The sequence below is a fragment of the Mytilus trossulus genome, chromosome 3 (assembly GCF_036588685.1).
Source record: "Mytilus trossulus isolate FHL-02 chromosome 3, PNRI_Mtr1.1.1.hap1, whole genome shotgun sequence".
Lineage (NCBI taxonomy): Eukaryota > Metazoa > Mollusca > Bivalvia > Mytilida > Mytilidae > Mytilus > Mytilus trossulus.
This window is the reverse complement of record NC_086375.1, coordinates 70,940,836-71,085,014: the sequence shown is the minus strand read 5'-3', so window position 1 is coordinate 71,085,014 and position 144,179 is coordinate 70,940,836. Positions and strand designations below refer to the sequence as shown.

The 144,179-nt window shown below is 32.7% G+C and overlaps 5 protein-coding genes across 7 annotated transcripts; 1 reads left to right on the top strand and 4 right to left on the bottom strand.

The window, feature by feature from the left end:
- Positions 1 to 49,175: 49,175 nt before the first annotated feature.
- Positions 49,176 to 67,437, bottom strand: LOC134709688 (uncharacterized). Of its 2 annotated transcripts, none has more exons than XM_063569836.1 (8): positions 67,296 to 67,437; positions 60,265 to 60,378; positions 57,908 to 58,075; positions 56,148 to 56,590; positions 54,039 to 54,207; positions 53,012 to 53,080; positions 50,851 to 50,967; positions 49,176 to 49,456 (listed from the first exon to the last, which is right to left on the bottom strand). In XM_063569836.1, the coding sequence occupies exons 1-7, from the start codon at positions 67,348 to 67,350 to the stop codon at positions 50,921 to 50,923; spliced, it is 1,065 nt and encodes a 354-aa protein (XP_063425906.1). In that variant the 5' UTR covers positions 67,351 to 67,437; the 3' UTR covers positions 49,176 to 49,456; positions 50,851 to 50,920. The 2 variants fall into 2 exon arrangements, with proteins under 2 accessions (XP_063425906.1, XP_063425905.1); XM_063569835.1 differs by having other exon boundaries at positions 60,265 to 60,381; positions 67,296 to 67,406.
- A 5,564-nt stretch (positions 67,438 to 73,001) lies between these two features.
- LOC134711011 (uncharacterized) lies at positions 73,002 to 101,480 on the bottom strand. Its single transcript, XM_063571437.1, has 15 exons — positions 101,290 to 101,480; positions 100,350 to 100,469; positions 99,207 to 99,428; positions 98,072 to 98,197; positions 97,431 to 97,556; positions 96,908 to 97,017; positions 96,359 to 96,371; positions 92,515 to 92,760; positions 80,588 to 80,710; positions 79,007 to 79,174; positions 77,839 to 78,281; positions 77,034 to 77,211; positions 76,441 to 76,509; positions 75,510 to 75,626; positions 73,002 to 73,120 (listed from the first exon to the last, which is right to left on the bottom strand). Exons 1-15 carry the CDS (start codon positions 101,390 to 101,392, stop codon positions 73,002 to 73,004), a joined length of 2,283 nt encoding a protein of 760 aa, XP_063427507.1. The 5' UTR covers positions 101,393 to 101,480.
- Positions 84,262 to 94,740, top strand: LOC134712290 (uncharacterized). Of its 2 annotated transcripts, none has more exons than XM_063573692.1 (9): positions 84,262 to 84,304; positions 88,559 to 88,681; positions 89,352 to 89,522; positions 90,740 to 91,179; positions 91,811 to 91,988; positions 92,563 to 92,694; positions 92,725 to 92,754; positions 93,236 to 93,352; positions 94,566 to 94,740. In XM_063573692.1, exons 1-9 carry the CDS (start codon positions 84,277 to 84,279, stop codon positions 94,682 to 94,684), a joined length of 1,338 nt encoding a protein of 445 aa, XP_063429762.1. In that variant the 5' UTR covers positions 84,262 to 84,276; the 3' UTR covers positions 94,685 to 94,740. The 2 variants fall into 2 exon arrangements, with proteins under 2 accessions (XP_063429762.1, XP_063429761.1); XM_063573691.1 differs by lacking the exon at positions 84,262 to 84,304 and adding an exon at positions 86,524 to 86,718.
- Positions 101,481 to 107,495: 6,015 nt separating the features above from the next.
- On the bottom strand, positions 107,496 to 110,417 carry LOC134711010 (uncharacterized). The gene is made up of 3 exons (XM_063571436.1): positions 110,253 to 110,417; positions 107,991 to 108,430; positions 107,496 to 107,501 (listed from the first exon to the last, which is right to left on the bottom strand). The coding sequence occupies exons 1-3, from the start codon at positions 110,317 to 110,319 to the stop codon at positions 107,496 to 107,498; spliced, it is 513 nt and encodes a 170-aa protein (XP_063427506.1). The 5' UTR covers positions 110,320 to 110,417.
- Positions 110,418 to 119,261: 8,844 nt separating this feature from the next.
- LOC134712289 (neutral cholesterol ester hydrolase 1-like) lies at positions 119,262 to 125,556 on the bottom strand. The gene is made up of 7 exons (XM_063573690.1): positions 125,409 to 125,556; positions 124,453 to 124,627; positions 123,278 to 123,388; positions 122,627 to 122,747; positions 121,726 to 121,789; positions 120,362 to 120,483; positions 119,262 to 119,939 (listed from the first exon to the last, which is right to left on the bottom strand). Exons 2-7 carry the CDS (start codon positions 124,585 to 124,587, stop codon positions 119,284 to 119,286), a joined length of 1,209 nt encoding a protein of 402 aa, XP_063429760.1. The 5' UTR covers positions 124,588 to 124,627; positions 125,409 to 125,556; the 3' UTR covers positions 119,262 to 119,283.
- Positions 125,557 to 144,179: the final 18,623 nt, after the last annotated feature.

Here is a 144,179-nt window from a genome sequence, read left to right as displayed (position 1 = left end):
AGCGGAAGACACTAAATTCAAAAATCATATATCCGGTGAAAAGTGGGGATGTCTCATGGCTAAAAACGAAATACGATAAAAAGACCAAATATATAATATTTAAAACTATACTGAGCAACATAATCACAACCAAATAAAGTCGAGGAAGATGCGTTTTCAATTTTTGCAAGGACTAGGTAGTGTAGGTATTGGTATAAAAAAAAAAAAAGAATTGCGTATAATAAGATTTGAGTAAACCATCCATGCCAAAATTTAGGCAAAGACAACAGTTACAATGTAGATAAAGGCAAATGTAATAAACTACTGCTCAAACGTCATCAATCAATTGAAATTCCATCAAAAACTACCCTGAATTGACCAAAATATTTATCCTAAAGACCAAAAACTTTAACCTGCAGCGGGTCAAACGGACGAGTGAATGATAAGACGCATAGGCCGAAAACCACAATGCAACTACATGGGCATTAAAACAACTATAAACTGAGCAAGATAAACCTTATGATGATCTCAGATGTCCGGAAATAGTCATAAATTTAGAAGTCTGCAAACAACTGAGAAACCTTTCTAACTTACAGTATCACAGTATCTGTCTTATTGATCGCACGCAGGCTAGTTGGAGTGTAACGTGCATGAGTGACATCTACTCCCGTCATCATTAATTGACTTCAATGATAAATTACTATGCATAGCAATCTACCTTCATCAGGAAAGCTCAAAACCAAATAAGGGGAGTGGCTCGTCTCCGTCTGAATACAAACATTGTGGTTGATTTTCTCAATATTAATGAATACTGTTTAGATCTTTAGATTGGGGTTTAAGGTGGCATGTCGATAACTGCTTGTAGTCCTTTGTTTTTATATGTTGATCATTGTCATTTTGCATAGTTAATGTTTCTGTTCTGTTACTAATTTTAACATCTACTTGGGACTTTAAACGAAATTTGATTGAGCACATTGTTAGCCTATTTGCGTTTAGACAAAGGTGCAAGAGCTCACAAAAAATATAAACCCCGCCGCCTTATTGCGACTTTCTAAAATCAGAAACTGCTATATGTTGAGCCTTTGTTAGTGTTTGTCTAATATTTCGGTTCATCTGTTTGAAGAGTTTGGTGTACCATTTTACAGGTCTAGTATACATTATTGATAATGGACCAGATGAAGTGCATCTCCGTTGTCCAAATTTAGAAACTTTCCCCGTTTCTAATATTTTCTTTAAAACTTAGATGGTCTTTTCATTTGAACCCCAATTATCCAAATGTGAACGGATTTAGAAATATGGTAATCTCTTGGACTTTCCCCGTTCCGTCAGTAAATTCTTATTAAAATTAATGTTTGCGTTTAACATGCGGGATGTATAACGACCAGTCGGAATGGGGACGTACAATACAATGCACCATGTAGAAAGAAGTTGACTCAAGGTTACCTGCGCGTTAAAGGATTTTTGCAACAACTTATGCAAGTGGTCTATCGCAAGTTAAATGACAATCATCAACATTCTCATTTTCTAGTGACAGTTATAATAAAATCATGTACAGCCCTTCACTTCAGTCCACGATTTTCTAATAATTATTAATTTGAACTCATCCTGAATACGCATTATATCATTGCTACTGGTCGTTAAGCAAACAATTATTAATAGATCATATATTTATATGTGGAACCTATCATCATTTAACAATATTTGATATACTACACTTTAGATTAATAATAATTTACACATGAACGATCAAGAGGGCAAGGTTTAGCTAACTTAACATTGTAAATCCAAGACAAACTTGTCACCTGTACCATTAAATGAGTCAAATCGATTTTGCCTCTACATATTTAAAATGAAAGATTGCTCGTGTTTTACTTGATAGATCGAGGTAATATCCATACTGCTGACACAAAAGCTAACTATGGGATGCAGATACAGCGCGATCCTGGATCTTCCACATTCACGTGCACTTCGACGCATTGAACTTTTAGCGGAAAGGAGCAAAATGTGCAGTGGGGAAAACGTATTATAAATATTTATGTACCACAATGCATTGTGTTTTTTCAGTTAAAATCTAAATAAATTACAAAAAAGTATGACATGGAATCTGCGTCATACATTTGTATCTATTCTTGAATTAAACCGGCAGTTCGTGTATAAATGAATAATTCAGGTTCCTGATATGTCTTACGTGCATTAATACATCCTTTTCGAAATGTTACGCTCTATTTTATAAGCTAAATAAGATGTATGCTTTACACAGTTTAAACTGTGTATTGTCAATTGTGAAAAAAAACCCGATTCATTATTAATAAATAATTACATTAGATGTATGTTTCATTATAATACGTTATTCTGATTGGCTAATTGCACATCACATGTTATTCCGAAAGCAATTGCATGAGACAATAACATTTCATTCATGATGACACGAGGTCCCACAATAAAGTGCACAGGTGAATTTAAAAATTAAATTTCATGAAAATCGTGTTTTTATAATCCTAGCTAAAAAACGTAATTATAAGTATTGAATGCTACTTTTTGTAACTTTATAGGGTTGTAAAAGTGTTGACCGTGCGTACATTTTTAGAATGAAGCGCTTCATACAAAATGTACTTCGGTCAACACTTTTACATCCCAATAAATTTACAAAAAGAAGCATTCAATTCTTAAATAAAATTACAAATTAATTTGGTATTGGTCATTCACTTCTTGTTAAATGCAGGTCATATAATGAAGGAAGCCAAATAAAATATTAATTGAATAGTTTTCATGATGGAATCAAGCCTGTTAAGGAAGGCTATGTATCCCAGTGTTGTTGACATCTGTTTGAAGCACCTTGATGAAACCCTCGTGTTGTTTGTCAGTAGAACTTGGTTCTCTTCAATTAAAAATCTTATGGAAGACAAAAGTATCTTAACAGTGCATTTTAATAATAAAATTTAAAAAAAATAAATTAGGGGTATCATTTGATTGATACTTATGTAATGTGCCTTTAACAACTATCGATTATAGAAAATATCCTCTTACTCTTCATGACAAAAGATGAAAACAACACTCGATAAATAGATTACTTTCGAGTAAGTCGTTTCTTAAAAAAAAAATCAACAATTATGCGCACCTTCAAGACGTTCCGCTCAACATTGGAACGGAAGTGAAGATGCCCCTTACCGCACGGAAAAAAATCGAAGTCGAAAGGTGTCAATTGCATGCGTCGTGCGCGCTTGTCTAGATTGGTCGCCTCGGGAACGCCCAAACCCAATTATTTGAAAGGTTTCAAACATGTTTAATCAGACCAAATATGAATACAAATAAATGTGATTTGATCAGCAAGTGTTATTATTTATTGTGCTACATATAATACGACGATAGTGGAATTCAATTTGACATAGAGAAATATGATAAATATGCATAATGATAAATTAAAGATCTAAAAGAACAGGTTTTCTACTTCTTACGAGTAATAAGATATAAAAGAGAGACGAAAGATACCAGAGGGACAGCCAAAATAAATTACAAGGTTCTTGCTTGGTACACAAGTCACATTCTCAATTACCTGTTGTTCGATACGGGACTTTCTATTTTTAATTTTCCTCGAAGGTCATTATTTTTGTGAATCAACTTTTTTCGTTAGGTGTTGGACAGGTTTTTTTTCCTTAATTTTCATCAGTTCAACAACATGACGTTAAATTTAAATCCAACTACGTACTTTTAGAGAGTAGCGGATATAGATAAATGCAGTTTAAATTATATGCATTCTGCTAAAATCACACTTATGTTTTATCTAAGTTAAATGCAAGAACGTTTATGTTTTATCAATTGGTCTTCCAAACATCCGTTCTCTTTTCTTTCTTATATTCCTTTTCTTGTAGTCAGTCCCTTCCGAAAACAAGAAATGTATACCTAATTATGCAACTTAATACCACTTCATCTTTTAGTCTACCGCTAATATTTAGACTAATAGTGGTTAGGCTAAAAATGTCAAAGTCTTTAAAATACTTTTCTACTATGAAAAATATTTTGATTGTATGTACTCAGATTTTGGAATATTTACGAAAATACATTCAGGCCATACTAAGGAGGAGATAGGAAATACCGAAAGCAATACAGATATTTTTTTGCTACCGTTTATAAATTTGCGGCAAAGAAGACATCGATTGACTAATAAGACAATAACAACCAAAAACCAAGGAGTAATCAAAGACTCATAAACCAAAAATCATTTATATCAACAGTTACAAATAATAAATAAGAAACAACACGAACTCCACTAGAAACCGGAATGAAATCAGGTGCTCCGAAAGGGTGATAAACCAAACAAAACTGTAATACTGTTTCAATAGTAATATATGAATAATACGTTTATCATGTGGCGTAGGCATTAATATCTCTAAAAAGTAAACTCATAACAATTCTGAACTTCGACGAAAATTCAAATCGGAAAGTCATAATCAAATGGCAAAATCAAAAGCTAATCAAATCGATAAAAAATTGATATTCATGACTTGGTACAGGCATTTTCTTATGTTGAAAATGGTGAATTTATACTACGTGGTTTTGCAGCTAGATAAATCTCTCATTTGTATGACAGTCACTTCAAATTCTATTATTACTGACAACGATGTGAGAACACAACATAAACAGTACAGCTTAAATGTCAAAATTAGGGGTATGGCAGTCAACATTGCGGTATACTCTTATTAACTATAAAAACAAACTAAATATGTAACAAAGAAGCACGAACAGGAAATAGAAAAAAATAAAATATAAGAATACAAAAAACATCATAGAACAATAACCAATGACGGGATGCACAAGTACAGTACAATGTCATATGTATCAAATAAAAAGAAAAGGGCATATAAATGAAGCACTTTAGCAAAAATGGAAGACGATAAAACACAAATTATCAAAGAACAATAACAATGATAGTATGACAAGATGTATAAATACAGAGTAAAGTCAAATGTATATCATCAAAAGCAGTATTAAAGTAATATTTATAAAGACAACTGGCCATTGTTATAATATAGTTCGTTTCAGTGTGTGTTACATTTTAATGTAGTGTTTCTGGTTTCTTATATTTGATACGTTTCCCGCAGTTTTAGTTTGTTACCCGAATTGTTTTTTTCTCTATCAATTTATGAATATTAATCAACAAGCCTTGGTACCTTCCGATGAACATTTTTTAGAAAATAGGACGAGAAATTCTTTGAAATATCCCTAGTTCATCAACTGTCAGCTCAGTTGGTTTGTCATAGAATAGTCAGTTGCGAAGATTCAGTTACTTATATTGGTTTGTTGAAATTTTAGTTTCTTTGAAACAGGTTGAAATGCTGATGGTTTTACTGCAGACTCATTTAAAGCCTACTTGCCTTCGTTCTACCAATGGTCTCGTACGAATTGGGTTTGATAAATATACGAAGTGCTTTTGCACTGGTTTGATGTAGTCTTCTTCTAATATGGTATGAAACTTCAAAATAGAGTCTGAATGTTTTATTTTGGTGCTTTACATGTATGTCAAAGAGGTTTGTATTTTTGAATTACCATGCGTTACAGAAGGTTTAAGAGTAGAAGTAAATCCTGTCCATTTATTGCATGAAAACGACGTTTGACTCCCAGTTGAATAGACAGGAAATAATGTATTGTTTACAAATTTAAGGTAGATTGATGGTATACCGCCATCTTGGATTGTACAATCACAGTAAAAAATCGGTCTAGTCATTTGCCTAAATCTGCAAATTTGGAGACAGATTTGCAATTCAATGGTTAGACTGTTTTTTTTCTATTTAAGGAAACTTGTTAATTAATCGTATTATACAAACTATTTTAACAAATATCATTTTTTTTGGTTTGAAAATCATTTTTTTCAAATGAGCCATTTAAGGGGAGAAAATCTTTTAGTACAAAATTGATACTGGGCTAACAGAGATTTTTTTTTAGCAATAAAACAAGTTTGGTGACACCATTTTTTCTTTTTCTTTTCTTAAAACTTATTATGAAACCTTTCTTCTCACAATTTATTTTAAAATTATATCTCATAGAATTTTTTATGCACACTAATGTGTTTTTTCATGAACAAACTAACAAAATTTTGGCAATTTTCAACGACTCATAGCTTGAAAAATAGCACGGTGACCCATACCTTTTACTTAATTTTTGAAAAGAGCATAGTAAAATCTTCATTTTGTCAAATTATAAAAAAAATCTGTCTCAAAAAATATATACTGGTGATCTACCTTAATGTTTATTCACTTTCAATTTATGTTTTGTCATTATTTAAAATTTAAATTTCGTAAACCTTTATTTGCCTGTTAAATCGTACATTTTAGAGAAGGTTTTGGATTTATAAATGTTGAAATAATTAATATGTCATTTCACCGTTATCTGAAGTTAGCAATTTTACAGCTCGCAAGGGCTCAACTATAAGTATAAAAGGGTTCAAAAATGAACAAATCATTTCATTGTTGTACATTTTAAAAAACTGGAACATGCAGAAGGACAGATGTTTCACTATTTTTTTCTTTTTCTCAAATTTTTACTCCAATTTAACAGTCAAAACGACTATGAAAATTTATACCGACCAGTATCGAAGACTTGATGATTATTTTGCCGGAAAGCATGTCAGCTCAAACTTTAATATCAAGCAGTTTTTATTATTAATGTGAATAGCAGTGAAACAATGTTGAGGTGTTTTTTTAGAGGGAGTACAACATGTTTGATTCTGTTTTGGAAACATAAAGACCTTGTAAAATGTCAATCTATGAACATCGTCGGGTGAACAGTGTTTGGTTCTTAGTATTATGACAGTTGAACAGCGTTATACTACTGTTGCCTTAATTGTGTACCAATAAATAGAATAATAATGATATAAATTACACTACACTAAAAAAAAATGCTTAATTTGAAGTTACTTTAGAGAACACATAATTTTACAATGTTCCCATGTGTTATATTTATATTACTTCGATCAGGTACATTCAAACTTCTTAACCTTTAAGATTGGGAAAACATGTTAACAATATAGGTTAACTCAATTTGAAGCCATTGCTGGAGAACTGACAAATTAGACAACAGTCTGTAGAAATTTATTCAATTGTAAAGAAAACAAATCCACAGCATGTACAAAATACTATGATGTTGTAAACTAATGCGATTAAGTACAATCTACGGCTCAATATTGAAAAGCAAACAGCTTTAACATTCAGTATATACTAAACTAATTAAGGCAGAATATTTTATTAACGAAACTTTCTCACAATTCCTTAATCGATGAACAATCTATTTAAACACTGGTTTCTTCTCCGGAAAAAATCAAATTAATTAAAAGGATGTCTTTTGTTTTGATTTTGTATACGTTCGCTAAAATTTGTAATGTAAAAGATGAAGGGAAATTTGGTTGAGTATAATCAAGGAGTAAATAGAGCATTTAAGTGACGGGTAGATAGGCAAATGACTTCACTAAACTCGAAGTGGTTTTTAGCACTATATAGAGCATAGCCTTAATACAAGGCGCTACCTTGAAGATGGTTTGTCTTGTTTTCTTGTAAACTTTAACTCAATGTTTCTGTCTGAATATTTATTGCTTCGTTCTACAACCAAATGGTTACATGTAAGCATATCAACACTTTTAACCGTGTCAGATTTGCTCTAACTGCTTTAGTTTTTGAGCTATAAGCTAAAAACTGCTGTTTAACCCTAAAAAAATATAAATCATAAAAGAGTCAACTGATAATAAATTTTGCGTGGATATGAACATTTACATATTAGGTCCTTATTATCTACAAATTTCAATGAAATTCTATAGTTGTGTCAGAGGAGTTGCAATAACACTAGTGCAGTATTATATTGTATATGAACTAAAATTAAGTTCAATTGGACATAAAAAAATATGATGTGGCAAAATTGGGATAAAGTTCTATCAGCCCTGTAAATTTTAGTTATATCTAATAAACGATTGTTGCTGCCACAAAATTGATAATTTTAAGGAAATTTTGCAGTTTTTGGTTATTACTTGAATTTTATTAATGAAAAAGATAAACTGTAACCAACATATATTTTCAGCAAAGTTAGTTCGACATAAAAAAAAAAAAAATCTACGATGAAATTGGACACTTAAACTCCTAAACATAAGATAAATAACAAAAACTCAAGGTGAACGATTCGGGCTCTTGGGAGCCTCATACTTATATCAATGTATTTGAATGATTTTAAATATAATTATAGTAGTTTGTTAAAACTTATAACATAGACCTGCGCCGGGTTATGGTCGGGTTGTGTTGCTACAACTAGTATTCTAGTACTGTAATCATTTCTCGTTAGATTTTTTGTTCCTTCTTTTCAAGAACGTGCCTAACACTATTTTCTCATCACCATTTAACTTCGTTGTATGTTAACACATCAACAAATGTCACATCGTTTTAGAGAGATAATTTAATTTACATTATGTAACATTTCATATTTAAATAAAAAGTATTTTTGTATGTTGACATAACATAGTTGCGCCTACAAACATCCTCAGCAAACATCTATACATGTGAATTGCATGAACAAATAATCATGGTTGATAATAAAGAGTCGAACGATTTTTTATCTAATCTTAAACGGTATTAATCAAATAAAATATGTTCTCGCTCTTGTAGAGTATAGATTATTGTCTTGTTGTGAAGGCGTAATTTGTACCTTCAACGACATTAATAAGAACATTTGTTCTAATTTCTAAAATACATAATCAGTAAAGAATGTGATCGGAAAGATTCCAACGCCTGGGAAGACAACATTTATTAAAGTCATTTTCAATACCTAAATCCTAACAATTTTAAACATTGTCCTTTCATTAAATCCCACGAACTGATACAAACATTTGTATTAATTAAACACTGCAATTCGAAAGTTCCTTTGCTTTATCTGATATATTCTTTTAGTTTGTCTTGTGTTCGATACTCATTACAGTTTATAATAATTGATCGGTTGCTTTTTGCTTAATGTCAAGTGTCACACAGTGCATGCATATATATGACAGGACAAATTACGAATTGAAATGGAATTTAACACAGCAGATAGTAAGTCTGAGGAATTTGGACTTACAAAATAAAGGGTTTGTTGCTAGAAATTAAGTCGGGCACCATAACACTTCTGACACATCAAAATGATGTTGCAAAGATTCATCAGCTAGTAGATATCGTTGTATTATCCCCACTCGAGGCAATGGATCTAGCGTCCCTATTCCTAACTGACGTTAATATGGATATATATGTAGACGAACGCGCCGCTATATCAATAAGGTAACAACAGAACGATAAAAGTCATTAGATAGATGTGCTTAATACTTGAATAAATCCATACCGCTTGTTCAAATTTCAATTGTACATACAAGCCAAAGACGTACGGATAAAACAGATGATATGCAAATAACACTCAAAGATGCATGTAGTCTCCTCGTATCCCGCTTCTGTCACGATCAAACGATTGCAATCTAATGAATTCTTTACGTTTCAGTTTGTGTTCCTTGTCGCTGTCCACTTACTCATTCGGACGGACGGACGGCGAAGACAGTGTATAGAACATGATTTCGCCTTTTGTGACAGTATTTTGAAAAAATAGTTTTGACAATATTCTCATTCTTGACTTTCTCTGTTTAAAACTTAAAGATATTGGGTTTTTTTGGTCCTTACTTGACCATTCAGTGATAATACATCAAGATGGAAAGCAATCATCTAAAAAAGTTCCTTAAAAAAAATGACTAAATTAAATAGCATTTTCCATTAAATTTTGACAATTAAGCCGTTTATCGGACACTTGTTCGATCCTAATGTCTGTCTTCTTACAATGCATATACTTTTGTTAACTTTGATGCTGACAAATATAAATTATTTAATTTCAAGTAAAAACTACAGCCTTTATTTAAGGGTCACTAGCTGTTAAATTCATAGTCACCGATTTGATTCAAATTCTAGTATTTGGTTAATAATAATGTAAAACATGTATTCAACTCATAAAAAGCTGCAAATGTTTGCACCTGTCCTAAGTCAGGAATCTGATGTACAGTAGTTGTCGTTTGTTTATGTAATATATACGTGTTTCTCGTTTCTCGTTTTGTTTATATAGATTAGACCGTTGGTTTTCCCGTTTGAATGGTTTTACACTAGTAATTTTGGGGCCCTTTATAGCTTGTTGTTCGGTGTGAGCCAAGGCTCCGTGTTGAAGACCGTACTTTAACCTATAATGGTTTAATTTTTAAATTGTTATTTGGATGGAGAGTTGTCTCATTGGCACTCACACCACATCTTCCTATATCTATTAAATTAGATATTTGCATGGCATAGGGTCGAAAATACTTAGTTTGGTTTTGTGAGCATTTTAGTCTAGCCGCTTTCTAAGTTATTATCGAGTTGGCCTCTGAATACTTCCGATGACCATATAAGTAATATAAACATAAATAGAGATATACATGGATAAAGCAAACTCGTGTAATTGGATTTTGCTCTGACTGTTTAATTTTATATAATAGACCAAAAATATAAGTTAATCATCGTTTTTATTTGTATAAGAATGAGTTTATGAGTTCGAATTAGTCAATTAAATTTTTTACCTTTGTTTCACTTTCAATGTTGAAAGTTATCAAAGGTACCAGGATTATAGTTCAGTACGCCAGACTCGTGTTTCGTAAACATATTTATAACGCCAAACAAGTACAAAGTTGAAGAGCACTGAGGATTCAAAATTCCTAAAAGTTGTGCCATATACGGCCGATGCCTGGGATAAGAAAATCCTTATTTTTTTGTTTAATTCAATTTTTTGTAAGCAGGAAATTTATAAAAATGACCAAATTATTGATATTCATGTCAACACCGAAGTTGACATTCTTTTCCTTTAAATAATTATGCACACACAATTCACGTGTTATCCATCACTGGCTACGGGGTTCAATTGAAGTTCACATTAATACGGATTTAATGAGATCGAATTATTCACTTGCAAGGGAATAAATCATTATCAATATTTCTTTGCTTATTTTGACAAAATAAACAGATTCTGGATGCAAATAGCGAATTATTATTTCACTATTTCACTTTCATCAATGATTGAACAAAATATATTATATTTAAGATTCTGTATATATTTCGTAACTTGTGCCTCTTTAACGACACGTAAAGGAAATGCTGTCTCATGAAAAACCACCCTGCAAATCGTATAATGTAAAGCTATTTACAGCCTTAGTGATTTCATAAAATTACACTCACCTTTTAATTTCTGAGCAATGTTTTTGCTTCATTTCATGAAATTACACTCACCTTTTAATTTCTGAGCAATGGTTTTGCTTCTTTTTCATGAAATTACACTCACCTTTTATTTTCTAAGTAATGTTTTTGCTTCGACTTGGTTTGGAAATAAGGATTTAATTTGATTCAAGTAAAGAAAATTACAATCTTTACAATCTCTCTTTTTTTAGTAAATTTTTCATGATACAAATAATATTAAATATGGGTTTAACGGGGATAAACAAATTAATGAGCGTTCACCATTCCTCCTAACCTCGGACTTTTATGTTATGTTCAAGCAACAGCTAAACCCAAGGAAAATTGGTAAAATTAATTGAAAATTTATGAAATCAATTATCAGCTACTTAAGGCCCCGAAATCACAAATGTGAGACAACATGATATTATGAAACTTCTTTTATCCTATTACCGAGTAAAAGTGACAATGTTTTCAAATAATTAGCAAAAATATCCAACATAACTTTTAAGTATTTTTAAATTATGTTTAAACTTGCTGATTCCCACATATTCCAGACAATCCGTTTGTGTTTTACCAAAAATAGTTCTTTAATACTAAAACTTACATTAAATAATAGAAAACGTGATAATTTCTATCGAGTTGTTTTAAAACTTTCAGTCTGATTAATAAGGTATGGGCAATTTCCTGTTACAAAGGAAATAACATTTTATTTCAATTATGGAAGATTGCATGCCTTAAATAGTTTTGCTCGTTTATTGCTTTTCCTGTAATATGTGTTAAGAATAACTAAAATTAAATACGTGTTTACCTTTATTACATAATCTTAAATCATCTATGTGTTTTTTTCAATATGGTGCAGTGGAGATCACTTCAAAGTCTCCATTAGAACTGTAAGAATAATCTGTAATAAAACTGTTCTAAACTGTCCTCGAACAGTTCTTTTCAAGATAGGTAGAACCGACCAAATCAGTTCTAGGTAGAACTGTCAGGATCAGTTCTAATCGTAGAACTGTCGACAAAACTGCGCAATGAGTTCGAACTGTTGAACTGTCAGCAGAACTGGCTCAATCAGTTCTAGCCGTAGAACTGTCAGCAGAACTGTCTAAAACTGTTCTAGCCGTAGAACTGACCAAACCTGTCAGGATTGTAGAACCGTTATAAATGATGTCATTGCAGTTAGGGCATCTCTCTGGTCATCATTCAGTATTATTATTATCGTTGCTGTGCTAAGAATTTTTCAATAAGTAGTATTGTCTTTTAACTTGTTTTAATATTAAAGACAACGAGTTCTTAAAAACTGGTCTATGGTTAGAACTGTCTAAATTAATTCTAGCCGTAGAACTGACCAAATCAGTTCTAATCGTAGAACTGTTCTAGTCTTGAAAATGTCTTAACTAGTTCTAGGTAGAAATGACCAAATCAGTTCTAGATTAGAACTGTTCTAGCTAGAAATGTCAGCAGAACTAGCTAAATCAGTTCTAACAGTAGAACTGTCAGCAGATCTGTCTAGTTAGCCGAATTTGGCCCAACTTTTTGGAATTATCGATCCGCAATGCTCTTCAACTTCGTACTTGTTTGGCTTGATAAATATTTTGATTTGAGCGTCACTGATGAGTCTAATGTAGACGAAACGCGCGTCTGTCACACTTAAATATTATCCTAAAACTACTAGTATTGAAAGGTGTCGGGATGAAAGTTCAACAAACCTTCATAGAACAGTTCTCCTGACAGTTCTAATGAGCGGTTAGAAGTGATCTCCACTGTAACGGTTTGAATTATATACATGCATAGAGGTGTTGTGAATACGTGATTGAGACATCAAACCAACAACACAAATGACTCAGAGAAATTGAGAGGTCAACATTCAGCCTTCAACATTAGGCATACAATATATCAAGCTGTATGCCATTCCAACTGGCGGGGTTAGTAATTTTATCTTTTAGATCTTAGTCGTCCCTAATTTAAATGCAAACTGTTACGTCCTAAGTCAGGAATCTGATGTACAGTAGTTGTCGTTTGTTTATGTAATATATACGTGTTTCTCGTTTCTCGTTTTGTTTATATAGATTAGACCGTTGGTTTTCCCGTTTGAATGGTTTTACACTAGTAATTTTGGGGCCCTTTATAGCTTGTTGTTCGGTTTGAGCCAAGGCTCCGTGTTGAAGGCCGTACTTTAACCTATAATGGTTTAATTTTTAAATTGTTATTTGGATGGAGAGTTGTCTCATTGGCACTCACACCACATCTTCCTATATCTTGTTACATATAAAAATGGCAATTTATAGAGAATACAGTGAAGAACAACAGGAAAGCACTCGAATATATACCACTGCAAGAAAATTTACAAAAGATGTGGTATGATTTCCAATGAGACAACTCCTCACGGGAGAAAACACGACACAGAAATTAACAACTAAAGGTCACCGTACAGCCTTCAACAATTAGCGCATACCACAAATTAAATTGGAAAAGGCTCCGAAATAACAAATATGAAATTTGAACGAAAAAAATAACTCTGCCTAATCTATGCACAAAATAATTGGACGAAAACCAATATGAAACAGCAACAAACGACAACCACTGATTTTCAGGCTCACGTCTTGGGATAGGCGTTTCAGATTTTACATTTGAAATTTACAATTAATAAAATAAGAAATATAACAATATTATTAACTTCTGCCACTTTTAAACAAACTTCTCCTTTGACTTGGTACATTATTATAAACTGTATTCTTTGCTTATTTGTGTAATGTCTTAATGCATATAATCAAGATATTATGTGGCGTACTTAATCTATTTACAGAAACTGTGAGTTTATGTTAGTCAAATTTTAATGTACATGTACTATTGTCATAGACAAAAAACAAAATAAGAACGCAGAAATGCAACGCCTGGGTAACGTTATAATTAAGAATACTGTTAATAATAACACATTGTAAACACCAATCCTTGCGGAATTACCTTCTTAGATCTTTTAATGTTTAAGCCGTAATTAAAGTCGATGTTTGAATCGTTACTGAATTGTGAAACCTAGCAAATATATAGTTTTAATATTACAGTCATTTGTACTTTAGATAAATCCATATAAAGTAATGTTAATGACCTTTATCATCGTGTAATTGTCTATTTATTTTTCGATTAAGTTTCATGGCAATATGAAACTAAATGTATTTCTTTATTTGTGATACAACATCACGATAAAATTCGTTCTTTTATTAAGAATTGTCGTACATTCCATCTACAATTATTACATGAACATGTATCGCATTGTGCTTGTAAAAGAGGGACGAAAAATACCAAAGGGACAGTCAAACTCATAAATATAAAATAAACTGACAACGCCATGGCTATAAATGAAAAAGACAAACAGGCAATAAAAGAACCCATGACACAACATAAAAAACTAAAGAATAAACAACACGAACCCCAAAAAAGTAGGGGTGATCTCAGATGCTCCGGAAGGGTAGGCAGATCCTGATCCACATGTGGCACCCGTCGTATTGCTTATGTAAACTGCTTAAAAGTTACTGTGGAAAGTAAGGTTCACCGAAGAGACAATATTTTGCCGAACTGTCCATCTAGAAATTGCTATTAATGTTAGGACTAGACTGATACCTCAGTTGATGGACTGTTAGTCCCTGTGAAAACAATCAAGAAAGTAGCACAGTTCTTCGGTACTGGCATGAAAAACGGTTAGTTTAAAAAAAAAAAAATCTTATTTAAGGAATTATCTCATAGAGATAAGTCCCTGATCCCTTTGTTTTGGGCTATCCATATGATCCTTTTCAATTTCACCTCTTTATTATATGGATTGGTTTGTGCATTTTAAATGAAAATATTTTAAAATTAAACTTTAACTGACCATATTTGCTCTTCATCTATATGCATTTAGCCGCACATCGCATTAATCCAGTTATGTTTTCAGGCAAGGATGTATTGTACAAATGACAGCACTTATATTGGAAAACAATGACTTCAAAATTTGGTTTGCTCTTACTTTATAGTACTAGTATGTCCTCTTTTTATTCAAAATATTGAATCATATATTAAATAAATGTGATATCTGTTTACGAGTAGTTTTCATACCTCGGAAGGACCTTTTAAAGAAATATGTTTTTATTGCATCAATTTAAACTGACATTATTTGCTCTATATTTCTTTAAATATATATAGCGGCACAGTAATTCAATTATAACTTTAGGTCAAGAGAAACAATTATATACGAGTTACAGCAATATTGGAAAATAATGACAACACAATTTTGTTCTCATCAATTTATAATGCCAGCATGTCCTCTTTTTATTCAAAATATTGAATCGTAAACAAATATCAGTAGTTTTCATACTACAAACTGAGTCGTGTAGTAAAATTGCTTGTTATGCCCCACCTACGATAGTAGAGGGGCATTATGTTTTCTGGTCTATGGCTCCGTTCGTTCGTTCGTTCGTCCGTCCGTCCGTTCGTTCGTTCGTTCGTCCGCAGGTTAAAGTTATTGGTCAATGTAGTTTTTGATGAAGATGAAGTCCAATCAACTTGAAACTTTGTTCACTTGTTGTTTATGCTATGATCTTACTAATTTTAAAGCTAAATTAAACTTTTGACCCCAATTTTACGGTCAACTGTACATATAAAATGAAAAAGGGATTTTCAGGTCAAAGTTTTTGGTCAATGCAGTTTTTGATGAAGCTGATGTTCAATCAACTTGAAACTTAGTACACTTGATGCTGATATGATATTTTTAATTTTAAAGCCAAATTAGATTTTTGACCCAAATTTTACGGTCCATGGAACATGGAAAAGGATAGTGCCAATGGGGCATCCGTGTACTTTGGACACATTCTTGTTTTGTGTGAATCTATAAAGCTACACAGTAATTCAGTTATTATTTTAGTTCAAAATGGACTGTAGTATACAAATGACTGCAATATTGGAAATCAATGACCAATTTTTTCGCATTAATTGAAAGTGCCAGCATTTCCTATTTTTATTCAAAATATCGCATTATAAACAAATATCAATATTTTTCATACCTTAGATTGACTCATGTAACAAAAATATTTGTCTGCATCAAACAAAAATGACCATATTTGACAGCATCAACCAAAACTAACCATATGTGACTGCACCAACCAAAACTGAACATATTTGCTTTTTTTATGTAACTCTTATAGTCGCATAGTAAATCTGTAATATTTTTATGTAAAGATAGATTGTATAATACAAATGATAGAAATATTGGAACAAAATGCTACCTAGTTTTCGTTTGCATCAATTTATAGTACCATCATGTCATCTTTTTATTTAAAATATTGCATCATAAACAAATATCAGCAGATTCATATCTACGACTGACTAGTATAACAAAATTATTTGTCCGTATCAACCAAAACTGACCATATTTACACTTTATTATGTACATGATGTAAATCTTAATAGCTGCACAGTAAATCACTTATATTTTTATATCAGGATGAATCGTTTAATATAATTAAAGCAATATTGAAAAACAATGACTTAAAAAATATGCTCGCATCAGTTTATAGTGCCAGCATGTCCTCTTTTTATTAAAAATTTTGAATAGTAAACTGATTTCAAACGTTTTAATATCTCAGACTGACTCATATAACAAAATTATTTGTCTGCATCAACCAAATAGTTATCAAAAGTACCAGGATAATAATTTCATACGCCAGACGCGCGTTTCGTCTACATAAGACTCATCAGTGACGCTCAGATCAAAATAGTGAAAAAGCCAAAACATATACAAAGTTGGAGAGCATTGAGGACCAAAAATTCCAAAAAGTTGTGCCAAATACGGCTAAGGTAATCTACTCCTGGGGTAAGAAAATCCTTAGTTTTTCGAAAAGTTCAAAGTTTTGTAAACAGAAAATTTATAAAAATGACCATATAATTGATATTCATGTCAACACCGAAGTGCTGACTACTGGGCTGGTGATACCCTCGGGGACGAAACGTCCACCAGCAGTGGCATCGATCCAGTGGTGTAAATAGTTATCAAAAGTACCAGGATTATAATTTCATACGCCAGACGCGCGTTTCGTCTACATAAGACTCATCAGTGACGGTCAGATCAAAATAGTGAAAAAGCCAAAACATATACAAAGTTGGAGAGCATTGAGGACCAAAAATTCCAAAAAGTTGTGCCAAATACGGCTAAGGTAATCTACTCCTGGGGTAAGAAAATCCTTAGTTTTTCGAAAAGTTCAAAGTTTTGTAAACAGAAAATTTATAAAAATGACCATATAATTGATATTCATGTCAACACCGAAGTGCTGACTACTGGGCTGGTGATACCCTCGGGGACGAAACGTCCACCAGCAGTGGCATCGACCCAGTGGTGTAAATAGTTATCAAAAGTACCAGGATTATAATTTCATACGCCAGACGCGCGTTTCGTCTACATAAGACTCATCAGTGACGCTCAGATCAAAATAGTGAAAAAGCCAAAACATATACAAAGTTGGAGAGCATTGAGGACCAAAAATTCCAAAAAGTTGTGCCAAATACGGCTAAGGTAATCTACTCCTGGGGTAAGAAAATCCTTAGTTTTTCGAAAAGTTCAAAGTTTTGTAAACAGAAAATTTATAAAAATGACCATATAATTGATATTCATGTCAACACCGAAGTGCTGACTACTGGGCTAGTGATACCCTCGGGGACGAAACGTCCACCAGCAGTGGCATCGATCCAGTGGTGTAAATAGTTATCAAAAGTACCAGGATTATAATTTCATACGCCAGACGCGCGTTTCGTCTACATAAGACTCATCAGTGACGCTCAGATCAAAATAGTGAAAAAGCCAAAACATATACAAAGTTGGAGAGCATTGAGGACCAAAAATTCCAAAAAGTTGTGCCAAATACGGCTAAGGTAATCTACTCCTGGGGTAAGAAAATCCTTAGTTTTTCGAAAAGTTCAAAGTTTTGTAAACAGAAAATTTATAAAAATGACCATATAATTGATATTCATGTCAACACCGAAGTGCTGACTACTGGGCTGGTGATACCCTCGGGGACGAAACGTCCACCAGCAGTGGCATCGACCCAGTGGTGTAAATAGTTATCAAAAGTACCAGGATTATAATTTCATACGCCAGACGCGCGTTTCGTCTACATAAGACTCATCAGTGACGCTCAGATCAAAATAGTGAAAAAGCCAAAACATATACAAAGTTGGAGAGCATTGAGGACCAAAAATTCCAAAAAGTTGTGCAAAATACGGCTAAGGTAATCTACTCCTGGGGTAAGAAAATCCTTAGTTTTTCGAAAAGTTCAAAGTTTTGTAAACAGAAAATTTATAAAAATGACCATATAATTGATATTCATGTCAACACCGAAGTGCTGACTACTGGGCTGGTGATACCCTCGGGGACGAAACGTCCACCAGCAGTGGCATCGACACAGTGGTGTAAATAGTTATCAAAAGTACCAGGATTATAATTTCATACGCCAGACGCGCGTTTCGCCTACATAAGACTCATCAGTGACGCTCAGATCAAAATAGTGAAAAAGCCAAAACATATACAAAGTTGGAGAGCATTGAGGACCAAAAATTCCAAAAAGTTGTGCCAAATACGGCTAAGGTAATCTACTCCTGGGGTAAGAAAATCCTTAGTTTTTCGAAAAGTTCAAAGTTTTGTAAACAGAAAATTTATAAAAATGACCATATAATTGATATTCATGTCAACACCGAAGTGCTGACTACTGGGCTGGTGATACCCTCGGGGACGAAACGTCCACCAGCAGTGGCATCGACCCAGTGGTGTAAATAGTTATCAAAAGTACCAGGATTATAATTTCATACGCCAGACGCGCGTTTCGTCTACATAAGACTCATCAGTGACGCTCAGATCAAAATAGTGAAAAAGCCAAAACATATACAAAGTTGGAGAGCATTGAGGACCAAAAATTCCAAAAAGTTGTGCCAAATACGGCTAAGGTAATCTACTCCTGGGGTAAGAAAATCCTTAGTTTTTCGAAAAGTTCAAAGTTTTGTAAACAGAAAATTTATAAAAATGACCATATAATTGATATTCATGTCAACACCGAAGTGCTGACTACTGGGCTGGTGATACCCTCGGGGACGAAACGTCCACCAGCAGTGGCATCGACACAGTGGTGTAAATAGTTATCAAAAGTACCAGGATTATAATTTCATACGCCAGACGCGCGTTTCGTCTACATAAGACTCATCAGTGACGCTCAGATCAAAATAGTGAAAAAGCCAAAACATATACAAAGTTGGAGAGCATTGAGGACCAAAAATTCCAAAAAGTTGTGCCAAATACGGCTAAGGTAATCTACTCCTGGGGTAAGAAAATCCTTAGTTTTTCGAAAAGTTCAAAGTTTTGTAAACAGAAAATTTATAAAAATGACCATATAATTGATATTCATGTCAACACCGAAGTGCTGACTACTGGGCTGGTGATACCCTCGGGGACGAAACGTCCACCAGCAGTGGCATCGACACAGTGGTGTAAATAGTTATCAAAAGTACCAGGATTATTATTTCATACGCCAGACGCGCGTTTCGTCTACATAAGACTCATCAGTGACGCTCAGATCAAAATAGTGAAAAAGCCAAAACATATACAAAGTTGGAGAGCATTGAGGACCAAAAATTCCAAAAAGTTGTGCCAAATACGGCTAAGGTAATCTACTCCTGGGGTAAGAAAATCCTTAGTTTTTCGAAAAGTTCAAAGTTTTGTAAACAGAAAATTTATAAAAATGACCATATAATTGATATTCATGTCAACACCGAAGTGCTGACTACTGGGCTGGTGATACCCTCGGGGACGAAACGTCCACCAGCAGTGGCATCGACACAGTGGTGTAAATAGTTATCAAAAGTACCAGGATTATAATTTCATACGCCAGACGCGCGTTTCGTCTACATAAGACTCATCAGTGACGCTCAGATCAAAATAGTGAAAAAGCCAAAACATATACAAAGTTGGAGAGCATTGAGGACCAAAAATTCCAAAAAGTTGTGCCAAATACGGCTAAGGTAATCTACTCCTGGGGTAAGAAAATCCTTAGTTTTTCGAAAAGTTCAAAGTTTTGTAAACAGAAAATTTATAAAAATGACCATATAATTGATATTCATGTCAACACCGAAGTGCTGACTACTGGGCTGGTGATACCCTCGGGGACGAAACGTCCACCAGCAGTGGCATCGACACAGTGGTGTAAATAGTTATCAAAAGTACCAGGATTATAATTTCATACGCCAGACGCGCGTTTCGTCTACATAAGACTCATCAGTGACGCTCAGATCAAAATAGTGAAAAAGCCAAAACATATACAAAGTTGGAGAGCATTGAGGACCAAAAATTCCAAAAAGTTGTGCCAAATACGGCTAAGGTAATCTACTCCTGGGTAAGAAAATCCTTAGTTTTTCGAAAAGTTCAAAGTTTTGTAAACAGAAAATTTATAAAAATGACCATATAATTGATATTCATGTCAACACCGAAGTGCTGACTACTGGGCTGGTGATACTCTCGGGGACGAAACGTCCACCAGCAGTGGCATCGACCCAGTGGTGTAAATAGTTATCAAAAGTACCAGGATTATAATTTCATACGCCAGACGCGCGTTTCGTCTACATAAGACTCATCAGTGACGCTCAGATCAAAATAGTGACCAAAAACTGACCATATTTGACAGTATCAATCAAACCTGCCCATATGTGACAGCATAAACCAAAACTGACCATATTTACAATTTATTATGTATATCTTTATATGTATACATAGCCGCATAGTAAATCACTTATAGTTACATATCATAATGGATTGTATAATTCAAATGACAGCAGTATTGGAACACATTGATTACAAAAATAAATCCACATCAGTTTGGAGTACCAGCATGTCCATACAAAATATTGAATCGTAAACTAATTTCAGTAGTTTCGATATATCAGACTGAGTCGTTTATTTAAAGCAATTTTGACCGCATCAACCAAAACTGAACATAATTCATGTACATATATATGGCCTCATTATAAACCAATAACATTTCTATGTCTGGACGGATCGTATGATAAAGATGACACCAACTTTGGAACACAATGTATAACATACCTAAACATTTGTCCATATCAATTGAGCGCGCCATTATTTCCTCTCTGTATCCATAATAATGAAGCGTTACTAAAGTGACTTTTTAAGTCAGTCCGTCAGTGTGTGTGTTTTTTAAACAAAACTATTTAACTGCACAATCTAACACTTGTGAACATGACTGATTCGTGTACTTTATTTTCAAATGAAAAGTACATGCATGAGAAGTTCTATTGGAGGAATAGTATACTGTTGAATTTAATTTAATTTGTATAGTTTCAAGAGGGCAAAAGAAAATGATTTATTTTGTTTGTAGCATAACGTCCAGGGGCAAATGTTTCATTCATGTTCAGATCGAGTATATTTTTCTGACGTTCCAGACTCCCAGATATCATTTATAATCGTTATGGATACGTCTGGCTAAATTGTCGAGATGATGCAAATGTATATAGTTTTTTTACGCTATACAACACTTTTTCATTAATATCCCATAATTCATCCACTGTAAAATTTCCGTTTGAACATGTGTCAAAACAGAATCTTAAATCATGAATGTAAATCCAAGGCAAACAAGGTAAATTACGAATAAAATTCCATGAATTTAATGCAGAGTTATATTTATGAAGAGACTGTTAAAAATGGGGAACGAAGAAACGTCAACAATGATGTTTCATTTTCTAATCTTATAAAAATATTTCTCCGATGAGTTGGATAACATTCTATCCACTTGGATATTTGTACATGTAATGTTTGATCAGTAAAAAATATATTATATAGTAAAGTAAGAACTGATTTTTTGGTCTACATTCTAAAGTGCCCTTACTGCAGTGACGTCATTTAGAACTGTTTTACAGTCCTGACTGATTTGCTCAGCTCTGCTGAAAAAATTAAAATCACAAAACTACTGAACTCAGAGGAAAATCAATACGGAAAGTCCATAATCACATGGCAAAATCAAATAACAAAACGCATAAAAACGAATAGACAAGAACTGTCATATTCCTGACTTGGTACAGGCATTTTCAAATGTAGAAAATGGTGGATTAATCCTGGTTCTTTGGCGCTAACCCTTTCTCTTTAATAACAGTCTCATCAAATTCCGTTATATTTACATGATGCGTTAAATAAACAGTCACAATTAATAAAATAGTCAAAATATGGGTACATCAGTCATCATCGCATAACAATTTTAAAAGGGACAATTTAACAGAACACAAAAACATCTGTCTACGAACACATGGATTGACTTGAGTGTCTGACGTCATAAAATTTGTATACGTCACATAAATTTGTCGTTCAATGTGCATACAAACAGTTTTAAAATTTACATAGGCAATGTAAGCATACAGAGAATCCAAAAATAGTAAATTCCACTACGCGATTGAATGATTTTGACGTTTGTGGTTCAACGTATATAGTAATTCATAATAGAAATATATCATAATGACATATAATAGACCAAAATAATACAGTATAATTACAGTTCTACCTAGAACAGTTTTAGACAGTTCTACCCTAGAACTGATCCTGACAGTTCTACCTAGAACTGATTTAGTCAGTTCTACCTAGAACTGATTCTGACAGTTCTAGTTAGAACAGTTCTAGGGGAAGAAATATATTAGGTAGAACTGTTCTAGGACAGGTTAGGACAGTTATATGACAGATTATACTGACAGTGCTAATGATAAGTTAAAAGTGATCTCCATTGCAACTAGTTACGTTCTAATTTTAAACTGAAAACGCGTTTTGTATTCTTTTCTTACGTTTGTCATCAAGTTTATTTTATGTCTTAACGTGTATAATCAAGGTATGATTTGAAGTACTGAATCTATTTACAGCAACTGTGAGTTTATTTTAGTTATGTATTAATGTACATGTACTATTGTTTAAGATAAAAAAAAAACTTTAAAACACGCAGAAATACAACGTCTAGGTAACGTTATAATAAAGAATACTGTTACTAATGACACGTTGTAAACACCAATCCTTAAGGCATTACCTTCTTAGAACTTTTAATGTTTAACCCGTTATTAAAATAGATAATTGAATCGTAACAGATTTGTGAAACCTAGCAAGTATTCAGTTATGATATTACTTTTGTACATTGTATAAACCCGTAAGTAATGTTAAGGATGTTTATATTTGTGTAATTGTTTATTTATTCTTCGATCAAGAAGCATGGCAATATGAAACTGCATGATTTCCTGTATTTTTGATACATCATCACGATAAAAGCTGTGATTTTATTAAGGATTATATTATATTAATTCCTTGATTACAAGTTAATGTTTTGCATTATGTTTGTAAGCTCCTTTAAAACTAACTGTTGAAAGAAAGGTTCACCAAAATGTTCATCTGGAAAATTGGTGCTATTAATGTTAGTACTTTGTCGCTACCTCTGTTCGTAATCTGTTAGCCTGCGGGGGTTCGATCAACAACCTAGCTCAGCAATTCATAAATGGCAGATAAATACGGTTGGTTTTAATTAAAAAACAATATAAATTTCAAAATAATACTCAATAAAAGAATATATCTCCCAGTACTGGCTGGACTATACTTTTGATCCTTTATTTCACCTCTTTATCATATGGATTAGATTGTGAATTGTCGATTTTCGATTTAAGAATTATTTGGCCTTGAGCACATACGAAGAGACATTATTTGTCGAAATTCGCATTTAGTGCTGATAATTGGTAACGTAAATAGTAATAATGACTTCATATAGTTTCCTGTCAAATGCAAAAAGCTGTTATTTTCATATATTCATTGTTTTCATATAATTACTGCAGCTAAAAATGCCTATCATTGAAGACCTGTTGGTGACCTTCTGCTGTTGTTTTTCTGTGGTCGAGTTGTTGTGTCTTTAACATATTCCCAATTTCCATTCTCAATTTTATCTTGTTAAAGGTATCAGCGTGTTTCGTCTAAATAAAACTCATAACAAATGGCCCATTATAACGATTGCACAACACAAAAAAGATTGCATGAAATTGACACTATCAGTTTTTACCCCTATATTTAAAAGTAGTAAGGATATCAGGAAGCGTACGAGCTGCATAACACATTACATGCAATTATTATTAAGCCTATCAGATATACAATATTAGCTCAATGACAAAGATACGATAAGTATTTTTATTTTACTTCATGTCAAAATGCCAGATTTTGGTTGGCTAATACGACGGTGTTAATTTACTCTATTACCCTTCATTGAGACGCTTGATTAAGTCTGCGCTTTATTAAATAAGACTCTATCCTATGGCAAATACTCTATTACACTTCTTGGGGACGCTTGATCAAGTGTGCGCGTTATTAAAAACGGATGGTTGTTATGTACAAGCCACGATTGACAATGTTTTCTCGGGGTAACAATCTGCTCTATCACCCTCTTAGCTATGTGTTATTTATAAAGTGTGTAAAACTTAGACACATACATGACCGTTACCGCTTTTAACTTCGCTTTGTGTTTTAAAGTAACCTTTTATAAACTATGTTTTGGTTAATTTAAGTATTATTTTTTTTGGTTTCAATCATTATTTGAAATAAAAAAGTGAAATAATAAATCGCTACAAGCGGCCAGTATTGTTTAATTTCGTCAAAAAAAGCTAAGAAAGATTGATGAATTATTCACTTGCAAGTGAATATTTGGATCTCATTGAATCCGTATGCAAGAGACCTGCAATGTACCCCCTTAGCTAAAGATGGATTACGCATAAATTATGCGTATTCAGTTATAAAAAGAAAACACATGTCAATATGGAAAGTGAAGCGATGGCTAATCATTTGATTGACTGAATCAATTCACTAAAACGTATTCTTATACAGTAATAAAGATGATTAACACATGTTCTTAGCCGAAAGAATCCTTTGATTTTGCTAGTTGATAAGGGACTTTTGTTTGTAAATTTTCCTTGGAGTTTAGTAAATTTTTTTAATTTACATTTTGCTCGAATTCGCTATCCAACTATTCATATAGATATAGGAAGATGTGGTATGAGTGCCAATGAGACAACTCTCCATCCAAATAACAATTTTAAAAGTAAACCATTATAGGTTAAAGTACGGCCTTCAACACGGAGCCTTGGCTTACAACAAGCTTTAAAGGGCCCCAAAATTACTAGTGTAAAACCATTCAAACGGGAAAACCAACGGTCTAATCTATATAAACAAAACGAGAAACGAGAAACACGTATATATTACATAAACAATCTCTATTATTTATGTTTATATCGTTTATATGAAAATCGACATACGTCGGCGGTAAACTCGATAGTTGATAAGATTGCATCTAGACTAACATACACACTAAACTATGATACATGTTATCAAAACAATGCCTTGTAAATTGTTTATTTTAAACCTTATACATTTTTGATATTATTTGAAGTATTCTATAAATAAAGTATGAGAATATGTCGTTGAACATGAATTTGACAGGAAATGCCCCTTTAAACTGGTAAACACAACCGCATGTGTTTATAGATCGGTGGAACTTTTTTTTTGTCTTTTAAGAATATTAAAAAAAAAAGAAAACTGAAACTGGTTTAGATATCTAGGAAAAGTATTGTTTCACACAATCTTACAATTTATGACGTAGTTTCTGAGCATTAAACAGATTTATTTGTTGTATCACATTAGCATTGAGTAAGGTCTAGATTAATGTGTGTTATCATATTAGCTAACATAAAGTACTTCTATGCTACATGTAGCATAACAACATAATAACAAACTGTTCCCAGGAGACCTGTCTTGCTGAACATCAATTTCCATAAAATTTCAAATGCTTGAAAACAAACAACATCGGTCAGAATTAATTTGACATATGATCATCAATCCAGAAAATGTATCAGTGTGACAATAACAAACAAATTGTAAAATAATTTGAAGAAGGCAAATACTCTCTCTTACGAGAAATTGATTAAGATTGATCGAGAAGTCCTTGGATTAAGTATAATACATTACACATTGTGAGGAAAACATGCAAGTAGCTTTCACGTCATTCGAGTCTTTAGATGTTTAGCTGGAAATGTAAAATGTTTGTCTTTGCTGTCACATCTCTCAGTGTGAGAAATATTATCCAATGTAGTATATAGACTTTTTGCGCAATAAAATAGTCAGTGAGAATTTTGCTATTGTTAATATATTTTTGAATATAGCTTTAAAGATACAGTAGTGATACCCGTCGGAACAAACAAGTTTCTGGTGAAAACATCGCATGATAATAAATTGTTAAAAATAAATGGAGGACGGATATTTAGTCCTCTGTGACAGACATTTCATAATGGTCAACCAAATTTAAATTGGTGATATCGACGAGGTAACATCAATTTGACTATGATCACTTTCTCCAGTAACATTATCCTCCATTATCCCTATCTATAAAACGGGCAATACCGTGTTATAAAAACCACGACAAATATCACATTACATAGAAGTTGCTTGCACTCAAAGGTTTACACTCATCAACATAACTGGATTATAATTTGATACGTTATATATGGTGTTGAAGGTACTTTACCGTAATTTTCATTGTATTTTAGATACTTAAAATCTTAACATAATTGTACAAAAAAAAAAAAAAATCAAAGATATAAATATATTGATACTTAGTTTGAAGGTGAAGTTAACGTGTAAGTAAATAAACTCATCATAATACCCAGATAAAACTTTGTATTTACGCCAGACGTAAAGCATTTTCGGTTACAAACAACTGTGAAATATACATAAATTGCCGTTGGAATAAGTCAACAAAAACACAATCAAAGAAAGAGGAGTCGTGCAATTGTCTCACAATTTTGATTGAAATATCCTAGTTTAAAATGAAAATTTGATGTTTATCGCACTCCCTAAAACTCGTCTTTTAATATTTTGAATTGAACGTATCTAACTGTTTGCAAAAGCATCTTTTTTCAGTTTTGCAGTAGAAACTTGTAATAACGTCTGATAATTTAAAGTGCGTGTTAAGATTTATTTGAAGAACACCTTATTTTCAAAAATCTATTAGTAGTGATTAAATAATTCATATCGATTAGCATACCTCTGCATTTTTATATTAGTTAAGATGTAAATGGACGGAGTTTTTTTATAGCACTTTGTAACTCCAACACTTGTCCTTTTATAAGTACATAAACCCGTCTTGTCATCACATTTAACATGCCAGTGAGCGAAAAATTCATTTCGAATGTTATTATTTATGATTGACGACATATAAGCTTCCCACATTAGATCCTGTTATATAGCGAAAACAATTTATATGAAACTACAAAATTGTATCATTATCAACAGACTGCGCAGTGAAAGTCATTTAATTCATAAAATGTTGATGAATGATAGGCACTAACGTTACGTCGTTTAGAGTTTTGAGATGCAACAAATTACCATAGGCATTTACAGGATTACGTTCTTAAAATGAATCAAATTTATTTGCCATTACTTGTTTTATCACAGACAGTATTATTATTTGTAGGAGCGTATCAGATTAATCATCTAGAGATGCAGGCATTACGCGATCGTTTGACACCTGACCTCTTCGTTGACTAATTCATATCTTTTAAATGAAATACCACTAGTGGCGTATTCAATCGATAATTATCCTTTATTCTACATACCTTTTAATTTGCTTAGCTCTGGTTTTTTTTTGTATGTATTTTTAAAATTTGTAATTGAGATATGAAACGAAAAAAAATACTTATCTCAGCTACTAATTTGCTGATTTTTATCAGCGATACATGTGGAGAATAGATACACTATGATGTAAATGGAAGAACTATCACATCTTATTGAGTCATAATACTAAAATAAAAATTTCAAGTAATAAGCAATAATTTCAAGCTCCGAGATATTTTATAATAGCACAGTATTAGGAAGTAACAGAAAAAAGAAGAGTTAACGATAGAAATAAACAATTGATAATACAAACCGAAAACAAAACAAAACATCATGTTATTAGTTTTCCCAACGAAAGATTAAAAGAGGGAAGAAAGATTCCAGAGGAACATTCAAACTCAAAAATCGAAAATAAACTGACTTCGCCATAGCTAAAAAGAAAAAAACAAACAGACAAACAATAGTACACATGACACAACAAAGGAAACTAAAGAATAAGCAACACGAACCCCACCAAAAATTAGGGGTGATCTAAGGTCCTTCGGGAGGGTAAGCATATTCTGACCTGTCATTGGTAACGATTATCTCTGAACAGAAATTGTTGAAGATTTCTTAGTCATTTGGTTGCACACGCTTCGTTTATCTGTGAAGAGTATTCTTGTGTGTAATTTTTCTGTATTTAATCGTTGGCACTATTGTGAATAGCCTAAATGTTTTAAGAGTCGAACTCATTGTATAAAAGCGATACCTATTATTTATCTTCTCCAAACCTTTTTCAGGTTGTCGAGAACTATTTGGAAAGTATGATTTTTCATTTACATCATTTTATGATGCTGGAGTTTATTTACAACCACTGGGTCGATATCGCTGCTGGGGGAGATTTATTTATTTTCCCGATGGTATCACAAGCCCAGTAGTCAGCACTTTTTGTGCTGACACGAATTGTCATTGATATTGTTATATATATAAATTTACTGTTATCAATTTTTTGAATTTTTTGAAATACTAAGGCTTTTCTACCTCAGGCATAGATAGATTACCTTAGCTGTATTTGGCAAAACTTTTAGAAATTTTGGTCCTCAATGCTCTTCAACTTCGTTCTTTATTTGGCCTTTTTAACTTTTTTGGATTCGAGCGTCACTGATGAGTCTTTTGTAGACGAAACGCGCGTCTGGCGTATACTTAATTTAGTTCTGGTATCTATGATGAGTTTATTTGTATCATAAGTCCTCATACATTATAATTTCCAACCACTTTTGTTTATTTTATATTTTAAAATTGTCGACCAATACAAGCTGTCTCTGGAGTTCCATATAATAAATTTGAAAAGCTAGTGATTGAATTTGATGTATGTTAACTGTTTAGAATTGATATCGAGTTTTGGATTACTATTAGCTGGATATCTTTCAGCTTTCCAATTGTAAACTTTCCATTTCTAAGTAGCAACATTCCAGCAGCACCTGCATACGGGGTATATATCTCCCAATTGAAACGATATTCCTGTGCTTGCATTTTCTATCATGATTTTCTTGATAGAGGGTTGCTGCTCACAAGGAAGCTACTAAACCAAGACTTCCAAATGGTGAAGTTGAAATCACCCCTTCGTAAATTTTACGGATGCCATCACGAGTTGGTTGACCGTTATGGAATAACCGTTTCACAAGTGATATCGGATATGTTCCTTACGTCCTAACTACAATCCCCTTCTCTTTCATGAATGTGACCTACCGAATTTGTAATCAAATAATTAACACGACGGTTGCCACATGTGGAGCAGAATCTGCTTACCCTTCCGGAGCACCTGAGATCACCCCTAGTTTTTGGTGGGGTTCGTATTGTTTATTCTTTAGTTTTCTATGTTGTGTCATGTGTACTATTGTTTTTCTGTTAGTTTTTTTTTTTATTTTTAGCCATGGCGTTGTCAGTTTGTTTTAGATTTATGAGTTTGACTGTCCCTTTGGTATCTTTCGTTCCTCTTTTATAACACTAAGTAATACGGAAAATCCATTCTGTTATCGCAAACTTGTTTACGATTTTCTAAAATCTATTAACTTTATGTAGCAAGGTAGTATTTGCATTCCACAATTAAGGTTGCTTTTTTGTGTACCCTACTTTAATATATAAATCATTGTATCTGAACAGTGTAATTGAACAAATAATACAGTATCACCTGAACATACGTTCCCAAACTGAACGATGAATCAGGCGTAGACAAATATGAATTAATTTAACATACAGGTGAAAATGAATTTTTGAGATTTTTTTTAATTGTTGTATTTACTGCATGATAACATACATAAATGCACTAGTGGCCTTATGTTTTTAAAATAGCAAAAAAAAGTAAACGGTCATGGTACATTTTCAAATGCATTTCTGATTAGTATAATGTAAGTTATTCAGTAAACTGTATGTAGAATATTTGGCAGTGTTAGAAGGTGGTGAATATCCTAAAAGGGCTATCATTATCCCTTATTGGTCAGGAAATACTACCGAGCCATCTATAAGCTTCTTCATACGTGGATGTGCATTAAATGTATTAATATGAATTGAATTAATTAGATATATGTGTTATTACTATTCATAATTTATTTAGTCTTTTGACTGTAGTTAGAGATACATACGCAATATGGAAATTATCATGTTTTGTAGAAGACGACAGCCCGCTGTATAAAGTACAACTCATTCAAAATGATAATGTTGGCCTGTTGTGGGTAAACATTATCTCTGAACAGAAAATGGTATAGATTTCGTAGTCATTAGGCTGCGTGTATATGTGATGAGTATTCTTGTGTGTAATTTTAATGTATTTTTGTCACGTAATGTTTTCATTTTATCGATATTTGTTTAACATTGTCACATGAGCGGGATGTTTGGTTAATAATAACACCAGGTTCAACTGAATATTTCAGGAAAATGGCAGTTGTTATAAAATAGTACGCTTAGAAGTATGATGGCGTTTGTTTTTGTTACACTTCCGTGTTCCTGTTGTTCCTTTTTTTTCCTCTTATAATTGATGTGTTTCCCTCTATTTTAGTTTGTAACCCGGATTAGTTGTCTCTCAATCGATTTATGACTTTTGAACAAGGTATACTACTGTTGCCTTTATTTTCCAGCTTCCACTTAAAATAAGATTTTTTTTCCAATGCTCTGCTGGATATATTTTTTAAACGTACGTGGTACAAATGTATCTGCTTCCAATCTAAGATGTTAGCAAATACATTTTAGATTGAAAATAACTTTAAATGATAATAGTTTAGATTATTTTGTTCGTATAAAAAAAAATCACATATGCTATACCAGTTGAGATAAAATTAAATTAAGATTATTTAAATTTCTATGAATTATTAAAAACGTCAAAAATGATAAATATATTAACATTGATGTATTGGATCAATTTTAACAGTTCCCATGAGTCTTTAATATATCAAGATGATGTCAGATTCAAAAGAGTTCTGGCTTTATCTAGACCTCAATTGTACGCCGTATACCACAAAAGACTAGTCCAATTTCATCAGAGCATCAGCATAAAGAGAACGTGGACAATAGCCGAAAAAATAACAAGTAAGCAGTCATATAAATCAAATATAAATTGTGCCAGAGAAAAAAGAAACCGACTTTGATCAATCGTTTAATCTTGATGATAGGGTAAATAGTTATCAAATGTACCAGGAATATAATTTAATACGCCAAACAAGTACAAAGTTGAAAAGCATTGAGGATCCAAAATTCCAAAAAGTTGTTCCAAATACGGCATAGGAAATCTATGCCTGGGATAAGAAAATCCAACATGCAAAACCAATGCCAACTGTATTTTAAGCAACAACATTTGAAGACATCTACGCGACAATTTTTTTTTTTATTTCGTACAGACGAAGGGAAAATATAACGGGAATTTGTTAAGAAACATTGGGTGAGTTGTTGCCAAATATAATAGCCTCAAACGAAAAACAAAAGTATATCCTCCTATGCAAATGACTGTTACAACAAAAACCTTATTTGGACAATTCGGACTTTCCTTTTCAGCAACTTTTCGGGACTACCTAAGCGACATGAAAACATGTAGATTTGATGATTCTGAACAGGTGCTTTTCAAACAATTAAAAATGTGCCATATTTTGGTTTGTAAAAATATACAAAACGATTGACAAGATGTACCTTAATACTTGATACCTTGAAAAAGGTTTATGACATCACCAGGGATGACAACTCGCCGCGATATAGGATTTTTGTGTTAATGCGGCGTAAATCAACTAACAATCAAAACCAGGCATGACGTTGAGGAATTTACAGAATAAAATTGATATATCTAGGCAATTTGGTTTAAAAAATTATAACTGCTTACATATATAGACGTTTGGATAAAAAAAACTCCATGTAGAGGACCATATAGTAACAAATATTACATAATTAGTTTCATATAAGAGGATAACACTTAAATAATGAATAAAATTGAGTATGTAAATGGGGAATATGTCAAAGAGACAACAACCCGATCAAAGAGCAGAAAACAGCCGAGGTCCACCAATGGGCCTTCAAACAGCGAAAAAATGTCACACCCTGAGGCGTGCTTCCGCTGGCATCTAAACAAAAAAATTCATACAAGGCAACCAAAGGCCAGAGTTTGAATAATTTGAATACGGAATTGGTTAATGGTATTTTGTAATAAGAGATGAATGGAAACAAATTTCTTTATTCACAATTGGATTTCCAAAACATGGGAAAATAGATCTTATGTTGTGCGTGTAACATATCATCTGGGGTATCATGCTACGGTTGTGAAAGAATAACTGGTTTCTGAAAGTCAGTCATATCGATACGTGTAGTAATCATTCGTTTTACTACATTACTACATTATTACTTCGATCTCCTGACGTTTCATGACATTTGGTAGGATTATACAGACACAACGAGGCCCATGAATGATGATCTGATACAATAATGTATTCTAGATAATGATTTTGTATGCACGACAGATGACTAGTGTTTTTAAACCGATAAGAGCAAGAAAAGACAAATAAGACGCCAACATACTTACCAGATAAGGTTTTGAATCAATGTATTGTGCTTATCAAAAATATTATATGTTATATCTCAATCAACCATGTTGTATCTCTTGTTCGAACGACTTAGCATTGCTAATACCAGTATAATAACATAAAAATACGTCAGACGTAGTGCATTGTCCTGTATTGGACTATATTGTATTTATAACGTTAAATATGGTTTTGCGTTTTCAATCATGAGTTATTGAGGTGTATTTCTCTATATTTCGTGGCGTTGTACATGTGTTGGAACAAATATGCGGTTAATTCTGTATCCGGAGAATGGATCGAATCACACGAGTCACACTCACAGATAATTAAGCAAAACTTCAAATGCTGATGCATAGAACAGCAGCTAATATAAAAACTATATCTAAGAAGGAAAATATCGATCCGTTCACACCCAACATCCGATGAATTTGGTGTAAAAACGTCAGAAAAACATGATCTTTTTCGATGCGGAATTTTGGACAGATTGTACTACCAAGAAAGTACATATGTGTAATTTTTGGTATAATTTTGATTTACTGATAACAAAGTCAATATTAAAACTCATAAAATCATTACTTAAAGATTTAATTACAGTGTTGAATATGAAACTTTGAAGAATTAGTTTATTTAAAGGAGTGATAAATTTACTCGGCTATATTTAAATTTACGGGCTAGATTTGAAACATGAGTATAGAATTTAGGTTGTGCTATTCAGTTTGAAATAAGCTTCCTACGGTTACAGACAAACTTACAGACAAAACCTTTTTATCTATATATATTGCGAAAGCAAATTTACAGATCTAACATTGTTGGGTTGATGTTTAGACGAGTTGTATATATATATATATATATATATGAAAGAATTTTTTTGTAATATATATTTTTTATTATTTTTATATCATTTTCAAATCTCATCTACAAAAAAAGATGTACATTATTGTTACTAAACTATAAAATACTAGGTAAATAATAAAATACAGAATACATCTTCATTGAGCTCTATTCTTTAATAAAATTATCAATATTTCACCATTTATAACTATTTTTATTGCTTTTTTAGTCGAGCACATACTCATAGGGACCATGTCAATTATATAATACCTAAGTCATTCAATTTCTTCAGCAACAAATGGTACTATAAATCGTACTATCATAGGTAAACATATAGCTTCAATATAAGAATATATGTATTGAAAATATCTTTAAATACATGATATTTTATACCCAAGATTATACTTGATAAGGTTGGATGACTACTTATTTTACATACCTCTTCCAACTTTTGAAAAAAAGCCAGAATGTTAGAACATATGTTGATTCAAAAAATAGATGTATTTATGTTTCTGTCGTTTCTGTACAAAATGTGCACAAATCTGTTTCACTACATTTACACTTCATGAATAAAGTATTTGTTCCTAGAATTATATGGAGTAGTCTGTATTGAAATGGCCTTAGTGTGGGATCGTCCGATATAAGTAAAGGCAGACTAAAATAGAAACTCCATTATTCAGCCACTTTATTTATTCTCAATTTTATTTTCCGTTTCTCTTATATACGAGATGGGATTCCCTTTATTTTATCTCGAAAAGTTTTATAAAAATGTTTTGATGCTTTATCCACTGTTTTTATGGCGGTTAAAGTTTTGTGACCGACAGTATTTAGTTTGAAAAGTACGTGAATGAATAAAATATTTCCATTCCTTTGGAAATGCAAAGACTAGTCCATCGAACTCTAGGAAAGTTTTTTTTATATTATATTTCCTAATCAATTCTTTAAAGATGTAAATTTCTTCATTTTCCTTAATGAGATCATTTATCAAAAAAATATATCACTCTTTATCCAACTATTATAAAAAGCTGTTCTTCAATCAATCATAATATTTTCATTTTAAAATAATGAATGAGACAAAATTTCACGTGGGTCAGAAGTTGACACAGTGAGGCCCATGTTGAAATGACATTTTACAAAATGGATTAAATATTTCTTTAATTTTATTGAGTGCTGATTTTGATTGTCTCATATTTTCTTCACCATTCATTTCAAGATGATCTGCCCATAACACCTTCCATGCTGAATAATTTGTGGGGTTTAAAACTATGCTAGTCCAGGATGGCTTTGTTGATTTTATAAAGGATTCAATATGTGACATTTTGACCACGCCATCCTCATAATTTTCGATAAGTATATTTCTTTTAATTTTGTCCCCTTTACCATCCCACACAAATGTGTATAGCATAGCTTGAATCTGCTATAATATATCTGGAGATGGGTCAGGTAAAACCGTAAAACATTGAATTAAAATCGGTAGGGCAAGATATTTCACAACTACAATTGTTCCATATATGGTATTATTTCTGAATGGTCAATCACTTAGGAGATTTTTTACTTTTTGATTTCTTTCTAAATAATTATCAACACTAATATCAACTTTTGACAAACAATAATGAATGCCTAGGACTTTGAAATTTCCCGAGTGGTTCCATACTATTGTTTTATTTTGTGTTCAGTTCCTCACCACAGCCTGTTTTTGCCCCAATCCATAAAAACCTCAAACCAGAGCAAGAGTAAAACAAGTCTATCTTATTCAAAGCACTATTTAGAAATTCTTCACTAACAAAGTTAAATCATCAGCATATTGGCTGAGTAAAAATTCAGAATTCTTAATCTTTATACCATTAATGTTGTTATCATATTTTATTGAGGCACTAAGCAGTTCCAAACATAAAAAAAAGAAAAGAAAACAGTGGATCCCCTTGCCGTACCCCCTCTCTATTACAAAAACTTTTTGAGTTATAGTATAGGATTGTGAACCACTTTACTAAAGTGTCACCAAACCCCAAAAAATTCGAAGTTTCGCATATATAGTTCCACTCCAGAAAATCTAACGCTTTTTCAAAGTCTAACAAGACAAGCAAGTCAGAAATATCTTCCTCATTTAATTTTTGTAAAAGGTCATATATAAGACATGTACACTCATCAATATATCTGCTTTTCATAATGTCGGTTTGAGTTTCACTAATTAAGTAATCAAGGAATTTTTTTTTATTCTTTTTGCAATACTATTAGTTACATAGTGTGTTAGTGACCTAATATGATATATACAAGGTCAGTAAATTCCATATGGGGTGAGATCGAACGCACCCTATATGAAATATACTGACCATGTATTTATCATATTAGGTCACTAGCACTATGGAACGAATTTATCTTACCGACTATCTTTATTTGTGGAATTTATACTAAAGTTGTCTTGTTTGCTACAAAAACACATCTTCTTATTTCTGTACAAAAAGTGTTCAAGTGTTTAATTTTAAAAACCTTCTTCAATTGGCCTGCACTAAAAACCCAATTTAAACGACACATATCTAGTATCAACAACCTTGATATAAACATATTAAACAGATCGTTCAATACTTTTAAATATACAATAGCTGTCGAAGTTGTAAATCCACTACGAACCGTATATTGAAATAAGCCCCGCCTCTCTACTTACCTAATATTGAATATACACGGTCTTCACGAGGTCGCTGTTAACCAATCAAATTTCTATAAATGTATAGGAGGTCAGATAAATGTTAATACTATTTTATAGTCTACATTAAGTAGTGAAATAGGTCGCAAATTTTGTAGAAAATGTTTGGGTTTTCCATCTTTGGATAGACAGGTGATAACTCCTTGTGTTTGTGAAATTGATAATTTGCCTTTTTTAAATGCTTCTTTGAAAGAACGCAGCAAGAAAGGATTAATGTCGTGTCAACAAATTTTATAAAATTCAGTGGTAAAAGCATCCAAACCAGGAGATTTTCCATTATTTATATTTTTAAATGCATTTTTAGGTTCTGAGCTTTTTAATTATTTCCTAAATTAATATTGTGTTCATCAGAAAGATTTGTGATAAGTGGGTTTTCCAGGGAAAACAAATTAGCCTTATATATATTATTTATAATTGTTATCTTAGATGAATATAGATTTTCATAATAAAGCTTTTGTTTTGAACGAATTTTTGCTTGATAGTTAGTTTGATAGTTTATTAGAGAAAACTCAGCCGCAGAAGACTGCTTAACAGGAGCATATTTATTTACACAATATTAATTACAACATAGTTCATAATACAAACAGAATACATTTTTAAGTTATACATCTTCAGAAATAATTTTTTGCTTATTACAGTTTTAAATTAGACAAGCATCTTTTCTACCTTTTGAATAAAAATTGACAGCTTAAACAGCACATTACTATTACTATATTTAAGCATGCCAAGTACTTTTTTTTCATTTGGATATTTTAAATAATATGGAGGTATGAACTTCCCCCTTAAATCCTTAACTTCACAGTTGGTACATTTACATATATAGTGGTATACATCTCCAAGACCAGCTTTACAGAGTGGACAAATCCTCTCATTTCGTGGTACATTTCTCCATCTTCCTGTGTCGATGGGAAACTTTGTATTACATACCCTTAATTTACATATGTTTACTCTATGACCCGTCTTAATTTTAACAGATATGGTTCCAAGCAAAATTTGTGATAGTTTCCCCGCTATCTAAAAGTTAATTTTTGAATTACTATGTAAATTCTTTTCTTTAGATGACAGAAATATTTTTTACTTCTCTCTCTTTCAATCTGCCATTTTGCTTTTGCTCTCATTATTGCCGCTTTTATTCTAGATTCTCTTAACGACATTAACTGAAGTTTATATGAAAGAACTTAGTTTAAGTTATAAAAAATATGTGGTACGCAATCCCTAATTATTGATTAACTAATACTATATAGATTCCGCTCATTGAAATCAAAAACGTCAATACAGACAATTATTTTCTTGTCATCGCATAGGATTAGGTCTTTTGAAAAATATGAACCTTTGTTTGTTTAGAAGTGCTTAATTGTTAGCCAAAACTATTTGCTGTTAGGTCCCTCTACACATCTTTTCATGAAATAGTTTCCGATGGATTCCTATTTAATTTTACCAGCCCAATTTTTTTGTTTTCTGTAACATTCCCAATTTGTTTTATTTTTAAAATTTTGATTTGTGTTATATTATATTTTTTGTTGTTGTTCAGTCTTTTTCCAGCTGTTTAGATCAATATGACCATTACAGTTCAGAATATATTTCATTTACTCGTGTATGTAACATGTCCCTGACCAACTTTGTACACTTCTTTGCTATGCAGAACTATGTATTTCTTGACAGACCGACTAAATTGTACTTTTATTTGATATGTACTGAACATTTTTTTATTTTGTCAAAGCAATCATTATTTAAAATCTGCAAACTTTACCTGAAGCAGATAAAAATTTACATATTTGTTTTACCTGACTAAAAAAGCTTTTGTGTGATACTGATTTTTATACTTGTTTAGTCTGTCCGACTTGTACATGTAACTAGTACAACAAAAACTGAATTGATCCGTTTCAGCGTAACTGGTGCAAGCCGTACAGAGCCTCCTTCTATTCAATGAAACACAAAATTAACTGTGTTCATTATTGTAAAAGATTTTGAAGTGAGTTTTACCGGCTGGTTGTACGAGAACACTCTCGTTTTATTTTTTGCTAATATGATTTTGTCTATATGTCTTTTTGTGTTTCTTTGTTACATATGACGTGGCTCTGTACTTATAAATCCCGTCATTGTGGTCATGTGCTATTGTAAATTTATGTATCCTTTTTCATTTTTGTTAATGTACTTTGTCTATATGCCTTTTTGAGCTTCGTTGTTACATATTTATTTGTTTTTATATAGTGATTAAGATTATAACACTAGTTTGACTGCAGTTCCCCTTATTTGTTTTACATTTTTAGCTATTGTGTCTGTTTGTTTTGTTCACACATCGTTGTCAATATAAGCGAACTTTATACGACTGTCAAACAAGTGAGAGGTTTAGTTTTCTTTAAAACAATGTTTAATATATAAATATATATAAATATTATAGTGGTATATTTCGACACGCAAAATAACAACGAACATTTTAAATTTATCTATGACAATACACAAAACAGAATAATTTAAAATTACGATATGTGAGTCACACGAATGTATAAACGCCATGAAAAGTGACATCTCAAGTAAATTTATTTTCAATTGGATATAATTCGAGATCAGGGATGCGTCAGTTGTTTTCCATTCGTTTGATTTTGTTCTTTAGTTAGAGTTTTTCCTTTTAGTATTTTCCTCGGAATTCAGTATTTTTGTGATTTTACTTTTCACTAAACAATTCAAAGTTGGGGGACTATGTTGACTGCATCTATCCAATCGAATTTGAGATCAGGAATAAGAACAGGTACAGTTAAGTCTGCTTTTGACTTAATATATCTCGAAATTGACAATGAGGGTCGGTTGAAAACAAAAATTTAAACTTCCCAATTTTGAATCTTCATTTCTATGCAGACACATTTCAGCAGCGCCTGCATACGGAGTGTATAGCTTCCAATTGATATTACCGGTTTGTTCATTTCCTATTAGGATTTCTTTAAAATAGGGTTGATGTTCACAAGAAAGCTATTAAACAAAACGTTATCAAGAAAAAAGTTGAAATAATTCATTTTTTTTAATTTTACAGAGTAATCACTAGTTAGTTGACAGTTATAGAATATCCGTTTCACATCGATAGCTGATATATTCCTATTGTTGCTACTAAAAACCCCTTCTCTATTCACGATTGTTATCTACCAATTAATACTTATCACTAGGTTTGTACTAACACGAGCAACACGATGGGTGCCACATGTAGAGCAGGATCTTCTTGCCCTTCTTGTGCACATGAGATCATCCATCGTTTTCGGTGGGGATCGTGTTGCTGAGTCTTTAATAAGATCTCAATGTTGTCTTTTGCGTAATATTTTTGTCGGTTTTTTTTGGGTTTTTTTTGCCATGACATTGTCTGATTATTTTTGACTTATGACTTTGAATTTTCCTCTTCCTCCTTATTGCATATATCGTTGTTATAAGCAAAACTTTGGAAATGATTTTAGATTGACAAAACTTGTTTTTACCAGTTAATGGCTATACTTGTCGTCCTTTTGCTTTCTAAGCTCTTCCATTTTTTTTTATATATTGGCTTTTATATAACTGGCCTCAAGAATCACGGAAGATACATTTATTGTCGAAAACGCATATAGTGCAGTTAAATTTGGTTGCGTTATTATTATTAAACTATGGTTGATAGTTGTCTCATACACATATTATTCGTTTTTTATGCTTAAAAAAATTGAAAAGAAATTAATTTTGTATTGTTAAAATTAGAGTGTTAATTCTTTTAGGAACTGTTATAGACTACTTTATTTGGCGGTTTCAGTTTTTCTCATTGTTGAAGGTCTCATGGTGACTAAAAGCAACAACACGCATGTTTGCCTCTCGGGTGTTGTAATTAAAGCAAATTATTTTACAGGATACAAAATATGTTTTTGCGCTGACTACTAATAGGGGAAAGCTGAATGCTAGGTAAATAAGAAATAACGAAGCGTGTAACGAAAAACACGTTATATCGAAATGTTTGCTGTTTTAGAGCAAAGATAATTTTTGTAGATCTATAACCACGGCATACAATGGATACACTTAAAACAAATTGTTCTCTTCAGAAAAAATATCAACTCTTTATATCTTAACGAATATTACATGCTTGGTTTAGTTAAGGGTTAAAATTTGATTCCAATACCAAACTTTGTCAGATATAATTTCAAAATACCACGTAAAATTGATCTTCTGTGGTGATTTTGCGTAACTTATACCACAAGGTAATTGTTTATTTTTCCTTGTATCGTTCTAGAACAGTTTGTTTAACAATTATTGTTGTGTGGTGAGGTCTACTTAATGTCGTCAATTTCCACTGCTTTAAGTACAAAACAAAATCTTGACATTAAACAAATGCACTTTTAACCTTTAAGTTAATCAATGTCAAAGAAATGGGTGATTAAATCTGTTGCTTATATTTTATATATAATGACGGTTTCCATGAGTTCTAAAAAACAAACATCATTTGACTTCAACTTCTAGTGTCCCATAAATACTTTTTGTTTCCAAAAAAAAAGGAACGTTTACCTCTTAGTACTTAATGTTTTAAAAAAAAGTGTGTTAATCGTTACATTTGACAGATTTTCGTGTCGCAAAATGTTAAGTCACCAAAAATCTAATCAAACAGATTTCAAGCATGTTTCTTTATATTAAGATTTGATTTACCACAGTCCAATTTGGAGACTTTGATTACTTTGACAAATAGATTTAAACATCGAGATGTATAAATATTCTGTCGACAGAAAAGTCTTTTGTGAATCAATTTACATTATATCTTCATTTCCTGTTAATTCAATTTTAAAAGTAGGATGCTGATAAATTAAGTTTTCATGCAAAATAAATTTCAACTATATGGTTTATGTGGGATAGAAATACATAAAATGTGCATAAACACGATGTTGCTAGCACACCTGATACCTAAACTATCCATTTGATATTGTATTAAAATTATTGAATGTATTGTCAGTAACTTACTGATTTTATATTTCGTTTTATAGCTGTGAAGACTTTTGATTTACAGATACTGACAATGATGTAATTTTAGCTTTGCACAAGGTCATGCTTTTCCTAGAATGTTTATGAATAATTGATTTTCTAGTCTGAGAACAAACGTTCTTTTTTCTATAAACTGTTTGTAACATCTTTATACTGCATCAATTGGATGTGTCGTGGTGATTTTTTTGGTCTTGAATGCATGATATGCTTTTATTTATTGTAACATAATCTGAAATTCCGTGTTTGGCGTTAATTAATAGATGTATTATTTGCTTTTTGATTATTGTTTTGAGCAGAAACCAGGTCGTTACTTTTTTCGTTTGTCATGTTGGGGCATTTTTAAAGTTGATAGTTGGTTTGGCTTTATCAAACTATTGAAAGCCGTACGTTAATCTATGACTGCTAACTTCTATGTGATTTGGTCTATTTTTATTTGTTATGTAAGTTGAAATAGGCTTTGAAGTAGCTTTCAGTAATCTCTTTAAAGTCTTAAATGGGCACTTTGTGCACATCTGGCGAATCAAACCTTTCTTAACATATTTTTACATTTAGTTCTAACTTTAAACATTTGTTTTTGCGCCACTGATGAGTCTTTTGTAGACGAAACGCGAGCCTTGCGTTAATATAAAATTTCAATCCTGGTATATATGATGAGTTTATTTATGATACGTCACCACTAGCCAAGGTAGGGGTAGAAATGAGAATTCAATAGCACCTCATTATTTGTTACCTGTTCCAAGCGAGGAGCTCGTAATTTAGTGTCGTTGATTGTTCTTTGTGTTTTTATGGGTTTTTTTTAACATATTAGAGAAAGTAAAATCACAAAAGTAATGAACTCCGAGGAAAAATCAAAACGGAAAAAAACTCAGTTTCTTATGAGGCCATTAGTTGTTCTCTCTTGAATATTTCATAGGTGCTTGAGGACATGATCCTGTAATGAGCCCCCCATAGTCACTCCCCCTTATTATCATCAATCTCAGATTTTTTAATATATATCACTTATTTGTACCATATATATACTAATATACCTCTATCTGCGTCTTTTCTGGTTTACTATTCGACTTGTTTATCGTTGAAGGCTGTACGATAATCTTTGGAATTCGTTGTTTACTTCCTTGCACATTGGTCAGACAGGGTCAGAATTATACGCCATCAGTAATAACTTTTCAAAGTCAATTTCCTTATTCTCTTGAGATTATGCTCATGGAAGTTATTAACTGACTGCCCTGATAGAGGACGCTAATAAAGTTTTATATTCTGCTTAGTGAATTCGAACACTGGAACATTTTTAGTGTTGTTTTTCAGGATTGGTCAACCACTTCAACAATGTTGAAAACATTTCAATAATAAACTAAGGCCACTTTCCTAAGCATACTCGTTTACTATTTTTCCACATACAGACTGAGTTGATAGCAGAAATATATTCCCTATTTAGGTGTCGTTGGAAACAATGAAAGTGTTATAGCATGAAGAAGATATAAGATATTGAAACTTTTCCTGATTTATCTAAACTAATTGCTCTTTATAGAAGTAGATAAATTATAAAATGATGATTTATTACTTCTATGTAAATCAAATGTTTCGATAAAAATACAGCTCCATAACCCCCACCCCCTTATCGGAAGTCTATATCTAAAGCATAGAAAGTGCAAGGGAATCTCAGTGATAAGTGCAAAGTATGTTATGGTATCGCGACTATTTTGCAGATTAATATAATTCAAGTTATGGACATGAAGTACAAGAGAATAGTTTATATAATTATTTAACGGCATTTTCTTTGTAACCCTGACAATAGTTATTCCTATCTACAAACGAAAAATACATCTCCTGTTTGTTAAGCACCATATAGACACTCTTTTCATAGAATTGATAATTTTAATGATATCTTAGAGTGATCAGAAGTGATATTAACCAACTTTCTACAAGATAAGCTATCAATATAACCTGTCCACTGTCAGCAAATGGTCAGATAATTAGTCAATTTATTTTCGTATTGATGACATTTGATTTGTCTTGACTGTGTTCGTATACTTACATGACTTCCCCTCATTATAATCTATTTTTGACCAAGTTTCTATTTTCGAGCACTAATCTATTGGAGTATCTTGTTTTGTGATGCACTTCTCAGAAACATTGATGTAACTTTTTTGAAAATACAGATTAATCTCACATGGGTTAATTTTTAAAATTAATAACAGTTGTAAAAGCGTGTTATCAACAACCCTGCTTTCACACATTTGACAAAATGGTTTAAATGTGTGCTTAAATGTTCATACATTTTGAAAAATAATAAACAAACGTGGTATAATTGTCAATGAGACAACTGCTCATCACAGTTCAATTAAAGTGGAAACTGTACTGCCTTTATCAATGAGAAAAAATAACATACCGTAGAGGAGGCTAAAAATTATCCCGACGTAAAAAAAAATATGATATACAATTCAATATCTATAAAGATCAAAACGTAAGAAACATTCTTGTTTTGGCTAAAAGCAATATAGTTTAAAATATTTGTTGTTTGAAATGGGTTTACACAGTGTTAAGAATTTGTGACTGTTTTTTATCTGAATGTCTATTTTGAGTGTTTTTGGTATCTTTGGTCAATGCACCTGATATTCTACATATTAATACTGATCTTTGAATTAAAAACTTTGCGCGATATTAGCATGATTAGGAATTGAGCACAACATCAAGTGTTTAAACAAGTAAGGTGACTTACACTTTTCATCAAGAGTTTGACATACCATGACTACAAGCACCAAATTAATTCCCTATCGACTTCAACAAATCGAAATATTGGAATGGTTATATTTTGTAATTATGTCATCGGTTTGCGTGCAAAAATGCAATGTTTCTCGCTTAAGTCTTAAATACTGTACACAATTAAAATTAAAATCGGCAAAATGTTAAACGTTTTCTGTTATGTTAGAGCTGAAGATAAAGCACGTGTGAATAGAGGTTATGTAAATAATTGTCGTCTATACCGATGTGTTATATTTGTATTCTACAACAAGATTGTCAAGCCATATTTGATGGATTTCTTCTTTATAGTAGTTATAAATGTTGTATAAGGCACATACATTTAGTCTATATAAAAATGCTATTGATTTCTATCAAAACAATCAATTTGCAGCGGTGGGATTTATCTTTCAGAGAGGTGTACGGCTTTGTTCTGTAATGTGATCCTGTTATGTTTCAAGTTATAGTTTTTAACTGAATACTAATAGTGTTTTTTAATTCGATCTTATCTTGTGATAATGATTAAAAAAACAGTTCCTTTGTATTTAAAACAAAAGGTTGTTTTTTTATAGTGTTTCATGTCTACATACATACTCGAAAAAACACAGAGATCACTAAAGTATTTTAAAAAAACATAATTAACCAAGATTATTTTTTTCTTCATTTTTCTTTACTATATTATCGATTAAGATAACTTTTCCCTACTAAAGAGGTTTATAAAATATTTTTATACTGAAATATTATTCATTATTCGCATGCACTTCACTTGCACTAGGTGAGGAAAAAATAAATACGTAAAGGTGTTACGGAAATCGTTAAAAACGTATTTTTTAATGGTACAAGAAAGGAAACTTATACAAAATGTAAAGAATTGTGTAACACTACTGGGCCGTGTCAAAGAAGCTGTCCTAGGACAAGGACATGTATAAGAATGGTCTTAGGACACGTATTAGTCTTAAGTCAAGTTAAGGAAAGTGTCCTAAAATAAGATATATATCCTAAATTGGGTCCTAAAATTAGGATATACGAATAGGTGTCTTAAGATAGCCTCGGTCACATCTTACCGGATAGCACTAACGTACGGCTAACGGATGAAAATAAAAGCTGTCTGTTGACAAAACTGTTATCCGTTTTGAGTCCGTTGATGTACTGACCGGATAAAACGGACGTGGAACGAATACATAACGGACACACACCGGATATGCAACGTACGAGAAACGGAAACATACCGGACAGAACGAATGTCGAACGTACATCCAACGGACGAGTACCGCATAAAACGGACAACTAACGGAATCGTACTGGATAAAACAGATTAACAAGATATACGGAAAAATTAAAGGCGACAATACTAATACATGTAAATCGCATAAAAATTGTTACTGTGTAACTGGTTTTGGGTTGTTCTTTAAAATGCCGCCAAAGGGCAGTATCTGGCCTGAATAAGAGCTGCTTGATAGTGAAGACGTGCCTTTACTCTAAGATCGATTATCAATAATAAGAATTCATGAACCTTAAGCAATCTTACATACCAATAATTGCATTTTCTGACGCGAAATTTTCAATTGGCATTTATCCGTTTCAGATCCGTTCATCATTCGTTTAATACGTTGAATGATCGGTAGAAGTCCGTTTTTCATTCGTTCAACATCCGTTTTATCCGTTTAACGACCGATAGAAGTCGGTTGGTGAATTTAACTTTCAGACCTCCAACAGATGTATAACGGACACGTAACGGATAAAAAACGGAAAAGAAACCGACAAGTACCGTACAAAACGGACGCCTGACGGACGTTCAACGGACATTTTATCCGTTCAAACGGACGACAATTGCAGAACAAAATAAACAAGAGGCTGTCACAATTACAGCAAACCGGATTTATTAGCATTTATTTGTGTCCTGGCAATATCACAAGAACCATTACTGATGATTGGTGAAAGTGAAAATCGTCAATATCATATTTGGCCTCCATATTGTCATTAGTATCAACATATTAAAATTTGAAAAGCTTAGGATGAATGGTTCATGAGAAATTTCAACAACATGAATGGAAACGCCATTTTTCCATCTTTCAAGAACCATAACTCCTGAACGGTAAAAGTCAAAATTGTCATTATTGAACTTCACCTCCATTTTGTCACCAGTAACAACATGTTAAAATTTTGGAAGCTTTGGTAGAACAGTTCATGCGTAAATGCACGGACATGAGTGGAAACGCCATTTTTCAATCTTTCAAGACCCATAACTCCTGAACGGTATAAGTCAAAATCGCCATTATTGAACTTGACCTTCATTTAGTTGTCAGTAACAACATATTAAAATTTTAAAAGCTTTGGTTGAACGGTTCATGAGTTAATGCACGGACAACATTTGATTGCCGCCCGCCCGCCGAGCATCCCTAAATCAATAACCGACATTTTTGTCACAAAAATCCGGTTAATAAAACTTGACAGAAAACCGCCGCTGATCACCATTTGACTTATTCAAACGTTGAGAAAAATATCTCAGGAATCTAAGATGCACTTTTTATGAAAAGTAAGTGAGTTTTTATCGATTTCCTGACCTTATCCTCCAAAGTGAGAGTAGGTCATTCATCGAAGGTAATTACCTTCTTCTTTTTTCACTTAGGGCTCGTATGGATAGTAAAAAGGTAGTGCAATAGACTAGTAATGTATTGTTGAGACTTGATATATGTATAGTTGCAAATTGTTAATAAAAAATAAAAAAACACCAAATATTTTTTTTTTTGTGAGGTAAAAACAGGGGAATCCATGCCCCAAATACCTGTGATTTAAACAACAAGTATGGCAGAAACTCAATACCAAAAAAACTAATACAATATTAAACTAGCATACTGTTTTAGAATTAGATTAACAAAAAAAATATTTATCAATAAATAGTTTGTACGTTTCCGGAAAAAAATTGTCAATAATGCGCGTCTTTATGACGTCATTTACCTCTGCTGGTGGACTGTTAGTCCCCGAGGGTATCACCAGCCCAGTAGCCAGTATTTCTGTACTGGCATGAAAATACGGATTTTTTTGTGTTATTAAAATTTGCTGCAGGAAAATGTTAGAAATTATTATAAATTAAGGAATGTATCTCCCTCATGCAAAGTTCCGATTCCTTTAACGGAATTGGCTATACTTTTTGGACCTTTTGGATAAGAACTCTTCATCTTGAATGTAAGCTTTGGATTTCAAATATTTTGGCCACGAGCATCACTGAAGAGACATGTATTGTCGAAATGCGCATCTGGTGCAGGAAAATTGGTTCCGTTAATGTTATTACCAGATAGAGGGGATCGCCTGTAGTACTGTACTATTAACGCTCATCAGTCGTCTGATTGATCGTCATTGTGCAGGATAAACTAGAAATAATATTTGTTCTGTAGGTACTTAATCACAATATCCTTATCATAGCGGTCCTGAATATCAATTATAAGAGTTTAATTTGCCGGTTAATTCGTGCAATATAGCAACATCCTTTTTTCCACTAATCGCTCAAAAAAGAAACGGAAGTGACGACGCCCCTAAACGCACGAATGGTGTTCACTAAAAACAAGGTTTTGACGGATTTGCATTGAACTTGGAAGTTGTCTAATGTATTACATTAAATTTTACGCCTAAAAATACTAACATCATAAGCAACACTTTGCGAATAACCAAAACAGTGCAACATTAATTTTAATATAGGAAAACATAACTTCTTTTTTAACAGATCCTGATTCGATATGTGTAATGAAATCGGGAGGACCTAAGGACAAAACTAGTTCATGTACTAAAATTGCAGCATGGATGTCGAATATAACAATGTTTTGTGACTATTTACTTTTGTTTTCGTATTAAATTCATTTATATCTTTTATCATATTTAATAACGTAGATATTACTTTTACTTTAAATCTTTTAATTATTACTTTGCGTTGAATGTTTTTCATACAAGAGTAGAGTCATCATCCCTCCTCTTATATTTAATGCGTTTCTCTCAGTTTTATTTTTTTTCTCGATTTATGAGTTTTGAATAGCGGTATACTACTGTTGCCTTTATTCTTTACATATAGATACTTAAATACAATAAAATATATGTCATAGAAATCTCTGCATATTTTTTCAATATAAAAAATGAGTAAGGACCATCGTAGTTAGGACTGTCCTTAGACAGCTTTATTTTACATCATAAGACATGTCTGAGACAGGTTTAACAATACTGTCATAACACAAAGTGAGCTGGTCAATTAGGTATTCACAAAACTGGATAGAAAATACGTCAGTCTTACTATTCGGTTTTTAATCCGACGTTAGAGCATGCATCACTTGTGTGCGATAATGTGATAATTTTGTAAGAGAGAAAACCCCAACAAAAAGAAAGCATGCATCAGTGAGGAAAAAGGAGGACAATGGTCGGTGTGAGAGAAAAATACAAGTCTGGATGACTGATAATGTAATTGACTATATATTCCAGCTTGATCTATGCCACTGGTGAAGATTTATTTCCTCGGGGGTATCACAAGCCCAGTAGTCAGCACTTGTTGTGCTGACATGAATTGTCATTGATATGGTTACTGGCGTACTAAATTATAATCCTGGTACCTTTGATAACTAATTATATTTATAAATTTACTGTTTACAAATTTTTGAATTGTTTGAAATACTAAGGATTTTCTACCTCAGGCATAGATAACCTTGCCTGTATTTGGCAAAACCTTAAGGAATTTTTGTCCTCAATGCTCTTCAACTTCGTACTTTATTTGACCTTTTTAACTTTTTTGGATTCGAGCGTCACTGATGAGTCTTTTGTAGAAGAAACTCGCGTCTCGCGTATATACTAAATTTAGTCCTGATATATATGATGAGTTTATTTGAAGGATTAAGTTTTATTTGCAACTATTCAAATGAATAACTCAAATTTCTTTCCTTTTTTGTACTTTAGTTTAATATACATACAACGTACAGTTAAACAACTTTCAATGTTTATGTCATATTTGGTGAGCCACATGGATTTGAGAAAAAATCAAAAGACACTGTTATGACAAACCATATACTCATGTTCAAGACGATGCGACTGGCTAGAATATGTTCAACTTAGTTTACTCAGAAAAATAAAGATAGTGTTACCATGCAAAACATTCATAGTTTATTATATTTATGCTGCACTTAACAAAGGTTGCAGCTCTTTATGCAATATGCTTTCATATAAACTGGGGTTTTATAACATTCTCCATTTGCAGCCCAATCGTGACAACCCTGATTGCTATCAGTGCATAAAGTGCCACCTGAAATTAAAGCAATAAAGCAGAGTGAGAAAAGTAATAGCTTATAAATTACAATTTTGGGAGGACTTTCTTCTGATTACAAGGCTAGACGGTTAGACACATTAAATATAGATACGAAATTGTAAAGAAAACTCTCTGCAAACAGTGAGTCTCGAATATTCTACAACAACAAATACTATATACAGTACATAAAAATTAATCAAATATACCATAATATGATAAATCTTCCGACCATGAATCAATTTTTGTCCCTGCATTTGTAAAATAATGTTGATATAAAGATAGCTCTGAGTTTTTGTTTTCTCTCAAAATGGTGCCACTGTCCCAGTTTTTGAGAAAGGATTTGTGCCTGTAAAATTTTGAATGTCCCAAGACATAAGCCTGTAATTCAGTGGTTGCTTTTTATCATATATTGTTTCGTTTATTGCTACGTACTTAAATCTGGTCGTTAGTTTTCCTGCTTGCATTATTATACATTTGTCGGGGTCTTGTATAACTTATAACGCAGTATGGGATTTTCTTATTGTTGAAGGCCGATCAGTGACCGATAGTTGTTAATCTCAACGTTATTTGGTTATGATGGGTGTGATTGGCAATCATACCAGATGGTCATATTGTAAAGAGGGTTAAAGGGTCTGGCATAGTAGCAGTCGTATCTTAGCTTGAACAAATAGATCTCAAGTTTGTCGAAAGCTAAAGTTTAAAACATGTCCTCCGTCAGCAGTTGTCAAATTTACACAATGAACTTAAGTTGCATACATTCACGTCATGCTGACTATGATGGGTAGATTTCTCATAGCCAATCATTCCACATCTCCTTATTTGATACATGTTACATTTTTTACGGGTTTTGTTATGTATAAAACATTTTGTTTGATCATTTCTTTACAATCCACACGGATACAATAGCACATTAAGGATGTTTGCTTGTCATGTTTTGGAATTATTGTCAGGTTTTCGATAACCTCTAGTTTTATTCATTTGAATGCCTTAAAAAAATGGCACATGGACCCCCATTTTTCTTTTTATAAATCTTTTACATGTATAATTATAAGCCATTTGTAAAAGTCTCATAAAACCTTATTTATTTATTAATAGTTTTTGAGGGCTTAAACTGGTCAATGATAAAACTATGAAAAAGCAAGAGACCACATGTTCCCGCCAAAATTCCAATGTACAATATCTCGAAAACAAGCACATTCACCCCTATATTTTATTTGCTTTTGTGATTCCTCATTTAATTCCCTATCAATCTTTCTAGTGTCAAAGGAAAGTAATTTATTTTCAAACTGAGAAGAGAACTTCCTTAAAAACGATTGAGACATTAATACATAAGTTATAAAATTTGTCACATAATGTACATTTCAAAAGAAATATGTTGACGAATAGAGTACCTTGTCCGCTGCATGTATTACAGCTGTGTTTGCAAGTTACACGCATATATTCTGAATTCTTTGAACATTCTCAAGAAATAGCCCAATAATGACAGTTTGGATGATTGTCCTTACAACCTAGAAGTAAAATGGCTTTTGTAAACAAAACCCTCATCAATTAGGTACACAAGACGCGTGTAATGTAACTTATAATAACATAACATGTATGTTTCAGAAGAATCCGCTGTTTTGATTGGATAACAACGCTTGTTCGTCATACGAGATTTCACCTTCGTAGCCCATTGAAGGTTTGAATTCATTATGACACGTTCTATCTCAAAAGAAAAATGCACACAAAGAATTTAAACTATTAAAATCGATTTTCCATTGTCTAGCGAAAAAATGTAATTATAAGTATTTAATGCTTCTTTTAGTAATTTCATGGGGTTGATCGTATGCATATTTTTAGAATGAAACTTTTCCGAGCTTTATAAAAAAATGTACTTCGTTCAACAATTTTACACACCAATGAATTAATCAAAAGTAGTATTCATAATTCCTAAGTAAATTCTGAAAAGGGTGGAACATATTAAAAATATAGTAAAGACGTAGCACGTTATTATATTTTTACCCAATTCTGTAAATTTCGTGTATAAATCATAATTCTTTTAAAATATCATAAGAAATGAAGAAAATCATCATTACATGTATCTTTCAACAGAATACCATGACCCATTTTGCCTTGTAAAGATGCTCAGGCCACAGTGTACATAGTATAGAATAGAATAGAATATTTTTATTTCCCAAATTACACGGCCCATAAAGGGCATAAAATCAGATACAATTGATTTACATAATTGGTAACAACAACAATAATAGCGGCATATAAATATATATTTGGAACATAAGCATTGGTCACAATGAAGCCGAAAACCACATATATAGTGTAAATAAATATTGTGTACATAATAGTTTCTACTTTGTTTAAGGGGGCTCGCGGGTCTAAATCATTTTTTTTATTTAATATAAGATTTCGCTAATTTTTTCTATAAATGAACTTTATCTTATACTTAATAAAAAAAAATGAAATAAAAAAGAGGGGTCACCGATCATTTACGCTCACAATATGCCTTCGAAAGAAACATACATTTTTGTAAATATCCTTTTTTTCTGTTGAACTATTAGGAGAAAAAGAGGTAATATCGAAATAAAAAAAGAACCTAATTACAGAAATCGCTTAAATTTTACAATTATTTAGTTTATGTATAGCTTATTTGAAAACAACAATGAGTAAAAAAAGATATTTCAATTTTAATGCAAAAAAATAGCATTTTTTGCACAAAAGGGAGATAATTTCGAGCTTTTTCAATGATATCTACATTTAAAAAGTCAGGTGGGGGCCAACAAGAATTGATTTTTGGAATGATTTTTGTGCCATATGATAACGTAACAACTACTAAAGGTAAGTTATAGAATTTGTAATGAAAATTAAATGTTTAATTTTTTTTCGGAAAAACTTATACCCGCGAGCCTCCTTAAATGTAAAATTTTAAATCCAACTATACATGCCTGATTGTACCTTTATGATATCATGCTATCATGCCACTTTTAGTTAATAAGACATGTGCAGCAGAGAGGTGAAAATGTTCATCTCGATATTATATAATTTAATATATAGTTACACCGTATCTTAGCGAAATCTGACAGTGGTACTACACGTAGATGAAGCCGAGAAGGGTTGTAAAATTTTATATTCACAGATAAGAATTCAGTTGTTTATGTGTTTGCATTTATTGCTGTTTGCATTTATTGCACGTGTCTTACCAATTTGCAATGCTATTTTGGAAAATGATATGTTCCGCGAATAATTTAGGAATGTTAGACATCAGCGTATATTAAAGTCGGAGATATAATGCTACCATCTAGTATTAGAAACAAAGATCGAGGTACCGATTACTTCAAACAAGGAAAACTATACGGTTTGAAGCTTCTAAATATTTAAATACATATGGACATAATTTTCATTATTGGTCTTTTGAAATTATGTAAATCGATAAGGGTAAGTTTCTATAGTGTACAGTAGCTTGCAATTTTGTGCGGTCTGCGCTTTCGTTAGCTTAGAAACAATATGTGGTTTCGCTCCTCATAACAAGTGATTCAAAATCTTCAAATTTGAACTTACTTCCTCCGCCGTCTCCGTTGCCAGTGGAACCCTGACAGTTTGTACGTAAATTCTGCTGTTGTTCTTGTGCTGCAAAAAGAGATGTAAATAGTTTAAGTTAAAATAAATACTTCATATAGTGATTTGCATTACTGAAGTGAATAGAATGCCTTTTTTTTCATTTTGTGGTGCTAAATATTTGACCGAGGCACATTTTTTGGTATGAAGCAACAACGCGCTTCTTACTTTTAAACATTTGCGAATGATCGACGCTTTTACAGCCCTATACAATTAAAAAAAACAAGTATTGAATTAATAATTACAAGTTTTACTATATACAGAGTTTAGCAACCTGTTCGATGGTTTTCCAATACATTTTCGTGGCGTTGTCATGTAAAGCACTGAACGTGCAGTCATAAATATTGAACTCAAGAAATAAAATCTCTAATTTAGGAATGCCTCGTAATGTTTATTATTAGACAACCAAAAATATGGATTCGAATGAAATATATATGTAATACGATTATATGCATGCTACTATTTTAAGTTCTTATGAATAGTCTTATCTAGGACATTCATGTAATGTTTGGGTTCTCTACGACTAACGTATATATGTTATTGAAAAACAGAAAATCCCGCATATATATTTTAAATCAGAGAGTCTAGGATAAAAATTTCGGATTGAGAATTTCGAAGTTGCGGTGCATTGGGGACCCAAAAACTTTCTTAATATTAGAAATAAAAAAAATACAATTAAAGTATTTACACAAATAGTCTATTACCCTTTTTTTTTTATCGACATGAGAAAGTAAAACATGTTCATGATTAAAGGGTTATCGCATAATTAAATGCATTTTCTAGCTTCAAAACGATGCATTTGATATTATTATGAATCGAATTTCTAAGCACATTTTGTGTTTCATATATATAATACTAATATGACAGATAATATCAAATGTGTAAACGCTATCCAGAGGCATTGGATAAGTGTTGACATTTTGGAAACGAATAATAAAAAATCTTCTGTAAGGCAGATATCATAAATTACCTCTACTTGCTACACATCTTTTGAGGTAAATATTATGACAGGGCCATACTTCTTCAATCAGCTGATAGAGTGCAGGATCATATGTTCGTAGCTTGTCTTTTGAGCTTATCGTCCCATTTGATGTTGCACCGAAGTCAATAATATTAAAGTAGCTTTGCACGCCTGCAGCCTGGTTAATTAGAATAACATGTGTATAGAGAAAAATACAAGAAGAATATGTATGTCGTATATCATATGACAGTTTAAAAATTATTTATAAGAAAGTATAGCTTATTTGGCTGCCCGCTATCTCTTACATGAATATGTTTGTCAATGAACAAGATGATGCTCTTATATATGTAGGACTCAAATCTATGTCGGGTTCCAAATCTATGGCAGATTCCTAATCTATGGCAGATTCCTAATCTATGGCAAATGTGACGTTACAGAAGCCAAACAACTCAAATCTATGACAGATATTTTTCATAACGTCACAATTAAATAACGCCGTATTACATCGTAGCCGCTAACCATTGATTTGAACACAATTCCAAATGAAGGTATTTCTTTCGAAAAGAATTTAAGGATGGTTTATAATGGTCATCTTTATCCGAAAGAGAGGCAAATGTGCTGTACCTGCCGAAAGCTAGCGATGAATAATGACACTGCGGCTGTTTTCAGTACCGGATATTTAAGAAAAAGGAGTAATAATAAAAAGTTTAAAGCTGGAAAAGTTGATAAAGTGAAAGATCAAATTACCAGATACCTTTTTGATTTAAATTGTCACAAAAAGATAAAAACAAATAGTATTAACGATGAAATAACATTATGTGAAAATTTAAACTGTTCAATTTTCTTTTTCTTTTTGATAAAAACTTGCCTTCTTATTTTTATTAAAGGACTTACTAGCTGGTTTAAATAATGGGATACACACAGTGGCGGATCCAGATGGGGGGCCGGGGTTGGAACCCCCCTTAATTTGGACGATCAATATATTTGAATGGGGAATGAGGTTGGAACACCCCCTTTTTTAAATGGCTGGATCCGCCCCTGTAAACAGGTACCATGCACAGATTTTTTTTAATTTTAACGTGGCGCATCATTTCTATCTTTCAGGTTTTAATTCATAATTTACGAAATTGTTTGGTTGACCATCATGGAAATCAATGTTTATTTCACAAATGTTTAAAGACATGATCCCGTTGTCGTATAGTTTCACTTGTTTAAGACAAGTAATTTGTCGTACATGTACTGCAGTGCTTTCCATTTGCACAGCATTTGTCATAGATTTGGACACAACAAAAATCCGCCAAGGATAAGGAAATAACAAAACTTGCCATAGATTAGGAAATAACATAATTTGCCATAGATTAGGGATGGCATGACGTCATATTTACCATAGACTAGGAATCTGCCATGGATTTGGAACCCACCATAGATTTGAGTCCTACATATAAATATAGGAAGATGTGGTGTGAGTGCCAATGAAACAACTCTCCATCCAAATAACAACCATTATAGGTTAAAGTACGGCCTTCATATATATGGTTGAAGAAAAATAATTGTATGGAATAGGTGTATAAATATCTTCTAAAATTTAATGATTAATAAAAATCTTAAAACGTTCTTTAAATTAAATGTTAATGCCTGGTAAACTGCATCAATGTAATTTATATTCTTAGGATATAGACCGATTATCGATCATTTACCCTTATTTGTTCAACTAGACTGATTGGTAATTTTCTAGCATTGATTTGTATTCAGTTAAAAATTGATGCGTATTTAGTGTGACATTGATGAACATAAGTGTATTTTAATCTCTCAAACATATTGATCAAACATTACTTAATTAACCCATAAGATACTCTGTATTCTGACTAAAGTTTTCTCTCTCTGAAATCTGAAAAACGACCGTAAATTCTGTTGAACGGAGGGGTTATTGATGGATAGAGAATCTTTCTCAATGAAAAGTTTTGAGGGGAAAACGCCCAAAGAGACAACAAGATACGGACATAGAAAACTCGATTGGTAGCTAGAAGTTAGTAATTGTCTTCAGCAATAGGCTAAGACAAGCTTTAAATCGTACCGGTTGAGGGACAAGTTTGGATATATAGCTAAAACAATACTTACGAAAAATTTAACACCATTAGTAATAGCATTATTATTATCCAAAAGACCCTGTTGTTTTGCTATTTTATACTGATTTTCTAATCTTTGAAACCAACCACTTATACCATATCTAGCACCAAGATTTGCCACACCAAAAGCAAATTCATGTAAATATATATCTCCACTATGATAACGGTCATTTTGCAAACACAACAAATTTTCTTCACCACCTGTAGAAACTGGTGCAGAATCAGTAGCCCCAGGCCCGTGTGCTCTATTGTCCGAGAAAGAGGGATCCCTATGACTGTATTCCGGTATACTAGTTGTACCTTCATGTACTCCTATTACAGCTGAACGTCCAGATCTCTGGTAAAAGGAGTTTCGCACGGCATAATTATCAGCAAAGATAAACCGTGTTATATAACAAGCTCTCTTCAAGGCATCATCATTTACATTCCAGGATGCTGCAACATATTTAATTGATACATTGTTAATTGCTGTGTCATTTTGATCTCTTGTGGAGTGTTGTCTCATTGGTAAGCACACCACATCTTCTTTCTTTTATACATAATTTCTTTTCTTAAGACCAATGTTGGTGAAAATTCACCTTAATGTTACAAGACGTCAAAATACTCTCCGATTTAATCATTGATAAGTGTAATTTTTTTTGTGTGTTCTCTTTTGCCCAGAAAAAAAAATACAAAAAAATACAAAAAATCGGTGATCAGCTTAACTTAAAGCAGGAGCTACATTGAAAAATCATTCAATATTTGAAAAAAAAAAATACAAAAACATTTACGTAGTACATTGTCAATGCAACTGCATCTGTAAATGATAAAATACCATAGTGCCAAGTACAAAGAACAATGATGGTTTGAGAGTCTCATTTTAGATGCTACCTTAAAAAAAATTAAGTATATTTAATGCAAAAACTTATAACTAAAGGACTCATCTGATTCTACGACATTAACAAAACAAATATAATAAGACGATATCTGTACCAATTTTGACGTTTTTTTTCTCAACATGAAAGTCCGAGAGATGCTTATAGATGCATCAAAGTGTAGTTTACCTTAGAGTGGACCCCAATAAACATATGAATCACAACAGTTGTTATGTCGGAGTGAACATGGTCTGGGTTTATCAATCTAAAGACGGTCATTTGCAATGAAATTAAAAAAAAATCATTTTTTTCCTATTTTGCACTTGACCTGGACTTGCAACCGTTTGTAGTCGTTCCTATGGCGTATTTTGATAATACACACGATCAGTTGCTATATGCCTTTAGTAACAGTATTTGTCAAGGTTTCAGTCCTCATAATTTCGTGTTTCAGACCTCGAAGGTAAGCCCACCCCTCCAAGAAAACCAATTTTGTCCGATTTCATTATTTGAAGTTCGTATTTGAGCTCAAAATAAATATTAAAAGTGAAAAACATAACAATCAATAGTGTCAGATTGAGGAAACATGCATATACTACGAATTAAATGGCATTATGACGACCTCAAAATGTACAGAGCGCCATTGATACCAAATAACGGTGGTCTTGGTAGTGCCGTAAAATTACGACCCCCGCATGACAAGGGTTATTTGTATTTGTAAAATTAGAAGCAAATAAAAACAAATCTTTTTTAGTGAATCAGCGTTTTAAACAATGAATTCAAATAACTTTTCCTAAACTAATAATATATCAAATGAAATTGTGCATGCTATATTGAATAATGTAAATATACTTAGCGCTCTACATAGAAATGATTACTGAGTCAGTATCAGTAGACTCACATAAAATTGGTATGCCATATGCTTCTGTATATTTCTGGTAAAATATCGCTATTCCGTGCGGCTTCATAACCGACGAGCTTCTCAATTCCCTCGGAACTCCTCGCACATGATCGCAACTATTAGTTGAAGTGGCGTTTCCTGGCCTTAAACTTGCTCTTCTGTTCCTCTCTGGTAGTTAAAAGTTAGGGTGTTGTTAATAAAAAAACAAATGTGCGATCAGTTCAATGAATGCAAAGATTTGATTGTTTATCCTAATCAATAAGTTAACTACATGTATTAAGATACTGTCTTATTGCAAGTTTGCAGTTAGTTCATCTTTCTTATTTGTTATTATTTAGACTTTATTTTGATTTTTTCATTTAAGTGTGAATCATTTTTTTGTAAGTTTCAGAACATTATTAGACGTATTTGGCAAAACTTTTTTGGAATTTTGAATCCTCAATGCTCTTCAACTTTTTACTTGTTTGACTTTATTAATATTTTGATATGAGCGTCACTGATGAGTCTCATGTAGACGAAACGCGCGTATGGCGTACTAAATTATAAACCTGGTACTTGATAAAAAGTAAAATCACAAAAATACTGAACTCAGAGGAACATCAATTCGGAAAGTCCATAATCACATGGCAAAATAAGATAACAAAACGCATCAAAAACGAATGGACAAGAACTGTCATATTCCCGACTTGGTATAGGCATTTTCAAATGTAGAAAATGGTGGATTAAACCTGGTTCTAAAGCGCTAACCCTCTCACTTTAATAACAGTATCATCAAATTCCGTTATATTTACATGATGCGTTAAATAAATAGTCACAATTAAAAAAATAGTCGAAATAAGGGTACATCAGTCATCATCGTATATAAACTATTTACACCACTGGGTTGATACCACTGCTGGTGGATGTTTCGTGCCCGAGGGTTTCACCAGCCCAGTTGTCAACACTTCGGTGTTGACATGAATGTCAATAATGTGGTCATTTGTATAAATTTCCTGTTTACAAAAAAATATATTTTTCGAAAAACTAAGGATTTTCTTATCCCAGGCATAGATTACTTTAGCCGTATTTTGGAATATTGAATCCTCAATGCTCTTCAACTTTGTACTTGTTTGGCCTTATAAATATTTTTATTTTATATGAGCGTCACTGATGAGTCTTATGTAGACGAAACTCGCGTATGGCGTACTAAATTATAATCCTGGTACCTTTGATAACTATTTACACCACTGGGTCGATGCCACTGCTGGTGGACGTTTCGTCCCCGAGGGTATCACCAGCCCAGTAGTCAACACTTCGGTGTTGACATGAATATCAATAATGTGGTCATTTTTATAAATTTCCTGTTTTAAAAAATTTTAATTTTTCAAAAACTAAGGATTTTTTTTTATCCCAGGCATAGATTACCTTATCCGTTTTTGGCACAACTTTTGGAATAAAGAATCATCAATGCTCTTCAACTTTGTACTTGTTTGGCTTTATAAATATTTTGATATGAGCGTCACTGATGAGTCTTATGTAGACAAAACGCGCGTCTGGCGTACTAAATTATAATCTTGGTACCTTTGATAACTATAATCAGGTTACATTTTCTATGTTCGATTTAGATATATTTTAACAGCCAAAGAGTTACTTAAAATATCGAAAGCAGCCCAAAGCATGAATCTAAATCGTTCGTGATGTTTGATTATACTTAAGTCAATATGATATCAAAGAACATGATAGTACATGTGCAAGCGGTTGATAATCGACAGGAGCTTTTTTTCTTACAAAGAAATTCATTATTGTTCGAATCCAATTCAAAGTAAGTCAATTGCAGATACTAGTCGCACATTTTGTCCTTTGCATAGCCCTACAAATGTTGATTCTTTAATATATTACAGCTTTCAAATAGCTGCTTAAAACATAACTGTTACTCTTTCCAACTAGCTGATACAAAGTATGAATGTTGATAAGAAAATAATGCACGTATACTTTCATTATCATATATGCATGTAAAATACTTTATATTCAACCTTTCCCTATAGAAATTGAATACACGACGAGCATTAACATAGCATTCATTGCATTTAAAAAAATACAAGCTGTTGTTCTTAAATTATATAAATAATAACATTATTATATTATTTGAGCTTTATATAGCTTGCTGTTCGGTTTCAGCAAAGGCTCCATGTTGAAGACCTCTCTTTGACCTGTAATCGGTTTTTGTTATGTAACAAATAATCCCTTGGATGGAGAGTTGTCTTATTTGTACTCATACCATATCTTATCTTCTCATCATATATATTAGGAAAAATCAAAGGATATGGGGTATATATATGCATACATGTAGTCTCTATTTTTCTTTTAATAAAACTTACGTGAATTGTTGTCTGAATATTCGACAAACCCAGTATCAGTGTAATTACCATCGGCATCATAAAACTGTATCTTAAAATCCTTTCCTAAAGTATCCAAACCATTTCCATTCACCTCTACTGATATAAAACGATTACATTTTATTAAAATATTTATATGTATAAAAGACACGTAATTAAATATTTTTTATCAAACCACACAGCTATGAGAAGACTGCCTATAAATAAAACGGCGCCACAAATTGGACTGAATACAGTGAATAATATTGCAGTGATAATCAGAACATATTCAATGATTTTTTTTAAGATGTCGACACATTAAAATCATAAGCAAGAACTCCTCAGTTTGAATTTTATCCAAGTGTTGAATTCGAAAAAAGGAACGATCATAACATGCTCTTTAACTTTGTACTTGTTTGGCTTCATAACTATTTTGATTTAAGCGTCACTAATGAGTCTTATGTAGACGAAACGCGCGCCTGGCGTACAATAGTAATCCTGGTACCTTTGATAACTAATAACAATAAGTCGAACAAACACAGATCAAACTAAGACCGACGGGGAAAACACCTAATAAAACAGAGAATCCATGCGTAACTAATTTCGTATAACGGTATTTCCACCCCTCATGTCTTTGAATTTTTGCAAGATACTAGGAATCCTCTGGTTTTTTTCATTCAGTGCCATTAAAAAACAAATCTTTACTAACCCCTCCTTTCCTTTCATAATCATATCACACAGATCAAGAACCTATAAATGAAAATGCTTTAAAAACTTGTTTTTTTATAATTATTTTTAAAAAAGAGGGTGTTTATGTGAAATGTATGAAAAGTCTAGAGAGTATTATTTCCCGCCAAATATCTAATGACTCATACCTTGAAAATAAACACACAGACCGTTATATTGTTACTGATGTTTTTATTCCTTTATCTATATATATTATCAGTTTATTACGGTCTTTTGTTTTTGTTATTTCATACAGAGTAGCGATTATCCTTAAGGCGATAAGTTGAAGGTCGCATGCACATGGATTCAGTGAGGTTCATAAGCAATGTTTCTTGGCTTTGACAAAATTGAACCAAATTGTCCGATAAAAGCAATTAATTTTTTCACTATATCACTTTCAATAATGGTTGAAAAAAAAAAAAAAAATATTTCTGTAATTTATTCTTACATACTTTTGATTTTTGAACCCTGTATGCGAACATTGCCTATGAAAATTTAAAAATTGTTTGTATGCACATTGAACGACAAATTTATGTGACGTGTGTGACGTCAGACACTCAGGTCGGTCCATGTGTTCGTAGATATCAGATGTTTTTGTGTGCTGTTAAATTGTTCCTTTTAAGAGTTTTGGATTCTCATAAATTCTACTATAACTTTTGGACTAGTTTGTATCTCGTTCTATTTCTTTAATTTATTCTTACATACTTATGATTTTTTAACCCTGTATGCGTACATTGCCTATGTAAATTTTAAAATTGTTTGTATGCACATTGAACGACGAATTTATATGACGTGTGTGATTTTTCTGACGTCAGACACTCAGGTCTGTCCATGTGTTCGTAGATATCAGATGTTTTTGTGTCCTGTTAAATTGTTCCTTTTAAGAGTTTTGGATTCTCATAAATTCTACTATAACTTTTGGACTAGTTTGTATCTCGTTCTATTTCTCTAATTTATTCTTACATACTTATGATTTTTTAACCCTGTATGCGTACATTGCCTATGTAAATTTTAAAATTGTTTGTATGCACATTGAACGACAAAGTTATGTGACGTATATAATTTTTCTGACTTTAGACACTCAAATCATCCATGTGTTCGTAGATAGATGTTTTTGTGTCCTGTTTAATTGTTCCTTTTAAAAGTTTTGGATTCTCATAAATTCTATGTACAACTTTTGGACTAGTTGAATCTCGGTCTATTTCTGTAATTTATTCTTACATACTTTTGATTTTTAACCCTGTATGCGTTCATTGCCTATGTAAGTTTTAAAATTGTTTATAATCCTGGTACTTTTGATAACTATTGTATGCACATTGAACGACAAATTTATGTGACATATATAATTTTTCTGACGTCAGACACTCAAATCAATCCATGTGTTCGTAGATAGTAGATGTTTTTGTGTCCTGTCAAATTGTTCCTTTTGAGGTTGTTAAACGATGATGACTGATGTACCCATATTTTGACTATTTTATTAATTGTGACTGTTTATTTAACGCATCATGTAAATGTAGCGGAATTTGATGAGACTGTTATTAAAGTGAGAAGATTAGCGCTATAGAACCAGGTTTAATCCACCATTTTCTACATTTGAAAATGCCTGTACCAAGTCAGGAATATGACAGTTCTTGTCCATTCGTTTTTGATGCGTTTTGTTTTTTGACTTTGCCATGTGATTATGGACTTTCTAAATTGATTTTCCTCTGAGTTCAGTATTTTTGTGATTTTACTTTATAATATCTAAATTTCTTATATCTCGTACCTAATGCCACTTTTAAATATTGTGAACAATAAAGATGTTTTACTGTTCACATTAATGCAGAAATCAAACGAATTACACAAGCAGCGCAAATCATCATGGTTTATATGCAGTTTTAAATTTTATGAATCCATTAAAAGTATACTAGTCATCAAAAGATACGTAACAAGGCAATGTATTTTTTTTTTATAAATCATCAAATTGGATATGTTTCGCCCCATATGAGTATTTGGACCATACGCGTATGGTCATGAACATGTGGGTATATACTCATAGTGTCCCACCATACGCGTATAGTCAGGGTAAATAACAGTCTGTTACACGTTTACTTTTAATACCTTTAATCTCTTGAAATGGTAAGAGCTTTACAATTGTCACGTCATTAAAAATGCGCTATCATAATAGCCATTTCATTATAATATTATAATAAAAAGATAAACTAAATAAAAAGGTAGCAGTTTCGAAAAGTTTATTTTACTCACTAATCAAAACAATAATCAAATTTTATACCGATGCTCATTACCAATTTGTTTTTTACGAGTAAATGGTAATATTAGTATGTCGACTTTAAAAGTTAACTTCTTAAGGCCGTACTTTAACCTATAATGGTTTAATTTTTAAATTGTTATTTGGATGGAGAGTTGTCTCATTGGCACTCACACCACATCTTCCTATATCTATTCTAAATATTTCTATAATGAACTCTTGCATAATACGTCAGCGGCAAGGACCATGTATTGATTAAGTTGTCTTGTGAATATGGTGTACTGCAGTCATCTATAGTCAAGTCAATCAAGCATAAATTTGACCCTAACCTTGAAGTTATTGCAACAGAAGATTTTGAAGTTTTAATCTTTGGCAGTATACCCCAAATAAACACAGAAAAAAGACCCAAAAAATCTAACTTGAGAAAAACTAAACAAACATGATTTGAAAATTCCTATGGAGATTTGCATTGAAGGGGAAAAAGCAGAAATATCAATAAAAATGTACACAAAATAAATTTACCGATTCTATTCAAGAGAATGTATTAATTCGTGACATTTAAGTCGTCTTTAGATTATAGCAAATAACTCTAAAGGTGTTTCCATAACTCTGCAACCTAGATTCATAATACATTAGTTGACCATTTATTAGATTTATTTTCAAATTGTTACAAAGCGATAAAGGTGCAATTTCTTTGATGAAAAATGCGCCAAAAAAATAAAACTATCCATAACACTTCGGTTTTGTACATTATATGAGCTGAAGATGATATCATATAGTCCAATACGAACTTATAACCCAACCAAAGTATAATGTTTTATATGAATTTTAAGAAAATCAACCAGAAACTTACAAAAATAGACTAATTTTTGCGGAGTTATCTTCCCTTTCCAATGTTAATTTCCATAGGAAATTTAAATTGCAGATTTTTTATTTTCCTCATTAAGATTTTATGGGACTTTTTTCTGTATATTTTTGGGACCTAATGCTAAAGATTAAAACTAAAATATTTTCTGTTGCAATTAGTTTGAGGATAAACCTTAGTTTGACTGGACTAGTAACGATATTTTATATCTAGAGCTTCTTTCAAACACCGTAGGTACATCGGAATGACCTCGATATCACTGTATACAGCATCTAAGAAGTCTAGCTATTCACTTGCAAACAAAAGGTAAACCGAAAACGATCGTGCACAACCAAAACGTACAAACGCAAAAGAAAAGCTATGAAAATAATAAATGTCACCCTTAGCTTACATGCAATTAGCGCTAGACATACTAATTCAACATACGTTACTTGAATAAGCGCTTAGGTACTTTCTAATACGCTTTAATCACGCTTAACGCTCGTTGTGTACACGATACAGATAGGAGTAACAGGTTGAATACATCCAAAATTACCAGCGTATTGAAAGTGTACATGATTTTTTAGTATGCCCGATGTATGTCGGAGCTATACGCTAATGCGTGACGCCGGTATAAGACTCATCAGCGTCAGTTTTCTCTAATTATTATATTTAATGATAAATTGGGGTTCAAACTTGTGTATCGTTACTTTGGTTCACTAGTATACTTACAAAATATATGTATTTGAACACACACCAAAAAAAAACAAAATAAAAAAACACTTATGCTATGTAAATGGTAAATAAAATTCAATATGAAACTCTTTGAATAACTTGACCTAAGTATGAAAAAGAGCACAATCAATGTAAGACCTCATAAAATTATGGTGCCAATGTAAAAGCGGTAAAAGATAGTTGTTACTTGTAGTCTTAACTTGTCTGACTTATGAGCTTTGAGGGTCCATAGATGACTGTTTACTTTTTACAATAACCCTTTTTTTCTGTTGAAAAGAATGCAATTATAAGTAGGAGAAGGGGAAAAAAGGGACGAAAGATACCAAAGGGACAGTCAAACTCGTAAATCTAAAACAAACTGACAACGCCATGGCTAAAAATGAAAAAGACAAACAGAAAAACAATAGTACACATGACACAACATAGAAAACTAAAGAATAAACAACACGAACCCCACCAAAAACTAGGGGTGATATCAGGTGCTCCGGAAGGGTAAGTAGATCCTGCTCCACATGCGGCACCCGTCGTGTTGCTTATGTGATTACAAATCCGGTAAATAGTCTAATTCGGTAGGTCAAATTTATGAAAGGGACGGGGATTGTAGTTACGACGTAAGGAACATATCCGATATCATTTGTGAAACGGTTATTCCATAACGGTCAACCAACTCGTGATGGCGTCCGTAAAATTTACGAAGGGATGATTTCAACTTCACCATTTGGAACTCTTGGTTTAATAGCTTCCTTGTGAGCAGTAACCCTCTATCAAGACAATCATGATAGGAAATGCAAGCACGGGAATATCGTATCAATTGGGAGATATATACCCCGTATGCAGGTGCTGCTGGAATGTTGCTACTTAGAAATGGAAAATTCACAATTGAAAAGCTGAAATCATCAATTTTGTCTTCAACCGACCCTCATTGTCAATTTCTAGATGTAAGTCAAGATATGAAGCCGACTTAACTGTATCTGTAGTATCCTTTATCTCCAATTCGATTGGATAGATGCGATCCATATAGTCACCAAATTTTGAATTGTTTAGTGAAAGAACGTCATCTGTATAGCGGAAAGTAGAGTTAAAGGATTTTGCTAACTTCTTATCTTTCTTCCTAAGAAGTTCCTGCATGAAGTCAGCCTCATTATAATAACGAAACAAGTCAGCAAGTAGAGGGGCACAGTTTGTTCCCATTGGGATGCCGACAGTCTGTTGAAAAACACGTCCTCCGAACGTAACAAATATGTTGTCAATCCAAAAATCAAGCATCTTGATAATATCGGTTTCAGAGAATTTTTTGTTTGAATCAGAATGATTCTTTACAAAGTATGATTTATCCCTCCCTAAGACAAGATACTTGTATCTACGTTGGCCATTCTTTTTTATGAAGCAAAGTAATAGCAACTCTTTTAATTTGTCTTTTAGTTTGGAATGTGGAATACTTGTGTAAAGAGTAGAAAAGTCAAATGTTTTAATACTGTTACAAGATGAAAGAGAGTTAGATTGTATGTACTCTAAAAGATCTTTGGAATTTTTAAGTATCCACATCTGATTCACGCCACCTCTAGAATAGGCAGTTTCACAATAACTTTGAAGCCCGTCTTTGATTGCTGATAAAATGGATGTTAATAATTTAGAAAGGGATTTCGTGGAGCACTTGGAAGACCCAGCAATATACCGTTGTTTGTAAGGACACTTATGTAGTTTAGGTATCCAATAGAGTGATGGAAGATCCAGTTCTTCATCTTTGGTTGAAATACCAAAGGAACAAAGAACAGACCTATGATTATCCAGGATTTCCTCTTTGGTAAGTGTCGTGGATATATGTTGGGTTTCCAAGTGAATTGTCTATACCTAATTCGTTTATCAAGCAATTAATGTAATGACTTTTACAGATAAAAACGATGTTATTTGGGGCTTTGTCTGCGGGGACAACAACATATTCATCAAGGAGGTCAGATAGGTGTTTAGCAACATTTGGATCTTTGAAGATTGACGTAGCATGGGCATTGATGGACCCATTCAGTTTCTTAATTCTGATTTGTATTAACGACCTCACTGCCTTAATCCATTCGGATAGAGTGTCTACGTCTTCCTTCTCGCGCTTAGCCCATTGCCTGGCATAATCCTCGACTGAATCCATCAAAATTTTAAAGTTGTGTTTCCAATTGATGGATTGATAGTTGAACAAGTGTTTCGTACTTTAGTGATATTTAGTTGCTAATATAGCTTGACATCAGCAGGTAGGTTTGTTCAAGCTTGTATATACATGTATAATATAACCTGTTCATTGCACCATGTATCATCTATCAGAAACTTTAGACTAAAAGTGAAATAACAAGTATTTGAGTGTCTCACTCGGTCGGCATGGCTAACGCCGTTTTGCGAATTGGAATTTTTTAGTATTGTCCTGAGATATGTGTTTGTGTCATCCCTTATACATAGTATGTGATGGTTGTTTTAAAAAAAAGAAGACCTACTCACTTTGCAAAAATAGCAGAATGGAACCCATTAATGAAAACCAAAATCCACCTGTCATATTTAAAGTTCCACTTCTACAGTGGTCAAAAGTTTGATCATGCACTTATCTTTAATTACATGTATACATATATTCACTTATCTTTAGTAGGTCTTGACCAACATGCCTTTACCTGTTGATCTACTAAATTGACCTAACGACTTGACTGCTGTCTCTTTCAACAGCTACAATATTAAAAGACTCTTTAATGGAAAGTTATGTTTTAAACATTCACGAAAGGCTAGGATGTTTGATGAATTTTCAACGTATCGAGAACAAAAATTGTTCTTTTTAATTGCATTGTTAATCAAATATGAATAAACATGTGAACGAATACAAATTTTGAAAGAGTTTATTTCAAAACCGAGTAAAACCGTGTGGCTGCGTTATCAGAAATATGCATACAAAAAGTTTTATACAACAACTGATCAACAAGAAAACTTCATATTTTGTGAACTTCAACCATGTTTCAACTGATTTGTAAGGGTTGATCTTTTGTTGTGCCCTTAACCTTTATCATATGTCAGGGATTAGGGCGCCTTATGAGTAACCCCGCAAGATTCTGTATATGCCTGTCTCGAGTCAGGAGTCTGTGATTCAGAGGTTGTTTTGAGGTTGTTTTTGATATATTGTACATGTGTCTTTACTTAAGGTTTGCAAAATATTCTATTTAACCGGTTCTAAATTGTTGACATCTATTTTATCAGCAAATCAACACCTGCTCACACAGTTATCGTGAAAAATTTTTCACTATAAAAAGCGTTGATAAGTGAAATATAAAAGAAGAAGAAAAGGAGAACATCACATCACCACTTATCACCAACTTATTCTTGCAAGAAGTGAATGATGCACCTGAGTTAATACGTAGCTTATGTAGCCTATTCAGGTTGAATCTACCATTTTCCAAATTAGAAAATATCTGTACCAAATCAGGAATATTACAATTGTTATCCATTCGTTTGATGTGTTTGATGTGTTTGATGTGTTTGAGCTTTTGATGTTTGCCACTTGCGTATCGACGTTCCGTATAGAATTTTCCTCGAAGTTCGGTATTTTTGTTATTTGACTTTTTGTATTAGAAGGATAACAGTTGTTAGTATCCATTTGTTTGATGTGTTTGAGCTTTTGCTTTTGCCATTTGATTAGGGACTTTATTTTTTAAAATTTCCTCGGAGTTCAGTAATGCTGCGTGTTTATTTTATTTAAACAAAGTGACAAAAGTCATATAATGTTTAACTTAAACAACTTCACACTTTGAAAAATATAATGACTTGCAAGAGTATTTGAATACAGATAAACTCATTATTTTTTTTTAATTTCACTTGATTTGGGTACAATGAAAGTATATGATGAGAAAAGCCGAGTATTGTACGATTGTTTACTATTAGTAGGCCAAAAAAAGGTTAGATAAATATTTTGGTTCCTGTTCATGTTTTGATTCATACATTAATAATGACTTGTGGTAAAATATTCTCTTAGTAACGGGAATAATTCGTGAATGTTTGAAAAGTTCAATAGATCATGGTTTAAGAATATTGAGTTCGTTTAAAATAGTTTTGGCTGTTCGTTTTGCAATTTTTAGCAAACTGTCAACTTAAAACTTGTTTCAGTTTCCCCATAATGAAAAACAGTTATTCTAATGTGGAACAATACATGACCTAAAACTGATCATTGAGGTGCACCTACTTTTAATGTAGATGAATCTGAAGACGTATTTGGAATTGATACGACCTGATGTTTATCAGCCAAATACGAAGTAAACCAATGAATTGAATATTAAGAACAATTATATTGATGAAATTTTTAAAGGAGCAGTTTATGATTTAAAAGATCAAAATCTTTACACAGATCCAAAAATACTGTCCCTACTAAATTTCCTTTATCAATGGCTTTTAACCATTTGTCTAACAAAGAAGTCAGAGCAGGTTGACATGAATGGTTTGCACGAAAGTCTGATTGCATGACATACAGTAGATTATATTTGTTTAGAAAATTCACAAAATGAGATTTTACTTGTCGCTTACGGATCTAAGATAGTAATGGTAAAATGCAATACATGTAGGTATGTAGTCAAACACATAATTTTTTAAACCTTTATTTTTTAAAACTGGTATAACTTGAATATACTGCTTTTCTGATACTTAAATTAAAAATGTGACATAACTATCAGTTGCATGCGTCTGAAGCGATTCTTTCTGTATATACATTCATATTAGGGAATTAAAAAAGGTGAATATTTGAAAACCCGGAATACTGATAACTTAAGATGAATGATATTTTTTTTATTGTTGTAAGTGGCTTTGCATTTGATGTCAGTAATTGCGAATACTTTCAAATCTGAACAAAGTGTCTTTTTGTTGTTGGGGTATACAAGTACCCGCCCACGTCCACATTGTGTAGTATTTATTTCGTATCCATCTGATGAGTTTTTTAAAGTTCGCTCTTACATGTCCCAGGTAGGGGAGGGTTTGGATCCCACTAACATATTTAACCCGCCACATTCTTTTGTATGTGCCTGACCCAAGTCAGGAGCCTGTAGTTCAGTGGTTGCCGTTTGTTACATACTTGCTTTACGTTCATTTTTTGTACATAATTAGACCGTTAGTTTTCCCGTTTGAATTGTTTTTCATTTGTCATTTTGACACCTTTTATAGCTGACTGCCGGACGGGTTTTGCTCATTGTTGAAGGCTGTACGGTGGCATGTAGTTATTAATTTCTGTGCCATTCGGTCTCTTGTGGAGAGTTATCTCATTGGCAATTATACCACATCTTCTTTTTATGAACATTTGTAAATATAAAATGCATCTGGCATGCGTTCGGAAACGAATACCTGAATGAACACATTACATTACATATTCCTGAAGATTTGACCGCTAGAAACGTGGACAGCTTTGGGTATTACCAGACTCCTTGCATATGCAACATGAACACACATATGTCTTGCAAAAACTGTTTGGTCAACCAAGATTGCAACATCCCTATTGCTCGACTTGCTCAATCTGCTTTAAATTATAACGCATGTGCAGTAATGAGCTTTTTAAAGTTAAAAGGAAGTTTTAATATTCTGTAAAAAAGTATGGTCACTTATTTTAACAAAGTGACAAAAGTCATATAATGTTTCACTTTCACGTAATTGGTTCCACTGATGGTGTACTGTTAAGCACCGATCAAAAAGTTAGAACTTAATTTTGGTCATAATTTAAAATAGATATAGGAAGATGTGGTATAAGTTCCAATGAGACAACAAGTTCTCCTTGAACATTTCGTTTTAAATTTCCAGTTCATTTATTTTTAAATCAACCTTTTTTTTCTAAAACAAAACTAGCATAAAGACATCAAAACTCCATTTAAGTCAGAGGAAAAACTAACATTGTCTTAACAATAAAAAAAAAAACCAGAAAAGTAAAACAAGTCTACAAATTTAAAACATTATATAGAAAACAAAATACTTGTCCATTGATTTACGAGTTTTGAACAGCGGTATACTACTGTTGCCTTTATTTATTATTCAGAAACAAGAACCCTGCTAAAAGCCTGTCCCGCACAATGAATAACTTACATGCTCTTATAGGGCCTGCATATCCTGTTCAACATCAGACATCCGTCGTGTTACTCCCAAACAATGTGTTACAACTTATTTCAAGTGATTATGTTTCAAAGATTGGAATTCCTATAGCCAATATGAACTTAATAAGACTTGAAGTTTTTACATAGGCATTTGGTGTTATTTTGCTTAAAAACGTGTAATGTCTTTAGTTTCCAAAATTAAGTCTAATTACTGGTATATCATAAAGAAATTATAATATATATACATGTATATATGTATTAATTTGTAGGATCCTTTACTTTAGATAATTGAGCTGATCTGTAAAAATAACATCTTAGTGCCTTAGATATGCTGTATTGTTGTACGAAGCTAGATTAAAACTGGAAACTGGAAAGGTAACACCCGGCCACCGAAAACTTCATTTGTTATGAAGCCCAGGTGGTCGTGTGGATAAGCGCTCCGGGTAAGTGCCGGCGATTTGGTGTCACGATATCTCAGTAGTATGGGTTAGAATCCAAGCGAGGGAAAACCAAAGTTGATGTTTAGACGAGTTGTACATATGTATGAAATATAAAAACAAGGGTAAAACTATGTGTCCCAGACCACTCAGTGACGGGGCCCTAAAAAATCAAAATTAAAAATACAACGTTCAAATCGATGATTACGTTGGGTAAAACCGCATTGTCCATAAGACAAAAAAGATTAATAAAAATAATTTAAAAAAGGTATATTTTAACAAGACGCATTTGACTAGCAGGTCGAACAACGGATGTCCTTAATCCCAGCTGACTGCCATTGGCTATTGCCAAATAAACAGATCACCAGGTGTAAATAAAGTCAATATCAATTATTAACTTGATACTAATTGTAAATAAATACACTTGCGGAAAAGATGGTTACCGCAAACAAAAGCTGCAAAAATTAGTACACCATTTTCGGATTTCAACAATTGATGTATCTTCACTGATGTAAGGAACCGAGATGGTATTTGGAAGGCAGTATGATTAACTATAATTTAGGATGGACTCTACTCATTGACAATTATTTTATCTACAAATATGAATCTTCGTTTTCATCTCTATGTAATTGACGATTTATTATTTAAGGTAAAATTGTATTTGCAGCTATTCAAAAAATGATCCACATTGTTCTTTCTTTTATCTTACTTTCTTATAATACATATAGAACGTATTATAAATACTAAGGTTATACGACTTTCTATGCGCACGTCACTTTTGTTGGCACAACCTTTTTCAACTTTTGATCTTCAGTGCTGTACAAAATTGTACCTCTTTTTTTCACTTTCGATCTTTTATATCTGGGCGTCACTGGTGAGTTGTGTGGACGAGGCGCGTTTTTGCCGTATTGAATTTTAAACCTGATACTTTGTGTGTTTCTTTGTCTAATATGTTCTTCTATTTATTGGTATTGTAGTCCTGATATATTTTATTGTCATTTCAATGTTATATTTAACTTTGCGAGGTTTGGCATGCCACAAAACCAGGTTCAACCCACCATTTTATTACCCTTTAAAAATGTCCTGTACCAAGTCAGGAAGATGGACATTGTTATATTATTGTTCGTTTCTGTGTGTGTTGCATTTTTAACGTTGTGTCGTTTGTTTTCTCTTATTTTTGAGATATTAAGAAAAGACGTGGCACGGTACTTGTCTATCCCAAATTCATGTATTTGGTTTTGATGTTAAATTTGTTATTCTCGTGGTATTTTGTCTGATGCTTGGTCCGTTTCTGTGTGTGTTGCGTTTCGGTGTTGTGTAGTTGTTCTCTTATATTTAATGCGTTTCCCTTGGTTTTAGTTTGTTACCCCGATTTTGTTTTTTGTCCATGGATTTATGAGTTTTGAACAGCGGTATACTACTGTTGCCTTTATTTAACATCTTCAGTATTACAACCTTTTTTAAAATCCCCGAAGACCAAATATTAGGTCAGCCAAATGCCTTCGAGAAAATTAAAACCATACTGTTATAACAAACTAGTTTTTTGTTTCATTTTCAATAGTCATGTGCATTTTCTTGTAAGGATCTAAACAACTCGGTATACTTGGAACACTGAACATACTATTACCATGCAATACTTTTGTAATTTATTAGTAAGTACATTGTATTTAACAACGGTTGCAGCTTCTTTTGCAATTTTCATTCATATAAGCTGGGTTTCTACTACATTCTCCACTTCTAGCCCAATCATGACAAAACTTATGGTGGTCTGTACATGAGGTGCTACCTGAAAATAATAGTCATAAAGTTGAGTAAGAAAACAAAACACCTAGATACATTTTGTGTCAAGTCAAGAGCATATACTTCAATGCATGGTTGGTGTTTGTTGTATATTATAATAATTTTTCTTTTATTGTTTTGTACATCTATTAGGACTTTAGTTCCCTCTTTGTAATTTAATTAGATATTTCATATTTTAAGCTCACCGGGGCACGAAGTGTCCCTTTTATGAGTTTATACCATCACTTGACGTTCGTCGTCGTCGTCTATCGTCGTAAACTATTTGAAAAACTTTCTCCTGAAACTACTGGACCAAATACCTTCAAACGTCAAATAAGTGTGCCTTAGGGTATCTAGTTTATAAATTGTATCCATGCTAGTAGCTTTTAGAGCAAATCTGATGTTGGATACAAATATTCAATGGGTCTGATCTATCAGCCATCATTTTTTTAGCTTTAGACGAATTGAACAACATATTGTTAGGATGCTGCCACTAAAGGAGTAGGTCCGGTAAGGACCGATTTTGGCCTCAAATTTCAGGTTCATCTGACAAAAGATTTTGACCACTTTTAAAACACTTGAGTGTCTATCTCATTTGAATGAATTAGTTTATGTGAAAGATTTGAACTGATTTAGTCATTAAAAACCATCCGATTCAAGCTCAGATGTGAAAAATCAACCAAATATGCCAAAAAAAGTCACTTTTCGGATGTTTTTTTGTCAAAAATAAAAATGGCCGCATCCGTATTCATCCTCAACCTTTATATACGTTATGTATTATCATAAAATACGACTTCCATTTCAATATTAAAGATGAACACGAATGCGGCCACTTTCGTCTTACACGAAAACCGTCTAAAATTTAACTAAAATGCTACAATTTTAAAGAATTCAGTAATTTAGCATGACTTTAAGGTGCCAGTATCCGATGTATGTTCATATTATAGTCAAAGGTATCCCACATTTATGTAGCAGAAGCACTCTTCTTTTCAATAAATAACTAAAAGTTTACATTTTATCAATTTTGTAAAACTGCTATATTCTGAGGCCAAAAAGGGCTCTTACTGGACTTACTCCTTTGTTATTTTAAGAAAATTTTACAGTTTTGTGTTATTATCTTCAATATTAAGATGTATAGAAATATACTGTTACCAGCAATAATGTTCAGCAAAGTAAGATCCACAGAAGAGAATAATGACAAAAACAGTCAATTGACACCTGAAGGCAATTTTACACCATTTGTTCTACGTGTTTGCTGACATTTAAAAAAAATCTACCTTGAAACTTCTATTGCCTAATACTTCTTAACTGTAAGAGAAAGTTCCTTTAGAAATATTGTTTATAATTTGTATCCAAATTTTTTATCCATCAACAAACATGGCCTCTATGGCCAAAATAGAACATAGGGGTCAAATGCAGTGTTTGGCTTATATCTTAAAACAAAACTAAAGCATTTAGAGAAAATCTATTCTAATCATCATGTTAAGATATATTTGCCTTAAAAGTTTCAAAGGCATTGGACAACCTGTTGTTCGGTGGCTGGCCCAACATTGGTAATTTTGAGAAAAATTTTGAAGTTTTGGGGTTATTATCTTGAATATTATTTCAGATAAATATACACTGTAACCAGCAAAATTGTTCAGCAAAGTAAAGTCTACAAATAAATCTCTTTGTCAAAATTGTCAATTGATCCCATAAGTAATTGTCCTTTAAGGACAATTTTACACAATGTGTCCAAGTTTTCTAACTTTAAAAAATTTTCTCATATGAATCTATTATTTTTTATTCATATGTATGTCAAGTAAAATGAATGTATTTGCTTTTGAAGTATAAATGACAGATACAAAGAGCATTTGAATGGCATTTTTAAGCCACTCATTGATATATTTGGAAAAGCGAAAATTATAATCGATTAAAGTTCGATGCAAAAAATAACTGGTGTAAAATTCTTGCTCTTTGGAGCCTCTTATTATATTGATGAAATGTTTTACATTACCAGGTTATGACCAAGTAACAGTCGTCTCTTTGCTCTACAAATTAGATCTTCCATTTTTCAAGGTATATTTAAACATTTGTATCGGACCTAAAAGTTACTTAAATCAAGGTAATCTTGACTCTGATGGGAAGTTGTCTCAAAAACAATTATGCCTCATTTCTAAGTTATATAAATAGTTAAAAGAATCACTGAATGTAGAAGTGTTGCACGATCGGATTATCACCGAACTTCATTCTGCCTTTAAATTTAATATTCAAAACGCTTTTCTATATTAAAATCAGAGTTTGGAAATACCTTTAAAGATGCATTATTAGCAATTGTGATATTTGCGTGCGCTCCTTTTAACACACAAGTTCTACTAATGATAATTCTTAAAGAAATAAGTTGACGAATACAACACCTTGTCCGCTGCATGTATTACAGCTGTGTTTGCAGTTTACAAGCATATATCCTGGGTTTCTTGAACATTCTCCATTAGATGCCCAACTATGACAGTTAGGATGATTGTCATTACAACCTAGAAGTAAATAACTAAATGTTTACTAAATACTCAGAATATGTATACAAGAACAATTTTGTTGTACAAATCCTCATCAAAGATACCAAGTCAATAATTATGTACGCCAGACGCCCTTAAGGAGGTCCGCTACTCAGTTTCAAAATAACAAGCTTTTCATAACAATAGTATATGATGATAGGGGAATAATAAAGGAACCAAAATAGCAAAAGTTTTCGAGTTATTAGCCATTGAAATTTGGCGGGAAAATGTTCTTTTTTGACTTTTCATAGCTTTATCATTGACAAGTTAAAGTTCTCAAAAACTATTGAAAAATAACAACGATTCTATAACACTTTAACAGATGTCTTATAGTTATACATGTAAAAGATTTATAGAAAGAAAAATGGGGGTCAATTGTTTATGCGTTTGCAGTTAGTACTAATTTTTTTATAATGATATTTTGTGAAATGACCTTATCTCCTAAATGACCATTTAGGAATGTAAGACATCAACGTTACTAAAAGTTTGAGATAAAATGCTACTATCTAGTACCAGAAACAAAGAGGCACAGACTACTTCAGACATGAGACAGTACCCGATCAAAAGCTTCTAGGGGTTGAATAGTTCTTCCTATTAATCAATATTATGACCAACTTTAAATACACATGACCATAGTCTTTGAAATTGTGTAAATCACTAAGAGAAGTTTCTTTAGTGTACGGTAGCTTGCATTTTCGAACTATCTGCGATTTATGTAGCCTAGTACCAACATGGAACGGCTATATATGCTTCTACTTTACAAGTGATTGGAATTTTACAAATAAGAACATACTTGCTCCACCGCCCCCTCCGCCAGTAGAACCGTCACAGTTTGTACGTATATTCTGTTGCTGTTCTTGGGCTAAAATATGAGATGTGTGTAAGTTTAAAAACGTTATCCAATAAAAGTGATAACTGCATTATACTCATTTGCATTAATAATATATATAAAAAAAAGAAAATATATTTAAGAATAGAGTTTTTTATTTTGATATTTTTATTGTGGTGTAAAAGATTTGACTCAAGCACGTTCTGTATGAAGACAATGGCCTAATACTGTCATAAAATATGCGAACGATTTACAACCCTATAAAATTAGAAAAACAAGCATTCAATTATTAATTACATTTATTCAGTACAGAGTTATATCATGAAAGACATGTCATTTTACTGATGAAAGATATTAGTTATCCGCGATATTTCACATTGGTTTATTATTGTATTTTCTTTTATGTGGTACTCTTCTAAATTTGTTTATGTATATATAGGACCAATTATATTATATGTGTAAAACCTATCCAAAGGTATTTGATTAGTGCTTGCCTCTTTGGACATGTTGGATACAATTGATTAAAACTCTTCTGTAAGGCAGACATCGTTAATTACCTCTGCTTGTAACACATCTTTTAAGGTAAGTATTATGACATGGCCATACTTCTTCAATCAGCTGATACAGTGCAGGATCATATGTGCGTAGCTTGTCTCTTGTGCTTATTGGACCATGAATTCCATTTGGTGTTGCACTGTAGTCATTTACATTGAAGTAGCTTTGCGCACCTTCAGCCTGGCACATGTATAAAGTATCAAATACAAGACGAATTTGTATGTCATATATCATGACACATCTATAATTATTTGATGACGGAAGTAAAGCTTATTTAACTTTTTAGTAATCTCTTACAAGATGTTGTTTTGATGTATAAGAAAAAAAATAATTGTCTTCATAGTCATTAATTTAAATATCTTCTGACAACTAAAAAGCTGAACGAAGCAGATGTCCTAGAGACCGAGGTCGAATGATTCACCCTTATTTGTTCAACTAGATTGATTGGTAATAATGAAACCTTGATTCGTAGTAAGTGCAACTTTGAGGCGTATAGTGTTTTGAATTTCAAACAAAAATATAATTCAAACATAGCTTAACCCTTGGCCGATCATAATGAATTCTGAATCAAATTAGCTTTCTCTTTTCAAAGGTGAATAACCGAGAGAAATATTTTATTTTATTGATTAAAGCACGATTGGGTGGTTAGAATATCTTTCTTATTTAAATCTTCTGATGGAAATACATCAATGAGACAGCAGCTTAACGACATAGAAAAATTTGAGATAGGCAGGGATAAACATTCAGTCTTCAATATCACACGTCAAGCTCGTAATCGTACCAGTTCTAGACTAGAACAATACTTACGAAATATTCAGCACTACTAGTCATAGAATACGTATGCGCCCAAAGACCCTGTTGCTTTGCTGTTTTATACTGATTTTCTAATCTTTGAAACCAACCACTAATACCATATCTAGCACCAAGATTTGCCACTCCATGAGAAAATTCATGTAAATATATATCTTCACTATGATAACGATCATTTTTTAAACACAACAAATTTTCTTCACCACCTGTAGAAACTGGTGCAGAGTCAGTAGCCCCAAGTCCGCGTGCTCTATTATCCCAGAAAGAAGGATCCATATGACTGTGTTCCGGTATACTAGTTGTACCTTCGTTTACTCCTATGACAGCTGAACGTCCAGATCTCTGATAAAATGAGTTCCGAACGGCATAATTATCAGCAAAAAGAAACCGTGTTATATAACAAGCTCTCTTCAATGCATCGTCATTTACATTCCAGGATGCTACAATATATTTAGTTTTAAAGATTGTCTTTTTGTAAACCCGTGCGATTTAAAATTCTAATTAGTGTCATTAGAAGTCAAATTTATCATGACATTAAACATTGAATTGTGGATATTTTCATGCGATATCGTCGTTTGTGGAGAAACTGTTTGTTTACAGAATACAAAAATGAGACACCGAAACAAATTGAAGATCAGCAGTAAACTGGAGGAGAAGATACATGTACCTTAGCCAAATATATAAAGATAACATTTAATATTCTAATGAAACAACATGACAAGTTCGTAGTATTACTAATGAAACTGAATCTATCAATAACAAAATACCAAAGCAACCAAGTACAGAGAACAATGCTGGTTTGAGAGTCTCATTGTAGATGCTTGTTTTTAAAGTTACAACTTTTGAAGTATTTTAGATATAAAAAAATAAAACTAAAGGACTCGTCTAATTCGACGACATTAACGAAACACATATAATAGGCCGATAACGTCACCAACCTCATTAACAGAAAGGATCAAATACATTTTTACATTATTTTACATTTAATCACACCCTTTTCGAAAAAAAATTAATATATTTGTAATATATGGAGCAAATACCTAAATTCAAATAAATTTCCTCTAAGCTATAACAATAAAATATTAAATAAAGTTGTGTATGCAAATTCATTTGATAATATAAATATGGTAACATTATGTACAGAAATTTAAGACAAAAGACTCACATAAAATCGGTATGCCATATGCTTCTGTATATTTCTGGTAAAATGTTGCTAGTCCATGCGGCTTCATAACTGACGAGCTTCTCAATTCAGTCGGAACTCCTCGCACATGATTGCAACTATCAGTTGAAGTTGCTTTTCCGGGTCTAAGACTTGCTCTTTTGTTCTTATCTGCTTGTGTAAAGGTATGTGTGTTGATAACAACAACAAATAGTTATGCAGTTATCATGAATGAAATGACATGATTGGATGTCGTAATCAATAGGTTAACTAGTACATTTATATAATTCGATGCCTAATATTAATTATACAGTTGTTAGAACTAGATTATGTGCTTGCATGCCAAAATAACTGTATGGGATTTGATTTTTTATTTATGTGTTGATCTTTCTTTTTTTTTGTAACTTTATACTGATAACATTTTCTTTGTTTTATTTCTGGAACTTCTAACAACAGCACACGAGTGACTTGGAAAAAGCCACTACCAACTCTAATCCCTTTATGATGTTTGATAATACTTTATTCAATTTCTTTTAACATAAAGAACGTCATGCTATTATAAAGGGTTGACAATCAATAGGAAGCTTACAAAAAAAATTCAAATTCAGATTCAAATACAATATGTTGCAAAAGAACAAGATATTGGTCGCACAGATGTCCCTTGCATGACCGTAAAATGAAGAAGTAGTAATGTTCATAGATGTGTTTTAGCATATGCTAGTTTTAAAATATATATTGCATAAAAATTGTAACATTATGACGTTATATCTGATAAAGTCATGCTGATTATGAGATACACAGTTTTCCTGCTTTCAAATCTTTCTGTTTGAACCCGTCGACCTGGAACTTATCAATTATTGGTAATATAAATTATTTGGAAATCAAAAGGTCCTGGAATGGAGTATTTTTTTTATCAACAGCATTGTCCTATATTAGTTATAAATAAAGTTGAATTCTTTGATTCGCTGTTTTACGTCATACCCGCTAACAAATTGAAAACTGTACTTATACGTCTTATTTTAAGTCCAGATTTTTAGTATTCGTAATATTATCTTAGAAAGTCTTACTGATTAAAATACTACAATAGGGGAAAATTTCACAATGATTGAGTTTAGTAGTGTCAACCCTGTGATTATGACCCGTGTATATAGCAAAATCCTAAATACACCGTTTGGTGGTGGTGCGCCTGTCAGATGTGGAACGTACAGATAAGGTAATAGGTAACAGGTGAATATACTATTGGTATCGGTATCGGATTCAACCCGGAGCTTGTTAATTATTGGCAATATTAATTATATGGAAACAGACGGTTCTGAAGTGTAGTAATTTTCAATTTACACCATTGTCCTATATTAGCTATATATAAAGTTAAATTCTTTGATTTGTCGTTTTTTTCCCAATGACGACTGACAAATTGGACCTCGTTATTTTAATATTTCAGACAAGCAATTCCATGTAGGAGTCTAAATGTAAATCCTAATATTTTACTTTACGTTAAAAAAATTGTATTAACACAATTTCTGTGCAATCTGTAATATAATATCGCTTGGTGTTTTTTGTAATAAATTTCTCTTGAAAACTTACGTGAATTATAATTGTCTGCATATCCGACAAACCCAGTGTCAGTAAAATTACCATCTGCATCATAAAACTGTATCCTAAAATCCTTCCCTAAAGTATCCAACCCATTTCCATTCACCTCTACGTCTGACATAATAAAAATATTATAATATTTACATGAATGTATTCTAAATTTGATCGTACCCTGGTTTTGTAAACCAAACTTTTTGTTTCTAATTAATTTATCTTTAAGTTTCTTTTAAGGAAGCCCAAGATCTTACTCGCTTTTGCAGTAATGTTGTTAATATGAGTATCCCAAGATATTTTGCAGTGTTGACGGAATCTAAAATGTCTTCGTTTAATACATTGTCATGTTGCAATGGTGTCTGTGATCTTATTACAGTGAAAGAGTTGCAATTTTATGGGTGGAACTGCATACATCCAAGTTTGTCCTTATTTGGCTAGGCAGGATAGGTCATTTTGTAGTATGGTACAATATTGATGATTTTAATATTTCGGTATAAATACAGTGATCTGCAAACAATCGTGTGTTTGATGCTACTGTTGAACGGATGTCATTAGTGAAAAAAAATAAAAAGCCTGGCTTACACCTTTCTGTGCATTTCAATAAAAAAAAATGCCTTACGGTATGTCCGTGTGTCTTCGGTTATAAATACATGTAGTATATAGTGGTTGTTTAAAAAAAGAAGATCACTCACTTTGCAAGCATAGAAGAATTGAACCTATTAATGAAAACCAAAATCCACCGGTCATATTCAAAGTTTCACTAACAAAGTGGTCAAAAGTTTGAAAATGCACTTATCTATTACATTAGTCATATATATTTACTTATCTTTAATAGTTCTTGTCCAACATGTCTTTCTTCACCTGTTGTACGGATAAATTAACCTAACGACTTGGCTGATTGTATAGTGTCTCCTTCAACAGCTCTATTTATTGACTGTCTGTCGAAAATCTCATTTTCGATGTTGGCTAGTTATGATTCAAACATTCACCAAAGTATGGGATGTTTGATGGAAGTATCTAGAACAATTTTTATTGGTTCTTTTTAATTGAATTGGTAATCAAATAAGAATAAACATGTGAGTGAATAAACTACTCACCAGAATCAACTTTTCGCCGACCTTTTCTTGCACGACGGCTTACATTAGCGGAACAGGGATAACGTAATCTTTCAGAGCACCTGAGTTCGTCCGTAGTTTTTAATCATCATAAATACCCCGACTAAATTCGATTGATGTGTTTGAGCTTTTGATTTCGTCATTTCCTCGGGGACATTCTGTTTAGATTTTCCCTCAAAGTTCAGTATTTTTGTTAATTTACGTACAATAGTATTGTATTCGAGGAATGTTAAATGCTTTTACTTAATTTTGAGTGTCATATTTTGTTTTATCTTTTATTCAGACAATATGTTTGCTGTGTATACAAGGGAAAGTCGTCTTAATCATTTGACTTTAAAACTTTTTCAAACTTTTAGCATTCGGTCAAGTTTTGGGTTAGATTATTTTAATATGCCGATTGTAATGGGTTATGCATGAATTGTTTGATGTATAATCTTTATAAGAGTTAACCTATCTACTATTGTGTCATATCACTTGTTTTGAGGTCAGCAACTGGTGACTGTTTGAAAGTACATGAATTTGTATTCCCATATGATGGGGTCTTAGTATTCTGTGCAGTGTTTTGAGGAATGATATATGATGTTTCTTTAAATATATGTTTACTTTTTGGACATGGAGGTTAAGCCAACATGGGTTTTACTGCCTCTTGGTTTCTTCACACTTTTTTTATATAGTTGGCAGTTTCACAGTGACAACGAAGCCCTTCTTTGACCTATTATAGGTTACGAAAACGTGTATTTGAAAGCATTAAGCACGTCAATAAAACCATGTACTGTAAGGACTCTTATTTAAAAGGGATAGCCAGTAAGGAGAAGGATAAGTAGGCAAATACAAGGCTCCCTATTTTTATTACTTTAGTTCCACTGACAAATAATTAAAACTCATGATTCTGTAGTAAATTTTGTCATATTTTTTACTTTAACAGCTGTTTCGGTTAATAGAAATATTAAAATATAATTTCCGAGATGCACTATGCGGTATAAAGCTATGTTTGAAATAAATAAAGGAAAGTTTTGACAGTTGCATATGCTTATTCCTATTTCGTGGATTTTTATTTTGTCAAAGTGCTGCACTAATGTACACTGATTGCTTTTAAGATTTCATTTTTACTTAAATAATCCGACAGGAAGCCTATTAGGTTTTAAATGGAAAGAACTAATGTATGACTTTTTGTATTAATTTTGTGATCTATTTTAAAAGTCTGACGATGAGGTCGTTAACTACAAATTTTTTTTATTTTTTTTATAAATGTTGTTCCAACAAATTCATCCAATTGTAAAATCCATAAGTCATCTCTTCTCATTTGACAACAGACCATTTAGAGAGAAAATGCTTTTACTTTACATTACAGAAACAATGTCAGTCTGATTGCGGACTAGTATAAAAATCATGAGTAGAAATTCATTAGAAGAAATTATTTACAAGGATTTCCTGGCAAACCCCTTATTTTATACATGAAAGATGGCATGGTACGCCATTTATAGTCAGTTATATAGACCTCGTATTGTTACAGTCAAAAACAAATATTGAAAATAAATGAAATATTTGACACTGGACGTGAAGCAAGCTACAATCAAATCATTTACTTATAGGCTATCCGTTTTCCTTTTTATATGTTTTGAATAAGAAAATAAAGGTATATTTTTCTCTCGTGCAAGTCTTTTCTCCAGACTTAAGATCTCTTGGTTTCATCAGATCTTTAACGTTTGTATTAAGGTTGATGATTTTCACATTTTATTTAACTCGAGCATCACTGAAGTGCAATTCTAATATGACGTTCTTCTTTAGCTTTGGATACAAAGCCATGTTCTAATTCGAATAGAACATGGGCTGCACGTGATTGACGTCACAATTGAAATTGCAACGTCAGATGAATTTTGAACAACGCCACAGATCAAAATGGACATTTTTTATGGTGTTGCTCGCTATGAAATTAAATAAAAACATTCTAAAAGTAAGTTTAAATGTTTTTGTTCTTTTTTTATTGATAAACTGTTGATTTTTCTATAACGTTTTTGTTCACCAATTCAAAATGGCGATATTTCGAGCGTTTACTATAGGTCCGCTTCGAAGTACAAAAGTTCAAAATATTCCTATTAGAATCGAAATAATTCTATCATGCCATGCTCTATGCTCATTTTAACATGGGTAGGCATTATATTTGTAAACATTTAATACCTCGCTAACGCTCGGTATTAAGATATTAACAAATATAATGCCTACCCATGTTAAAATGAGCATAGAGCATGGCATGAAAGAATTATTTCTTAATTTATTGTCCAAATCTGCATCCGGTGCATAAGAAAAATCAAATAAGAGACAAGGAGCATACCTTCGGTCGCTTTTGGAACACATCATATACGTCATGAATGTACGTATAAACCTACATATTTTAATGATAAGAAGGTTTTTATATGTTTTGATACGCTGTGAAACCAAGGATTTATATCTTAATACTATACAAATCCTTGGTGAAACAATAGTAATGTCCACATTTGAAGAGTGATATGAATGGGATGATAACCAAAACCATTTCTATAAAATGAAAGGGTAGAAAGATCTTTATATACAATGATATTCGTTGTTGTATTCGCGTTGGGTAAGTGCAATCAATATCATTTCGTTTTCATAATGATGTTTTTCAATGATAAAACAATTGTCATGCTATATTAACTTCAATATAATAAGTACTATAACTGTTAATTTCGATTTTGATGGAATGCCTAATTGATAATTGCTCTAATGATTCAATTTAAATGTTTCAAGTAGGACCTTATTTTGTGAGCAAGTACACACAACCCTATCCGTTTACAAAGAATTACAAGTTATCAAATGCCTAGTTATCTAAATAAAATCTGAAAATATGCATTTAACAATTAATCTAGTCTAAGAGTACAAAATGTAGTGAATAGTGAAGATACTTTATATAACACATATATAATTTAAATTACATTAGTAAAGTCTAAGTCATTTTAGTGTCCGTTAATAAATTCATATATAGATATAGGAAGATGTGGTGTGAGTGCCAATGAGACAACTCTCCATCCAAATAACAATTTGAAAAGTAAACAATTATAGGTTAAAGTACGGCCTTCAACACGGAGCCTTGGCTCACACCGAACAACAAGCTATAAAGGGCCCCAAAATTACTAGTGTAAAACCATTCAAACGGGAATATGTCTGTTCTATGGTCGGGTTGTTGTCTCTATGACACATTCCCAATTTTCATTTTCAATTTTATATAAATATATTTATTAAAGTTGAGCATATAAGAACTTCTATTTATGTTAGCAAACACACGTGAGTGAGTGTCTTTATAGTGGTCATCTGTTGGTATTCATATAAATTAATGTGTTTTAAATATATGATATTTCGGATTGGTAAATATTTGTCGCAGTGCGCCTATATTTTGAGTATGATTTATGATATGTAAAAAACACGGGATCTTTTATTCGTGAATAGTTTTCTTGTTAACAAACGTTAATAAAGTCAAAGTTGAAATAACTGTACATGCTGGTGAGATATTCATATGAAACAAGACTTAGTGTTTGTTTTTTATTTTATATTCGTTTGATGTAACGAATTAAAAACACAAGACGACTTCTTGATAAGTTTGAGTGTGAATTTTCCGTTCATCAACTCAAAAGGTGGCTGGAGGTTATTCGAGTGTGAAGTTCCAGTTCATGCATCAACTCATTTGATGGCTGCTTGGTTTCCTAGTGTGAAGTTCCAGTTGATCAACTCATACGATGGCTGCTAATTATTTGAAAGTAAAATTCCAGTTGATCAACTCATGAAATGGCTTCTGGTAATCTGAAAGTAAAGTTCCAGTTAATCAACTCATTAATTCTATTATCTGAAAGTAAAGTTCCATTTGGTCAACTCATAAAACGGCTGCTGGTTATCTGAAAGTAACGTTCCAATTGATCAACTCATAAGACGGCTACTATAGTTGTCTGAGAGTGAAAATCCAGTTGATCAACTCGTGAGACGGCTGATGGTTATTTAAAAGTTGGTCAACTCAGAAGATGGCTGCTGGTTATCCGAGAGTAAAGTTCCAGTTAATGGACTCATTAGATGACTGCTGGTTCACTTTGAGTAAAAGCATACTAACGTGCAATCTAGTTTAAGTAAACCGTACAAAATGAATTTTACATCTTAACAAAAGAACTTTGTTTTTACTAGAAAGTGACACCCACTCCGAACAAAAATAAAACCCAAAACATAAAAACAATTGCAAACAAAACAAACGCACATAACCCGCACATAAAACAAAAAATAAAAAGGAAGTTTTGGGACAAAGTAGAAATAATAAACGCTAACGGTTTTGTGAAATGAAGCAAAGAATTAACAATTCACTAATACCAAAAATTCAATGATTTTACTATACAAAAATACCATTTTGTCAAAACAATAATAAGCGTATGAGAACAAACAAACATTTCTCACTAGCGAAAAATAACATCATTCTTTTTTTTTTTGATCAGGTACTTTTATTGTGATCGCTTACGTCAATAGAAAATATTCATTTATAATTTTACATGACTCGTTTGAAAGGTACTTTAGTTAAATAAAGTACTATAAATTGAAGGAAAATTATCAAATAATTACCATAATTTACTTATAGAAAAGGAAATGTGGTGGCCCTAACAAAGATAATGAGCCCCGATGATAACATGAGTAATTACATAAATTGGAAATTCCAATGATTCGATTCTGCCATTGTTTTTACATTACTTTTAACACGGCCTTGAAGGTTCTCAATTAAAAATATGTATTTAAACTGGTTCGTCACGCATTCAATATTTAAAAACGGATATTTCTCATTAACGGTGAACTCAAATTGACAGCTGGTCAATTCAGATAAACATCGAGCATCCCTTGATTGTTTGTGACTGTACATGTAGTATTAAATTGAATGATATTCAGACTTACACGAAACTACAAATTCAATCAGCATGGATGGTTATATTCCCTACTGTGCTTTCGTAGTATTATATATTTTTATGAATGGTAAGATTTCGCTAATAGTCAAATGTACTAAATATGCACGACGCTTGGAATGTAAAACAAATTGCATGCAGCAAATACAATTTACAGCAGGGCTTAGTCCTCTTAGTATGTACATGTATGTTTAATGTATTTAAATTTAACCAAGCCGTTGTAATTATAAATAAGGTGAATAACGAACCAAAAAAGTACATTAAACGCTACATGCTTGCATCTATGCCTATCACTTATTTTAATAACTTAAAGCATTTTAAAAAGATTAGTCAAACTTTAATATACTAAAATATTAGACTTGTCAAGCATCAAGATGAACTACATAGAATACATGTTAAAGTTTGCAAAGCGGTATTGGTTTTGTTCATTATTGAAGTGTGTATGTTGACCTATAGCTGCTTACTTCTATGTACATTGTTCATGTATGTCATTTGGTCTTTGGAAGTCAACGATTTCATTGGCAATCATAACATATCTAGCCCGACTTTTTTATAATGAAAGTAATTTTAAGTTTAGATTTGTTGAAAAATAGGAAATATATTTAATGTGAGAAATCATGAAGCATCGCTTCTCAAAACAGAAACACGTATAACTGATATTCTAACATGACGTCCTTCAAACGCTTTGAGTACACACCCGTGGTAAAATATGAATATATTTCATGGGCTGTTCCCATTGTACCCCCACGTCATATGTTTTTTAATGAATGAGCGACTCGACGTCATAGAACAATGACGTCAGAATATAAGCAATTTACGGGAAAATACACGCTTGTGAAACGGAAAATCATCACAAGGAAACGTTGACAAATGATGCTAAAATGAGTTATATTAGCCGTTTTTGTATACATATGAGACATATAAGTACAATAATAATTAGATTAATCTAAAATTATCTAAATATGTTATTATAAATAGTTTAAGCATCATCATTTATTCAGTTTGCTCCGTTATTTTACGTCAATTTAATAGTGCATTTATATATTGGAACGGCAAATAATGCCATCACCTAGAGCGCTTCGATCCAAAATAATTGCCGTATTTGTCCTATTAGAATCGAAATAATTCATGGGGGCTTGAATATATCTATATTTTACCACGGGTTGTCCCTTTATGCCGATATTTTACCCCTCGCTATCGCTCAGGGTAAAATATTTGTCATAAAGGGCCAACCCGTGGTAAAATCACGATATATTCAAGCCCCCATGAATTATTTCTTAAATATTATGAGTCCGATACCTAAATTTAGGTTGACTCCGCATTTTCTAATTAAGCTCTCAATGTATAAATATGCAGATATTAGGCAAATCAATTTTAAATGACCGTAACATAAATTATAATTTAGATTAAAAATATTCAATTCACTATTTCTATCATGCATTAATTCCAGTAGGAAAAAGAAAATTATTCCAAACAAAACTTTCAAAATAATCAAGTTTGACATTTTCTGTAACTTTTGCTAAAACTTCATTCAGTCTGTAACATTCCTATAATTATATTTACTTGGTATACTTTCTAAATGTGAGTATTCTAGAATTTTGTTCAATGGAATAATCATTCATTATCAATTTTAATAGGCTCAATTACCATGTTGAATTATCTACTAAATGCATGTGGACTATGTGTCTATAATTGGTATTAAGTTTCTCAGGAGAATGCTGTTAGTGAGGGTTCATCCTTTTAAATCATACAGAAGTGCGGGAGTTTTTCGCTACATTGAAGACTCATTGGTGGCCTTCGGCTATGGTCGGGTTGTTGTCGCTTTGACCCATTCCCCATTTCCTTTCTCAATTTTAGAAACACAATGTTCTGCTTGATAAAATAAAACTATCTTTATTTTCATTTGATAGCTGAAGCCAAACTGTTCACACCAAGTCAAAGGAGTCCTCGAATAGAATTTATTGACAACAAAGGAATTTATACTGAAGCCAGTTACTATGCTTTAACGTTAAATCTTACAAGCGACGAACATGGTAAGGCTGTAAAAAACAAGACTGATTATTTAACATGGCAATTTATTGAAAAATAATTTATAAATGGAAAAAAATATGTACAAGACGAGTCCTTATTTCCTATTATGTGAATGGCATTTTTATTTACATTACTTGTATCTTTTAGAATTGAGACAAACTATATTGAATAAATAGTATGGAAAAGAAATATTTCTCAGAATATTGATGGAAGTAGAAACAAGTAACAATTTATTTAAATAACCTTTCACCGAAAACCGCCAGTTTTATCAGCACTCTTTGGGATAATAAGACAAACAAAATGTATTCGCCTATGTGCTGTTCTGTATATTTTATTTTAAATGTAAATTACCAACGAAAACATGGAAAAAATATATTTTGTCAGAATGAACAGAGTTTGTAAATATCAAATAAATCGCTACAACATGAACAAAAAAAAAAATAGTTGGCGGAAAATATAAAACAAAGAAATATTGAAAACTAAAATTATTAGTTTATAATTTTACTTGCGTCTAAAGTTAAATTTTCATAAAGACAAGAAAGCAAAAATATGAATCGGAAGAAAAAATGCATTAGAAGTAGAGTTTGGAAACTCAAATAGAATGAGCAAGCCTATACGTATCTCTGTTATTCATTTTGAAGTCAACTTAAAATATGTCATCAAATACTGCAGCTTCACCCTTAAGCTACAGTAGTCTACGTCCAGGGCAAGCGACATCAACTCATAGTTGTGACAACGTCAGAAGGGTTCCAGATTCTCTCAGAAGAGCTTCCAACATACAACCAAACGGACTTTCAAATTTTTATCAGAAGTACACTGAAGCATACGGGATTCCAATTTTAGGTATGGTAATACTGTTGCAATACTAAAAATTATATGCTACTTTTTGTATCACTGAAAAGACTTGATGAATGACTATTATACATTGTAATGACACTGTTCATTGTTTGTATAACCGGAAGAAAAGTGACTTCAGGAACTTTTACAATAATTCGAAAACGGCTTTAGATGAACTCTCGTTTTAGATTGAATATTTATATGAACTCTCGTTTAAGATTGAATATTTCTATGAACTCTCGTTTTAGTTTTAAATTGAATATTTCTCATTTTAGTTTTAGCAGAATATTTCTTGTTTTATTCTTAAATATAAATTAATGTTTCTTATTTCAAGTATCCAAAGAGATTATAGATTTACTATTTTACAACTTAATCCGATAGATGTCAAAAGTGCGAGATAATACATGTATCTAGCACTTGAACTACAAAAGCAATTATCGCTATTTTACTAAGTACAGCCGGAGGACAATAATCCTATTATCATTACATAACATTTGACAATTATATTTATATTTTATGAGAACCTTTTATAATGTTTTAATACCCTTATCTTTGACTTAATTTATGTTTTGTAAACTGTTGCTTGGGCAGTCTTCCCCTAGCTTTCAAGCTGTAAACTTGTGTTAATAAATTGGTATATATTTTTATACGGTCTTGCGTTTAAAGCAGCCATAGTGTCAATTATAGACCTACAGACTTTAATGTAACCCGTGCCGAACTTCACGGACTCATGCCGCAAGCTCACGGGGTTATATTTGTGTCAATTGTATCCACTTATTTTTTTTACTTTAACGCAAAGTTTATAAGGCAGGCTGTTGAAAAACAAAATATGAAGACATTGTGTCTAGGTAACTTAAAGGGTAGCTTGTGTAAAGGGGTTTAAATGACTGACAACATAGTTTTAGAAAAAAAAATAACCAAAATTATCCGTAGATTATGTCCAATAATGTTATTCTCAAACTGCTGGTATTTTATTGTTTGAAATAAATTGTGTCTTTTTGTGTGTACTTTCTGAATACTTGTAAATCAGTATATTTGCACTTTTCATATACCGATTTGTATTTCAAGACTCTTAGTGTTAGTTAAGGCTCCGTATGTAAAGTCGTACTTTGGTCTATGTTTACTTTTTACTTATTGTCCGACTTTGATGGAGAGTTGTCTCATTGGCACTTATTCTATATCTTCTTATCTCTATACAAACATGTATAATATATATCTTCTAGCATCAAGAAATGTTCCTGATGACGCATTGAAACGTGCTTGTTATATAACCAGATTTGTGTTTGCTGATAACTATGCTGTGCGTAATTCCTTTTACAAAAGATCAGGGAGGACTGCAGTCATAGGACAACGTGAAGGAACGACTAACATCCCTGAGCACAGTTTTCTTCCTGCATGGTGGAATCAACGAGCACGTGGATTAGGAGCTACAGACTATGCACCAGTTTCCACTGGGGGAGAGGAGAACTTATTGTGCTATCAAAATGATCGATACCGGAGTGAAGATATATATCTTCACGAATTTTCGCATGGTGTCCACAATTTAGGTGCAAAGTATGCAATTAGTGGATGGAATCAAAGACTAATAAGTCAATATGCAAACGCTAAACGCAGAGGTCTTTGGGCTAGAACTTATTCCATGAGTACAGTGGAGGAATATTTTGTAAGTTAATCTCTGTGTAAAACAGTACGATTTATATTTCATATAACAATAACAAAGCAAACCTGTTAAAAACCAGACGTGCGTTTTGTCTACCAGATAGAGACCCACCAGTGGCGCTCGAAACAGAACAGTTTCAAGGGTCACAAATAAATACAGGTTGTCTAACATTGAAAAACAAAAGTTTCAGAATATTGTTCAAAATATAGACAGTTTATCGACCATAAAATCTGTTCATTTGTACAATTGCTTTTATAAGGGCAATAAGATAAACGTGCCGCGTCGTTGTTTTTTTTATAGCTGACTCTACGGTATGAGTTTCTCATTGAAGACCGTGTGGTGACATAAATTGGGGTACTGCATATATGAACTTTTGTGTTAGATAATAATTCTGTTCATACTTTACTCTTCCATATATCTATGTTTTCGTATTGTCATTGTTTATGACGCCAGAGTGACATAACTCAGTATGAACAAATGAAAATAAAACCAGCTTTACATGAGCACATAGTATTATTAAATTTAAATCACTGAAAATATAGTATTACAATATATAAGCAACAAAACTAATATTGATTCAATTGACGTAAACACAATAATTATTATACATGAGTATATCAATTTTGTTTCACAGGCAGAGGGTGTTCAGAGTTTCTTCAATGTGAACGACTATAGCAATCCACCGAATGGTATCCATGGAACTATTGACACAAGAGATAAACTAAGAACATATGATCCTGTCTTGTATGGTCTCATAGTGGAAGTGTTTCCATGCAAAAATACATATTTGAAGAGATGTGGCTCAAGTAGAGGTACCATGACTTGATTTTAAACATATATAATGAATACATTAACCTAAATCCCAGAGTATTGCTATTATATTTTGAGAAAAATGTTAATGATTGTTATATAGGGAATTGATACTTTAAAAATGTCGATTATTTTTTTTATTTTGCCAATAGGTTTATTATAAACCCTGGCATTATGTTTTTCGTTTTTGTAGAAATAATTCCACTTGTAATTTCAACACTGCCCGTGACTTAATAATTGAAGTTAACACAAGCAAAAAACCACATTTGTCTTTCAAATTAGGTGTTTGCTGCATTTCTGAAGCATTTAAAAATGTTTTTATATAAATGTTACTTTAAAAGATGGACATATTGTGGTAAACGGGAGATAATCACATTTAAACCATATGTGTAATGATCCGTCACACATGCTTAATAATTTTTATCAGATTTGTCGCTTCTGTTGTTGTTGTTGTTTCTTTTTTTCTTTTCTATAAATCTACTTTACAAATAAGTGTAAACACTAAATAATACATAATTATATCATTACGTAAATAATCTGAATCAATGTTTTTTGGTGGTTTTTTTTTCATTTCAGCTTCTGAAGCGGCCCAGAAATTCAAAATAAACTGTGACAGTAACGGTGGCGGAACAGTGACTGGAGGCGGTAATGGTAATGGTGGGGGTACAGGCACCGGAGGAGGGAACGGAAATGGTGGTGGGACCGGTGGCGGGAACGGCAATGGTGGGGGGACCGGAGGCGGGAACGGCAATGGTGGTGGCACAGGAGGTAACGCTTATCAATATGATCTAATAATATATATAATCTCAGACATTTGGTAATGTGATGAGTGAGACACGAAACTTTGTTTAAATTTCTCTTTAAAGTTGTTTCACATTTCGTCGTTGGGCCTGTAATAGTTTACCGTTATTTTAGTTTTTTCATGGCTGAAGGTCGTGTTAATTCCTAAAGTTTACATTCTCGCGATGTTGGATACTGTTAAAATATTTTATCTGAGTACATGTTCTGGCGTGCACTAATACAAAGTATATATTGATTTACTTCCGTTACCCCGTCTTAGTTCATTAAGTGTTTTTTTAAGAGAGAGAGAGAGAGAGAGAGAGAGAGAGAGAGAGAGAGAGAGAGAGAGAGAGAGAGAGAGCAAAGTTCTGTCGTTGACAGTAGATTGAATGGACAATGATGGTTTTAGTATGTATATATAAAGTTATATGCAAAAGGATAAATTATATTGTACACGTATATATCACAGATTGTTCAGATAGCAATCCGAGTTGTCAGAGTTGGGCTGCAAGGAATGAATGTTCCAGGAACCCTGAGTATATGCTGGTGAACTGCAAGAAAAGTTGTAATAAATGTAGCGGAACGGGTATGTTCACTGTTAATGAAATTATAATGCGACAGTAATGTATCGATGTTCAAATCACTTATTTCGATTAGGAAGAGACATATCAAGGTAACAAACAACAACTGAGGGAATGGAATGAATCCCAAAAGTAGTGATAATTTGTGCGTTGACAGGGTAATGTCTCTTGCTTTGCATGGAATACCCTCATTCGAATTTCACTCAGTTAGAATTTCATAATCGCGGTGACACGACAGATCAGACGACTTTACTGGTATCTAAAATATTTTAGACAACGAAACAAAAAAAAATCTTTTTCGTGTTTTGATAAACATATTTTAAGTATTTGTATGTTATAACCTTTTAAGAGATATAAGAAGATGTGGCATGAGTGCCTATGAGATGAATTACCATCCACTTTTTATAAAAGTTAGCCATTATAGGCCAAAGTACTTAAACGTTTTAATGGTACAAAACCCTCATCGTCATCTGAAACAAAAGTGTAACATCACAACATAAAATGCACACTACAAAATATCAATTGAAATGCAATCAATTCATCCAATCAAATGACATAATGTATGTTTAAACAACAAACTTCCTAATTTGAATTGTGTAAAAAAATACTATTGAAGATAACAGATAAAGTTACAAGTCTTTAAAGCAAATTTATATGACCTTATATCCAAGAAAGAGATCTGTAGTCCTTCCGCCAGCAAAACTTGAAACCATGCCTCTTTGACATCTTGAAATTTGTATAGTATCAATAATCACTCGATCGCTAAACTAAGCTTTATAAAATTTTGCCTTTGTTTTAGACATGTTAGTATTAACAAAGTCAAGAACATACTTAAATCCATGGACATAGTTACTTATATTTTCCATACACAATATTTCAATGGAATTAGATTCCTAAAGTTATCTGTTGGGCACCATCTGTTTAAAGCTTCAGTGAATAGCTTATTTCTGCATAAATCAGGATTGTGTCTAGTTTGGATCGTAATTTTTATTTGCACTTAATTATAATTTTTATTTAAATTAATGGTAAAATTTAATAAATGGTCAACGTTTCCAACAGTATGTGATCATTAGATATAGATTAAACTAAATAAGAGAAATAGAGGGGGCAAAATGGTAGTCTCGATATATGTTGCAATATAAGGTATCATAATGTTTTTTATGAACTTATAGTATGTGTTAAATATTAATTAAGTTAATTTATGTTTTCTCATATTAGGGGGATCTCTCTGCGAGGATAACAACAGAAATTGCCGGAGCTGGGCATCCATGGGTGAATGCAGTAATAATCCTGGATACATGCTTCAAAACTGCAAGAAAAGTTGCAACTCCTGTTAGGCTTTCTAAACACAATATAATATCTTAATAATGCTTTCAAAATAAAACCTCTAGCTGTATTATGAATATATCGGGTTTTTACGGAAATCAAAAATGTTAAAAAGGCCAAATAAAGTACGAAGTTGAAAAGCATTGAGGACCAAAACATCTTAAAAGTTTTGCCAAATACAGCTAAATAGTTATCAAAAGTACCAGGATTATAAGGTAATCTATTCCTGAGGTAGAAAAGCCTAAGTTTTTCCAAAATTCAAAGTTTTGTTAAAAATTGATTTATAGTTATAAACATATCAATGATAACTAAAGTTAACACAGTAGTGCTGACTACTGGGCTGGTGATACCCTCGGGAAAATAAATCTCCACCTGCTAGCAGTGGCATCGACCCAGTTGTTACAAATAAACTCATCATAGATATGAGAAATAAAATTTAATATTTACGCCAGACGCGCGTTTCGTCTAGAAAAGACTCATCAGCGACGCTCGAATCAAAAATGTTATCAAGGCCAAATAAAGTAAGAAGTTGAAGAGCATTGAGGACAAAAAAATCCTAAACGTTTTGCCAAAAACAGCTAAGTTAATCTATTACTGCGGTTAAAAAAGCCTAATTTTTTCCAAAATTCAAAGTTTTGTTAACAGTTAATTTATAATTTTAAACATATCAATGATAACTCAAATCACAGAAGTGCTTACTACTGAACTGGTGATACCCTTGGGGAAATTAATCTGCACCAGAAGTGGCATCGACCCAGTGGTTACAAATAAACTCATCATAGAAACCAGGAATAAAACTTAATATTTACGCCAGACGCGCGTTTCGTCTACAAAAGACTCATCGGTGACGCTTGAATCAAAAATGTTATAAAGACCAAATAAAGTACGAAGTTGAAGAGCATTGAGGACCGAAACTACTGCAACCTTTTTTCGTCGCAAATCCGCTTAAACAGTACAACAGAATTCCATGAAACCTTTTCAGATAATAAGGACATACTACGTAGATGCGCATATCGACAGGAAATTACGATTCAATTCTTTTTCCACGAGTTACACCCCTTTGAACTTATTTGCCCAATATACTACTGCAACCTTTTGTCATGGCAACTCCTCTCAAACCACACAACAGAATTTCATGAAACTCTGTTGATAATAAGGCCGTACTATGTAGATGTGCATATTGACAGGAAATTATGATTCAATTTTTTTCTTACACTCATTTTATTTCTCCAATGACAGGTTCTTTATTTTTAAAAATTTATTTGAAAGATATGCAGAAATGAATAAGTAACTGCACAAATTTCAAGCCGATAAAAACGAGGAGATCCGGAAACAATCTCGAGATGGTCCTATGGAGGTGCGATACGTGGTATGCGATACGGGCTAAGTGATACAGGGTAGATGATACAGACTGTAGTAATGAACCTTTATTATATACAAAATTTCTTTATTTATAACTAAATATATGATAAACTTACTTATCATATATCTAGTAGCAAATACAGTAGTTTTGAATATTTTGATAAATAGCCTGCTGTTTAATCCGTTTCGCAAAATTTGATGAATGCTCTTTATCACATCCCTTTATCGCATGTCCATATTTTGTCATTACCTTTTATTTCCTCGAATTTCTCGTTCGTATTCAATACTATGTTTCTCTTAAAGTTCAAAAGTGCACATTTTACACATATTAATTCCCTAAAAATACAAACAAACAAGAAAATACAATATTACAAAGAAAGCTTATAAAACTTATTTTTAACGTTTTTGACGTCACTTATCATTATTATGTAGCCTTAGGCGCATCATACGAAAACAACAGTTTTTTTTCCATCAGAAGATGGTTGCTTTTTAACTCTTGAGGCTGTAAATAAATTTGTGTATAGATAAGGTATGAGTGCCAATGAGACAACTCCATCCAAGTCAGAAATTGTAAAAATAAACCATTATAGGTCAAAGAATGTATTCAACCCGGAGCCTTGGATCACAATAAACAACAAGCTATAGAGTGTCTAAAAATGACTAGCGTAAAACCATTCAAACGGGAATACCACATTCTTATCTATATATATATATATATATATATATATGTGTAAAAATTTCAGTAAAAAACATTAAATAACAAAAAAAGCATTACAAATAGTATCAACAGGTCAGGTTAACACGAAAGCAAGTTATTTTTTATCGAATTATAGGAAGATTTAGGAATAATAATGGATTGTTCATTAACATACTTTACAACTGTGTTTACATATTGAGAGCATGTAGTTTTTATTTTTAACACATTCACCTATGAAGGACCAGTAGTGACAGCTTGTGTTTTCATCTACACAGTTGTTATCACCTAAAATACAGAAATTGAGATTATAATAAACAGGCAAGTAACTTATTTAAATGATCATTTGTATCTCCTCTTAATTTTAATGGTTGATGTTTTGTGAAATGGACAAGCGGTATTAAAATATTTTTCAACAAATATACAATGGTTCATTGATTATCGTTTTAGATTCACGACTCAGTCTAAATTTATAATAGCAAGCAAAAGGACAATTAAAATACAAATACAAAAACGTTCTTCCATTTATTATAGGTTATTGGTCCGGTTTTTATCTTTTTAATTAACTTGTACTTTATGCTGGCTGCTCAGAAATTGTGGTACAAAAAACTCAAACATACCAAGCTCCTAATCAGGTTATTCATGGTGGAAGCATCTATAGTATAACAAATATTATTAATTTCCCAAAATAATATATTTACCGTTCCTCCTTGGACTTGCACATGCATCACAACTAAGCTTGCAAAAATCAAACATAAAAGTTGATTGTGTCTTGCATCTACCACTAGACGCCCAAACAGAACATTGGTGGTGCCAGTCTTTGCATTCTGAATATTAATACAACGATATCATATATTAAATTGAGTATTGCTTGGTTGAGATACAATCAAAAAGGAGTATAGAAAATCCTTTATCGGGTACGCTTTAAATAAGCAATAGTGCTACGTGTTAGGGTATATTAACCACATGAATCTAAATTAAATTTCAATCAATAGATTCATAGGCCTGAGGGTCATTTCACGATTTTTTACCAAAACATATAATTTAATTTCTGAATTAACCGAAACAATGGCAGTTATGTGGACTATGTCCATTTGCACCACGAGTGAAACTAGAGTTGTGTTGGTAGTCTGAGGGAGTTTTAAATAGAGAAGTGTAATGTGCGTCCACATCATGTGGTCAACTTTTGAATCAGGATTTTATATAACTGTTTATTAACGATAAATGCAATCACAATGAAACCCAAACATTTTATTTTCGTTTTCTTGTAGACAAAGTTAATCATTTTAGCAATATCATCAAGATACTTTTTGCGAGACAGATTAAGTTTTCATCATGATACCTTTGGCAATTGCATCACCACAAGCATTACAACTCTTTTTACAGTTGTACAGCATATATTCTGGGTTCTGCCTGCATTCATCTTGTAAAGCCCACTTTGGACATTTTACCTTTGTGTCTGTGCAATCTTAAATAAATAGTATTCATATAAATAAAGGCAACAGTAGTATACCGCTGTTCAAAACTCATAAATCCATGGACAAAAAACAAAATCGGGGCAACAAACCAAAACCGAGGGAAACGCATATAAAAAGGGGTAAACTGTATTACAAATCTCATTTTCTGCATTGATTGTCAAAGGTTCAACGGTACTTTGAAATACCTTGTTATTCATTGCTAAAATCATCCTTTGCTATGAAGAAATGTTTTATATACAGTACAAAAAAAAGTACTCTGAGCAATATTAAAAATGAAATGTTTTTTCTTAAAATGTCCTGTTCCAAAAATTAAAATCACAAAAATACTGGACTCATAGGAAAATCAATTCGGAAAGTCAATAATCACATGGCAAAATCATACAACAAAACACAACAAAATCAAATGGACAAGAACTGTTATATTCCTGATTTGGTACATGCATTTTCAAAAATAGAAAATGGTGGATTAATCCTGGTTTTATAGCTCTAACCCTCTCACTTTGATGACAGTCTCATCAAATTCCGTTATATTTACAATGAGCTAAACAGACGAAATAAATAAAAAAAAGGAATATGGCTGTTATTACATATGTTTTTTTTCTATATGTGTTGGTGTTTGTATTTGTTGCACTTAAGTGTTACTGTTTTACTGGGGTTTTTTCTCTCTTATAATTGATGTGTTTCCTCGATTTGGTTTGTAACCTTGATTTGTTTTTGTTCAATCGATGACTTTCGAACACCCGTTGTACTACTGCTGACTTAATTTTACTCTATAGAATTGAAGAATTGAAGTTGCATGTAATCCTTCACAATTAGGATGTATGTCTATTTAAATTTGTGTTTCTTGTTTTAAAGAAAACCGTTTAACATAGCATTTCCATTAGACTGATTATCTGAGAAATTAAAAGTTCATGGTGTATCAAATCATTTCCTAAAAATTACATGCATGTTTAAAGTTATAGAACGAGATATGCCTAAATCGAAAAGAAAAGTGTGTACCTGTCAAACCATTAGTGGTCGTGTCGTTATTTTGAAATTCATCCTGTTCTGTTTCCTTTTCTAATTCTATTGATGCTGTTAAATCAGTTAAGTTTAGTTTGTCTTCGTTGTTTGCAATGGTGACTTCACCTCTTGCTCCATTTGTTGTTTCAGTAGTTGTCATTTCTCCTTTTTTCTGTTCTGTTGTGTCATCATTGATAACAGTTTTTCCCTTGGTAATGCCTATTTAAGATATTAAAAACTATTTGAGTCGTTTACCTTTTGATTTGTTAATTGTTCGTGTCATTGTCCGTATAAAAAGGCTCTTTGGTTTTCATCTACCCAATTTGTGTATTGTCTATCATACCCGTAGCCAGAGGGTTCGGAGGGTTCGGACGACCCCCCCCCCCCCCCCCCCCCCCCTTGAAAACAAATAAGCACTGTTAAAGTCAATGTTCTGTTCGAATTGTGACTGTTAAAGTCGAGTTTGTGAGTTCAACACCCCCCCCCCCCCCTCCCTTTGGAAATTCTTGGTTACGGGCCTGTCTACCAGAACTCATTCAGGCAAACAACAAGCAGATAAATGCGAGTGACCTCGCTTTGAACTGACTTTCAACGTCCAATTCTGGAAATTTACAACGAGAAGAATAGCCAATCTTAAACTTCTTTATTCAAGTTTTGTTTTTATTCGAAAGGCTACTTTTTGTGAATGAAACAAGGGGCCCACACTTTTCCATTTGTTATACTAGTATGCCTTGACTGTTTACTTGAAACATTGACTATATATAAATGAACATGAGTATTCCATTCGTTGATTGCAACATAGTCACGATTTAAGGATGACTTGTATCAGGTACGCTTTCTCCATATATAAAAAAAGAATCGAATGCTTCAGATTTAAAATATAATTAAGAATGCAAAACTAAGCCATATTTATAGTGACGTGTTTAATTATGGCATGTACATATCTCATAATCATAATCCATTATATAAAATTGTTACAAGCACAGAAAAACAGGGCACATAATTTGTCTTTGTTTTTGGTTTCTTTTAGTGATTGCATTCTACTATCATAAACTTCAAAACATCTATCTTTTTTGTTATTTGTAAGTGAGGCAATAATATGAATGTTGTAGTAAATAAAGGCAACATTTTACAATTTACCTGTTTTGCTGTCACATACGTTGCAGCTTTTCTGACAATTGAATAACATGTACTTTGGGTTTTTGCTACATTCACCGTTTGCTGACCATTTTGAACAGCTCTTGTTCTTGTCCATACAATCTATAAAATTGTACTAGTGTACTATTTTTATTTAAGTGTGTTTTTAAAATGCAAATATTTGTAGGATCGTAGATGCGCGTGACTTTGCGATTCTTAATCTAAAGTTAGAGTAATGTTGTTTAAGAAATACACGAGCATTAATTGCTGTGCTATTTAAATGCAAGTATTTTCTTTTCACGGATGTGCTAGCAGCCATTGATTTGCTATTTCGTATCAGTTTTTGGTTCACGTACATGCATAATCACGATCATATTATTCGATTAAGAAATCGAAATTAGAGACGTTTGATAGGTAAATGTTTTCCCTGAAACGATTGTTTCAAACAGAGTTTTACTAATAATTCATTATTCCAATTTGAGCTTATTTAATTTTTTACAATAAAACTAGCAGCCATGTGCAATAGCCAATTATGCAAGAAACACTGCTTATTTCCCGTTTTAAATGATAACTTTATCTGTATATAAAATTTTGGTGGAGTTTAAATTTACCAAGGATTTCAACAGCTTTTCTACCTCAGTAATAAATAACCATAGCTGTATTTGGCAAAACTTTTCGGAATTTTCCTCAATGCTTTTCAACTTCGTACTTTATTTGGCCTTTGAACCATTTTTGATTTGAGCGTCTCTTATGAGTCTTTTGTAGACGAAACGTGCATCTAGCGTAAATATAAAATTTCAATCCTATGATGAGTTTATTTTGATACCACTCTCTACAAGACACATGACACAGAAATTACTAACTAAAGGTCATAGTTCATAGAATACAACATAATTTATTTTTCTTTTGTGATTATAATTCCACATAATATTTACATATATACCTGTAAAGGACCCACTACAAACTTGACAACTTTTTTGGCAATTGAAAACCATATAACCTTGATTCTTCGTACATTCCCCTTGAAATGCCCATATCATACACATTTTGTCATTATCTTTGCAATCTGTATTTTAAAACACAATTTTATTATGCATGGTTCGAAATATTTTCAAATAAAAAACGGTTATGACTTTAAGCTTAAGCTATATAAATAGATATAGTCTTTTGTTTTCATAAGGACCAATGTTGTAGATTCAGTATCAACTATATTTACGTGGATACTTGAATTCGAGAGTTTGACCATGGCTTCATACCCAAGACTATATACCATTTGAATTTCCTTGAACACCAAAAGTCACGACTTAAATATACACACACGAAAATGTGTCCGCCACGAATTTTAATGAATTCTTCGGTAAGAATATATGGAACATACATTAATGCAACAGCAACTCAACTAAAATATTTAGCCTATAAAGGTTACATAGAGAGCTACATACAGTTTTCAATGATAGGTAGCTGGACGGTAATGAAATATGTCGATCTCTAAATAGTCCATCGTCTACATAAGTTACAATAAAACAACACTCATGAGTTGAAACAAGAGCTTGACTATATGTCGATTTCAACTGGATTTTAAAATATTAACCTCTCAATCTACACGAGTAGACTTTATACATAAAATGCACAAAAAAATCATTAAATAAAAAGCAGCACCTACAAGCAGCGAGCTCTAATTTAACGGGTTAACCAGATAATAATTCATAACCGCAAACAAGCATAATATAAACAAACGTGATGCGTACTATCTAAAACATATATAGTAAAATCGACTAAAACGTTAAATATTTAGAGTTATATGTTTGAATGTTGTAATTAGGTCTTTCAACTTTTCGTTTTGTTCCTTTGGTTTTCTACTGATTCTTCTTCCGTCTGAGATGCTTTTTTGTCTTACAACATATCGAATTGATTTTTGGCCAATGATGTTTTACAGTAATGGGGGTTTCAAAACTCACCCTGGGTGACAAAAAAAATATTTTTATAGGAGTGTTCTTCTTATCGCTATATCTCAAAACCGTAAAAGATTTAAGAAAAATGTTTTCACCAAATTGTTTGTCTACTCTTCAGAATGATTTGGTTAATTTAACTTGAGTGATCGGAAGACATCTTATGGGAGTTATTTCCCTTTGAAAATTTAAGATAGTCGATTTGTTGGATAAATGCATACGTATAAGCCGTAGAAGCATACAGTCTTTTGATATGAAGTCCTTAGTCCATTTGAAGGAAATTGAGGTCAAGGTCAAAGTTCAAGGTCATGTTATAAATTTTGAATTGTGCTTGTTATCGTTATTCCAAGGAAACTGTTACAGTTAATGATATGATGTGTTTGCCAAATATCTGTTTACAATATGGCGCAACTTCAACCTATTTCAGTCAAAGTGTTTTTGGTTAACCCTTATAGGAGTTTTTTTCCCCTTATGTATTTGAAATCAGTATTTCCCCATACAATTCATTGACCTGGTGTCTTTTGATTTAAAATCACTGACATATGACCTCAAAATTTATCAATTTAACGTTCTAGATTTTGACCTTTACTAAAAATACTTTCTTGTTCATTATAAAACAATTAATTCTTCTGCATAAACCTATTAATCTTATTTTTTTATATCTATTTGATATACCACGTTTACATCAACAGGGAGTTACATTTTCTAACATCGTTTTTTAAATTTCATTCTTATTATCGAGGTGGAAAAACCTTCAATTGTTCTCTGAAGAATTGGTTTTTAATTGCTTTATGATATGATTATATAAATAAGAAACGTCAAATATTTAAAACGCAGCAATATGCATTTATGATTTAAGTTTGATGTTGATTGTATAAGAAACCAATGTTTATTTATGCCAAATATTGATACACAATTTCGACATTATATCAGAGAAATTAAAATTCGATAATTACAATGAAGTTGTATATTAATGAGTTTGTTTCATTGTCAATAACTTGACAATAGACTGAAAAGAAAATGAAAACTATCCTATCTAGAATCAAATGAACTTCAAACATAGAGAGTTTGGTATGTTTATTCGGTTAACACCTCCTACTTTGTGTGAAGCATCGGTATGACAATTATAAGATCACATACAATAACGGTACACTTTGGTGAGATTGGTAGCGTGGTCAGATTAATAAATGCGTTTCATAGTTACATAATAACCATTTTCAATTTGTTAAATCAAATTGATCAGTAAGCAGAAACAAACAAATATAAAAAATTAATTCAGGTTGACACTCAAAATACAATATCAGTTTCCAATTGACTCATTGTTGTCATATTGGAAAGGTATGAGAAACATTTTTTGTCAAGCTTTTAAATTTCTGACTATAGCTAAGACTGTTCCTTAACGTAAGTCAGCTTACATATTATATTTGAACTTCCATCACTGTATTAGATACCTAAACTACACAAGTGTCCTTATAAACAACGTTATATTGCTGGATCTTCCTTCACAGTATTAGACACCTAAACTACACAAGTGTCTGTATAAACAACGTTAAATTGCTGGATCTTCCTTCGCTGTATTAGATACGTAAACTCCATAAATGTCATTACCAACAGCGTTAAATTGCTGAATCGTCCAAGTGATCCATACAAAAATGATTAACATAACTTTATCAGAAATCGAAGCGGGACTACAAAGATTTTGTGCAACTTTCAATTCTAGATGTTGCTTGGAACAGTTGTGATTACTGAAATATTCCAAATATCTTTCACAGTAGATACAGTCTACGACACTTTTATCTGCTAAAAGTATTTAAACATTTGACTTTTCTACAATTTACACGAGTTTTACCACTTCAAAACTAACAGACAAATCGAAAGGGTTGGTCAAGCATTGTTTCATAAAAAAAACATGGACAGGTATCTTGTCTTCAAGAGGGATAATCATTCTTTGTAAAAACTAAAACACTCTTCATTCAAACAAAACGTTGTCTGAAACTGACATTATCAATATGTTTGAAACCTTGATTGACATCATACTTTTCACGTTTGAATGACGTGTTTTGAAAGAGACAATCGGTATTTCCATAGGAATCAACTGTGTTCCTTTTCTTTATTCATATGAGGTTGACTTTATAAAGGAATTTCTTAAAAAGCAAGAAATGCACTTTACTGCACTTCTGATATATATATAAAATTGAGAAAGGAAATGAGGAATGTGTCAAAGCGACAACAACCCGACCATAAAGCAGACAACAGCCGAAGGCCACCAATGGGTCTTCAATGTAGCGAGAAACTCCCGCATCCTTTTTCGTCCTTCAGCTGGCCCCTTAAAAATATGTATACTAGTTCAGTGATAATGGACATCATACAAAACTCCGAATTATACACAAAAAAACTAAAATTAAAAATCTTACAAAACTAACAAAGACCAGAGGCTCCGGACTTGGGACAGGCGCAAAATTGCGGCGTTTAAGTAGATGATGTCCTCTCTCAGAATAATTTAGAATTTGTGGATTATGTTAAACTCATCTATCCCATGAATCTTAAGATGAAGAAATTAGTCTAAAATGTAGACGTGTTTGCTTTGTGTACTGTCGTTTCTCTGGGTTGTTTGTGTTGGTCTGTATCTTTGTTTAGCTTTGGCGTTGTCAGTTTACTTTCAATTAATGATTTGAATGTCCCCTGGTATCTTTCACCTCCCTGTAGTTACAATGTAGTTTTTCATAAATTTCCAGATGGCCTTCTTTCATAAAGATATGATTGTCTATTATAGTGTGTGAGTTGCATGATTTGTACATCAATATTTTCTAAATAACATACACTAATGGATCATATAAACTTAACTCCAATACAGCTGATGCGATCGCCTACCCCCAAACTAGTATCCTCGACATCTGACAGGCTAAAGTTGGAAATAACTTCATCTGATCTCTTTTTACAATTCATCTTAAGCTCCTGTTCCAGTTCTTTGCCTACATTTGTACTTTACATTAAGTTGATAAAATGCAGAAAAAATCAACAGAGATTTGACACAATACGTAATATAATGACAATTTGAATGAATAATATAACACCTGCTATTTTTATCAACTCCTGCTATTCTATGTAATAATGTATACATATAATTTCTTTACCATTGGCAAATTTATGAAATGTTAAAGATTGATCACAAAAAGTTATATTGGGGAAACTAAAAAAAAAAAAAAAAAAAAGATTGGCAAATCCCTGTTTTATCCGCAAAGTTGATATGTCAGCTAAATATATAAGTACTATACGATTAAAATCAATTTCAAAGTATTCGATTTTGGTAATATTATATTTTGAATGCGAGATACTTTTGCTTTAAACAAAACCAAAGACGCACCAAAGCAAAAAAAAAAGCAAAAAGTTACCAATTGATTAGTAAATCATATAGAAAAATCTTTGGAATTGTGTTTCCTTTTTTGTGTCACTGTCATATTGGCGTGTACCCCGAACAATACATATTTATCCGTTTTGGTGTTTTATTTAATTGTTTGCCATATTAAATAAATAGTAAGTTATTAATGCACAAAACAATAACGAAATCCCGGTGTTCCAATTGCCCATACCTGGTCCAGCAACAAAAATTGATTAAACCAGGTTTAAATCAGTTTTACATAAACACAGCTCTTCTCCTTTGTCTATCTTTACCATATTCCAAAATTGCAAAGATGTTGACTGTGTTGATTTCATCTTCCCAACTAAAATTCAGTTAAGCTGTGCTTCCATTCTTATCTTTCATATATAAATTGACAAACCCTGCCTGTCATGCCCTTGTGGTTCAGTGGTTAATCAATCAAACTATACAAGTGGCAACTATACAATACATACCTCTCGTTGATTCACATCGTTTGAGAAACTTGTTTTTACATGGAAAAACTTCATGAATTAATTCATATAAAACGGGGTCATATTCTTGCAGTCTTTTTCGGTTGCTAATAGGACCATGAACTCCGTCAGCCTTATCCAAATGAGTATTGACATTGAAGTAACTTTGTACTCCTTCAGCCTATCCAAAAGAAAATAAATCATCTAAATTCAATTAAACGTTGTATGTAGATAAGTATTTGAAATGATGAAGCGTATATCAACAGCAAATTATTAATAGCTATATACAATTATTTCAAAGTAAGGTAACATGCAACAAGCAACGTCTATATCAAAAATGAAATAATTGTCAAAACTTCTAAACATTAAAACCAGGCACTGTGCATATTTAAATTGTTTGCGCCAAAAAAAAGTTAATATATTTAATGAAATGGCCATGTTTATAAAAGTAACTAGTATTTTTATTTCATATTTCGACAGAGCACTAACACGTTGTTAACAGAAACCCATGCATAAATTATACTATGACAACATTTTATCTGGTGTGATATGGGAGAAAACTTTTTTCTCATTACATGTTGAAGAGTAATAATAATTACACATTATTTCAGGACTTGCATTACTTACTGACTACCAATTGACATCGAATCATTAACCAAAAGGAAAAATAACAATATAGAATAATTATAAGCATCAATGCAGATTTTATTCTGGTTCATCATCAGTAGTTTATGGTGTAACGATTTAACAAAACAGGAATGTTTCCAAGGTGCATAAAAGAATACAAGTAAAAGAACGACGAACAAACCAAAAGGAAAATAGAGGCGGACAGGGAAACAGTAACAAACTACACCTAAGGAAACTAGTGGACATTAATTCACGACAGAATATCTAGTCTTTGAACTGATTTAGTTTAAGGTTCCCTGTTAGAGTATAACACATTTTCGCAATTTGTTACATAATGGTATCCCTCTTTTGTACTGGTTCCTTTTTACAAACACTGGAAGATTATAAATTAGAACATGTATCATTGATCAAGTGTTGAAATTCAATACACATACTCTGTCATTGTAGCGCATCATGTCATGGAATATGTATAAAAAAGAAAAGGAATGTGCGATACGTTTTTATGCTCAACCTAACCCTAACCTGGGTCAGTTAGTTACAGCATAACTTATGAACCTGATGTTCAGTAGTTGTCGGTTTTTCATGTGGTTCATAAGTGTTTATCGTTTCTCGTTTTAAATAAAAGTTAGACCGTTAGTTTTTGCTGTTTGAATGGTTTTTCCTTGAAAAAAATCGGGAGCCTTTTATAGATTGCTGTTCGTGAGATGTCTCATGTCGCATATTCCTATATCTGTAAAAAAAAAATCAATAAAAAAAGGTTAGACTCATCAGATCGATACTAAGTAGAAAAACAAGGAACAAAAACTCAACCCGAACAAGGCCGAGTATTTATACATTCCCACAACAAAAAATGACACTAAGTACATATGTGTGTGTACTAGCACAGTTACTGGTAGGCAGTTGAAAGCAAAAAACAACTATGTACCTAAAACTAAAATATCAATCAGTACAAAACCAGCATCCAATGGATTAAATGTAAAGACATCGTTTTAAAACAGTCAGAGAAAAAACATGACCTTATGCAATGCCAATTGAAATGTTTACTATATAGATACAGGAAGATGGGGTATCAGTGCCAATGAGACACATCTCCATCCAAATAGCAACTTGTAAATGTAAACCATTATAGGTCAATGCACATGTATGAAATAGAAAAGTTGCCCTTAAAGATCAGATTATCATATTTTTATCGTTTGAAAATAAAATATAAATTGCTTACAAAATATTCAGCCGATGAATTCATTGCATATGTGTCGTTCCAAAGACCAGTTCTCTGTGCATCTTCAAACTGATTAATAAGTTTTGTACTCCAACCAGCAATAGCGTATTTTGCACCCAAAAAATGAGCTCCATGAGCAACTTCATGGACAAATATATCTTCAAGAAAGTATTTATCCTGGCAAAAACATGAAGCATTTTCTTCTCCTGCAGTACACACTGGTGCATAATCAGTTGCTCCTAGACCACGTGTTCTCTCGTTCATTCTATTTGGAAGCCAACTGTGTTCGGGGATATCTGTCGTCCCTTCCGAGGCTCCAATTACTGCCACTCGTCCATAACGTTTGTAGTAGGACGTCCGAACATCTTTGTTATCGGCAAACATAAATCTCACCACATAACAAGCTCGTCTCAATGCATTATCTGACACTTGATCCGATCCTTAAATGGAATAGTAGAAATTGATGACATTTTGTGGACGCAGATCTTCAGCTATATTCATATTATGGCACTAAACAGATGACTTTTTTTCAACTATATTACTAAATACAATTAAAGTATAGCTAACTTGCATCATGACATTCTTGATACGCACCAAGCAACTACAGAATACAGAGAGAATTTTAAAAGGGACAAATGTAAAAAAAAAAAAAAAAAAAGCGCCGGACGTAATTACATTGATACCGTGTTGTTTATTTTTTTTAATATAAAAGGGATTTGTTTTTTGTATATTAGTTTCAATTCTCAAACTGGTATTCCTGTTAATATCTTAAGTTGCTAATAAATAAACTCATCATAGATAGTAGGATTGAAGTTTTGCACTAAACATATGCACTGTCATATTTAACCATGGGACACTATAGGTACATATAAATCTGAATTATACTGTTTTGCGTCTTTCAAGTCACTGGTGTATAAGCGAGGTTTTGATTTTTTTTTTTAAATGAACAAAATTTACTTCTTTTAACAAATAATTCTATTCTTGTAAAAGTTATAGAAGTTTGAATTACACAAACTAAAATAAAAGAAATATGCACCAGTCTGTTTACTTCTTCGTACAAAACTTCAATTATAAAAGAAATTTCCGAGAATTTGAAAAAAGACAAGATTTTTTTATGGCTTGATTTTCCTCAAAGTTGTCAAATGAGCAAGCTGTTGCAAACTAATACTGCGCAAACACAATAATGATTATTTTACTTTTTTTTTAATCAATTGTCTATTTTTTAAGACTTGGGTCAAATTAAAAATTGACATGTTGTAGATACCGGATCTCTCGTTATATCCTTCGCATGATTTTTACTAAAGCGATATGAACACTCCATATGAGAGTTATTTCCCCTTATGCATTTGATATATGGGATATGCAATTCTATCTTGTAAATCATAAGTGATAGAGACCAAGGGTCTTTTGATTTGAGGTCATTGGTCCAAAAAAATAATAAATATTTCAAGGTAATAGGTCAAGGTCATATTCTAAATTTTTGATTTTGGCTTATTTTCAATTATATTCAAAAACCTTATAAGATATGGACAACATATTTTTACTAAATAGTAAGTTGCGACATGTCGTAACAAATTTTGGTTGAAAGGGTAAAACGCTCACATTAAATTAAAGTTTTCTCCCTTCTTATACCAAAAATTAGGCATATAGTTATATAACTGATTAACCATATATAATTAAGACCTGGTCTTTTGATTTGAAGCCCTGGTTTATGACCTTCAAATTGAACTCAAGTTCATAGGTTAAATTCACGTTCTAGATATTGACCTTTGTTTTTTCCTCATATGAAAACTCAAGTAAAGCCATGGGACTTTTTCATTACGTTGCAAGACACTTGACCATGGAAAAGCCAACCAGAAGGGACCTTGTGTTAACCGGGAGTAGCTATTTTTTGTACTTATTTAATGTAAAAGTATATACTGAACAATACATTTTTGGAATCAGTATCAAGTAAACTAACAAATTTAACAGGAACTGACATATTTCAAACAGGAAGTAACAATGTATCTCCCTTATTTAGAAAACAATGTATAGAAACTATTTATCTTTGGAAACAGTGTACAATAAGCTACCATTTGATGCTGGATATGATATTTTAAACTGAATTTTCATAGTTATATATCTAAATTGTTCTTTATATGGTTGGAAATACCTTCAATTGTTTTCTGTTTGAGTGGGTACAATAACAACAAACAAATACATAGACATCAATGTGTTACAGTAACACATTCAGAATCAGGTTCAAGTTTAATAATGTTATACCTACAACAGGAATACCATAAGCTTCCGTATATTTCTGGTAGAATTGATTCAGACCATTTGGTTTCATAAAGTGTTTGTTGCGTAACTCATTCGGGACCTCCCTAACATGGCAACAACTATGTGATGCCGAAGGTTTCCCGGGTCGAAGATTAAATGCTGAACGTCTTTTTCTAGTAATAAACTCTTAAATAGAAATAATTGCATTGTATTAAGTTAAATTACGATATCACTATATTTTGTATATATAAGAGCTTTTTTATCCAATGTTCCTACGAAATAAATGCCTTCTTAAGACACTGACATTTTTGACAGTTTATTAATTGTGGCTAAATAATAACGTTTTCCCTTATGATCATATATATCCACCTGCAATGTGTCAATTATTTAGAGTTGTATTTGCCAAATTACTGTATTTGTAGCTTTACATTATACAATTGAATAAAGTAAATTTTCTACCGGATTCAGTACAATATTTGTAATAATCGGCCTCTGATAGTATTTCCTCCATATACATCCAGTTTAGTTGTGATTGTGTTACACTGTCCATATCTTTTCGTCTTTCTAAGAAAGAAATATTTGTTAATAATGATGTATAATATGACGAACAAAATGATATAATTCATCTTCAAGGTTTATATGCACAAAAGGTATACCAAATATATAATTGAAAATATAATTGAAAATATACACACACAAATGCTACTAGAAGTGTAAAATTCAAACCAGGAGATAAAAGCAGATCTTACAACTATGTTTCAGAATTCATAAAAATACTTAATTTATTTAAGTTGACTTTCAACAGTGCACATGTTAAATTGTTTTATGCTATGAATTGTTGTTTGTCTTCCTTTTTTGTCTTTATAAAAGATGTCGATGATTTTCAACATATTCCTGTTTGTACTACTTTTACTTTTCTGTTATTCTTTGAATTTAAATATTTACACAACATTGAGTAAAGCTTTCTATACGATACTGTTTGTTATTCTTTGATTCAATTAAAACAAAATCGCATACGAAGTTCATATGAACTAATGTTATTGTCTGAGTATCAATTCATCGTTTGATATTGTCCTTTTCGTTACAAACATTGATTTCAATTTTTAATAAAGTAATTAACAAAAATAAACATGTTTATTATTGCTATCCAATAATTGACACTTATGGTCCTACATCCAATCGATTCATATATTTTGGTATTGCCAGACAAGACAAGACAAATACTTTACCGCTTGTTACATATAAAATATAAAGCTTATTAAAACACATAAATTGTTGCTTGCTTAACCTGTCAGATGTGAAACATTTATTGCATATCCCGAATGAGAACAAGCTAACAATTAGTACAATAGGAATGTTCTCACCTCGAAGAAGACGGCAAACTTATAGCGTCAATTGCAAATGGTGAAATATTGGATAGGGGCAGTAAAAGAGTGACGAAAGATACCAAAGGGACAGTCAAACTCAAAAATCGAAAATAAACTGACAACGCCATGGCTAAAAATGAAAAAGACAAACAGACAAATAAAAGTACACATGACACAACATAGAAAACTAAAGATTCTAATATAACGTCCTTGATTCGCTTTGTAAACAAAGCCGTGTTCTAATGAGCACAAAATATGTTTGACACATGCGCACAAATTTAAAATGTTTATTTCCACCTTTATCCTTTAAAATATATATATTCAAGTAGCTTACATAAACTTTTATAATATAATATGTTATATCGAACAACATATATTTACCCTGCTCGTATTTTTCAAACTTATCATATATGAAATGTAATGTACAGACTCCTCGGAGAGAAAACGGGAACAGCAAAACATTTTAACGGTATTTTCGTACGCTTCGACCTATAAAAATACTTTATTTGTCATATTAGAATCGCTCAGTGTAAAATATCGACAAATATAATGCCTACTCATGTTAAAATGAGCATAGAGCATGACATGAAGGAATTATTTCTTAAATAAACAACACATACCCCATCAAAAACTAGGGGTGATCTCAGGTGCTCCGGAAGGGTAATCAGATCCTGCTCCACATGTGGCACCCGTCGCGTTGCTTATGTGATAAAAAATCCGGTAAATAATATAATCCGGTAGGTCACATTCATGAAAGGGAAGGGGATTGTAGTTACGACGAAAAGAACATATCCGATATCATTTGTGGAACGGTTATTTCACAACCGTATCAACTCGTGATGGCGTCTGTAAAATTTACGAAGGGATGATTTCAACTTCACCATTTGGAACTCTTGGTTTAATAGCTTCTTTAATTTATCTCATAAAGTTGTTTCAAGGTTCTATAGCCATTTTTATTAACTCAAAACTACACGTCTCTCTTGGGGATTGTCTGAAGCGTGCCCGTAGCCAGGAATTTCAAAAGAAGGGAGGGGGGGGGGGGGGGGTATTAAGACTTGCTAACTCATCTTTAACGTCACAATTCAAACAGAATGTTGACTTTAACGGTGCTTATTTGTTTTTAAGGGGATGTTCGTATGACCCACCCGACCCTCTGGTTACAGTTTGGCGTCCATCGTCATTTAAGCTGAAACAGTTTTCTTATGTTGTACTGTTATACCAATGTCCCAGGTTAGGGGGAGGGTTGGGATCCCGCTAACATGTTTAACCCCGCCACGTTATTTATGTATGTGCCTGTCCCAAGTCAGGAGCCCGTAATTCAGTGGCTGTCGTTTGTTTATGTGTTACATGTTTGTTTTTCGTTCATTTTTTTCACATAAATAAGGCCGTTAGTTTTCTCTCTTGAATTGTTTTACATTGTCTTATCGGGGCCTTTTGTAGCTGACTATATGCGGTATGGGCTTTGCTCATTGTTGAAGACCTATTATTGTTAATGTTTGTGTCATTTTGGTCTTTTGTGGATAGTTTTCTCATTGGCAATCATACCACATCTTCTTTTTTATATTTGATAACAGTGAATGTAAAAAACAAATGTAACCTTTGTAAATTTCTTTTCCATACATTTAAACGTAGAGCAGACATGTTTTAAGTAACCAATACTTAATATAGATAAGTATTCTTCTCGGATGTATTCATTTATCAGTTATGTATATGCATAATGTATTTTATTTATCTAATACTGTATTTAATTTTGCATATATATATTATATATATTACATGTCTTTGTACTGATTAGCATTATTTGCTGAAAGTAATTAAATATTTGAAATGAATAGAACGTAAGACAATGTTCTATCAATCCTCTAGGTTTTGAATGTTGGAGGTTCTACGGTGACTATAGCATTTTTTTCACATCTTTGTTCATTGATCCGTGTCATTTATTTTAATATACATTCTGCAATTGAGAATAATTAAAACCACTTTGATATGTAATTATTATTTTAAAGTTTTCAAAAAGCATTTTTATTGCATATTAGTAAAGAAATAAATAGGATTAGTGTCATTCAAACCAATGCATTGGTAACAATACAACTAAGTGAATTGAACAGATGGCAGACAAAGTGTTCTTAAAATATCGTGTGATTTGGATAAAATTAAATGCAAATAGATGTTTCAAACAAGGTATGATATGTTGGACTAGATTTTGCATACTGAATCAATGAAGACTTTGTTGTCGTTTTCTTTTGTACCTAAAGGTGTCATTTGAAGTTGTCAGCTGTACGATTACAGTTTAACCAATCATTAATGATTCTGACTCCTATATCGCCATGCCTATTTATAATATAGTTAGAATTGATACCTTCATGTTGTAGATCTATATGTCTTGATTCAACCAACAGAATCTTTACTGTAACTATTATCCACATCAAGATGTACTCCTGCATTGTTTCAACAAACATAATAAAGAAACACACTTAAGATTTTCCTAAGTAAATACAACCATTGCGTGTGATATAACTTTAGTTTTACAGTAAGAAACTGGACTGGAGAATCCAATACACATTGGAAGGAGAAAGAACGTACATCAAGTTTTACGTCTAATTAGTAATTAGTCATTATTAGATAGCTTAATAACCTTGAAATCATATTATACATAATTATGGAAATAACATTAGCCTGTATCGTATTATCCTTGTGTTTCTATTGATAACATAAGTAATTACGGATCAACGTCGAAACGAAACTGTATAAATAAATACTCAATTCGTAAAAAATAAGAAAAAGGACAACACAATAAAATCTACATAAAATCCACTTAAAACATTATAGCTTCGTTTTATAACGAAAAAGTAAGCATGTAGTGTATCAATTCATAATACACAAAAATCGTTAAAAGCACATGAAAAATCAAAAGCGCGTTTATTGCTGTGTTTCATCTGAAAGTTAAATTGATCCCTTCAACAGGGAAGAACAATTTTGACCTAACTGCAACTTCAATTAAGATGTTCCATAGCACCAGATTGAGTTGAATTCCTGTTAGATGTCGATCACGCTACGACTATACAATTGATAAATTATGTTTATTGTATTCATTGTATTTAAAAAAAAACATTCATGAAACAGTAACAAGGGTAAATAAACTTTCAATACTTTTTAATTTAAAAATTAACAACGCCAGCACAATTCATACAATGCTCAATCCAATTGCCTTTGACGCTTTGTAACGACAATCTGAACGAATTAACTGTATTCCTAACCAGGAAAGCTTAAACATATTCAATGTACCAAGAACATTAGGCCAAAGTCAGACCAACCCTTGCAGAAAGACATGTCTACCTCACAATACTAACATGTTTTAAATAAAGTTGACTATCGGCGTATAGCATCAAACAAACAAACTCATCCAGGAAAACTGAGATTTAACAATGAACACTGAAAACGAGGTCAAGGTCAAATGATACTGCCAGTTGAATATGTATACTTATAATTATTCCATACACCAAATATTGTAGACCTATTGCATACAGTATATGAAAAATAGACTAACACAAAAACTTAACTATAACTTATAATGAACCATAAAAATAAGGTTAAGGTCAGATGAAAACTGCCAGTTGAACATGAACAACTTACACTTATTCCATACACCAAATATAGTAGACCTAATGCATACAGTAAACGAAAAATTAACAAAAAAACACTAAAACTAAATTATAATAAATGAACCATGAAAATGAGGTCAAGGTTAGATGACACCAGTCAGTTTTATAAGACAGAAATTAACATTAAAAAACGAAACTTCAGTACTCGATCTGTAAATCATCATTCGTGGAAACTCCCCATCAATATTGCAGCCCTAAAATAGTCTAGAAAACTATTATAATGACGTATCGAAGAACGCACAAAGGTTACAATATAACCCTTTTTGACAGGGATACAAAGTAGAGGCTCTAAAGAGCCTTATTCGCTCAGTTTGGTCTATGTCATATTAAACAAAGAACACAGATTAATTCAAGACAAAATTGTGTTTTGGTGTTAGTGAATTGTTGGTAGATCTCACTTTGCTGAGCATTCTTGATGCTTTCAAATATCTCTATCTATAATGAACTTGGCCCAGTAGTGACAGTGAAAAATATTTCGTAAAAATTAATAAAAACAGAATCCTTTTTAAAATTGATAAACATTTACTATAAAGGGCAGTAACTCCTTAAGGGGTCAATTGACAATTTTCGTCATGCTGTCTTATGTGAAGGTCTTATTTTGCTGAACATTATTATTATTTACAGTTTATCTCTATCTATAATAATATTCAAGATATTATCCAAGACCTGCAAAATTTTCTTAAAATTACCAATTCAGGGGCAGCAACTCAACTACAAGGCGCCTGAATTGTCTGAAAATTTCAGCGTAAATAGATGTTGACGTAATGAACGATTTTGTTCCGATATTTTTCTGTAAATGCTTTGGTTTCAGAGATATGAGCCAAAAACTGCGTTTTACCCTATGTTCTTTTTTTAGCCATGTCGGCCATCTTGGTCCGTGGGCGGGGTCATCGGACACATTTTTAAACAAGATACCCTCTTAATGATTGTGGACAAGTTTCGTTAAATTTGTCTTGGTAGTTTCAGAGGAGAAAGTTTTGTAAAAGACTACAAACATTTACAAAAAAATTACTATAAAGGGCAATAACTCCTTCAGGGGTCAACTACACATTTTGGTCATGTTGACTTATTTATAGATCTTACTTTGCTGAACATAATTGCTGTTTACAGTTTATCTTTATCTATAATAATAATCAAGACAATAACCAAAATACTGAAAATAATCCTTAAAATATATTTCAGGGGTAGAGCCCAACAACGGAATGTCTGATTTATCTGAAAATATCAGGGCAGATACATGTAGATATTGATCTGATAAACAATTTACCCCCATGTCCCAGATTTGCTCAAAACGCTTTTGTTTCAGATATAAACCAAAATCTACATTTTACCCCTAAGTTCTACTTTTAGCCATGGCAGCCATCTTGGTTGGTTGGCCTGGTCACCGTACACATTTTAAAAACTAAATACCCCATTGATGATTGTGGCAAAGTTTGGTTCAAATTGCCCCAGTAATTTTAGGGGAGGGGATTTTTGTCGAAGTTAATGGACGACAGACGACGGACGCCAAGTGATGAGAAAAAGATCACTTGGCCCTTCGTAAAAAACAGACTAAAATACTTAAAGAAATCAGAAAAGCCTTTACAAAAAAAAAAAACGATCAGAAAGAACATAACAATTAAACAACGTACCAGATAAGCTCATCACATAAAAAATTGTGAAACAATCTAAATTAGAATATGATAGAATAAGGTTGTTTGTGAGCGCTGAACCCTCCACATGACCTGGGAGAGTGGTGTTACAGACCACAAAAGCCAATAGAACAGATGCCTAAATGTCGATGTAGACCATTATTGAAATATTGATAATGGGCTTACGTTTGGCTGTGAGGAGTATTTAAATTACCTTAAAATACAAACACATATCTTTCGACAGTACCCGTATGTCTGTACTCCCGAGATCCCGCCAGTTGAGACGCACCCCTTGATTGACTACAAGAGTACAGTGGATCCATATGAACACTTCCTAATGATTAATGTAGATGTGTCCTTTACCATATTATCCCACCACCAGAACAATCCCCACACCAAAAAACGCTCAAGGCGTGTAGGACACCGGGAAGTCTGTTATTGTCGTGGAGGAAGCCGAAGTACTCGGAGAGAACCACAGTGCTTCTCGACAGGAACGGGTTGTGGAACAGACAACCCGAAGAGATTTAAGATTGGTCTCTGTTGGTTCATTTGTGTATGTGCAAATGTGTTTTCTAATAATTTCGAAGGTAGTTTAAAATAAATGATATTATAGGACGAAATCTATATATAAAAACAAGAGGCTCTCAAGAGCCTGAATCGCTCACCTTAATTTTTTTGGTTAAATCTCTCATCAATGATTATTTTGGCTTTTCAATTTATTTAAATGTTCTTTGAATCGTCCTATTTTCTTCAAAAGCAAAAAAAAAAATCATTTTCTCCTATGTTCTATTTTAGCCATCGGAGCTATGTTTCTTGACATACAAGGAAATAAAATATAAAATTTATACTAGATACTCTGAAACTCATTTAGCCTAAGTTTGGCTGAAATTGATACACAGTTTCAAAGGAGAAGATTATTTAAAGTAAGTCAACATGTTGAACAAATTGTGAAAAAAATCTTTAAAGGGCAATAACTCCTTAAGGGGTCAATTGACAATTTTGGTCAAATTGACTTATTTGTAGATCTTACTTTGCTTAACATTTTTGCTATTAACAGTTATCTATAATAATATTCAAGATAATAACCAAAAACTGCAAAATTTCTTTAAAATCATCAATTCAGGGGCATTATACCTGAAAAACCAGTTACCCAATTCGGCTAAAAATTTCAGGACAGGTAGACCTTGACCTAATAAATACTTTAACTTCTTGTCTTATTTGCTCTAAATGCTGGAGTTTTTGAGATATAAGCCCAAAACTGCATTTTACCCTGTGTTCTATTTTAGCCATGACGGCCATGTTTTTTTGGCGAAATAGAAAATAAAACACAAACTTTATTGTATACACCCTACTGATCATTCAGTTGAAGTTTGGTTGAATTTGGTTGAGTAGTTTTAGAGGAGAAGATTTTTTAAAGTTAGCAAATATGATGAACAAATTGTGAAAAAATTGTCATTAAAGGACAAAAACCCCTTAAGGGATCAATTGACAATTTTGGTAACATTAACTTATTTGTAGATCTTACTTTGCTGATCATTTTGGCTGTTTACAGTTTATCTTTATCTATAATAATATTCAAGATAATGACCAAAAACTGCAAAATTTCCTTAAAATTACCAATTAAGTGGCAGCAACCCAACAATGGGTTGTTTGATTCATCTGAAAATTTCAGGGCTGATAGATCTTGACATAATAAACATTTTTACACCATGTCAGATTTGCTCTAAATGCTTCCGTTTTCGAGATATAAGCCAAAAACTGCATTTGACCCCTATGTTCTATTTTTAGCAATGGCGACCATGTTTGTTGATAGATCAAAACTTCGGATACAATTTATAAACTAGATACCCTAAGGAACATTCAGCTAAAGTTTGGAAGTATTTGGCCTAGTAGTTTCAGAGGAGAAGATTCTTGAAATAGTTTACGACGACAGACGACGGAAGACGACGGACGCCAAGTGATGTATGGCCAGGTGAGCTAAAAGGTCTGCCACACAGGTTTGTTGTCGTTGATGTCAGATTTTGAAAAATCGCTGCTATTTTTATACAAATGTTTTCAGACGTTATTCTATTTTTAAAAATGTTGTAAAGACACCCGACTTTTGTAACTTTTGATGCAAGTACGGTGTTCTGTAGAACATGACCTTGTTTTTTTTTTGTGTCGTTCGGTTGACTTGCTGACTCATTGACGAATACCCTGAAATTATTTTATTCGTACTTAAAACATGCATATTTAGCATTAAAATAATAAATTTTCAATCTATAAATGATCATTACACATATTGAAACTTGTTACTAGTAGGATATGGCATATCCTCTCAATTGCCATAATTTATATAGATAAAACAATATATAATAATTACATATTTACTGAATCATACACTAACTTCTTTAATGTATGAAGATAAATGTTCTAATCCAGCTTTGTATGAATCATAAAATGAATAAATCATAAATCCATGTTCTACTCCATCCCAATGTTTATAGTTTAAAGGATGATTAATTCGTCGAAGGCGATGTCCCAAAATCATTCCTTCGTCCCGTAAACCGTCATATTCTGCTGTTATAAGATAAGTTTTTGGAAGAAGCTTCAGCTCTTCGTCTGTTGACATTAAAGGTGCGAAATAAGGATTAAGTATAACATTGGCAACTTTGTTTGCAATTTCTATATTTTCTTTAGAGTTGTCATCGTCTGGTACCATTTGGTACTTCCACGTTAGATGACTTGGATCAACCAGTTTCCGGTATTTTTTCTTTGTTTCACGTGTTGTATGAGTGTTTTCTTTAAAGTATTCCACGTACTGGTCCCCGCCAAAACCATACAGATTATAGTAATGTATCATTGTCGTCTTCGTAACAGGTGTATATGTATTTCTCATAGACACATCAAACTCCCTGTAAGACGATAAGTTGTAATCCATAGCTTGTAATGCAGGGTAAATAAGACCTTGGAAATTTAACTTCGGTTGAATGTTTTCTTTCCCAAAATAAAGGGAAACTGCCATTGCCAGATTTCCACCAGCACTATCACCTGTGAAAAAAAACAAGATTAAGGTAGTATCAAATGCTTAACGACAAGTGTCAAAACAAATATTGCAGTGTGTTGCAGTTTATTTTAAGACGAACGGAAAAGAATCATGGGGTTGCATCGTTTTCTCTCATGTTTTTTATTGTATGGGAACCGTTTCGGTTATATTCAGAACGCTGGCTTTTCATGATGTAAACGATTGCTTTGTATGTTCAGCTTTTGGCATGCTTGCAATATATGGCACTAGAAGTTAATCAATCGATCAATCTTTTGGTAAGATAGATCTTATAGTTCATAAATATTCATTTCTGTTAAACGATTGAACATGTTTAACTCATCAATCAGTAAAGAACATTTCACTTTAAAGCATTTTTTTCACATGATATTGGTGATAAAGTCAATATATTCAAATATCAAATTATTACCTGCAACGCCAATTTTTGATGAATCAACACCAAATGCAGCTGCATTTTTCATAAAATATTTGGTTGCTTTCACACAATCATCAAACGCTGCTGGGAATATATGTTCTGGTGCAAGCCTGTAGCTGCAAGGAATAAAACAATGGACATAATTTAGTACAATACTTTTAATCAAAAAATAGAAAAGAAATTAACAGCTTAATTTGCCTTAATAACATTTTGTTGTGAATTTATTATTCCTAAATAAAAAAAAATTTTTTTTTTTTTTACTTTTCATCGTTTCAAGTGTTGAATGCCGTGTTCTTTACGCAGCCATATTACCAAAATTTGTCAAACCTTTGAATTACCTATGATACGTTTTTCGCCGATTTTATTTGCTTTAAAACAACTGCTGTATTTATTCATAAACTTATTCTAAAATAAAATTGAGAATGGAAATGGGGAATATGTCAAAGAAACAACAACTCGACCACAGAAAAAAACAACAGCAGAAGGTTACCAATTCAATACTGTAATTATATATTTGAATATTGTTTTAATAGTATACATATTATCTTATTATCAGTAAATTAAAATCATTGTGAATAGTTTTGTTATACGCATATGATTTTTAACGGTGCTGCAGTCTGTAGATGTCTTGATTAATTCGGCATTGCATAAGGTCGTGTTTTGTCTGTTTGTTAATGACCTTTTTACTCTGAAAATCATTTGAATATACAAAAAAGAAGATGTGGTATGATTGCCAATGAGACAACTATCCACAAAATACCAAAATGACACAAACATTAACAACTATAGGTCACCGTACGGCCTTCAACAATGAGCAAAGCCCATACCGCATAGTCAGCTATAAAAGGCCCCCGATAAGACAATGTAAAACAATTCAAACGAGAAAACTAACGGCCTTATTTATGTGAAAAATGAACGAAAAACAAATATGTAACACATAAACAAACGACTAACAATAAATTACAGGCTCCTGACTTGGGACAGGCACATACATAAATAATGTGGCGGGGTTAAATGTTTGGTATGTACTGGTTCATGCTTAAATAATAGGTACATGATTTAGAGGTAGTTACTGGCTTTGAGCTATGTGTCAGCAATTGTGTGTACTTTCAGATCTGTGCTTAGTGTCCTTGTTGTTTAAACTAGCCAAAATTGTTTGCACTTAATCAAATTATTATGTTCACAATTTCGTAATTGCCATGAGGATAATATATTTGCATACAATCAAGTGAGCAGACCGAACATGATTGATGTACTCTTCTCTAGTAATCTTTGCGAGTAAATGATAACCCGGCAGAAGGACAATAATTTTTTACATTGCTTTTGAGTTTTTTTTATCCTTCTGTGTAAATACTTACTCTACTGAAACCACTATAGCTTGAGTCTTTTTAGCAAGAGCTCTAGTAAATCTGTCGTATCCGTCTTAAAACAAAACAAAAAAAACACTTAAAAGTGTTATTAAAAACGCAACAGTTACATGTATTAGAAGACCACAAAAAAAATCAAAAATAAATCGACTATCATATTTTTGTTTATTATTTCATGTATTCTATAGAATTACACTCAATGTCCATATCTGGGGTATGAATATTTCTCGATCGATGGACCAGAAATATTTTGAAATAGCTCATAAACTTGATATATATATGATATCATTAATAGCTAATATTCCAACAGACATAAAATGTATGATATTAAAACAAAATTGTATGAAATTGAAAAACAAGAATGGGTTGAAAAATTTATCAAGATAGAAATGAACCAAATGGTTACAAGTTACGTACTTATAGACTTTATAAAAATGTATTAGAAACAAGTTCATATCTCAAAAATGTAAATGATAGACAAAATAGACGTATTTTATCTAATTTTAGAAGTGGGGGTGTACCTTTAGCTATAGAGACAGGTCGTTACACCAATCCACCAACTCTTATTAATGACAGAACATGGAAATATTGTACAGTTGATTGTAGAGAAGACGAAAAACATTTTTAATGCATTGTCAATTTTATTCAAATCTGCGATATGGTCATTTTTTTTTTAAACCGAAGTTCTAAGTTAGAATAATATATGACCTTTCTAATAAAAGAAAAAAACATAGGAAACGTTCTGAAGTGTCTTTTGTGCAATTAACTAAACATACTTTTGTATTGTGTTTATATCGCTCGATGGTGGTTCAACGCACTATTATTATTTATATTGTTTCCGCAGCCTTCTCGTGATTTGTCTTTCTTTTTATAAGACATATTAAATTCTTACCAACGCTTAACAGTGTCCAGCCACCTCCATGTATGTAAACTACACCGGGTCGTAATTCTTTTGACGTAGTTGTTGGTTTGAATATTCTCACTCCAATGCCATCAAATGTACCTTCTTCTGACTATATATGATAAACAAAAAGTTATAAATAAAAAAGGCTTTTATATACTCAGTTTAGGATTTTGCTCACATGTATAACGAAGCGTTACGGTTACTGATCATTCCTTTTGTTTTAGCCAAGAAACATAGACGATACATTTTCCTAATGCAATGAATGTTGTAAACCTTCAAACAATCGTCGAAACTGAAGTGGCTGGAAGGCAGATGTTAAAGGCGCACTCGCTGTCAAATTCATATTAACCGATTTGACTAAAAAAAAATTGCAAGTGAATAATTCATAATTAATGTCATTTAGCTTAGTTTGACAAAATGGACCATACTGGCTACTAAAAGTAAAATATTATTTCACTATTTCATTTTAATTAATGATTGAACGATCCAACTGTTATTTAAAGATAGTGATTATCATGATTATGAAGCGTTGTTTTTTTGGCAGAATCCAATATAATACGTCTGTTACATCCCATGTTCACATCATAAATGGACTTAACAATTAAACAAGGACACATAGTTGATTATTATTTTTTATACCTGAACGCCTTCTATTTTGGGATGTAAATATTTTCCAGCCATCAGAGACATATCTGTTACTGCACGAGTTGCATTTAAGCGCGAAAATCCAAACAATTCAGCAAGACGTCCCTATATGAAAAAGAATATATATATATACTTGTGCCAATGTAGAATATATCTGATTTATCGCAAACATACCTGAAGGCAAAATAAACACTCCTTTCAAGGCTTAGTAATATGACTTAAAACCACAGCTCATAATTATCACTTTCAGTCACATGTATAGTAGTTATATTAGTCAATGTTTGAAGAAGAAAAAACGTTTCAATGTTAATATACTCATGAACCTTGTCATGAGTTTTCTGTACTTGTGCAAATCTTGCGATTGTTTTCAATATTTTTTGTTGTTGTTACTTGAATGTGATCACTCGTGGCGATTTACAAAACAAATAGAACTTGGCATATCTATGGTTTAGCCAATTGTCCGTAGCTGAAGATCACATATTTCCTTACTGTTTGTTTTCGTGTTGTTAGATTGCTGTCGAGTTCTCCAGAAAGTGTTTTTCAAGGCTTAGTAATATGACTTAAAACCACAGCTCATAATTATCACTTTCAGTCACATGTATAGTAGTTATATTAGTCAATGTTTGAAGAAGAAGAAAAAACGTTTCAATGTTAATATACTCATGAACCTTGTCATGAGTTTTCTGTACTTGTGCAAATCTTGCGATTGTTTTCAATAATTTTTTTTGTTGTTAACTTGAATGTGATCACTCGTGGCGATTTACAAAAAAAAAAGAACTTGGCATATCTATGGTTTAGCCAATTGTCCGTAGCTGAAGATCACATATTTCCTTACTGTTTGTTTTCGTGTTGTTAGATTGCTGTCAAGTTCTCCAGAAAGTGTTTTTTAACAAGCCAGGAATTGACAGTTGTTAGCCATTCGTTTGATGTGTTTGAGTTCTAGATTTTGCTATTTGATTAGGGATTGTTTTTTGTTTTTTTCACATTTTCCTCATTTTTTGTGTGATTTTACTTTTTTTCAAAATTAAAAGAACGATAGCATTGTCGTCAAACATGACTCGATTGGTTCCTTTGTTGCTTTTGATATATATACATCTTATAATAAAAAACAGTTGTAACGTTCTGTGATTTCAGCAGTGAAACTAGACATTGAAATAGATTATACTTACAACATCATCAACAATTTTAAGCGTTAATGCAGGAATATGTTGTTTATATGGTTCAATGGCATCTTCCGGCAGTGGAATGTAAGCGTAATAAGCCACGGAAAATAGTATGATGGGTGCAATTAACCATCGCTTCATAATTGTATATCAATGGTCGATGATGGAATGATAGGATTGTCTGAGAAACATATAAAATACTTTATTGATAAACTTTCTTTGTATATAAAAAAATCCCCAAACTTAAATTCTTTTGAAAATCATACAAAGACATCTATAAGCAAATTTGTTTAAGAAACAAGCATTATATTCCTGTTAGAATGTATTGTAATTTCAGCATGCGTTTTTATTTGAACGTATTAAAAATAATCTGGTGAAACTTTTTCTAGGTGCTTTCATTTTTTGTAAATTCTGCCAGGGATTGAAGTATTTTGGTTTTGTTTTGTTTTACATCTGATAGGCTGCTATTGACTCTTGATTTCATTGACGCTCACCATTCTAAGTGCATTAAGAGACACGTTTTAGCATGCCTGTAAGCAACAATTTTTTATATAAAAAAGATATGTGGTACGAATGCCAATTAAAGAACTATCCACCGGAATGGAATGAAGTAATGTTAAGCTTATATATACCACATCATGTCCTTCAATAATGAGATAAACACACACGTTTGTACAGTATTATAGTCAGCTATAAACAGCCCCTCATTTACTAATCTATGTATCTTACGTCCTTGTAATTCGTATATGATTACTTCAATTTACTCGATGGGATAATATTTGCATGTACTCTTCACACCCTGTATATTGGTCTTAGATACCCTTATTTTAAGATGTACTTTACACATTATTATTTTATTAATAAACGTACCAAGATGTGATTTGATACAATGCAAAAGTACGTTTGAAATAATCAATAAAATACGTTTAGAAAAATAATAATAATCTAATACATGGGCTTACCTTGTCCACCTTAAATCCAGGTTATCATGAGTTATCCATGTGATTTAATTATATCTCATGTCAAAAGTTTATAATTTATCATTTTACAAATGCACATGGTAAAATTGTACACACTATACATGTAAATACATTACCCGTTTACATACATGTGTAGCTATAGGTGTCTGAAAGAAAGGTAGAGTATTTTAATCTTTTGATTTAAATTAAAATACATTTAAGTGCTTTTAGGGAGAACTATACAATACTACTCATTATCTATACTTTTTGTATGTACATTTTTTTAGTACAATAAAAAACATTACATAGTCTTTTCCATATAATCACAAACGGTCAGCCATAGCCTACAAATATGAATTATGAGTGATGATGAGTTAGTTCTTATATCTGAGCATGGGTCATATTTAAAATATTGTATATTAGTATAGGTCATTCTTTCTTAAATATTTATACATGTATAACTATAGGTACTGAATTTCAGTCAATGTTATATTAAAATGGGTACGTTTTTTGAGACAAAAATGGCACACCCTACCAAAAAATATCGATAGAGAATGCAGATTTAATATTGGATTATATTTATGAAGAACAAATCCGGTACATCGGAGGAAAATGGGCTTATATTAAGTTTTGGAGATGTCTCGATTTTTGCCTTTGGTGGAATAAATGTGTTACAATGTATGAATGTTCAATGATGTTGTTTACTGTAACGTCATAACTTCTCTCCCACGCTGCATCAGAGAAAAGAAGTGGTAAACAATCGGCTCTAGAGTTGAATCAATGAGTTTAAAGAAGCCGCGTAAACGATCATACAATGGCTGTAGCTTAAGACAGCATAGAAACAATTACAGGGTATGGTTGCATAACATACGGGGAGCTTGTACCCATAAAAAATAATTACTCCAAATGAAAAACTATTACCCTCCAAAAATTGTGATTGTTATGGTATATAGGCTAAACCACTGATTTTAGAGAAATCTTGAAGTCTGATATTTTAAAAATACACGAAATGCTGCAACACACAAACATTGCATGGTTCCAGATTCGTGTGCGTTATGAATAAATGAATTAGTTGTTCTATACCTACAGACAACTCTAATGATCGTTTTGCAATTTTCGGAAGCTGATAGAGACAAACTACTCAGGAACAAGAAGAATGACGAAAGCTCCAAAGCAGCCACCAAATTTGCAGTCAAGACTTTTCATGATTATTGCATGACAGCGGTGAGCTACCAGACGACAGTGGCCATTGACCTGCTACCCGACATGGCTCTTGATGAAATGCGTGCAAAGGTCTAGCCATCACTGCGGATCAAAAATGGAAAAACATATGCGGTTCAAAGCTTGCGAGTACTCTCAGATCTGTTCCTAGTGTCTTTTGCTGTTAGGATGTAGAAGTACCCGGCCACGTCCCCTTGTATTTTTGTATATTTACTATTTTGAATATTCGTGCAGTCTCAATTTTTGTACATGTTCATAACTTAGACATAATTAAGGCAGCGATTATTAATTTTCTGCATAGACCTGTTTTTTTAGTGTGTGTGTTTTATGGAAGTACACTGCAGCTCAAATTAACTAACTAACTTTAATTTATGTAAATTCGACATATACTATGAACAAGATAGTTGTTCAAAACAAAGCATGTTGAATATGTATTTATGATGTAACCCACAAAGCTTTGATAAACGAAAAAGATATGACAAAGATCTGTGACTATTTCAAAACAGATCCAGTATTCCTAATGCGAAAGATTTGGTTTGATCTCATAATTTTTTTTAGCTGCCGTAGAGGAAAGGAAAGGCTGAGAGAACTTTCAAAAACATTATTTGTTGTTGATTTATATATATAAAAAATATGTGGTATGATTGTCAATGGGAAAACAATCCACAAGAGACCACAATGACATAGAAATTAACAACTATCGGTCACCGTAGGGCCATCAACAAGGAGCAATAGTCAGCTATAATAGGCCCCGAAATGATTCAAACGAGAAAACTAACGGCCTTAATTATTCAAAAATTAATAAACGAAAAACAAATATGTAACACACAAACAAACGACAACCACTGAATTACAGGCTCCTGACTTGGGACAGGCACATACATACATAATGTGGCGGGTGTAACCATGTAGGCGGAATCCCAACCCTGCCCTTACCTGGGACAGTGGTATACCAGTACAACATAAGAACGAACTATTAAAATCAGTTGAAAAAGACTAAACTCATCAGATAGACAAAAATACAAGGGGACGTGGCCGGGTACTTGTACATCCTAACAGCAAAAGACACTAGGAACAGATCTGAGAGTACTCGCAGTTAACTGACAGCTAGTTCAAAGCCCCTTTACAACTAATAAAAAAAACATAACATACATCTAAGACTTAAGTATCAATCCGTTTTAGTCTGATTAGGTGATCGACTTGTATCTAGTTGGATCTTATACTTTTATTTTCGGGAATTGAACCCTAACTGATATGTACTTTTTTAGCGTCCTCGAACGTATTACAATACAGAGGATGAGCCATGGTGTGTTAACAAAACATTTGGAAACAAGAATGTGTCCATAGTACACTAATGCCCCACTCGCACTATCATTTTCTAAGTTCAATGGGATGTGAAATTGGGTTCAAAACCTCTTAATTTGAATGGCATTAAACTTAGAGAAATAACATCATAGGGAACATGTATACTAAGTTTCAAGTTGATTCAAAAACTAACTTGACCAAAAGGTTTACTCCGAGCGGGACAGACGGACGAACAAACGAACGGACGCACATACCAAAGACATCATGCCCCTCTTCTATCGTAGGTGGGACATAAACATACTAGTACTATTGTAGGTGCATTAGAAGTGAAAATTTCTAGTGCGGGATTATCATAAGTATACACAAATCACTCGATCAGATATACATTAATTACGACTCTGAGTGAAAGTGGTTTCGAGGACAGAAAAATCAAAACTATCGTAGTACAAGCTACTTCAAAGTATTTAAAGCTACTCAAGGGACTATGCACTGCTTTAAAAGAAAACAATGTGTAAAAGCTCTTGCGTCGTTCTTATATCATACCAATGCAGAGATAAATGTACCGTCAACAGACCTAGAACAATGCAATAATCACTGTCAATAACATTTCTCTATTAGAGCATCAACAACCGTTACAGTACCAAAAACTGTTTAAGACATTAATGTATCGTGTACATGTATGCAACTTGATGACATTATTTTCATGATGACAGTTTCATACGGGGTGTATATCTCCCAATTGATACGATATTCCCGTGCTTGCATTTCCTCTCATGATTTTCTTGATAGAGGGTTACTGCTCACAAGGAAGCTATTAAACCAAGAGTTCCAAATGGTGAAGTTGAAATCATCCCTTCGTAAATTTTACGGACGCCATCACGAGTTGGTTGACCGTTATGGAATAACCGTTCACAAATGATATTGGATATGTTCCTTACGTCGTAACTACAATCTCCTTCCCTTTCATGAATTTGACCTACCGAATTAGACTATTTACCGGATTTGAAATCACATAAGCAACACGACGGGTGACGCATGTGGAGCAGGATCTGCTTACCCTTCCGGAGCACCTGAGATCACCCCTAGTTTTTGGTGGGGTTCGTGTTGTTTATTCTTTAGTTGTCTATGTTGCGTCATGTGTGCTATTGTTTTTCGGTTTGTATTTTTCATTTTTAGCCATGGCGTTGTCAGTTTGTTTTAGATTTACGAGTTTGACTGTCCCTTTGGTATCTTTCGTCCCCCTTTTTTTCACCAATGAGTCCGCAGACTTTGATAAACTACAAAAAAATTATTCAAGAAAGAGTGAATGTGCAAAGGACATGACCGAAGCATTATCATCAAAAATGTATCGGGTGATGTGTTCAATTTCTATGTTTCTAAAGACTACATTTAAACATGTATAACACTATGTGGATTTTTTTCTAGTTAAAACATTTTGAAGTTTTCATTTTATATTGCAGTTGTTGTTGAACTGTTTACCATATGTTTTTGTTAATTATAGAATTATAGAAAACTTATTTTGTATTCATATACTGACAATGGAAAAAAACATAATAGTTATTAAAGAACTGGTCAGTCATTATCGCTGCATCAGTCAATACCACTGACTGTCCTGTAGGCAGTCCATATATCACGAGAATGGCCAGTTTTTCAATAACTAATATGTAAGAGGTGTTTGATAGAGTTAAAACCAGAATCAAAAGGAAGTGGTAGTATGTCTTATAGGCAAACTTACGACCTTTAAGTCCGTTATTTAAATTTGTAGTATAAAGTAAAATCCAAAAAATACTGAACTCCGAGTAAAATTCCATGGAATGGATAACTGTCATATTTACATTATTAAAGCATACACGTTCCATTTAAATATTTGATTCAACCTGAAAGTCGTGATGTTATTAACTTGACTCATCCGTTTCATCTCAAATTGACATGCATACGTACAGAATCTACCTTCAATAAGAAATTTTAATCTTTTAATTATTTTAAATTCAATTTGTTACATAGCTTTTGCAGCAACAACGATTAAGGGGAGCATTTTGTTGTATGCCTCAGTACTATTTGATATAGACTTCAATTTATTTGTAGATCATTGGATAAAGTGTCTATCAGCTACTTTTGATGTATTCTCAAAAATCATTACATTACTTACACAATTATATATCCATTAGCTTTGACGGCATCTCCTTAACTCATGAAAATGCATCAAAAGTAAACTGATTTTTACTTATTATTGCATAATTACAGACAATGGCTGTTGATCAAACAGATTAAAAAAACAATTATTTCTTTTAAAAATTAAAGTTTATAATAGACATGTTACGAAAAGGTATATTCTCCACGCTGAGGTTGACAAATTAGACTTAAAATTTGGGGACGGTGTCAAAACATTGATTATAGATTTAAATAGGTAAAAATTAAATCCTGTGCGTCTTGGTTAATTCAAATGACATTTATCTAGAACATCATTAGGTATTAAACATCTTATACGACAATTGCTTTTGTGATATCATTGCTGGCTAAACCTGTCATAAGACATAACAGGTGTACGCGCGTAGGAGTGGGTGGTCTAGAAAAAGGGGGGGGGGGGGGGGGCTGAGGGTTATACAACTGTTCATTCAATTCTAGATTGATAATATTATACATAGTAATCAAGTTAAATTTTAGGTTTTTTTGGGCCAAGTAACTCAGTCTGCCTTTTCTTTACTCAAAACTCCCGTCCTGCCTTTTTCAAATTGAATCCTAGTCCCCCCTCTCCCTGAAAAAAAACCCAACTGGTACCTCCGTAGGGTATTAATAGGTACGCATTCAACAGTTTTAATTAAAAAAAAAAAAACATATCTGTTTTAGAGAAACTCCTAGCAGGATAAACCCATCGGTCATCGAAGTCACTTTTTTTTTCATATTCTCATTTTCTTATAAAAAGGTTGGCGAATTTCCACAAATGTTTTCGGAATTGATGAAATACAAAATATCTGCATAAGGTGGTTTTAAGATGTAAATGCAAACTTAAGTCAGTATGCAATGTTTTTGAAACTCTGAAGGGTTGTTCAACCGATGAGTAGCGAGTAATATTTTACACAAACCTCTTCTTGTTCTAAACATACATGAAATATTTGCCACTGAACGTTAAGCAGCCAACAGTCAATCAATCACACAAACTATTATACAGAAAATACAAAATGAGCTGAAACTTTTGAAATTGAGACAAAGTTGGAAGGAAATAAAGAAAGAAAATACATGCCTTCGAAGCTATATGACCGGGCGAAATTTTTCTATATAGTGCAACATGCCTCAAGTTGAAATCGTGTTTTAGTTGTTTAAAACAGACCCCGTTAGATAACAATTTAGGTGGCAAACAACTGGATTAAAATACATACACTGTTTGTTTTTTTAAACTATATAAAACTGATCGTTACATAAATATTCAGGAGTAGGTATACAACAAATTATAATACTTAGGACTTTTTGCAAGATATATGAAGGGCTCGCCAAAGAATTCACACACGTACCAGGAGCGGATCCAGCCATTTAAAAAAGGGGGTTCCCAAGCCAGGGTAAAAAGGGGGGGGTTCCAACTATATGCTCCCATTCAAATGCATTGATCGGCCAAGAAAAAAGGAGGAGTTCCAACCCCCGGACCTCCCCCCCCCCCCCCTGAATCCGCCACTGCGTATGTACCCCGTACCTCCGTTGCCCCGCACATCTACTGCATTAACATGAACGTCCCCACCCCCGTTTTTTTGCAGTATTATTATAGTTACTTCAAAAATAATAGAAATTATTAAAGTATATTGCATTTCTAATCGTATAAATGTTATTGAATAATCGTTCCATGCTTGCGAAAGGATCAATGCAGTTTTTAAATAAAATACAATGTCTTCACAGATAATCTCTTTGGTGTTGTGACACAGTCCCTACATTTAAAGTGTAAATTATCAACCTCAGCGTCGTGAATATACCTTTTCGTAACATGTCTATAACAACATACGAATGTGCAGACGTTGTATGGGGTTCATAAATAAAAGCTCATAATAAATAAACGTGAGAATATCCAGGACGGTGCAGCGCGGATTGTTACAGGGGACACAACTAACTAGCATCAATAAATTGTATATTCAAACTAAACTAAAATCATCCACAAGAAGATACAACCACAGTCATTTTCATCAAATTTAGAATAACAAACACCAGGTTATATAAGAGACGCTATGCTCGATTCGATGGAGAGTAGACATGACCATTATACAAGACCCCGTAATAATGTTATATAATCTAATGTACGGAGGAGCCGTTTATACTCCGAGTTCTTTTTCCGAGTAATAACCAAGTTTAGGAATAAACTACATTGTATTTTTTAACGTAAAATGTGATTTTTTTTTCAATTTGTAAGAAACAAAATTTGTACTCAGAGTAGTACAATCCCTGCTTATAAATATGTAGGAAATCGATTTGGACAAGTTTAGGATAAATCCCGGTATCTATGATGTGTTTATTTGAGTTCATCAAGTTCGCATCTTTCTCTTCGGAATTATGTACTTTCTACACTGTCATTGAAGTGACTTGTTTTTGGTAATATCCATTCGATGTGGCTCTGTACTTATGCATCCTGTCATTGTTTTGTTTGTATTATCTTTCATGTTTGCCTTGACCGTGTGACTTTTTGTGTTTCTGTGATACATGTTAATGACGTGGATCTGTACTTTAACATCCCGCTATTGGGTTATAATTGTTCAATTACTATTTTTGTATTCTGGTCTTTGGTATTTGCTAATGCTTTGTTATGCTAATGAATTTGAAAGGTAAACTTGTTTACATTCTGCTGAGGATATGCATAAAATGTAATGTTTATTGGTCGTTATGGTTATGGAGCTGGAGAATCTGGTATTATATATACATCTTTTATGCAGAAAGAAGCGTTGAGTGGATTTAGACGTTTGGCGGGAAAGTCGGTAGTTAGGTTCAAGGGAATAGGGGTGTTTTAGAGGGATTGCTGTGTTCGGTATCGGGAACATTTAGAGAACACCCCTATCCAGAAAATAGTATATTCTCCCTGGGGTATATACGAGAGTGAGAAACGGCACTCGAGGCTGTCGGTTGGTTGTCGATGAGCCGTCACAAGTCAACAGAGTGTACGTTGGTTATATTAAGCACTAGTAAGAGCCTTAATATTCAAAGGCCACTTTGTACCGGGTACAAAGTAATCGTACAAGTTGAACGGATTGACAAGGCAGACTGTCCCACTCGGAGAACAGGCTGTACCAGCCCGCACTGTCTGGTAGTGACGGGTTGTTTCACTCGGAGGACAAGTTGTTCCAGCCCGAACTGTCTGGTAGTGACAGGTTGTCCCACTAGGAGGACAAGTTGTACCAGACCGCTTTGTCTTGTATTGACAGACTGTTCCATTCTGAGGACAAGCTGTACCAGCCATACTGTCTATCAGTGACACATCGTCCCATCTTGAGGACAGGCTGGTTTATTGTATTATATTTGTATATATATAATTGTCCAATGTTACTTTATTTCGACAAAGAGTCAGTGTGTATATTTTAGTTCATTGTGCATAATTTAGATAGTTGTTTTTAGCATTACCGTATTGTTTGTTGACAACTTGGATCCAAGTATTTACTGGAACGGACGTTCGAGATATAAACGCCTGTTTACACGTCACAAAAAGAACTATAGACTCCAGACACTTGTCAAAAACAAGAGGATCAAAGAAGCCAGATTATTTAATTTCACTTTCAGATATATTGATGATGTTCTTTCCATAAACAATCCGACCTTTTTTTATTGGGTCCATTAATATATCCCCCAGAACTAGAGATTAAAGAAACAGCAGAAACGGCTTCCCCCGCTTCATTTTTAGACTTATATCTCAGTACCAGAATTTATGACAAACGAAACGATTTTAATTTTGAAATATACCAACTTCACCTGTATATGGGATATATATTTCCCAACTTATTCGATATTCAAGAGCTTGCAGCTACTACACATAGTTTGTAAAACGTCATCCGTGTCTGAGTAGAATAGAAAGTTACTGAACCAGGGGTATGTCAAACTCGTCCTTTTTCTAAAAAAGTTCATCAGAAGGTACCAAGACCTTGTTGGTAAATATTCCGTATCAACTTCACAAAAAACACACGATGGTCTTGATGTATAGATTCTGCGTACTGATGTTGTTTATCATCTTAACAACGTGTTTCATAGTTTCTTCATTTGTCTTTGTTCTAATATTACTTTTACTGTTGAATGGTTTTAAGTGATATCCGTTTGACGTGGCTCAGTACTTATACATCTCGTCAATGTGTTTATATTGGCTTTCATTTTTTGGTGGGGTCTTTTGTATATGCGACTTTTTGTATTTCTCATCATCATGTAAATGAATTTAATATTCTGGTACATGCTGAAAATAGTATTAAACATTTTCCCCTTTATATTGCTGTTCAACATTTTAAACCATAGGAAATTACGATTAACCGTATCGAAGGCCTTTTCAAAGTCTACAAATGCGCAAAATAGTTTCTTTTTTGAGTGTTGTAATACTTCAATTAGAGAGTTCAGAAGAAACGCGCAATCAATTGTTGAGTATTTTCTCGGAAACCATTTTGATTTTCTTTAAGAAGAGATGTTTGTTCTGAGAACTTTTTAAGGCGTTCATTTAATACCGCTGTAAAGACTTTGAGAAACAGCTCACAATAGTTATTGGTCTGTAAATTTTGGGGTTGCCACATCCATCACGTGATTGTTCCCCCTTGAGATTTTTCTGAAAGTCACATTACTTTTAAGACAAAAATAGAAGAACTTTCATTGGTTCATATATTACCGTCTGCCCAGGCTAGTGAGAGAAGAATGGCAATGTCGATTTGGGTATATTCGGACACCATCAAGGGTGTATTTGGACAAAGAATTAATGGTATGTATAAAGGTACATTCGGACATACTAAAAACACACTAAATAACTAAGGTATAAGCTGTATTTTAGTGTATTTATGGTTTTTTATAGAGTTTTTACCAGGGAATTTATTTATTAAATGCAATCGTGCATGTTTATGGAATTTATATTAATCTATCGGTCACACGATGTCGTGTCTTGGTATATAATGAGCACATGAACAATTGTAAATAATAATTCGGTGTAAATAGACTGTATACTAGTAACTTAAAAGTGTGAAAAATCAATTTTGTTCACAAAAAGTGGGTACTTTAATTTTAAATCTTTCTGTTAGAAGGATTTAAAAAAAAAGGGGGGGAAATATATAGTAGGAAAGCTGACTTTCTAGCTGTGTCACAGCCCTCACTAAACATGTAGCTTTAAATTATATAGAAAAAAGTCAAATCACAACAATAATGAACTCAGACGAAAATCAAATCGGAAAGTCCTTTATCACTTGGCAAAATCAAATGACAAAACACATCAAAAACGAATGGACAACAACTATCATATTCCTTACTTGGTACAGGCATATTCAAATGTAAAATATAGTGGATTACACCTGGTTTTATAGCGTTAAAACTGTCACTTTGTACCACAGTCTCTAGAAATTAGAGATATTCTTTCAATAAAACATTTTAATATATTAGATTTATTAGTGCTATTCTACTGTGTCAGGGTTACTTTGCAGCTGCTTTCTTTAGGCTAGCTTTGTTTCGTTTTAATTGTTTTGATGAATCTCTTTTTTCCTTTCTGACTCTTTTGTCATTTTCCTTCTTTTCCTTTTCTTCAAACTCCTTTCTTTTCCTATTTATTATTTCATCACTTGTCGAAAGCCTGTGAGAAGTAATGATTCTACTATTTTTTGGTTTAGGTTTGAAATTATTAGTTGACTTTACAGAAAAGATGTTATCCAGATCTTCATCTTGTTCCTGACCACTTGTTGCTTGACTCAAGTTAAACTATTGCAGGGGCAGTTTAAGAGGAAGACGAATCTGTTAAACTAGCAAGAATCTCGGCTGCATCATTGTCAGATAAAATATCTGGCAAGAATGGATCGGTGTCTGATGTAATGTTCTTGTCGAAAGAACCATTGAAGATTTTGATGATCACCAGTGTGATTAGGACTGTCAACATATGTTGGAATTACTTGTAAAGAAAGTGTGGAAGCGCCAATAGGACAAGGAATTGATGGTGACACAACAGAAGCTGACAGTATGTTTTGAGTTGATGAAGTGGCAAAATCATGTGTTAGTGTGGTTGCCTGTGAAATAACAGCAGTAGCAGTTTGTAAAACAACAGGTGCACATGTAGCAACAGACTTGACTTTACGGACAACCCATAACAATGTCTGGTTGTCACCAGGCAATTCTTTCTCCGACTTGTCTAACTCAATGTCTGGATTGTCAAATGCTGAGGCAGTGGCAAAAGCAGAAACCGGAATAGCCAGCGGATTCCAATCACTAATGCCCGTTGCCTCAAAACCAGACATGATATTCGCTCTCTTGAAAGACTTATCATAAGCTGTTTTCATTAGTTTGGCAAAAGAAAGTTTATTAACACTGTTGTCTGTATTAGATGTCATAAACTCTGAGCATATACAACATCATTATTTCTTTTAAATGGCCCGAAAACACACCGATCAAAAGGACATAAATAGTGAGTTGTGTGCGCTGGCATTGTCAGGATCATAATGTTATTTTCTTGAGCCAGTGCAAGAAGACCTAGAGTTTCATGGGAGTGATGGGAATCCAAAATTATCAGTTCAGGCCGTTTGTGACCACAGTTGGGAAGAAAGATTTCCCTAAACCACTCTACTCCTATCGAGCCAATTATCCAACCCTTTGGTTGGTATGTCCATTTTGCACCAGGAGGTCCTTCATGGGTATTAAATGACCTGAGGGATCGCTCTGTTTTCCCTCTTACAATTAATAGAGGCGGATTTTTTTCACCAGTGGCATTTACACATGGAAGGACAGTCACCCCTTCCCTAGTATTACAGGTTCTACCAGGCACACTCCTGGCAATAACAGATGCCAATACCTTTACTGGGCGATGCTCCATGTTGAGGTTTGTCTCATCCATGTTCCAGATGTCTGTAGGAGACATATCTTTACTGTATTCATACAAATCAACAAAATACCTGCCAACCTTGAGAGGATTAAGCATTCTAGAACGGACAGTGGCTAATTTCTCTGGTTTGCGTAACACAAGAACAGGGTGTCTACGACGCAGACCCGCTAGCCAGTTCATTGAGGGACCCCATCTTTGGAATTGTTCTTCATTGTCAATCGACTTCACACAGTAGCAGCTCTGTCCAACATCTGCCGACGACTTATCCCAAAGCCTTGTTCAGCGAGACCCATAACTTTCTTTACCATTTGTGTCTCCACATCACCAGGAATGACTGGTTTCTTGCCTGGCTTTGTGTCCACAGAGTATTTCCCGGATACTCGGTCAGCAAGTGTTGACTTGGGCACTTCAAACTGAATGCTTGCTTCCCTGATTGACATTTCGCCAGATCTAACGACTTGAAGGGCATTAATCATCTTTTCAGGACCATATTGACTATATATGTTTACCAATCCTAGGCATCTATATATTAAGTTAGGGACAATACTTGTTCATTGGTTAAAAAAGAGAAGTGGTTTCATTTGTTTTGTTTTTTTAATATTTTATTTAATTCAAAAGCAGTAGTTGTCATGGTTAAATAGCATTACAGTGGTTAGTGGTTTGTGTCCACGCATACTCGGAGAGATTGTTTTGTTCACGCATCGTTGTCGGTGCGGATGGGTTTAGTGCGTCTTTGGTGCAAGTGAGGAGTTAAGTTAGTAGTCCGGCGGCTACAAGCATATTTCAGACAAATTGTGCACATCCTGTTACAAGCATGAAATTTGGCATAGACCTTCCTCAACTATAACTCTTTTATTTCAGATAGGGAGGCATTTGAAAAAAATGTCTCACTTCCGGTAAAATCCAAAATGGCGGACGTCATACTTAAATCAGCCAAATATCGAAGGCTAGCGTGTAAAAATGTGTTATTATCATGCTACTATCATAATATTTGGTACAGACCTTTGTTTTTTTACTACTTTTGGATAAATTAAATAGATAAGATTTCTTCAGAAACCCCACTTCCGGTTAAAATCCCACATGGCGGACATTGTACTTAAATAAGCTTATTGTTTAGGGAGGGTAATTGAAATGTGTTTTAACGTATTGCTACTATCATTACATTGTGAAGGATTCTTTCTTTAGTGCTTCTGATGGATACAATGTATAAGACATATGTCTTAAAAATTCTTACTTCTTTAAATATCCAAAATGGCGGACATAGAAATATCATTTTTTAATTCAAAGTTTCAACTTTTTTCAAAATGAAAAGAAAATGATTTTATTTTGTGCTGGTCATTAAACTTTTGGCTTAAAGTTATCCCCAAAACCACCTATTCTAGCATGTTGTAAAGGTTTAGATATAAAGTTGACACTTCCGGTAAAAATATGACGTAAATTTCAAAGATGAGTCCTCAATCTATTTCTTCGATGTAGAGTTTTGGATAGATTGATTAAAACAAAATAAAATCACCATTATACTAAAAAATATTTAAAGTTACTACTATTTGGCCAAGAATACATTTTTATTCACAGTCACCATGACATGCACACATCGCAGTGCACGGGATACCCGGTTTTCAACATTAAAAATAACCGCGGTATCCTTTCTTACATCCACAATGTACAAGCTTATGACAAAATGATGAGGTCTCAAAAAGAGTTTTTAAAAAGCTATCCTCTTTGTCCTCACCTTGAGTGGGTAGCATAAGAGCCAATTCCAAGCTCGTCTCACTAAACACCTACCTAAGTATACTGCATGATTTACATGCTGGAAAAGACATGACCAAGTTGAGGGACAGCATCAAAAAGCCTTCCCTTTTGCGCAAATAGTTATTTTCTTGCTTCGTGAACAATGTTATACCCATCTGTTAAGTTTGTGCGATCTTACAGTAAAACCCTGATTAAATCACTAATTGCCTAGTGCATTTGAAAGGCCATTGATAGATATTCATCCAAAGTCTTTTGCCCTCCCAAACACAATTCATAGTTCTTCTGCCCCTATGTGACAGAATAGCGAAACAGTAGTGACAGCATCATCATTAACGACTGTTCGAATCATGACTCGTTTAAGTTCGTGTTATGCACCATGATTTTAGTGTCTGCCTCTAAATGTGAACTTGGTGCTGAACTTGAAATACTTCACATGGTGGATAAGATAGAATATCCTGACCATTTGTTGCTATAACTACCATACGCATCCAAGACTTCATCCACTAGTATTTCAGTTTCAAGGTATTTTATTAAGGTAAGGACATAATACCCAATCAGCATACTCGTTAGGCCGCAATTCACAATCGGAGAGCTGGTTTCCAACATTTACAAAGACTGCGGTATTGTTTCTCACATCGTTAAATTCCAAAAAACACATATTTTCTTGCCTTGTTAACCAAATCTGTTTCTTTTTTTTTCGATCTTACAGCAAAACCACGTATCGTTTTCAATGACATTAAACTTATCAAATCCATATTGTGATGTTGGCTGGTCAATCATCATTCTAAATGCTATAGTCACATCTTCAAACTCCATTAATGTCACCAGCGCAGTTCCTTTTCTAGCAAACGTGTTATCTTTTATTGCCTAGTGCATTTGAAAGGTCATTGATTGATATATATCTTATACTTTTTCCCTTCCAAATGCAAACCAAAGTTTGTCTGCCCCTATGTCACGGAATAGCGAAACAGCAATGACATCAGTATCTGTTTGAGTCATGACTCATTTAAGTCTGTGTTTCACCGCATCAGACACATCGATCTTGATTCTAGTGTCAGCCTCTTCGTGTAAACATGGTGCTAAACTTGAAACATCATCAAGTGTTGGATAACACTGAACATCCTGAGCATTTGTTGCTTCAACTACCTTGTACTCAAAATTGTATTGAGCAAGCTGCTGTGAATGAAAACTTAAGTTCTTTCTTACTGTCGTCATCTCTCAGAAAACTTTGCCAATTTTGAGGATGTTTTTTTTTATCCTGGATTCGTCAGTGTATTCCCTTTCCACTAAATGTTGCTCTTGCTTCTTTTAGCAGCTTTCAAACTACCAGTATTGCCTATGTTCACATCCGACACTACATCCACTGTTGTTACAGTTAAAAGTGTTTCCGAACGAGTATGATGATTGGGTATTATGTCCTTACCTTAATAAAATACCTTGCAACTGTAACACGAGTGGATGAAGTCTTTGGTGAGTATGGTAGTTGTAGCAACACATGCTCAGGATATTCTATCTTATCCACCACGTGATGTATTTTAAGTGTAGCACCATGTTCACATAAAGAAACTGACACTTAAATCATGGTGCATGTGTCTGATGCAGTGAAACACGAACTTCAACGAGTCATGATTAACAGTCACTGATGATGCTGTCAATACTATTTCGCTATTCCGTGACATAGGGGCAGACAAACTATGGATTGTGTTTGGGGAGGCAAAAATCTTTGGATTAATATCTATCAATGGCCTTTCAAATGCATTAGGCAATGAGTGATCACACACACTTATTTCTGACCCATACCTTTACCGGTTGTGATACGGTTCTCTCTTTGCTTTAAAAGGAAAAAAAAGACGGGAGACATTGATGGTATTAGAAGATGTGACTTTAACATAAAGAATGATGATTGATCAGCCTTACTCACCGGGGTTTTACTGTAAGATCGCACAATTTTATCAGATCAGATGGAGTTAACATGATTAACGAAGCAAGAAAGTCAATTTTTGCACAAAATGGAAAGCTCATTATAAGTGAGGCTATTCCCACGACTTGGCCTAGTCTTTTCGAGCATGTAAAACGTGCAATATACTAATGCGGGTGTTTAGTGAGACGAGCTTGGGATTGACTCTTATGCTACCTAGTCTAGTCATAAATGGATCGCGAAGGGACAAAGAGGGTTTCTTTTAAAAAAAAATATTTCTGAGACCTCATCATTTTTTCAGAAAGGTTGCCGCGGTCATTTTTAATGTCGAAAACCGGGTATTCCGCGCACTGCGATGTGTGCTTGTCATGGTGACTGTGAATAAACATGTATTCTTGGCCAAATAGTAGTAATTTTAAATATTTTTTAATACTATAATGATTTCGTTTTGTTTTAATCAATCTATCCAAAACTCTACATCGAAGAACGTCATATTTTTACCGGAAGTGTCAACTTTATATCTAAACATTTACAATATGCAAGAATAAGTTGTTTTGGGGATAACTTATAGCCAAAAGTTTAATGATCAAGACAAAATAAAATGATTTTCTTTACATTTTGAAAAAAGTTGAAATTTGAATAAAAAAAAGATATTTCTATGTCCCCCATTTTGGTTATTACCGGAAGTAAGGGTTTTTAAGACATATGTCTTATACATTCTAGCCATCAGAAGCACCAAAGAAAGTTTCCTACACAATGTAATGATAGTAGCAATACGTTTAAACAAATTTCAATTACCCTCCCTAAAAAATGAGCTTATTTAAGTACAATGTCCGCCATGTGGGATTTTAACCGGAAGTGGGGTTTCTAAAGACATCTTATCTATTTAATTTATCCAAAAGTAGTAAAAAACAAAGGTCTGTACCAAATATTATGATAGTAGCATGATAATAACACATTTTTACACGCTAGCCTTCGATATTGGGATGATTTAAGTATGACGTCCGCCATTTTGGATTTTACCGGAAGTGAGACATTTTTTTCAAATGCCTCCCTACCTGAAACAAAAGAGTAATAGTTGAGGAAGGTCTATGCCAAATTTCATGCTTGTAACAGGATGTGCACAATTTTTCACAAAGCCGCCGGACTATAGCTATTAAACCAATACATAAAGTATGATTGCCAATGAGACAACTATCCACAAGAGACAAAATTACACAGACGTTAACAATTATAGATAACCGCACGGCCTTCAACAATAAAAGACTGTATTGCTCGTTCGAGAGTACAGTCAAACAAAATAGCAAGGAAATTATGTCAAATTGAATCCAGGAGAGCTTGCGCATGCCTTACGTTTGGTTTATATTGAACAGGATAATAGGAAATGAGAATTTGTGTCCAAAAAAGTAAAATCATAAAAATACTGAACTTCGAGGAAGTTTCAAACGGAAAGTCCATAATCAAATGGCAAAATCAAAAAGACAAACACATCAAACGAATGAATCAAACAAATTTGTCTACGTACAATTTTTTAACTTATACATCAACCATGTTCAGCTGCCAAACAAACTTGACATGACGTAATGAGTTTCAAATAGCGATAATGTAGAATCAAAAAAGTTTTCATCATCTTTCAACTTCAACATATGAAGATAAATCAAAGGTTCCCTTAATACGGAGAGGAAAACATTTAATGTTGCATGAATGATATGTCTCGTCAGACGCAAAGAATATCCAGATTATCTAAATTCTTACGTAGTCAATTTAAGAGATCAATGTATCGAATTTTAAAATTGAAAAAAGTTACTATTCTGTTTAGTACACAACTACGTATGAAATTGAAATGAATCATAATACAACTTGCTATAATAAAGTCACACTAATTATTACGCCTTGGAAGGCTATTTTAATATTTTGCTTTGACGCCTTCTTGCGACGATGTAAGACGTCAAAGAAAAAAAATAGCCTTTCAAGACGTCATTAGCTACAATACCGTAGTTAAAAAGCAATAAATACCAAAAATACATAATATAGATAATGTATGTGCGTTGGTTTTTTGAATAGAAACCACGGACCCCGAGAGAGGGTGTTAATAGCTTTAACGATCAAACGAGTACCCATTGTGTCATTTATTTAAACTTAAATTGTTGAGAACTCAAGTCTGAGAAGTCTTCTCGAAATACCCTTTCTTTCAATAAAAAAAGACCCTGTTAGCAGACAGACAGTCCACCTTATTATCTTGAATGATTCACAAGAAAAAAAATAAAAGTATATATAGGTAGTGGATTTAAAATATAAAATGATATTTGAAACCTGAATCGTAACTATGAACTTTCAGTGCACTGTGCTACATTTTTTTAAAAACTTTAGTTATTTAAAATAATCTGATAATTATCTGTAATTTATAGACTGCCATACACGGAAGGGGTTTAGTTAGCTATACATCTAGGTTTAATCTTCGATTTCTGCATAAGAAAGTCAGAAATATGACTGCTGTTATCCATTAGTTTGAGTTTTTTATTTTGCCATTTGCCTCGGGACTTTCCCTTTTACTATTCGGTATTTTTGTTATTTTACTTTTACAAAGAGGCATATTCAACCGATTTTCATAAGTATAAATATATAATACGTAGATGTTCCTGAATATCTAGTGTACTTGTTTTGAGATAGATGGAATCAACCTATTATATATCTATATGAAAATTGACAAACTTAATTATATCTTTAATTTTTGAAATACGTGAAATAGCAAACTTTAACATAACAAATTTAATTTTTGAGTGTAAATTCACATTGTGATAAGGCGTGTCACGGTACTTGTCTATCCCAAATGTATGGTTTTGGTTTTGATGTTATATTTGTTATTCTCTAAGGATTTTGTTTGATGCTTGGTCCGTTTCTGTGTGTATTACATTTTAATAATGTGTCGTTGTTCTCCTTTTATATTTAATGCGTTTCCCTCGGTTTTAGTTTGTTACCCCAATTTTGTTTTTTGTCCATTGATTTATTAGTTTTGAACAGCGGTATACAACTGTTGCCTTTATTTAATGAAAGCACGAAAGCGAGGCGTAGCGGTCCTACATCCCGTCGTCCACAAATATTCACTTTGTGGTTAAATTTTCTGATTTTTTTTATAAATTTATAACCACACTTGGAATGAAGCTTTTTCTTGCGTTGAGGCCATGACTATCTCTGGTGTGTATTTTTTGTTTTTTGTTTATGTAATTTATCCGGGTTTTTTTTCTGTAATTGGTTAATACTTCAGTATTGTCATGTATGTCTTTTTTATCGCTATTTTGTGTATTTTTCCTTTAATTTTTTTTGGTGATAATTTTCATATCATGCTTCTCGCTTGATATGGAAAAAATATCGCTAGAAACTAAGGAGGCCACGTGGCGTTGCTAACCAAATTGACATTGAAATTGACAACGTCGTCATATGTAAATCAGCGATAAACAGATTATCATTGGTAATCTCAATTCGATTGCTTTTCTCACTTTCGCCGGACCAGCTCAAGCGAGAAAACCAATCTCGTTGAGATAATCAACGATAATCTATAAATATAGTCATT

Excerpts from the sequence above, each read along its gene's own strand:
- LOC134712290 (XM_063573691.1), top strand. The coding sequence starts at position 86,664 with ATGGATGGTTATATTCCCTACTGTGCTTTCGTAGTATTATATATTTTT. Across the intron at positions 86,719-88,558 it reads ATTATATATTTTTATGAATG|CTGAAGCCAAACTGTTCACA; the intron begins GTAAGATTTCGC and ends TTCATTTGATAG. Across the intron at positions 91,180-91,810 it reads GTACAGTGGAGGAATATTTT|GCAGAGGGTGTTCAGAGTTT; the intron begins GTAAGTTAATCT and ends TTTGTTTCACAG.
- LOC134712289 (XM_063573690.1), bottom strand. The coding sequence starts at position 124,587 with ATGAAGCGATGGTTAATTGCACCCATCATACTATTTTCCGTGGCTTAT. Across the intron at positions 122,748-123,277 it reads CCAAAATAGAAGGCGTTCAG|TCAGAAGAAGGTACATTTGA; the intron begins GTATAAAAAATA and ends TATCATATATAG. Across the intron at positions 119,940-120,361 it reads ATCAAAAATTGGCGTTGCAG|GTGATAGTGCTGGTGGAAAT; the intron begins GTAATAATTTGA and ends TTTTTTTCACAG.
- LOC134711011 (XM_063571437.1), bottom strand. The coding sequence starts at position 101,392 with ATGTGTATGATATGGGCATTTCAAGGGGAATGTACGAAGAATCAAGGT. Across the intron at positions 100,470-101,289 it reads TTGTAGTGGGTCCTTTACAG|ATTGTATGGACAAGAACAAG; the intron begins GTATATATGTAA and ends ACAATTTTATAG. Across the intron at positions 73,121-75,509 it reads TAATACATGCAGCGGACAAG|GTAGCACCTCATGTACAGAC; the intron begins GTGTTGTATTCG and ends TATTATTTTCAG.
- LOC134709688 (XM_063569835.1), bottom strand. The coding sequence starts at position 67,350 with ATGACAGGTGGATTTTGGTTTTCATTAATGGGTTCCATTCTGCTATTT. Across the intron at positions 58,076-60,264 it reads ATATTCAGACAACAATTCAC|AGAGGAACAGAAGAGCAAGT; the intron begins GTAAGTTTTATT and ends TTTAACTACCAG. Across the intron at positions 56,591-57,907 it reads ATATGGCATACCAATTTTAT|CATCCTGGAATGTAAATGAT; the intron begins GTGAGTCTACTG and ends AATATGTTGCAG.
- LOC134711010 (XM_063571436.1), bottom strand. The coding sequence starts at position 110,319 with ATGAAACCAAATGGTCTGAATCAATTCTACCAGAAATATACGGAAGCT. Across the intron at positions 108,431-110,252 it reads TTATGGTATTCCTGTTGTAG|GATCGGATCAAGTGTCAGAT; the intron begins GTATAACATTAT and ends ATTCCATTTAAG.